Raw genomic sequence first — 144,179 nt, 5'->3', positions numbered from 1 at the left:
GATAGGGTTTCACACAGTCTCCCAGGCTGGAGGACAGTGGCACGATCATAGCTCTCACTATAGCCTTGAACTCCTGGGCTCAAGTGATCCTCCTACTTCAGCATCCCAAGTAGCTGTGATCACAGGCACATGCCAGCTAACTTTTCAGATTTTTGTGGAGACGTGGGGGTCTCACTATGTTGACAACTCCTCAAAAATGCTGAGACTGTAAACATGAGTCATTATGCCCAACCTGAAGGAGGTGCTTTTTTTTTTTTTTTTTTGAGACGGCGTCTTGCTCTGTCGCCCAGGCTGGAGTGCAGTGGCACGATCTCCACTCACTGCAAGCTCCACCTCCCGGGTTCACACCATTCTTGTGCCTCAGCCTCCCCAGCAGCTGGGACTGCAGGCGCCCGCCACCACACCGGGCTAATTTTTTGCATTTTTAGTAGAGACGGGGTTTCACAGTGTTAGCCAGGATGGTCTCAATCTCCTGACCTCGTGATCCACCCGTCTCGGCCTCCCAAAGTGCTGGAATTACAGGCGTGAGCCACCGCGCCTGGCCGAAGGAGGTGTTTTAATGGGAAATTGAAGAAGAGGCTTGGAAGAGAAAAATGAAGAATACCATATAGGGCATGTTAAATTTGCAGTACTTTATTATTCATTCAATTTGGTTGAACAAACAAATTATAAACAGGCAGAACAAAGTGAATATTATAAAAAGCATGATATCCACAGAGGCCTCAAATATATGTAAGGGTTTAAGAGTCCCTTAAACCCTTACAACAAAGGATCCTGCAGCTCAAAGCTCCAACTTCATCACTTATGTAGATGACTGCGGACATGATCTTAACTTCCTAAATCTTACATTCCTCACCTGTAAAATACAGATAAAAATAGTATTAACTTCATAAGCTTGTTGTGAAGGTTGAAAGAGATTCTGTACATAGAATACTTAGCACTGGCCCACAGTAATATATTAATATGCAATGAATATTAGCTGTTGGTATTCAATGAATGTGAACTATTGGTAGTTGTATTTATTTCCTAAGACTGCTGTAACAGAATACCATCAACTGGGTGGTTTAAAATAACACAGGTTTATTGTCTCACAGTTCTGGAGGCTGAAAGTCTGAAACTGGGGCATTGGCAGGGCCGTGTTCTCTCTGAAACCTGTAGGGGAGAATTCTCCCTTGCCTCTTCTAGTTCCTGCGGTTTGCTGGCAATCTTTGGCATTCCTTGATTTGTAGATTCATCACTGTAATCTCCACCTCTGTTGTCTTATGACTGTTTTCTCCTTGTGAGTGTGTGTGTGTGTGTGTGTTTTGTTTTGTTTTTTTTGAGACAGAGTTTCACTCTTGTTGCCCAGGCTGGAGTGCAATGGCACTATCTTGGCTCATCACAACCTCTACCTCTGGAGTTCAAGCTATTCTCCTGCCTCAGTCTCCCGAGCAGCTGGTATTACAGGCATGTGCCACCATGCCTGGCTAATTTTTTGTATTTTTAGCAGAAATGGGGTTTCTCCATGTTGGTCAGGTTGGTCTCAAACTCCCGACCTCAGGTGATCCTCCCGCCTCAGCCTCCCAAAGTGCTGGGATTACAGGCATGAGCCACTGCACCAGGCTGACTCTCTTTGTGTGTCTTTGTGTCTTCACATGGTATTCTCTGTATATCTCGCTCCTCTTCTTGTAAGGACACCAATTATTTTAGAGTAAAGTCCCACCCAACTTCAATATGACCTCACCATAACAGTTCCATCTGCAAGGACCCTATTTCCAAGTAAGATCACATTCTGTGGTATTAGAAAGGAGGAACACAATTTGACACATGATAGTAGTATTAGTATTAGCATGGATAATACTTATTTCCAATCTTGGTAGAGGGCCCTGCCAAACAGAACCATTTATAACCAGTTCTTTCATGTAACAGTGTTTGTCTCTAATAAAGAACTTGATTGTATGTGGTTGGCATTTTAGCAGAAAGAAGATTGAGATGATCTGTTTATATTTAGAATTATGGAATTTTTAATAGGTTCCAGTGACCAGGATTAATTTAGTCCAATTACCTCATTTTATGATTAAGAAAACTGAAGCCTAGAAATGTGATGTTGTTATGCCCAGACCGTTTATTCCCCGAAGAAGACCACCAGAGTCCAGAGTCAAAGCCAAGCAGCGAGGATCTTTACTGCAAGTTTGAACTTGGTCCCTCTGTTCCACAACATACAAGAGGGCCCCGAACAATGCGTGCGCTCGCTTTTTATAGCCCGATGTAAATAGGACTTGTAAGGTTACAGAGGAACAAGGGAATTCTTTAGGTTACAGCATTACAATTGGTTAACATATTAAGTTATACATTTAGCAGTGATCTATTGGTTCCCGTGCTTTCAGTAAAACTACAAACGGCTGTGTCGTTATCAGGGATTTTTCCAGGTGGTGTTTTTCTAAAGTTGAGATATATGGTGGGACATGTTTGTACTGGGCTCAGGAAGTTGAGAGATATGAGAGATACATGGTGTTTGTACTGGGCCCAGGACTGAGGAATGTGCCTGATTTCTTTCAATGTGATTTGGCAGAGGACACATATCTATAGAGCATCCAAGCCAGTATAGAAACCTTGTCTTCTAAGGTTATTTTTTGAAAGGTTATTTCTTCTAAGGTTATGGCTTGAAAAAGCAATTCTAGTGCAACAAAAACAAGTTGGAGTTAGGATTTTTACCTTTGGGGTAAACTGAAGGCTTGAAAATGTTTCCCCCATTTTGCTTATTTGGTTCTACAGTCTAATAACATCAAATTTCATTACCTTCTTCCCTTCCTAATCACAACTCCCTTTCCAACCATCTCGCCTGCCTAAAGTTCAAACATATTTTCAAGAGGAAATGTCAGACAAGAAGATTCAGGAATCAGGAGGGAAAAAAGATAAACACAAGAGACCTGTCTCCTTCAACTCGATTCAGAACACTTAGTATTCACTTCCTGTTTTAACTCTGGAGAGGTTATGCAGCAACTGAGAGAGGCTGAAAAATACGAAACTCTAGGCTGGGTGTGGTGGGTCCTGCCTGTAATTCCAGCACTTTGGGAGGCCAAAGTGGGCAGATCGCTTGAGCCCTGAAGTTTGAGACCAACCTGGACAACGTGGTGAAATCCAGTCTCTACAAAAAAATTAAAAATTAAAAAAAAAAAAAATCTCTAGGCAAATGTGACCAGTTGTTGTGACTTCATCTGTAGTTCCCGCAGTCTGGGAATGATATTATTTCAAGCAACTCATTTTTTATTTTTATTTTTTATTCTTCTCCTTATTTTTTGAGACAGAGTCTCACTCTCCTGTCCAGGCTGGAGTGTGGTGGTGTGATCTTGGCTCCCAGGTTCCAGTTGGAATAATAATAAAACCTACATTAAAAAACATTAATATCCCCACATGATGAGTCCAAAAAGAGGAATGGGCTGGGGAAGGAATGTGAGGCCTCTGAGTCCAAGCTAAGCTATTGTATCTCCTGTGACCTGCACATATACATCCAGATGGCCTGAAGCAAGTGAAGAATCACAAAAGAATCACAAAAGAAGTGAAAATGGCTGGTTCCTGCCTTAACTGATGACATTACCTTGTGAAATTTCTTCTCCTGGCTCATCCTGGCTCAAAAGCTCCCCAACTGAGCACCTTGTGACCCCCCACCCCTGCCCACCAGAGAACAACCCCCTTTGACTGTAATTTTCCACTACCCACCCTAATCCTATAAAATGGCCCCACCCCTATCTCCCTTCGCTGACTCTCTTTTCAGACTCAGCCCACCTGCACCCAGGTGAAATAAACAGCCTTGTTGCTCACACAAAGCCTGTTGGGTGGTCTCTTCACATGGACGTGTGTGACATTTGGTGCCGTGACTCGGATTGGGGGACCACCCTTGGGAGATCAATCCCCTGTCCTCCTGCTCTTTGCTCCGTGAGAAAGATCCATCTATGATCTCTGGTCCTCAGATCAACCAGCCCAAGGAACATCTTACCAATTTTAAATTGGGTAAGCGGCCTCTTTTTACTCTCTTCTCCAACCTCTCTCACTATCCCTCAACCTCTTTCTCCTTTCAATCTTGGCACCATCCTTCAATCTCTCCCATCTGTTCATTTCAGTTCCTTTCCTTTTCTGGTAGAGACAGAGGAGACACATTTTGTTTGTGAACCCAAAACTCTGGTGCGGGTCACGGACTCAGGAAGACAGTCTCCCCTTGGTGTTTAATCACTGCGGAGACACTTGCTTGATTATTCACCCACGTTTCAGAGATGTCTGATCACTGTGGGGATGCCTGCCTTGATCCTTCACCCTTAGTGACAAGCACCACTTTCCTGGCGGGGCAAGCACCTGCACCCCTTCTCTCCGTGTCTCTACCCTCTCTTTTCTCTGGGCTTGCCTCCTTCACTATAGGCAACTTTCCACCCTCCATTCCTCCTTCTTCTCCCTTAGCCTGTGTTCTCAGAACTTAAAACCTCTTCAACTCACACATGACCTAAAACCTAAATGCCTATTTTCTTCTGCAATGCTGCTTAACCCCAATACAAACTCAACAATGGTTCCAAATAGCCAGAAAATAGCACTTTTGATTTTTCCATCCCATAAGATCTAGATAAATCTTGTCATAAAATGGGCAAACGGTCTGAGGTGGCTGATGTCCAGGCATTCTTTCACACATCGGTCCCTCCCTAGTCTCTGTTCCCAATGCAACTCATCCCAAATCCTCCTTCTTCCTTCCCGCCTGTCCCCTCAGTCCCAACCTCAAGCATCGCTGAGTCTTTTCAGTCTTCCTTTTCTACCGACCTATCTGACCGCTCCCCTCCTCCCCAGACTGTTCCTCCTCAGGTTGCTACCTGCCAGGCTGAATCAGGCTCCAATTCTTCCTCAGCCTCTGCTCCCCAACCCTATAATCCTTCTATCACCTCCCCTCCTCACACCCGGTCCGGCTTACAGTTTCATTCTTTGACTAGCCCTCCCCCACCTGCCGAACAATTTCCTCTTAAAGAGATGGTTGGAGCTAAAGGCATAGTCAAGGTTAATGCTCCTTTTTTCTTTATCCAACCTTTCCCAAATCAGTTAGCATTTAGGCTTTTTATTTTTTTCAATCAAGTATAAAAATCCAGCCCAATCCATGACTCATTTGGCAGCAACCCTGAGACACTTTACTGCCCTAGACCCTGAAAGGTTAGAAGGCCGTCTTATTCTCAATATACATTTTATTACCCAATCTGCTCCTGACATTAAATAACGCTCCAAAAATTAAATTCCAGTCCTCAAACCCCACAACAGGACTTAATTAACCTTGCCTTCAAGGTGTATAATAATAGAGAAAAGTTACAAGTACTTGCCTCTGCTGTGAGACAAAACCCAGCCTCACCTCCAGCACACAAGAACTTCAAAATGCCTAAGCCGCACATGCCTAGGCCACAGAGGCCAGGCTTTCCTACAGGACATTCTCCATCAGGATCTTGCTTCAAGTGCCAGAAATCTGGCCACTGGGCCAAGGAATGCCCACAGCCCAGGATTCCTCCTAAGCCATGTCCCATCTGTGCAGGACCCCACTGGAAATCGGACTGTCCAACTCATCTGGCAGTCACTCCCAGAGCCCCTGGAACTCTGGCCCAAGACTTTCTGACTGACTCCTTCCCAGATCTTCTTGGCTTAGTCGCTGAAGACTGACGCTGCCCGATCACCTCAGAAGTCTCCTGGACCATCACAGATGCCTTGGGTAACTCTTACAGTAGAGGGTAAGTCTGTCCCCTTCTTAATCAATATGGAGGCTACCAACTCCACATTACCTTCTTTTCAAAGACCTATTTCCTTTGCCTCCAAAACTGTTGTGGGTATTGACGGCCAGACTTCTAAACCTCTTAAAACTCCCCAACTCTGGTGCCAACTTGGACAATATTCTTTTATGCACTCTTTTCTAGTTAAGCCCACTTGCCCAGTTCCCTTATTAGGTCGAGACATTTTAACTAAATTATCTGCTTCCCTGACTATTCCTAGGCTACAGCCATACCTCATTACCACCCTTTTCCCCAGTTCAAAGCCTCCTTTGCATCCTCCCCTTGTAGCTCTCCACCTTAATCCACAGGTATGGGACACCTCTACTCCCTCCCTGGCAACTGATCACATGCCCATTACTATCCCATTAAGACCTAATCACCCTTACCCCACTCAATGCCAATATCCCATCCCACAGCACACTTTAAAATGATTAAAGCCTGTTATCACTTGCTTATTACAGTATAGTCTTTTGAAGCCTATAAACTCTCCTTACAATTCCCCCATTTTACCTGTCCTAAAACCGGACAAGCCTTACAGCTTAGTTCAGAATCTGCGCCTTATCAACCAAATAGTCTGGCCTATCCACCCCGTGGCACCAAACCCATAGACTCTCCTATCCTCAATACCTCCCTCCACAATCCATTTTTCTGTTCTAGATAAACCTAGTTGACCCCATAGATCCTAAATCCTTTCCCCACTCCTTTTTCTGTTCCTTAAAAAACAGGTCCCACACTGGCTCTCCCTAACTCATCACTCCCTTTTCATTACACAGAGCCAAAGTGCAGGGCTGTGTGGTCGAAATCCTTACATAAGAGCTGGACTGCAGCCTTTTTGTCTAAACAACTTGACCTTACCATTTTAGGCTGGCCATCATGTCTCTGTGCAGCGACTGCCGCCACACTAATACTTTCAGAGGCCCTCAAAATCACAAACTATGCTCAACTCACTCTCTACAGTTCTCATGACTTCCAAAATCTATTTTCTTCCTCACCCCTAACAATATACTTTCTGTCCCCTTCCACTACCTCTCAGCAAGCCGAACTCATTGACTTAACTTGAGCCCTCACTCTTGCAAAGGGACTATGCATCAATATTTATACTGACTCTAAATATGCCTTCCATATCCTACACCACCATGCTGTTATATGGGCTGAAAGAGGTTTCCTCACTACCCAAGGGTCCTCCATCATTAATGCCTCTTTAATAAAAACTCTTCTCAAGGCTCTTTACTTCCAAAGAAAGCTGGAGTCATTCACTGCAAGGGCCATCAAAAGGTGTCAGATCCCATTTCTCAGGGCAGTGCTTATGCTGATAAGGTAGCTAAAGAAGCAGCTAGTGTTCCAACTTCTGTCCCTCACGGCCAGTTTTTCTCCTTCTCATCAGTCACTCCCACCTACTCCCCCACTGAAACTTCCACCTATCAATCTCTTGCCACACAAGGCAAATGGTTCTCAGACCAAAGAAAATATCTTATTCCAGACTCACAGGCCCATTCTATTCTGTCGTCATTTCATAACCTCTTCCATGTAGGTTATAAGCTGCTAGCCCATCTCTTAGAACCTCTCATTTCCTTTCCATCATGGAAATCTATCCTCAAGGAAATCATTTCTCAGTGTTCCATCTGCTATTCTACTGCTCCTCAGGGATTGTTCAGGCCCCCTCCCTTCCCTACACATCAAGCTCAGGGATTTGCCCCTGCCCAGGGCTGGTAAATTAATTTTACTTACATGCCCCAAGTTAGGAAACTAAAATACCTCTTGGTCTAGGTAGACACTTTCACTGGATAGGAAGAGGCCTTTCCCACAGGGTCTGAGAAGGCCACCGCAGTCATTTCTTCCCTTCTGTCAGACATAATTCCTCAGTTTGGCCTTCCCACCTCTATATAGTCCAATTACGGACTGGCTTTTATTAGTCAAATCACCCAAGCAGTTTCTCAGGCTCTTGGTATTCAGTGGAACCTTCATACCCCTTCCATCCTCAGTCATCAGGAAAGGTAGAACGGACTAATGGTCTTTTAAAAACACACATCACCAAGCTCAGCCTCCAACTTAAAAAGGACTGGACAGTACTTTTACTACTTGTCCTCAGAATTCGGACCTGTCCTTGGATTGCTACAGGGTACAGCCCATTTGAGCTCCTGTATGGATGCTCCTTTTTTATTAGGCCCCAGTCTCATTCCAGACACCAGCCCAACTTGAACTGCACCCCAAAAACTTGTCATCCCTGCTGTCTTCTGTCTAGTCATACTCCTTTTTACCATTCTCAACTACTAGTAAATACTCTGCCCTTGTTTACACTGCCAGTTTACACTTCTCCTTCAAACCATCATAACTGATATCTCTTGGTTTTACCTCAAACCGCCACCCTTAAGTCTCTCTTAAAGTGGATAGATAATCTTTGCTGACAGGGCACACTCCAATACTTTCACCCTGATGAAGTCCTATTCTTTACTTTTATACTCACTCTTATTCTCATTCCCATTCTTATGCCACCTTCTACCTCTCCCAGCTATCTCCACCACACTGTCAATCTCTCTCACTCTCTCCTAGCCATTTCTATTCCTTCTTTTACAAACAGTTGCTGGCTTTGCATTTCTCTTTCCTCCAAAATCGCCAAGGCCTCAACTTACTGCTTAAAAAAAAAAAAAAACAGGACACTGTATATTTTTAAATGAAAAGTGTTGTTTTTACCTAAATCAATCTGGCCTGGTATATGACAACATAAAAAAACCCAAGGATAGAGCCTAAACTTGCCAACCAAGCAAGTAATTACTCTGAACCCCCTTAGGCACTCTCTAATTGGATGTCCTGGGACCTCCCAATTCTTACTCCTTTAATATCTGTTTTTCTCCTTCTCTTATTTGGACCTTGTGTCTTCCGTTTAGTTTCTCAATTCATCCAAAACCGTATCCAGGTCATCACCAATCATTCTATATGACAAATGTTTCTTCTAACAACCTCGCAATATCACCCCTTACCACAAAATCTTCCTTCAACTTAATCTCTCCTATTCTAGGTTCCCATGCTACCCCTAATCCCGCTCAAAGCAGCCCTGAGAAACATCACCCATTATCTCTCCACACCACCCCCCAAAATTTTCACCGCCCTAACACTTTACCACTATTTCATTTTATTTTTCTTATTAATATAAGAAGACAGGAATGTCAGGCTCTGAGCCCAAGCTAAGCCATCGTATCCCCTGTGACCTGCACATATACATCCAGATGGCCTGACGCAAGTGAAGAATCACAAAAGAAGTGAAAATGGCTGGTTCCTGCCTTAACTGATGACATTACCTTGTGAAATTCCTTCTCCTGGCTCATCCTGGCTCAAAAGCTCCCCAACTGAGCACCTTGTGACCCCCACCCCTGCCCACCAGAGAATAACCCCCTTTGACTGTAATTTTCCACTACCCACCCAAATCCTATAAAATGGCCCCACCCCATCTCCCTTCGGTAACTCTCTTTTCAGACGCAGCCCGCCTGCACCCAGGTGAAATAAACAGCCTTGTTGCTCACACAAAACCTGTTTGGTGGTCTCTTCAAATGGACCCGTGTGACAAGGAACACTCTCCTCAAGCACAGGAGGAGGGTGAATATCAGAGCTGAATCTGAGTTCTGACAACATAAGAGCTGAAGGGACCTTGGATGTTGGGTAGGCAGTTCCCACTGTCTGTCACAAGCCCTAATAAAATATATGTAAGAGAAAAGAACAAAACTGGGGCATTCTAATCAAGAAAGGCTTTCTGGAATGCATGAGGCCCCAGAGAGATCTGAAAGTCCTAGATGGACTTCGTGTTGTGGAAGCAAGACGGCAGTCGAGCAAAGGAGAGACAGGAAGCGAATGAATTCTACCTTGCCAACAATGGGAAACAGACATACTTAATGTGAGTAGAGAGGCAGCCTTGGCCAGGAAAGTTTGTTTGAAGATTCTGGTCTGTCTTGACTTTAAACCACTTGCCTTTGGAATGGAATATAACAGACATCTTATCAGATGAACCAATCTGACTGCAAGGAGCACCCGAATCCATCCCCACTCAGGAATCCTGGTTACAGATGCTTCAAGATGTCTTTGACAGGTAACAGTGGGTCATAAGATCTATTTCTGCCTCCTGCCTGTGACTCACTGGATGACTCAAGGTGAATCTCTCCCCGTCTTTGAGTATCTGGCCCCCATCCATGAAGAACAGAAGATCACATCAATATTTCCTTTCGGCAAGATTGGCCCCCTGCTGCAGCAACTGTGCAAAGACCACCAGACTGCCCTCTCTGCCAGCTTACTCTTCAGCCTTTCTGGTTCTTTCTCCTGCTTCCACATCCCTGCTTTATTTTTCTTTTTCTCCTTTTGCAAATAGCATCGCTCCAAAGCAACCCAGGCACATGTCCTGGGGACCACGCTGTGAGCTACCCCTGAGCTGTGGGGAGCAGGCCGAAGGTTGTTTGCTATTAGCAACTCCTGTTTGCAGGATAAATAAAGCGAACCTGAGTGCAGGCTCCCGTGGGCTGGGGCATTTTCATTCTGCAGCAGGTCAGCTTCCATTCCACTAGGGGGCTTTGAATGTTAATAGGCATTTCTTTCCAGGTACCCTTCTCCTTTCTCTACAGTGCACCAGTCCCTGTGGGACCTTCCATTGGAATTCCAGGGAGAGATTATTACTCTTTTCATTGTTTTCCTTACAAATTAGTTCCTGGATTTAATGGCTTTGGTTGCTGAGCAGATTTTGGAAATTGGGGCAGAGGGTGGGGTGGAGTGATCTGCAGAGTCCATTATGGGCACTGGGTTATCGCCTGCTTGGGATTTAGGTGGAATTAATGCTCACCTGTTTCTTGGGGGATTTTGGGATGGGGGTGGACCTTCTTTTCCCTTAGAAGGAATTGTGTTTGTTGTTATTGCATGTTTAAGAAGCGTCTAGAAATTGTAGCTCTGGAATACAATAGGTAGAGAATGCAGGTTTTTAATGGGATGTAGGGGAGTGTTGCTCAGTTGTGGGAAGATTTGTAATAATGTTGGGGACTGGGGATTGAGCATTACCTGAGGACTGTTTTATTAATGCCACAAAGCATAAAGTTAAAAAAAAAAAAAAGAAAAAAGAAAATCCAGGGATGTCTTAGGGTTAGAAGCGTTGGAACCATGTTGAATAGGTGCTGGGTAAAATGAGGCTGAAACCTGCTGGGCTGCATTTGCAGGAAGTTAGGGATTCTCAGTCACAGCATGTTTATGGTTAAGGGAACAGGTTAATAATATTTACCAAACAGACCCAGGACTTAACAGACCCAAGAAATGTCTTGACGTCCTGCTGTCTTAAGCACAAAAGCATTCTTTGTTTAGTAATACATTTTGCTTTAAAGACAGTAATATAGATTCTTGCAAAAGTCGGTAGTTACACAAGGATTAACAATCCTTTGTCATGAGCCCTTGTAATAGACTACATCCTTCTCATGATTTTTTGCCTCGTTATCTCATGTATAAACATGCATTGCACCTAAGGTGGGTGCCTTCCTCCTCTTGCTTTCAGAAATGCCCTGCTCTGTCCATGGAGTAACCACTCTTTCATTCCTTTACTTTCTTAATAAACGTGCTTTCACTTTACTCTGTGGACTCACCTGGAATTCCTTCTTGTGCAAGATCTAAGAACCCTCTTTTGGGGTCTAGATTGGGACCCATAACTCTGGTGCTAGGAATGTGAGCACAAGTGTGTGCAGGATGAGTGGACAGAGGTGAGAACCACTGTTCCAAGAGGACAGGGTGGAATGGGATGGACACCCTAGGGGGTAACGGGGTCTGTGAAAAATTGGTGGGAGCTGGTAATCTGAGTGACTCATCTTTGAGTTTAGGATGGGTTAGTCATCTCTGCAGTGGGCTGGGTCCAAGAGGTGCCCATCCAGCTGGAAACTGCTGCTGAGTGGGAGTTCCCACAAGGGGTTGGAGCTTCAAAATAGGAAGATGGAAATGAACAGCAAAATGAGCAGCAAGAAAAACAGCTACAGTTAAAAGAGGAATTTGGGGATCAGAGAAACTATGCCAAGGAGATATCCCAATTCAGACTGAAGTCTTTGCAGTTAACAGGGAGATGCTTTGTAATAAAAACCAGGCCAGAACATAGGCAAATGGTTCTTTAGCATAATAAGGCCAGGATAATTACTTCCTTAAGAGTAGGGTCAAAGTTGTGTTAATGGATAGAATATGCATGCATTACATATCCTAGACTGCAGTCTTTGTAAGAAAATGAATTGCAAAGGGGTGTTTGCTTTTAGGTCATTCAGGGAAAGCAGACTGCAGCATTTGCTCATGGAGAGGAGCTGAAATGGAGCTGAAATATCCACCATTTCTGCTCATCATCCCTCCCCTAACATATGTTTCACATGCGTAGTTCTCAGCTGATTAGCAAAGACTTGGATGGAGGAAGACCATACTGACACCCGCCTGAGGAAATGGCAGGACCAAGAAGAGACTGGGCTGAGGTTTGCCTCATCCTATAGGAGAGGAAGAATATCCCAACTGAGGAAGGACTTAAAGTGGGGACTGTGAAGGGGACGGATGGGGATGAGGAAGGGAGTTAGAGAATGGGGAACATTCTGCCCGAAGCGTTGCTTTCCCTTAGCTATCCTTTATTTGAGGAACTACTCTATTCTAAGCTCTTTTACCTGGATGGTCTTGTTTAATCCTCACAGTAATACTAAGAGAAGACACTATTATTTTCTATTTCCGTTTCATAGATGAGGAACCAAAGGATTAAAACAGGGGTGTCCAATCATTTGGCTTCCCTAGGCCGCATTGGAGGAAGAATTGTCTTAGGCCACACATAAAATATGGCCACACTAACAATGGCTGATGAGCTAAAAAAAAAAAATTACAAAATAATCTCATAATGTTTTAAGAAACTTTGTGAATTTGTGTTGGGCCATATTTAAAGCCATCCTGGGACACATATGGCCCAGGGGCTGCAGGTTGGACAAACTTGAATTAAAAGGTCATGTGAATTGCCCAAGGTCATTCCCCTAGTGAGCGGTGGAACTAGGATCTGTCTGAGGCAGTGTGGCTCTAGGACTCAGTCTCTCAAACCACACACTACACTAGTTTGGAAATGGAGACTAAATGTTCACAACCTTCAGTGCTCCAGGTCTTTCTAGCTTTGGAGAACTTTGATGAAGAATTGCTTCAAATGCCATCAGAGATATTACTATAGAGTTTGTGTTTGCCCAGAACAGAGGTGTAAAAATGAAAAAATGAAAAAGGTAAAAATAAATAAAATGACTATACAGTCTGGTGAAGACTGGCCAAGCTGTGTTAGGAAAGGGGAGAGTCCATAATTGGGGTCACTTGACACACCCTAGGTGACAGCTTTGATTACCCAGGCAGAGAGGATGACCAAATGACAAGTAATTTCCCTGCTATTTGGAGATCTGGAGGAAGGAGAGATCTGTCACATGGATTACAAGGTTGGAACTTTGGTGAGGGTGGTGCCAGTCTGCTACATCACATGGCAGGGAATGAGGCTTAGCTCCAATAGAGGCTCAGGACAGAAAAAGTCACAGAAGAGCTAAACCCACCTTAACAGCCACCCACCTGTCTACTAAGTCAGGGCTCTTCAGGCAAGTGCATGTGACAAAAACAAGCCTGGGCCCAGGCAGGCCTTCCAGAGAACAGAGACGTGGACAATGAAGGGCCTCTGATCAATTGTTTAATATATTTATTACCGGTGGCAAATCCATATGGGTCTGCAGAAACCTCAATTCTTGCCTCCTCAGAAAAAAAAATTCAACTGAGGGGCATAAGGCAGAGTAAGAGACCAAAGCAAGTTTTAGAGAGGCAGTGAAAATTTATTAAAAAGTTTTAGAGCAGGAATGAAAGTAAAGTATGCTTGGAAGAAGGCCAAGCAGGCAACTTAAAAGATCCAGTGCACAGTTTGACCTTTGACTTAAGGTTTTATATGCTGGCATATTTTGGGGTCTTGCATCCCTTCTCCCCTGATTCTTCCCTTGGGGTCGGCTGTCTGCACGTGCAGTGGCCTGCCAGCACTTGGGAGGGGCCGCATACACAGTGTGTTTATGGCAGTTGTACACATGCTCACTTGAGGCATTCTTCTTTTGCCAGTCAAATGTTTCTAGAAGGTTATGTACCAGTTAAACTCTGCCATTTTGCCTCTTAGTGCTCATGCTTGAGTCCACTTGCCCAACTCCCGAGATCTTATTGGGAAGCTGCTGATCACCAGTTTCAGGGTTTTTTTTCTATCTATTGGGAGAATGCCTTTCCCTGGCACTGGCTGTGACCAATTATTATTTTAGAGAAACAGTGTTACAACCACCTGACCATCACCTGATGGTTGCCTGATGTTTCTGGTTGGGGGGCCTCTCTCCTGCCCTGCTCATGTCTGACTAGCTACCTACTGTAACATGTAGACCTAAAAGGAAGAAGCTGAGGCAAAATTAATACAAGTTGAGAGGTTATTTGGCCAGGCTTGAGGATTGCAACCTGGTATCAGACATTCAAGTTGCCATGAATATACACTCAAACTAGCGGTAGTTACAAGTAGGTTTCTAAAGGAAAAGAAGAGGCAGAATTTACATTTAAAAATTCTTGGTAAACAACTTAGCAACTGCCTCTTCTTTATTGATTGATTAATTGGTTATGTATCATTCTTTGTATCACAAATTCCATTCCTTTAAATGGAATGGAATGGAATGGAATTTAAATGAAATTCCTGCAAATGGAGTTTGTGATAGAAAGAACACAAAAACATGAAGATAATGGATGAGGCAGCTAGTCAGGAGCAAAATGCCTTTAAACAATTGCCCCCAGGCAGGTGTAGGTGTGTGGGTACCCTCCTCACCTAACCAAATTCCCATACTCAGGCCTCTCTAGACCTGATAAATTTTGTAGACCTTACATACCTCAGACTGCTCTGAGCTATTTTTCTTTCCTCAAGTCAATCGGTAAATGTCACTGAGCAAGTACTATGAGTCAGGCATGGTGTTAGGTGGTGAGGATAGAGCACCTGGTTTATGCCTTCAAGGTTTTAACAGTATTGTACACTGAAAATAAAACACTAAGCTCTCAACTGGCTGATGGACCCTCTCTTCGGCCAAGGGCATTCCAAAATTAACCTGAAAAACTATTCAGGCCATGATGGGAGGTGGGGGACATGCCTCACTGTACCTTCCTCCTCTTGGAATTCAGGCACAGCTGACAAGCATTAACATTAAAACAGAGACCTTAAGACTGAGAAAACAAGACTCTAAGTCTGATATGAAACATTTACAGTCTATTCTCTCTGAAGCCTGCCACCTGGAGGTTTCAACTGCATAAGAACTGTGGTCACCACAGCTCCTTATCTTAAGTCTGATATGAAACATTTACAGTCTATTCTGTTTGAAGCCTGCTACCTGGAGGCTTCATCTGTGTACGAACTGTGGTCTCCACAGCTCCTTATCTTAAGCCAGTTACTTCTTTTATTGATTCTAGGTCTTTATATAAACTCTTTCAACTAATTCCCAGAAAACCTTTGAATCTACTTGTGACCTGAAAGCAGGCCACTGCCCCATCTCACCTTCCTGAACTGAACCAGTGTACAGCTTACATGTATTGACTGATGTCTTATGTCCCCCTAAAATGTATAAAACCAAGCTGTAGCCCAACCACCTTGGGCACATGTTCTCAGGATCTCCTGGGGCTGTGTCATGGGCCATTATGGGTCACTTGTATTTGGCTCAGAATATATCTCTTCAAATAGTTTACAGAGTTTGGCCCTTTTTGTCAACAGCATAGATAGAAAGCAAAATATAGCAACATATAATTGCATGTGGAAAGTGGGAGCAAGCCCAGTATGCTAGCTTGGAGTGAGGTGAAGTCAGGCTTACACTCCTAGAAAAGAAGACATCCAAACTGACACCTGAAGGTGAGTAGGAGTGAGGCAGTCTCTGGGTGAGGGTTGGTGGCTGGGGAAGCAAACTTTCCAGGTGGAGGAAACAGCGTGTATAAAGGCCCACAGGTGAGACAGATCCTGGTGGTGAACCTAGTTACTTCTGGTCAAAAGTGGATGTCAGGAGAGGTGAGCAGCCAAAGCAACATCATGAATAGCCTTGTAGACTTTTTGAAGGAGTGTCAGGCTGGGAGCAGTGGCTCATGCCTGTGGTCCCACCACTTTGGGAGGCTGAGGCAGGAGAATCACTTGAGCCTAGTAGTTTGAGACCACCCAGGGCAACATAGAGCCTGTCTCTACAAAACTTTTGTAAAAATTTTTTTTGAGATGGAGTCTCACTGTCACCCTGGCTGGAGTACAGTGGTGCCATCTCAGCTCACTGTAAGCTCCACCTCCCGGGTTCACGCCATTCTCCTGCCTCAGCCTCCCGAGGAGCTAGGACTACAGGCACCCGCCACCACACCGGCTAATTTTTTTTTTTTTTTGTATTTTTAGTAGAGATGGGGTTTCACCATGTTAGCCAGGATGGTCTCGATCTCCTGACCTCGTGATCTGCCCGTCTCGGCCTCCCAAAGTGTTGGGATTATAGGTGTGAGCCATTGTTCCTGGCCAGTTTTCTTTTCTTTTCTGTAAGGATTAGTGGTAAAACTCTTAAGATGCAAAGGTTATTCTTGTTTAGAGAAGCCTGGTAGGAATTAAATTGGGACGACTGTGTTCCGTTGAGTGGGGATTTTGTGGAGGGAGGAGTCTGATAGGAGTTGACGATGGCTGGAAAAAAGAAAACAAATTAATTTGCAGGCCTGAGGAAGAGAGATTGTATTGTTTTAACACATGTCCACAACTTCTTAGGCACTATTCCCTTCAAAAGTGTAATCATAATCCTCATAGCTTCAATCGCCCAATGTGCAGCGAGTCAATATACTGAAATGCCAGGCACTGCAGCAGAGAGAGTTTAATCATCGCAGGGCAGCTGAATGAGGAGACAGGAGGAAATCTCAAATCCACCTCCCGGGAATTTGGAGCTGGGGATTTTGAGGGGTTTGGAGTCGGCCAAGGTGTGGGGATCATTGACTGGCTGAAAAGTGCAGGGAGAAGTCACGGGTCAGGGAGATGAAGAAACTGCATTCTCATTCTGGTTTGGTTCCTTCGTGGTGCGTTGTTGAACCGGTTGGTTTCAGTAGTTCCACTGGAATTCAGGATCTGAAGAACATCTTAAGCAAATCTTAACCAAAAGCCTTATGATTCTAAGGTAGAAATCCTGCCTGTGGGAACAAGGGGGATGTAAATGGTCAGTATCTTGTGTTACCTGGCTTTCAGTTACAAGGATGTGGCCAAAGTGCAGCCTGATTAGTACTTGATTATAACTATATTTTTACCCAGAACCCAGCATGTGATTCCTGTGAACCCTGTGAAGACAGTTTCAAAGGTGGAGTGTAATTCCCGTTGCCTTGAATGTGCACCAGTCTGAGTAATTTGCTTCTAATGACTAGAATGTGGTGAGAGTGATGGTCTGTGGCTTTTGAGGCTACGTCGTAGCAGGCATTCCTGCTTCTGCCCTGCTTCCTCCTGGACTGTTCACTCAGGGACAAGCCAACTGCCATGTCATGAGGACACTCAGGCAGCTCCATGGAGAGGTACACATCAACAGTAACCAACTTGACAAGACCATGTAAGTGAGCCACCTTGGAAGTAGGCACTGTACCCTCAGTCAAGCCTTTTGGTGATTTCAGGTCCCAGCTTTCAAGTCTTCCAGCTGAGACCCCAGGGGTTCCTGTTGTGCTTTGTCTAAATTCATGACACAACAACTGTGAAGTAATAATTATTTTAAGCCACTCAGTCATGGGGCAATTTGTTACATAGTGATAGATAATTAACACAGGAATACAGATAGGTCTGGACTAAGAGGTGACTGTAAATGTTTAACCAAAGAGAAAACCTTTTATTCCATTATAGTGGACTTTACATATCAAAGCTTCATCCATGTATTTACTCATACATGCATCTATCCATCCATCTTTCCATCCATCCATTTTCCACCCTCTCATCCTTCCATCCACACATCCAACTACCAAACCATCTATCCATCCATCCATCCATCCAACAAATGCTCCATGAGAGCAAGAACTCTGTCTTCCTGATTCATTTTTATGTCTCCAATGTCCAGAACAATGCATGGCACATAATACTCAACATATATCTGTTAAATGAATGGATAATTAATTTTTTCCCAATCTTCAGAGAGTTCTCAGTGTAATGGTAACAGATAAGAATATCAATATTAGGAACTCAAAGAATGCTATAGTAGAGATGGATATGGGTATCTGGAGGACAGAGGAAAGGCATGTGATTCAGGGTTATAGGGGTACAGTGGAGTCAAGAAAGGCTCTGATGTCCAAGCTGAGTTTTAAAGAATAAACAGAGTTGCCCAGGAATTTGAGGCGGGGCTGGTTTGAGAACATATGGAGTATATGGAGAGTGGCTGCATTGTGGGTGCCTGGAATCCATTATTCTCTTTATTTGAAGGCGTGTGGGGTGGTCAGAAGACACAGGTGTAAGGAAGCTGCATGACCAGGCCTCAGGAGCAGCAGGAACATCTTCAAGGTAGTTTTGTGCCTTTAAGGAAATCCAGTCCCCCTTTAGGTGTCTGCACCCGACTGGCTTATTCTCATCCTTGCTCGCCTTTTCTCTACCTTACCTTTTAATTTCTATAATCTTGGTCTGCTCATACTTTGGTTCATTTTATCTGCCTGTCTGGTTAACACATCATCACCTTATAAGACTCAGGTCAAGAATCATCTCTTCTATGACAAATTTTCTAGATCAGTCTGCCCCCTGGTAGACTTGACCTATTCTTACAGCGCCATCCTTGCCTTTCATCCTGCTGGTTTCAACACCTACTGCTGATGGACTCATGCTCTTGGATTTCCCAGTTTGAATTCCCCAGGGACAGAATCTGATTGATTGGTTTTATCTAAGTATGGGTTACTAGTGTGCCTAAAGTCTGGCTGCCTTCAGGACAGGTGCCTGTCCTTGATCCAATCAGCTGTGGCACAGGGAGGTATCAGGGATATGAGGTATAAAATAGTCTTCTAGGGCTGCCTATGCAGCAGTCTGAAAGCAGGAAAATCCCCTTAAGTGGGGCTATGAGCTATAGGAGGACAAATGACAGGCAGATTTTGGATCTTGTAGCAGACAGCTTTTGGTGCCCAACATCACATTCCCTCGGCCTACCTCTGACTTCAGTTGCTGCAGTGGTGGAGGGTTCTATGCAAGTCCAAGCCAACTGCTCAATGAGAGGTTTCACCACAAGCGTGCTCCATCTTCTGCCCCAGGAGTCTCTGAGGCCATAGGGCTTCACTTGAAGAGGGTTGATGGCTGGCATACTCCAGGACAACCTCATGCAGCGGAGGGGCTGGAGTGGTGGGTCACTGTTCCAGACTCCCGCCTTTCAGGTTAACAGTTCCGGAAGTGATTCATGAAGTATCTTGGGGTCTTTGCAGAACTGAGTCCCTGTTGCCTTCTGCAGTGGTGTCCCTGTTGTGCCACACACCGGTATGTTCTCTTGGTCTCTGTTCCTGCTCCCTCACTCTGGGGACAGCCCCATAAATGATCTGCATCCAGGACCTAATGTTAGACTCTGCGCTCAGGGAACCCAAAAGAGATTTTTTCTGAAGGCAAGAGGAAGCCTGGGAAGCATCTTTCCCCTTTCTGATAATAATCCTGTAATGAACTGTAGGCGCTCTGCTGGGTGGAGAGGATATAAGCACAATATGTCGCAGTCCCTGAACTCAAGGAGCTTATGACCTCCTACTCCTCCTCCTGTAAACTTTTCAAAGTGTTTTTATTTTCATTATCTCATTTGGCCTTCTCAGTGACCTTTCCAGGAAAGCAGTGCAAACATCATTATCCCCACCTTACAGAAAAAGCGAAGAGACATGGAAAGGTCAAAGCAGTTTCCAAGGTCACACAGCTGGTGAGTGGCCTTTTAGGCAATTAAAATCTTTGGCTGACTCTATAAATTATCTTGGTTACTCTGGGAAAGCAGTGCTAAAAGCAACACACTTGTTATAATTTAATTATTCACTTGTCTTCATTATATTTTCTTTGTGTTCTATGTTTCTCTTCCACTTTCCAAATATTGTACTGGCTTTTAATCAGTGCTATATAATTTCTTCTGTGAAACTAGGTCAATGTACAATATGTTAACATAGCTTTCCTTTCACAGTTTAAACAAAATTCCTGCAAAATTGAAAATTAAAAGAAGGGGGAAAAAATCCCTTTGACTGCAGTTACATAATTCTTAGCACTGACATGATGGGATTTGCATTTTAGAAAGACCAGTGAGTAGTGTGGAGGGTGGCGTGGAGGAGAACCTGCAAGGGCACGATTATATTCCCTCCCAAGGTGCTTCTACCCCTCTCCACAGCTTTAAATAACATCTTTATGCTGGTGACTCACACATTCATATCTCCAGCCCCAACTTCTCTTCTGCGCTCCAGATTGGCATATCCAGCCCCCTAACTGACATCTCTACTTGGATGTCTCACAGGCACTGAAACTTAACATGTCCAGAATGAACTCGATTTTTCACTCTTTCCCTAAACCATTTCTCTCCCAGTGTTTCCTTGCTTGGTAAGTGGCACCACTATACCCAGTTGTTCAAGCCAGAAACCTACAAGTTGTTCTTGATCTTTTCTCTCTCATCCTATGTATCCAATCAATTAGCAAGTCTGGCAACTTATACCTTCCAAATATGTCTCAGATCTGTTGACTTCTCCCCATCCTGGCCACTGTACCACTCAAGCCATTGTTATCTTTTGTCTGAACTATAGTTGTATCCTCCTAGCAGTTCTCTCTTTCTCCTTTCATTCTTGTTTCATATTGAGGCAGAGGTGTTGGTGAAGGGAGAGATTTTCCTTACATTGCCTTCATGTTTCCATGTGGAGGCACCACCCTCAATGAACAGTCCTGGCCGCCCTCAGTGATTTGAGGGTCTAGTTTAGGAGACGGAATGAGCATGAATGGCTCATCTACTTGCCTTCTTTCACTACAGAATCTACCTGCCTCAGAAAGGCTGATTAGTTTTCTAATGCTGTGTAATGAATGGCAAAAAATCAGCAGCTTAAAATAACATGCAAATATTATCACAAAGTTTCTGTGAATCAAGAGTCCGGGCATGGTCTTGCTGAACCCTCTGTGCAGGGTCTCCTAAAGCTATAATCATGTGTCAGCCAGGCTGCATTTTCATCTGGAAACTTGACAAGGGAAGAAGAATTAGCTTTTTTTTGTTGTTCATTCAGGTTGTTGGCAGAATTCATTTACTCGAGGTTGAATGACTGAGAGCCTGGCTTTGCTGGCTAGTGGCTGGAGGTCACCCTCAGGTCCCTTCTGCAGTTGCTTGAAATGTGGGCCTCCTCAACATGCCTGCTTACTTCATCAAGCCAGCGAGAGGAACCTCTTGATCCAGCCTGCCATGGCAGAGTCTTACATAAGGTAATGCACCCATGGGAATGACATACCCTCCCTTTGCCATATAATATAACTTAAGAGAGGGACAGCTCATCATTTTAGCCATATTCCATTGGTTAGAAGCAAATAACAGGTTCTACCTGCATTCATAGGGAAGGAATTACACAAAAGCATGGACACCAGGAGAGCATCAGGAGGGGACAAGAGCAACAGTCTCAAGTGCTGTAGAGATTTCAGGGGAGAATAGAGTCCACGTACTTGGCAACTAGGAGGTCAGAAGTGATTTTAATAAGGACAGTTTCAGTGGAATGTGGGACAGAGAGTGAAGGGGAAGGAAGGCAGTGGAGGTGATAATTGTAGACTTATTTTGCACAAAGTTTGGTTATGAAGTGAAGAAGAGGGGCTAGTAAGAAAGAGATGCAGGAGTTGTTTTCAGTCACATACCTTTGGAGTCCAAATTTCTAGTACTTCCAGGGATACTGTGAGTAACCTAATAATATCTGATAACAATTTTTTTTTCTAGTTAACTACCAGAATGGATTCTGTTGTATAAAATTTAGATTCTCTGATGAAATGGTGAGCTTGAGTAAAGTGATAAAGGTCTGAAATAGTAATTGTGGAGAAAAAGGGAGGGCTTTGGAAAAATGTTTTACAATAGAAGATCGTAGAGCATGGCTGAGGGAAACAACCAATAGAAAGAGTAGGGTGGAGACCACGCACTGAGCATGACTGATTGATGCAGCCATGTTCTTGAGGAGAAGGAGGTAGGAGATGTGGAATCTAGGGCAGAAGGGCTGGCCTTGGACAGGTGGAGGGACATTGCTTTCACTGAGGCCAGAGGGAAAGCGGTAAAGATGGAAATGAAGAAAGGTAAGTTGCATGAGGAGGTGGAGGTAGTCAATCCAATCTTGATGGCCTCTATATTCTCTGCTGAGGAGGAGGTAAGGTTGTTGGCTAAGTCTGAGAGCAAGGTGATGAAATAGGAAGTAGAGTGCACATCTGTCTGATTATGGTTTCCTGGCCTCTTTACATTGCTACCATCTATTCCCAGGCTCTATTCAAGTTTCACTGATTGTTCCAATAATGTTAATTATATAGCAAAAGGATTCAACTTACGATTCCACATTGCGTTATTTGTCATGTCTCTTTCAATCTTTCCCTTGAAGATGACAGGCCAATTATTTTGTAGAATCTTCTTCAACATGGGCTTGTCTGTTGTTTTTCATGATCATATGTAGGTTATACACCTTGGGTACAAATATCACAGGAGTGATGCTGTGTTCTCTCTGCATCCTATCAGGTGGTACATGATTTCTGTTTGTCCCATTATTGATAATGTTAACTTTGATGATTTAATTAATGTGATATCTACCTGACTTCTCTATAAGTTATTCTTTTTTCCCTTTGTAACTCTATAAGTTATTTTTTCCCTTATTCAAATACTTTTAATAAGTATTTTGTGAGGAGGTACTTAGTCATTATGTACATACCTCTTTTTTTAAATCAAACTTTCAATTTATTCCTTATTTATATCAGTAGTGACTCATGGTTTCTATTTTATTCACTGGGTTATAATGTTACTAATATCATTTATTTTCATGATTTCTCCACCAGATTTAACCATTGGAATCCCCTTTAAGCTGGCTTTTGGGTCTTTTTCGATACATCTTTATCATTCTTTGAACATTTTCTTACTTTCTGGCAAAACACGATGTCATAGGCTTATTCTGTACTTTCCCTGCTCCAGTCATGTGCTATGGACAGAATTGTGTCTCCTCAAAATTTATATGTTGAAACCCTAACCCCCAGTATAACTATATTTGGAGATAGGGCCTATAAGAAGGTAATTAAGTTTAGATGAGGTCATATAGGCAGGGCCTTGATTTAATAGGATTAGCATCTTCAGAAGAGACCAGAGAAAGTTTGTTTCCTTTCTCTCTCTCTCACTATACAAGGACACAATGAGAAGTCAGCAATCTGCAATCCAGGAAGACAGCACCCTCAAGAATGGAATCACCTGGCATCTTGATCCTGGATTTCCCAGCCTTCAGAGCTGTGAGAAATAAATGTCTGTTTCTTAGTACACCTAGTCTGTAGCATTTTTGTATGGCAGCCCTAGCACACTAAGGTGTTATGGAATTAGCCATTTTTCTTTTTCTTTTTTCTTTTCTTGTCTTTTTTTTTTTTTTTTTTTGAGACGGAGTCTTGCTCTGTCACCCAGGCTAGATTGCAGTGGCGCAATCTCGGCTCACTGAAAACTCTGCCTCCCAGGTTCATGCCATTCTCCTGCCTCAGCCTCCTGAGTAGCTGCAACCACAGGTGCCCGCCACCATGCCCGGCTAATTTTTTTGTAGTTTTAGTAAAGACGGGGTTTCACCGTGTTAGCCAGGATGATCTCGATCTCCTGACCTCATGATCCGCCCGTCTCAGCCCCCCAAAGTGCTGGGATTATAGGCTTGAGCCACCGCGCCTGGTCTTCTTTTTTCTTTTCTTTCTTTTTTCTCCCTTTCTTTCTTTCTTTCTTTCCTTCCTTCCTTCCTTCCTTCCTTCCTTCCTTCCTTCCTTCCTCCTTCCCTCCCTCCCTCCCTTCCTCTTTCTTTCTTTCTCTCTCTCTCTCTCTCTCTCTCCTCTCTCTCTCTCTCTCTCTCTCTTTCTTTTTTGGCAGTCTTGCTGTTTCGCCCAGGCTGGAGTGTACTGATGTGATCTCCACTCATTGCACCCTCAGCCTCCCAGGTTCAAGCAATTCTCATGCCTCAGATTCCTGAGTAGCTGGGACCACAGGTGTATGCCACCATGCCCAGCTAATCTTTTGTTTGTTTGTTTTTGTTTTTTTTTTTAGTAGAGACAGAGTTTTGCCATGTTGGCCAGGCTAGTCTCGAACTTCTGACCTCAGGTGATCCACCTGCCTCAGCCTTGCCCTGTGCTGGGATTACAGGTGTGAGCCATCATGCCCAGCTGGAATTAGCCATTTCTCTAAGATGCCCTTGTTCCTTTTACTTGAGAATGGTATTTAGAAGCCACAATCTGGGTCCTGCATGTGCTCATTACAATGGAGATGTTGCTGCTTTCTCGGGAGGCAGAGATAGAGAATATATGTACATGCAAGTGTGTGTATATCTGTGTATTTATTTTTATGTCTGTTTATCTATATTGAAAACCACAAATTCACTCCACTACCTCCAATTCCAGTCCCAAACCACAGTGTTCATTCTAGTTTTCTCCCTTTCCATATTTGTAACTTGCAAGTCTAACAGTAAGATACCTAGCTCTATTATTCTTAATGTATTATTTGTTCAAATTCTCTATATGTTGCCACCTCCCATTGCCATCCTTCTGCAGCAAGGATCCCCTTCTCACCCCTTTTGAGCTCTTCTACCTAAAGGAGCTACTGCAACTGCCCCCTGTGATGATGCTCTCTTCACTTTGCCTGGGTTCCAGAACTATGCATCAGGCTGCTCCCTCTGCCAAAATCCTCCTCTCCCTCTCAAGCTCCAATACTCATACAGCAATGTCCCACCCCCAAGTAAACATCCTTCTCATTACTCTCAGGCTCTGACACCCTGTCCCAGGTCACCTTCTTATGCAAATGCCCCCTTTATTCTGCTCAGGTTTTAATACCGTGCACTGGGCTGTACCCCCACATGCATGCTGTCTGTTTGGGGTGTATATTAGTCAGGCTTATCTAGAGAAACAGAGCCAATATGATGAGAATTGGCTCATGTGAAGCTCATGTGACTCAGAAGGCTGAGAAGTCCCACAGTAGGCCATCTGTAAGCTGGAGCCAGGAAAGCTGGTGGAGTGTTTCAGAGTCCAAGGCCTGAGAACCAGGGGAGCCAATGGTGTAACTCCTACTTTGAGGCCAAAGGCCTGGGATCTGGTGGGGAGAGGTGCTGGTGTCAGCTTCAGAGTCCATAGACCCAAGAGCCAAGAGCTCTGATGTTCAAGGGCAGAAGATAGATGTCCCAGCTCAAGGAGGGAGAGAGAATTTGCTCTTCCCCTACCACTTTGTTCTATCTGGGGCCTCAACAGATTAGACAATGCCTGCCCACACTGGGGAGGATGGATCTGCTTTACTCAGTCTACTGATTAACATGCTAATATCTTTCAGAAGCACCCTCACAGACACACCCAGAAATCATGTTTTACCAGCGATCTGCGCATCCCCTAGCCCAGTAATGTTAACACACAAAATTGACGATCACAGGCTGCTTCAACTGAATACTGCTGACTGGGTGGCTTGAACAACAGAAATTTATTGACCACAGTTCGGAAGGCTTGGAAGTCCAAGATCAAGGCCCCTGCAGATCTGGAGTATGGTGAGGATGCTCTTCTTGGTTTGCAGGTGGCTGTGTCTTACACGGATGGCTGTGTCTTACTTGGGTCCTTACATGGCAGAAAGCAGACAGAGCAATCCCATGTCTCTTCCTCTTTTCTTTTTTAAACTTTTGAACCAGACTTTTTTTTTTTTTTTTTTTTTTTTTTGAGACAGGCTCTTGCTCTGTCACCCAGGCTAGAGTGCAGTGGCCTGATCACGGCTCACTGCAGCCTCAACTTCCTGGGTACAAGCAATTCTCCCACCTCAGGCTTTTGAGTAGCTGGGACTACAGGTGTGAGCCACTATACCTGACTAATCTTTGTGTTGCTTGTAGAGACAGGGTTTCACCATGTTGCCTAGGCTGGTCTCGAACTTCTGAGCTCAAGCAATCTGCCAACTTCAGCCTCCCAAAGTGCTGGGATTACAGGCATGAACCACGGCACCTGGCTTCCTCCTATTTTCGTAAGGGCACTATCCCATTCATGAAGGATCCACTGTCATGACCTAATTATCTCCCAGAATCCCCACCTCCAATGCCATCATAATGGGGACTTAAGCTTTGGCACATAAATTTTGGTGGACACAAATATTTAGTCTCTATCTTCCTCACTCTTTTGGACTCTGACATTTCCTCCTGTGTGGACACCATCTCTCCTCACCCTGCTTAGGCTCCATTACCCTGAGCTCTCTCCACCCCACTCAGCCTCTGATGTTCTGTACTGGACCTGCCCTCTCTTTCCTTGTGAAGACAACTCACTTTAGTCCGGCTCTGACAACCTACTCTGGGACACAACAAGTACCTCTCTTTCCCCAGTGCAGAGGGCTAATTTGGCCCTATCTAATGGCTTTTGAATGGAATTGTTTAGGAAGGTAAGAGAAGAGGAAGAAGAGTAGGAAAAGGAAGAGTAAGCCCTTTATCAACTGACTCTTCAAGGCAGAAGCCAGAATCAATGTCCCCTTTCAGCAGCCCTTGGAACTTAGGTACAGACATATGAATCTGCCAACAGCTGGACTCACATGAGGTTTTAGTTTAGTTGTGAATGACAGACGAAAGCAACATCTACTTTGTGATGAGTGTGGTGGTGGAGGTTTCAGCTTTTCAGAGACAGTGGTGGTGGAGTTTTTGGCATCCAGTCCTCAGTGAGGGCTGCCGTGTGTGTGACGAGTGGCAGGGACAGTGATGTCCTTTGTCTTTTGTTTTGTTTTGCTTTAATTTGAGACAGGGTCTCACTCTGTTGCCCAAGCTGGAGTGCAGTGGTGCGATCTTGGCTCACTACAGCCTCAACCTACCAGGCTCAAGTGATCCTCTTGCCTCATCCTCCCAAGTAGCTGGGACTACAGGCATATGCCATCATGCCTGGCTAATTTTTGTATTTTTTTGTAGAGATGGGGTTTTGCCACATTGTCCAGGCTGGTCTCAAACTCCTGGGCTCAAGCAATTCACCTGCCTCAGCTTCCCAAAGTGCTGGGATTACAGGGGTGAGCCTCCGCACCTGGCCAGTGGTCTCTTTAGGAGACCCTGCAGAGTGTTTGGGAGCATTGTTCTTAATTGTGTAGCCTCTGAGCCCACTCTCTGGCTCTTCTAGAGATTCTTTGAATCATCTAATCTTTGTTAATAGCTTCCTTTTGTTTAAACTAGTTAGAGTGGATTCTGTTGTCTGCAACTAGCAACACCGATTTTTGTCTCTTTTGTGTCCCTTATGATGCCATTGTAAATCTTTGTTATTATGACAATCCTGCAAGGACTTCACTTTCACAGGGGCCTCTACTTCTCTAGGTAATATAGTAAACAAGTATTTCCTAAGTCAAATAAGTGTTTATTAACTTACAGGCTATGTAGTCAAACAAGCAGGAATTTATTTAACTGATCTTTAATCTTTGATGTGCCTAACACTCCAGGATTTATGGGTAGGATATATGGCATCATAGACATTGAACTATCCTTAAAAAATATACACACTTCAGCAGTGTTTTAAAATCAGAAGTACCTATCAGTATCACCAGGGAGTCTTTTTTTTTTTTTTTCCCCAAATGCCTGAGCTTCTCCCAGGGAAATTCATATTTGGTGGGTTTGAGTTGGAACCCCAGGAACACACACTTTATAAAAGCAGCCTGGTTGATTCTGATTCACCACCATGACAAGAGTATTTGAACTAATAGGTCTTCACCTCATGGTGCTGTCTATTTGAGTGGATGGATAACACAGACAATCAGGTAATTAGCAGAAATTTAGGGAGGTCCCATGGGTAGTGAAAAGAGCACCAGGCTCAGAGGCCATATAGTGAGGCCTAGAAGTCAGAAAAAAGGGGGCCAGCATCAGCTTAGCAAACCCTCTAAGAGTTTGGAACTAAGGCTGCCTTAGAGATAAACCAATAAAAACAACTTTTGGCAAGGCTCAGTGGCTCATGCCTGTAATCCCAGCACTTTGGGAGGCCAAGGTGGGTTGGTTGGCTAAGCTCAGGAGTTTGAGACCAGCCTGGGCAACATGGTGAAACCCCATCTGTACTAAAACCAAAAAAAATTAGCTGGGTGTGGTGGTTTGTGCCAGTAATCCCAGATACTCTGGAGGCTGAGGCAGGAGAATTGCTTGAACCCAGGAGGAAGAGGCTGCAGTGAGCTGCGACTGTGCCACTGTACTCCAGCCCGGGGAATAGAGTGAGACTCTGTCTCCCAAACAAACGAGCAAACAAACAAACAAAAGAAAACCTTTCAGCAGATGTAATCATATGTCCATGGGAATAAACCAAGAGATTATAATATGAGATTTAAGAATTTGGGAACACCCAAAACACCTTAAGTGGAATCTCAAGAAGGTAGGACTAAAATGTGACTGTAGTTTAGTGAGTAGTAACCTAGTGATTAGCTTCTAATCATTATACCTGTATAGGAAAAAATGTGTACACTGAAGAAGATGGGTCAGGTTCAAACCTGAGCAGCGCTGGCCACTTTGGGCTGGTCTCTGCACGTAGTAAAACATTCTCAAAGTCCTCTGTACCCATCTATCACCCCGCTCATTATGACAGCTGCTCCCCACTAAGCTCTCTTCACTCTCTTTCCAGAATACTCCCATCCACCTGGCTCCTTTGACACTCCTCTCTAGTTCAACTCCTCTTGCCTTCAGAGTCTCTTCTTCCCCCTGTTGCCATGTGTCTTGTAACGTTAACCTGATTAGCTTTTACCTTCTCCATTTCACCCAAGCCTAATCCCAAAAATAGAGAGTAGAGGAATTTTCTTTAGAACACAGAGGGGAGGGAAAAGACTAAAGACATTCATATTTTTGTCCTTACCTGAAATATAAGAACTTTATTTGTTAAGGTTCTTTTGATATGAGTATCCAAAATCAACTCAAGCTCCTTAAAGTCAAAAGAACAATTTATTGTATATATTCATGGAATCCAAAGGAGCTTGACTAAGCTGTCTGAAAGGGCAAGAATCAGGACATCTTTAGGGTCTTAACATTAGATATTTGTGGGTCCTTCTTCTAGGATAAAAGTCCCAAAGTTTTCACTTTGACTCACTGAAGAAGGGCAAAACTTTGAAACCTTTCAATTATTTCCGATTCCCAGAAGATAAAGTCCTATTACATGAATGATCACTGTACTAAGTTGCAAGGGGGAATATGCGTACATATGCATGTAAAGGGTGTAATGATTGTTATTTGAACTGTAATGGATAGTTTCAAAGTCTAATTATTGAAAAATTGTAAGCCCGAAAAATCACTATGCACAACAAACTGGTAATTCTAAAGCTGAATAAGCATGAAACCAAATTTATAGTAATTTATGATTAATGACCAATGTAACCAAGCTATCAAAACCCACAGTCAATTCAAAGCAACAATGGTGAAGCACTGACGATGAAGTCCCGTTTTTACCCCCAGTTGCAGGAATTCCAGCTCCTCGTGTGCCTGTGCACTGTGGGAGCATCCCGACGTTGAGGGCCTTGGCTTGGCAGGCAGCGTCCATAGCAGAATACAGAGTTAGAGTTCTCAGGATGCTCTTTTTTTTTTTTTTTCATTAAAAAAATTTCAATAGGTTTTTGGGGAACCAGTGGTGTTTGGTTACATGAATAAGTTCTTTAGTAGTGATTTCTGAGATTTCGGTGCACCCATCACTCGAGCAGTGTACACTGCACCCAATGTGTAGTCTTTTATCCCTTGCCCCTCTCCCACCCTTTCCCCCAAGTCCCCAAAGTCCATCGTATCATTCTTACTCCTTTGCATCAGGACACTCTTATAACAGTCATTTTAATTCATGATTTATAGATTTTTAGAAACCCCTAATGACCATTTAATATATTATTAGGAAATAGTCCCTCATGATATATAAAAATGTATCACTGTGTATAAAAATCTTTTGTACATGATCATTTTCATGTGAGGATTTGCATTTTGGATTAGTTTGAAGCTCACCAGGAAGATGCAGTAGTAATTTGGGAATGACTGCTCTGGAAATTTTCTATGAGCTTATCTGAGCAAACTAACAGCTCATCTTCCTCAGACCAAAATCTCCAATTCCCAAGGCTGAGATTCTTAGGGATCCAGCTTGAGCGAGGTGTCCACTCCGGACCAATCCTCTTTGGGGTTGGGAGAGTGGAGAAGAGAGGTGGCAGGATCTCTTAATAAAAAGATGTTTTGTTTGTTGGGACTGCCCTGTGGGTGGAGAGGGCAATTCCTAGAAGTGAGTGATAATATCCACGAGTAACAACAACAATAAATACAGTGTCAAGGTCATAAAACTTATACCATACCTTACCCTTCCAGAGGGAACTGTGATCTATTTATTTTTATTTTTTATTTTTGGAGATGCTGGCTCTTGAACTCCTAGCCTCAAGAGATTCTTAGGCCTCAGCCTTCCAAATGGCTGAGATTGGAATCTGAATCTTTATTTTTGTCTCCAGCCTTTGGATAGCTTGAAGAAAACTCTAGATTCAGTTCAATTCAAGACAACAATGTAAACAATACATCTAGGAAGTATTCAATCTCTCTGTAAAATTACGTGGTCTCCCAGCTTTTAAAGTCTTCTGCTCCCTCACCCCCCATTCCCTACTGCCCCCTTGGAAGCATGCGATGGTGCCACTGGTTCCTGGAGTCTCCAGGGCTCTCTTGTCCCTAGCCCGGTCACTGCTTGCACGGCTGAAGCTGGCAGCTAGAGGGATTTGTGATTTGGCCTCTCAGTCTGGCCAGGACCCCACATTCCTCCCTGGCAGACTCAGCTGTCCATTAGCGTTCTCGGTGGGGCAGAGCTCCCTCTGAGTTTCTGTCATGTCCCCCACCTGGCTCCCTAACCCTAGTGGTCTGCTCATGGTCTTCTCTGTGGTGGAACTCCAGGAAGGCAAAACCTCTGGAACTGAGAGAAGCAAATTACAGCCTGGTTCTGCCTAACAGGCTACTGGGCCCTCATATCTGTGCTCTGACACATGAGGTCTCTGTGTTCTTCGCGCTTTTCGTTTCCTGGATATTTCAGAAGCTCAGTTCCAGCTGTGGTGTGTGTGTGGTAGGTGACTTGAGAGGTGTGTGTGTGTGTATAATATATATGTGGTGTGTATGTACATGTATGTATGTGTATGATGTGTGTGTGGTGTGTGGTATAGATGTGGTCTATGGTGTGTGTGATATGTAGTAAGTGTGGTGCAGTATGTGTGGTGTGTGGTGTGTGTGTATGTGTGGTATATATTGTGTATGTGTGGTGTTTGGTGTGTACATGTGTGGTGTATATGGCATTTGTATATATGGTATATTGTGTGTATGTGCAGTGTGTGTATGTGTGATATACGGTGTGTGGCATGTGTATGTGCAGTGTGTGTGTGTGTGTGTGTGTGGTATATGGTGTGTATGTGTAGTATGTGATGTGTGATACATACATGGTGTGTGTGGTAGGTGGTAAGTATAGTATGGTGTGGTGTATGTGTGGCATATATTGTGCATGTGTGGTGTGTGTATGTGTGGTATTGTGTGATCATGTGTCATGGGGGGACTGTTCTCTTTTCCCTCTCTTTTTCTCATCTCCTTTCCCCATTATCCCTCTGGATTGAAAGAAGGCTTTTCTCACTGGGTTCTATCCTCCACCTACCATAGAGAGCTTCATGGCTGCATGGGCACTCTAAAAGCTGGTTCCTACAACACTAAAGGGGAAGAGAAAGGAGTTTTGAAGATGATAGACTGTGTTTATGGAATACTTGCTGTGTTCCAGATACTTCCTAACTGCTTCTAAGTGTTATAGTGCTTGACATCTAGAAAGAATTAAATAATATTATGTTTTGCATGTATTAGCTCATTAACTTCTCACAGCAATCCCCAGAGGTCAGTGCTATTATTACCCCATTTTACAGAGAAGCAGACTAATTCCTAGAGTAATTCAGTAACTTGTTCAAGGTCACACAACTGGTAAATGGCAGAACCTGGACTCAGCCCAGATATTTTGCCTCTAATTTTCTCATTTTAGTCAATTGGCAATTCCACCTCTCTCAAGACAATAGCCTGAATCTAAAAATTAGTGCCTTGTGGAGAAATCTCATTTTAAATGTCAATAGCAGAATATTAACTCTTTATTTATTTTTGCATTATTCTGTAACAATTTAATCTCTCTCAAGGCAGAAGAATGCTTGGGGCCAATTGGGGGAAAAAGTTATATTCTCTGAAAGGCAAAAGAGAAAAACACATTAATAATTTTTCCAAATAGCACCCTGTTTACAATAATAATAAAAACAATAGTAATGACATAGAAGCAGAAAAATAGGACTGTGACGGGGCAAACATGGAGAGCTCTTGGCCAAGCCAACTCACCGCTCTCTCCTCCACAAGGCTCTTCTGATGCACCAAGAGGGCCTCAGCCGAGAGGTGTCCCAGGATGATGAGAATCCTCTAGAACTCCTAGAGCTTCACTGCTCATCAAAGCACATTCTGCCCGTGTGGCCTGTTTAGTTTCTCAGCTGCAGGGAGAAGATGCCCCATTAGGTGCACTCAAGAAGACTCTGTCTTGTTTGACAATTGTTTTCTAGGGTAACTAAATAGACTGGCATCCTGTGGCTTGGGTAATGGGAGCTGCCCCTTTTGGCTCTGAAAAAGTTAAGTTTCTGAACCAACAAGACTGAAGACAAGACTTAGGGGATGGCAAATTAACCAAGACAAACACCCTCTCATGGGACCCAACTTGGCAACCAGGCATTCCTATGGCTCCCCGGCTCTGTCTCTGTGTGCAGCTGGGGTCCCTGGACAGAAAAGCCTAAGACAAAGGCTGAAATGTGAGGATTTCCTGGGAGAGTGGGAACTGGACCGCATGAGTGAGAGTCAGAGGGAGTGAAGCAGGATGGAGAGAGAGCTCATTCAAAGACACACTGGCGAGTGGGCTACTTGCTGATTGCCTGGTCGCAGAGGACTGCCTGATAAGCCATTTGACAAACTTTCAGAATTGTCTATCTGGAGGAAAGAAATAGAAGCATTCAGTTAGTTCCCATACCTATTTGGTTAGAGGTTTGTCCCTCCACAAACTGGCCAATGGTAGCTCCCGGGCATTTCCAGGTTCCCCTTGACACAGGTAGGAGCCCTAGATGGGAAGAGAGCAGGGCTGAGGCAATGGGGATCAGGTTTGAGCTGAAGATGGTCTCAACTCACTGAGGACTGATGGCTGCATGAAAAGGGGGAGGTAAGGCCAAGAGTGTCCGGGAGATGCAAAAGAGGTGTGTGTTGATGCACCTTCTTCAAACTGCACAACTGGCAGCATGAGCTCCACAGGTCACCTCAGCCTTCTGGGTGTTAACTTTCCTCACCCATAAAGGTGGGGATGCTCAGCATGGAACAAAACGTCCAGAGGAGACCCAAGGAGAAAGGGTGGATTGGGTACCATCCCCGCAGGTAGGAGAAGACTGCCAAGGAAGGCATGTCTTGGGGTTCAAGTAAAGGAGGTAAGGCTGAGTAGAAGGCCTGGGAAGGCTCTCAGGATATGGGGACAATGGAAGCTCAGTTTGAGTAAAACAGCGAGTGATTGAGGGATTGAGGAGGTGGCAGCCTTCGATGTGTAGTGTGATGTGAAGAGTGGCCAGTAGTGTGAGCTCTGATCCCAGCTCTGCCACAGACAGTGTGACCTTGGACGTCCACCATCCACCAGATCCAGGTGCCAGTTCTCCATCTGTAAAGAGAAGGAGGTATTTAGGGCTCTTAGAGTTTTGGGTGTTTCCTCACAGCAGCATGGGTAAGAGCAGAGGGGCTTCTCTGGATGGAATTGGTGCTTGGTAGCTGACCCAGCTGTGGGGGTGGATGTGGCCTTTTTATGCTCACAGAACTAGGTACGGATGTCTTTACTGATGTGGCAGGCAGCTATTCAGTTCTAAGATTCCTGATGAAATGGCAGGGTTTCAACAGATAGTAGAGCTGAGAGGAAGCTGGACTAAGTAACAGTTGGCACCAGGGAGGTGATTCTGGGGTTAGTCAAGCCCAGATATCTAGCAAGGGTTCATGGTCTGGGCTCCACTATGTGGGAGGAGGGCTCATTTATACATGTAAGGCAGGCCTTTAATCAGTCCTTCTAGGTGGCTACTGAGGCAGCAGTGGTAGCTGACCACCAGAGAGCAAGCTCTCTTTCCACAGTGTAGAGGTATTGTTAGGATGCAGTTGTCTAGTTAGATACCATGCTCCTTAATCCACTGTCTTCAGCTGCACCCATAGGACTAGCACCGGGCAAAAGAATATAAGCAGAAATAATGTGTGCCATTTTATAAGCTGAGGAGATGAATTATCAGCTGTGCCTTACTCCACTCTTTTCCCCTTCCAAAACTTACAGACTGCATGCTTAAAATGATAGCATTACAAGATGGAAGGAGCCTGGATCCCTGAGTCACTGGTTGGAGGAGAGTTGCCCAGAAATATTAGACTTTTCTTTAGACTTTTCATGAGCAAGAAATAAACTTGTTTTAGTTAACCCAATGATGTTTTGAGTGGTTGTCATGACAGTTAGCTTATCCTATCTAATACAGCTATCTTAGACACTTTAAATGAACCCCAGAGCAGAAGGTCAGTTATTTGGAGACATGAAACTTGGGGAACTTGAAGATGAGCTCATTGATCAATCTTAGATAATATTTATTACTAAGACATGCCAGACTTTCTTCTTGGTTCTAAGGATACAATGTTAGGATGACAAAGACCACACTCCTGTGAGGTTTGCCTGCCAGGGAAGGGAGCCAGATAACAAGCTGACACGCTAAATGCATGATTTTTAGGCTCAAAGTACAACTTATTTTGTCATCCACTGTCTATTTGAAGTATATTCAGTGGTCGTGATCTGTTCCTATAATGGAAATGTGGGTAGATTGCATGATTGTTCTGCCCATTCCTAGGTGATAGACAATCCCTTGGTCACTTTAAGTTGTAAAAACTGGAATGTCTGATAGAAAACAATGATTAAGTGCTTCTATTTCATCCAAAAGTTGCGTTAGCACCTTTGAATTATGGCCTATAGTTGATGGCATCCTGACTCTAGGAAGGGGACATAGTTTTTTTTTCTCTCTTATTTTACCTTCTCTTCTATCTTACTTATTCCTGCCTGATATATTCCTTCTTGCAAAGGGGATAGTGTGTGTGAGGGGGTGCTGGTGGTGGTAAGGGGATGGGGCAGTCCTTGCTAGACTGGTCTGGGAGATTTTGTGTTCTTTGGGCCTGGCAGATGGTTAAAGTCAGGTGGATGCATCTAATTGTGAGAGCTTTTTGCTATTCTTTGTTAGTCCCCAGGAAGAATAGGCCTCTACTTTTAGCTTCTTCTACTTTCTTCTTGCAGGAATTACTGCATCTTCTAGGTATCCACATTGAGCAGAACCCAAGACAATGGCCCTCTGATTTTTCTTGCATTGTCCTTGTTAGTCCATAGAATATATTCAAGCATCTCTCTTCATAACAGGCTCTGAAAATGCAGACTGGAACCAATATAACACCCTCTTTCCTGTTTTCCAAGACTAACCACTTAAGTTTTTTCAGTGAGTCAAGCACAAGTTCAATATCTAACACTCCTCCCATCTCACCAACTTGAGAGAACACACAGGGTGCTCTCTAAATGGTCCTCTAAAGCCCTCTCACTCTAGGACTGAAGGAGGTTACACTCCCCATTTTTAACCCTTCCCCTTGGGTAGAAGAAGTTAACTCTCATAAGATAGCAATAACTCCTTCCAAAGAAATCCTCCATTCTGAAGGCTCCCATGTATGCACATTGACATGATTTGGCTCTGTGTCCCCACCCAAATCTCACATTAAATTTTAATCCCCAGTGCTGGAGAAGGGGCCTGGTGAGAGCTGATTTGATCATGGGTACAGATTTCCTCCTTGCTCTTCTTTGATAGTGAGTAAGTTCTCATGAGATCTGGTTTCTTAAAAGTGTGTAGCACTTCTCTCTTTGCTCTCTCTTTCTCCTGGTGGCCATGTGAGATTTGCTTGCTTCCCCTTGGCCTTCTGCCATGATTGTAAGTTTCCTGAGGTCTCCCCAGCCATGCTACCTGTATAGCCTGTGAAACTGTTAGTCAATTAAACTTTTTTCTTCATAAATTTCTTCACGGTGGAAGGGACCTCTTCACAGGGCAGCAGGAGAGAGAAGAAGCAAGCAAGAGAGGAAGTACCAAACACTTATAAAACCATCAGATGGTGTAAGAACTCACTCACTATCACAAGAACAGCACGGGGGAACTGACCCCATGACCCAGCATCTCCCACCAGGTCTCCCCTCAACACCTAGGGATTACAATTCAAGACAAGATTTGGGTGGGACACAGAGCCAAATCATATCAGCATGGTAAGGGTTTTGGGTTTTATTCTAACTGCAAAGGCAAGCTGTTGGGGGGCAGGAGGGTTGAAGCAAGGAATGACCTGATCGATTTATATTTTAAAGTGGATAATCGACGACATGAAAAGAAAGAAAGGAGGACTACCGTGGAATGAAAGAGACTTAATGGACATAAGCAAACACTATGTTTAGATCTAGTTTGGATCCTTATTCAAACAAACAAATTGTAAAAAGAGATCTTTGAGACAACCTTGGAAATTTGAATATAGGCTTGGTATTAGATAGATTATATTATATAATTCTTATTTATTTTGTTAAGTGTGATAATAGCATGCTTTGGGGCTAAAAGAAAGTCTGCTAAGCATATCCTGAGAGTGACAAAAAGACAAATAAGAAATAAGAAAGCGTGTATTAGTTTGGGATGGATAATGTGGAAGTGGCAATGGGTAATATGTTATGATGCCTAGGATTTGCTTTATTTCAGAAAATAATTAAATAATTGGGGCTTTATTATACTATACTTTTATGTATATTTTTAAAATGCATATTAAAAATTACAAAGGAGAGGATCTGTCTGTTGTACAGAGAATGCACTGCAGGGGGAAAGAGTGGAAGCAGAGACCAGTTAGGAGCCCTTACAGTAAGCCAAAGAGAGGGAAGAGATGATGGTGACTTACAGTGGTAGTCATGGCAGTGGCAGCCTGTCTGGAGTTGCCACTGCCATCATGCCGGCTGCAGCAGGGAGGTATGGCTTGGGTTGCCCACTCCATGGAGCCAGCAGGAGCTGGGGACAAGTTGGAGCCCTGCCCTTTCAGGCCAGAGAGGGCCTGAAGGCTGGGGGACCAGGCTGCCAGTCCCACAGACCAGAGTGGGAGCTTGTGGTGCCTCTTCTGGGCCTGCCCATGGCTGCCCAGGAACCAGTCAGCATGTACTTCCTCCCCACTGAGGCCCATAAAAGCCCTGGGCTCAGCCAAAGCTGAGCAGATGTCAGGATGACCAGCTGCAGAGAGGAGCTACCAGTCCAGGGCCTCCTCTGAACTATTCTGTCACTCAACAAAGCTTCTCTTTGCCTTGCTCACCCTCCACTTGTCCATGTACCTTATTACCTTATTCTTCCTGGACTCAAGACAAGAACTCAGGACCTGCTGCATGGCAAGACTGAAAGGGCTGAAACATGCCCCTTGCTCACCACATTGCAGGTAAAGAGAAGGAGAGAAGAGCTGTAGCCCTTTGGGGAGCCCAGACATGGGAGCCTCCAAACCAGGGCTGTGACTCACTCTTTGGGGCCCTGTGGTTCCTGGAATCTCCAAGCTCCTGGGTGCCACTGTGGTCCCCGGTGGCAGTTGTGGAAGCTGCTTGCTGTGTACCTGATCCAGCTGCAGCCCTGCAGAGTCTGCACACATACTAGCACCTGGAGCTGCCTGTCCCCCTGTAGCAGTTGGCATGCCTGATTGTGTGCAGTGCCAGACCCCATGCTTGCTTGCTTACATACTCCTCCCCACTCCATGCCTGGTTCACCCTTGGCAGGTGTGGGATCCAGGCTGGTAGCATGAGCTGAGTACAGTGTGCCCTACTGAGTGGGTGGAATGAGTCCAGTGGGCCTGAGCAAAACCTGGGCAAAGGTAACACTGGCCACAGAGGTTTCCGGCCAGAAGAGTGACACCCCAAGTAACTGCAATGGTAGGAGTTGGGTTGGAGCTGGAAATGGAGAGAGTTTAGAGATAGAGCCAACAGAGCTTGTAGATTGGATGTGAGGGATGTAATAGTGGCCCAGGTAAGACTAAAATGAAAGTGACTTTGAGCACAATGTAAGGCCCATTTTTCCATACTAGGGCTTGCATTCTCAAATTAATCCCCACCAGATTAAAGGATGATGGGTTGCCTTGCTCTGTTGCCCAGGCTGCAGTGCAGTGGTGCGATCTCAGCTCACTGCAACCTCCACTTCCAGGGTTCAAGTTGATCCTCCCACCTTAGACTCCAGAGTAGCTGGGACTACAGGTGCATGCCACCATACCCACCTAATTAACTTTTTGTAGAGCCAGGGTTTCGCCATGTCGTCCAGGTTGGTCTCAAACTTCTGAGCTCAAGCGGTCTGTCTGCCTCCGCCTCTCAAAGTGCTGGTATTCCAGACATGCACCACTGCACCCAGCTGTCTTCAAATTATGTATGTCTTAAATTAAATTTACATTCTTGGAATTGGGGCTGGGCTGAGCTCAATTTAGCAGGGCAAGGGCTAAGACGTTGAAATAGCTGGAAATTCTGTAACTCTACAAGGCAGACAGCTGGAAGAAATTACTTCCTGTTAAAAATCGTAGTTCTCAGTCATCGGGTAAAACCCTTGCCTTATCAGTTCCTGGGATTAATGATTTTTTTTTTCACACTAGGCCACACCACAGTGCATTTCAACAGTGGATCCCAGAAACACAGATCCTTAATTTACTTTTGGTTAGATCAATTATGCAAACACGTGTTTAGCTACTAGAATGACTTTGTCAGCATTTAGGGAGCTTTAATTCAACTACAAGTACTGGATCCGGCAAAGGAACTCCTGACTGTCTGAGATCTGCCCAGAGGCAAAGCTGTTTGTTGTAGCTATTTGTTTTTGGTGTCACTTTTTTTTTTTCCTTTCTGTATGACTGGTAATACAAATGGAGATGTGCATCTGTCACTGTGGATCTGTCAATGGCTTAGGTTTTCTGGACATAATCTTATTTAATGGAGCCAGGTCTTTTTTTCCTAAGTTTTTTCCCTACAGGTGAAGCATTTTGTCGTTGTTGTTAAAGTGCTCTAATACCCTAGTACTAAAATAATAATAAAAATGACAACAATAACAAATAGTGCTCTTATCGATCGTCAAGAGAGTAGGCTCTGAATGGTAATTGGAATACCGCTGGAACAGCGCTGTATGGAGTGGCAGACCTCATCCCTCACAGGCAGCAGCAGCTAAGCCCATTCTGTATTCCACACCCTCCCTGACCCTTGATTTCTACTTGGCCTACCTCATGATGTTGTTCTATGGAAAATCAGGTCACCCTGAACCTAACTTTTCCCTGGCCAATATTTAGCAGCTTACTGAGCCTGTTGTGTTGTATCTAAATCCTTGCTTAGCCCAGCCATGTGCACTGCCATTAGGGAACATCATAAATCATCATTTAAGGACCATAATATCCACTCTACTTGCCAGAGCACCAAGTCACCCATTCCCTTGTGTCTAAGTGGCAGTTGCAAACTCCTGGAATAGATTTCTCATTGTCTTCCTATCAGTTTCAGCATCTCCTGCCTCAAATGTCACTACCCATAGCACCTTTTTCTTTAGAACATGCTCATTCTTGTGATTTCTCTTCTGACAGAGATAGATACCTGCTCCCCAGCTGTGTTGCTTATGGATTTCCCCAATAGGAGTCAGTACTAGACACTTGCCAACAGGCAAGTTACTTAATATATTTGAATTACGTTTCCTTCTTAGGTAAATAAGAGTGACATTCCTCCTTTCTTTCTTTCTTTCTTGGCATTGTGCCTGGGCTGGGAAGACTTTATGTCAGGTTTGCTGGGATGATCCAATGAGACACGACTTGTGAATATCCTTTACAAAATAGAAGACCCTGCACAAAAGCTAGCAATTATTGTAATAACAAAGAAGTGCCTACAGATAAATGTGTCTCTTTTATTCAACAAACCTGTATTGAATATGTGTCAAGTACAATGATCAAAAAGATTCAGTCCTTGCCTTTAATAAATTTAACGTCTTGGCCAGGCGCGGTGGCTCACGCCTGTAATCCCAGCACTTTGGGAGGCCGAGACGGGCGGATCACGAGGTCAGGAGATCGAGACCATCCTGGCGAACACGGTGAAACCCCGTCTCTACTAAAAAAAATACAAAAAAACTAGCCGGGCGAGGTGGCGGGCGCCTGTAGTCCCAGCTACTCGGGAGGCTGAGGCAGGAGAATGGCGGGAACCCGGGAGGTGGAGCTTGCTGTGAGCTGAGATCCGGCCACTGCACTCCAGCCTGGGCGGCAGAGCGAGACTCCGTCTCAAAAAAAAAATAAATAAATTTAACGTCTTGGGTTATATACAGATGAAGAAATAGGCACTTACAATACAGATGATAAGAATGATGATAATGCTAAATCCCTTATGAGAATGCACAGAAAACACATATAATGTAGACTAAGAGAGGTCAGGGAAGGCTTCCTGAGAGGTGCAGAGCATGAACAAAGTGAGCTGAAAGAAAAACTGGAAAATGTGGGTTCTGGGAACTGTAAATTACTCAGCCTAGCTCTATCTCAGAGTGAAGTCAAGTGGAAAGACTGGAGAGATAAGTGAAGGCTAAATTATGGAGGGTTTTGAACATTGGAACACTATTGAAAGGTTTTAAGCAGAGAGAGACATGATCAGATGTGTCTTAATATCATATGGGGAATGCTTTGGGAGGAGGAAAGACGGAATGAGGGAGATCAGTTAGAAGGCTACTGGGATTAACTAGCGATGAGATAATAATAGCATAATCTAAGATAACTCTGGTGGTTTCAAGAGAGGTGGATGAATTCAAGAGATATTTGGTGGTAAAATCAATAAACTTGGATGTTTATATGTGGAGAACTGAGTAGAAAAGATAGTGGGGGGTAGTACCCTCATTTCTAGTTTGGAGAACCATATGGATGGTGATGGCATTCACTGAGATTGGAATCATGGAAGGAGAAGAGTTGGGGTGTGGAAAGATTACAATCTCAGTTTGGGTTGTGACTCTTTTTCAGGGACTATGGATTCCAACTAGAGATATGTATAATATATGGATATTCTGCTATGTATGTTTCAGGATGCTTGGCTGCTCATAACTCTAGGAAGGGACTGAATTACAGACTGTATGGTTCTTACATGTCCGCGGATGCTGACTGGACATGGAATCAATGTCAGACACAATGGCAGTGAACACACTGGCTAGCCAGTAATTTTTCACATATGATATGGTGTATTAGTCAGGGTTCTCTAGAGAGACAGAATTAGTAGGATATATATAGGAGTTTATTAAGTATTAACTTACATGATCACAAGGTCCCACAATAGACTGTCTGTAAGCTGAGGAGCAAGGAGAGCCAGTCCAAGTCCCAAAACCGAAGAACTTGGAGTCCTATGTTTGAGGGCAGGAAACATCCAGCACGGGAGAAAGATGTAGGCTGGGAGGCTAGACCAGTCTCTCCTTTTCATGGTTTTCTGCCTGCTTTATATTTGCTGGCAGCTGATTAGATTGTGTCCACCAGATTGAGGGTGCATCTGCCTTCCCTAGCTGGGTGACTCAAATGTTAACCTCCTTTGGCAACACCCTCACTGATACACCCAGGACCAATACTTTGTATCCTTCAATTCAACCAAGTTGACACTCAGTATTAACCATCACAAGTTCACCTCTTGTCAACTTGAACCCATACACATCTCCTGAGATCATTCATAATCTGCAAATAAAGACAATCATGTAATAATTGCATCTAAGTTAATACAACTATCCTTTTTACAACCAGAAATGCACCAATCCCCAACCCAAATACTATTACATAAAGTTAACAATATTTAAATGCTGATATGAAGCCAATAAATCTTATGTCACATGAAAAAGGAAAAGGAAAAAAAATAAAGATATTTTCTCAGCACAAGTGTATACATGCACAAACATGTTTTTAGCAAAAGAAGGAGGAAATACTCATGACAATTACAGTCCCTAGTTCTGCAGCTGGTCACGTGGTCATAGCTGGTATTACTGACTACTTTCTTCTACTACCCTTTCTGTATTCCCTTTGCCTTCAGCAAGCACCTCGGCACGTCACGGATTTTTTCCTGGTGGAGTGACCCAAACCTTCATTACTGAGAAGTGTGGGCCATTTGTAGTCCTCCCTGGATTGGGCTGTTTAGTTTCCCACTGACCTTAATCACAGGGCATGGTAATACTAAGAGATGCCCTAATGGATCTGCTATATTCCATTCATACTCTTCCTTACCTCCATTGTGGAGTAGTAGACTGATTTCATCTTGATTGTCTGGGTCAATTACCCCAGCCAACACTGTAACTCCCTTCTCAGCCTGTTGACTTAAAGGTAGGAGGAGCCCAAAGTGTTCAGGTGGCAATCGGTAGCTGGCTGATCACCCCAAGAAATGGTGCCATATTGAGGGCTCAGTGTTGGTCTCTGCTGCTGGCAAATTGGGCACTCAGCAGTGGCTGTAGCCAGGTCAGACTTGGTGAGTGGAAGTCCATGCTACTGAGCCCATGCATAACCTTCATCCCTGCCACCATGGCCACTTTGTTCACGGGCCCATTGGGCAACAACAGGTGTGGCTGGAGAAAGAGGCTGAGTGGTGTCCACAGAATGGGTCATCCTATCTACTTGATTCTTAAAATCTTCCTCTGCTAAGGTCACTCGTTGGTGAGCACTCACATGGGATACAAATATCTTCATGGTTTTTGACCACTCAGAGAGGTCCATCCACATATCTCTCCCCCAAATTTCTTTGTCACCAATTTTCCAATTATGCTTCTTCCAAGTCCCTGACCATCCAGCGAAGCCGTTGGCTACAACCTGTGAATCTGTATATAATCGCACATCTGGCCATTTCGCCTTCCTTGCAATGTGCACAACCAGGTGCACTGATTGAAGTTCTGCCCACTGGGAAGATTTCCCTTCACTGCTGTGCTTCAGGGATGTCCTAGAAAGGGGCCGTAGTGCTGCAGCTGTCCACTTTCAGGTGGTGCCTGCATATCGTGAAGAACCATCTGTGAACCAGGCCCTAATGTTCTCTTCCTCTGTCCACGGATCATAGGGAACTCCCCATGAGGCCATTGGTGCAGGCTGAGGGAGAGAAGGTAGGGTGGCAGGAGTGGAGACCATGGGCATTTGAGCCGCTTCCTCATGTAACCTACTTGTGCCTTCAGGACCTGCTTAAACCTGATCATGTACAAACCACTTCCATTTGATGATGGAATGCTGCTGTGCATGACCCACTTTACGGTTAGATGGGTCAGAAAGCACCCAGTTAATGATAGGAAGTTGAAGTCGCATGGTGACTTGACCCATAGTCAAATGTTCAGTTTCCACCAAAGCCCAGTAACAGGCTAAGAGCTGTCTCTCAAAAGGAGAGTAGTTATCTGCAGAAGATGGTCGGGCCTTGCTCCAAAATCCTAGAGGCCTCTGCTGTGATTCACCTATGGGGGTCTGTCAAAGGCTCCAAACAGCATCCCTATCTGCCACTGACACCTCAAGCACCATTGGATCTGCTGGGTCATATGGCCCAAGTGGCAGAGAAGCTTGGACAGCAGCCTGGACTTATTGCAGAGCCTTCTCCTGTTCTGGACCCCACTCAAAACAGGCAGCCTTTTGGGTCACTTGATAAATGGGTCAGAGTAACACACCCCAATGAGGAATGTGTTGCCTCCAAAATCTAAATAGGCCCACGAGGCGTTATGCCTCTTTCTTGGTTGTAGGAGGGGCCGAATGCGGCAACTTATCTTTCACCTTAGAAGGAATATCTCTACAGGCCCCACCCCACTGGACCCCTAGAAATTTTACTGAGGTAGAAAGTCCCTGAATTTTAGGACTTTCTACCTCATATTTATCCCATCCTCTGGCATCCAAATGTCTCACAAATAAGTCCAGTGTGTTTGCTACTTCTTGCTCACTGGATCCAATCAGCATAATGTCATCAATGTAATGGACCAGTGTGATATCTTGTGGAAGTAAAAAGCAATCAAGGTCTCTCTGAATAAGATTATGACACAAAGCTGGAGAGTTGACATATTCCTGAGGTAGGTCGGCGAAGGTTTATTGCTGACCTTGCCAGTTGAAGGCAAATTGCTTCTGGTGGGCCTTATGGGCAGGAATGGAGAAAAAGGCATTTGCCTAGTCAATGGCTGTATACCAGGTACCAAGAGATGTGTACATCTGGTACAGCAGCTGCAGTTGGAGTCACCACTTGGCTAAGCTTATAATAATCTACTGTCATTCTCTAAGATGCATCTTTCTTCTGCACAGGCCAAATGGGAGAGATGCACAGGCATGTAATGGGAATCACTACCTGTGTGTCTTTCAAGTCCTTGATGGTGGCACTGATCTCTGCAATCCCTCCAGGGATGTGATATTGTTTTTGATTTACTATTTTTCTAGATAGAGGCAGTTTTAATGGCTTCCATTTGATCTTTCTCACCATAATAGCCCTTACCATACCAGTCAGGGAGCCAATGTGGGGATTCTGCCGGCTGCTAAGTATGTCTATGCCAATTATGCATTCTGGCACTGGGGAAATGACCACAGGATGAATCCGGGGACCCACTGGACCCACTGTAAGTTGGACATGAGCTAAAACTTCATTAATTACCTCACCCTCATAAGCCCCTACTTTAACGGGAGGACCACAATGACATTTTTGGTCCCCTGGAATCAACACCAACTCAGAGCCAGTGTCCAGTAGTCCCCAAAATGTCTAATAATTTCTCTTTCCCCATTGCACAGTTATCCTGGTAAAAGGCTGGAGGTCTCCCTGGGGAAGGATGGGAGAGAGATTCATTGTATAAATTGTTGGTCGTGGGGCCTTTCCTCAAGGGGACCTGGCCTCCCTTTCATTCAAGGGGTTCTGGGTCTATAAACTGGCTGGGAAGTCTGGAAATTGATTGAGGGACTGTGATTCTGTTTTTATAATTCATGTTAGGCTTTTATCTATTTGACCTAGAAGTTTCCTGCTTGTATAAATTAAGTAGGAATGCAATAGGCTTCCTATCAATTTCAGATCTAGGAACACAGTTGTTAATTAGCCAATGCCAGAGCTCTACATGAGTCAGACTATTCTGTCTGTCACTTTGCCTCTGCTGTCCATTACGGTAGCTATGCCCACCTTGCCTTTTATGATTGAGTGCTGCCACTTGGCCCCTGCCACCTCAGGATCCAATTATTCCCACTGTATTTACATTTTGTAGTTGGGTAACTGCAGTTCCCACCATTCAATCTGAATACAGAGAACAGCAATTACAGGGCTCTTCAAAGATCCAGGTGCTGCCCTCACAAATCTATTTCACAAGGCATTGGCCAAGGATATATCTTGTGGACCCTCCCAGCTGGGATGAGTAGGTCTAAAGTGCCTAATCCACTCCACCATCCCAATGTCACTAAGCCTTGGGATCCCTCCCTGTACATTAAACCAAGAAAGATCAGGCATTTCCAGCTCACACACAGTGGGCCATCATTTAATCCTTATTTCAGCTAACCAAGCAAATAAACTATTAGAACCTTTTTTAACTCCCCAAGCTGCAACATTAAAAGCTGAGTCCCTACTTAGTGGGCCCAAATCAATAAATGCAGCCTGATCCAACTCTATGTTCCTTCCACCATTGTCCCACACCTTTAATATCCATTCTCATGCCTGTTCTCCAGATTTCTGTTTATAGAGATTAGAGAACTTAAGTGCACTACACCTCCTCATGGGTCACACTATCATCTTCACCTCTAGCAGCCCACTGAGACTTTAGTTATAGGTCTAGAAGGAAACAGGGGTGTTGGGGGTGGCTCCTGAGGAGGATCAACATTATCTTGCCTGGCAACTGCCTCAGGGGAGGCCATCACTGTTGCCTCAGGCAGCACAGGGTTTATCTCCTCAGACAGAGGTGGAAAGGCTGATGGTAGCATGGGTCGGGGAGGGTATGTTGCCACTACTGGGGATGGGGAAGCTGTTCCTTCTGGCAAAAAAGTTTCATCAGAGTTTACAAACTCAATGTCCCCAGTTTCATCAGGGTCCTCCCGCACGTCCCCATTCCAAGTTGCAGGGTCCCATTCTTTTCCAATCAACACCCTCACTTTAACAGTAGACACCTGGTGAGGCTGTGCAAGCACCTTTCATTGCAGATCAGCCACTCGCATGATAAGAATTTGTGTCTGTTTTTCCACAATTTCAGCTCTTTCTCTATAGGATATAAGACTCTCACTAAGGGCAATCTTAGCAGATTTGAGGCTCAGTATCTGCTTCTGAATCCAGGAGACAGAATCCCTGAGTTCATCATTTTCTTTCATCACTGTGCCCGCTGAACTTAGAAGCAACCAACCAGCTTCATTGTGTCCCTTGGTTCTCCACATATGGTCAAAGGGATTATGTATAGAGTTACTAAACTTGCCTCTCATGAGCAGTGAATCAGGAGTGTCAAATGCATTTATTTTGCATAACTCTCTAAATAGCTCACACCAAGGACTATCAGTGTTTTCCATACTATTAGAAGTAGAGTCCTTAGCATTTTTGGGTCTAATCATATTAAGCAGCTCACTCCAGAAACCCCAAAATCAATGAAAGAACACCATCCTTAATATTCTTTTCCTCTAGAACCATTCCCAGTACCAAAATCTGTATTAGTCACGGTTCTCTTAGAGGAACAGAACTAATAGGATATATATAAAATCAGTTTATATATATAAATATAAACTAATAGGATAGATATGATACATATGACATATATATGTGGGAGTTTATTAAGTATTAACTTACATGATCACAAGGTCCCACAATAGGCTGTCTGTAAGCTGAGGAGCAAGGAAAGCAAGTCTGAGTCCCAAAACCAAAGAACTTGGAGTCTGATGTTTGAGGGCAGGAGGCATCCAGCATGGGAGAAAGATGTAGGCTGGGAGGCTAGGCCAGTCTCTCCTTTTCGTGGTTTTCTGCCTGCTTTATATTCGCTGGCAGCTGATTAGATTGTGCTCACCAGATCAAAGGTGGATCTGCCTTCCCTAGCCCAGTGACTCAAATGTTAATCTCTTCTGGCAACACCCTCACAGATACATCCAAGACCAATACTTTGTATTCTTCAATCCAATCAAGTTGACACTCATTATTAACCATCACATGTGGCTCAAACAAATGAGTTATGTCAATCAGATTTTGTCTTTGGAGAGTTTCAACCAACCAAGCCACTGACTACTGCCAGTAACTGATGGACATTGGTATTGGAAAGTCTTACAAACTCAGGGGCTGTGATAGCCATTGGGCCCATATGTAAGTTGCTGAAAGGGCCGTTGTCTTCCTGAAAGACCTGAAAAGAGAAAATAATGGAACAGACACAAATTGATGAAGAACTGAGAGAATATGCCACTGCCCCTGAGAGAGAAAGAGACAGAGAAAGAGAATATGTCTGGTATATATTCTAACTTTCAGTTCTAATTTTCTTGAGCCTGGCTGTTCTTGTTTCTTGTGCATTCTCTCTCTTTTGTGTGTGTGTTTAAATATTAAATATTTACATTTTAAACTTTAATCTTCTTTAGTATATGACCAGAAAGCCTGTAATAGAATAGAAATTGGTACCAGGAGTGGGGTTTCAAGTGACAGAGCCTTAACATGTGGGACAGTTATGGTATCATTGGGAGGAGATATAATCTAAAAATAAATTACAAGATGAGAATTTTGCAGCCTGTGATTTTTGGTGAAAAACTAGTTAAGTGTCACCTGCAATCCCTTGAGACCCAGGACATAACCATACAAAAGGTGGAGCTCTGGGAGGCTTGATGACTGATTGTAAGAATAATGAAGCAGATTATTTATTGCTTAGAATCTTAGATTAAAGCCATCAGCAAAGAGATGTTTCTATCCAAAATGCCCATCTATCAGCAAATAAGAAAAGCAAGGTGATTATGTAATCCTGGGGCAGGAAGCCCATTTTGTCTGTAGCTGGAGCTCTCTGATTACTTAGATTCAAATACAGAAACTAATGAGCCTTGCCAAACTGTGGTCTAGTCCTAATTTTTTGTCTCATTGAGTTTCTAGTGCCAAAGCTAAAGGTGTGATTGACAAAGATGGATATTTAGGCCATTGGAAAAAGATTATCTAGAAGGAGTTGCTGGGGAACATGACACTCCCACAAGCTCCTCCAAGGCATTTTTTACTCTGCCTTCCCTACAAAACAAGAAGATCTCTTCCCACTGGGAGGCAAGTCTAACAGCTAGGATTGAAGTATGGATAAGGAAAGACAAATTAGGAGAGAAATAGCTAGCACTTTTTGCCTACATCCCTTTTGTACTAAGTGGCATCAGCCATTAAGAGAAGGACAGTCAGATTGAAGAACCTAATCCTGGGTTCTGAGCAACAGAAAATTGATGGGCCTGGTCCTCAGGACTTATTTCAACAATTAAGAATATGCAGGCTTCCAAGGACATTGGCCTTACAGTGTCAGTCAGGGTTCCCTGTAGCTTCAGGATTAAATATTTGCTTAGACAAGTAGCCACTGTATGGTTCTTGCCTAGAGATCTCTTTCTTTCCTCTATTTTTCTAAGTAAATGATTGTTTTCTGCTATCTTCCCATTTTTGTTCCATTGCTAAATATTGGGGTATGGCAGAGGTTAAGTTTACCATTTAGTTCATAGATTGTAGGAAGATGAGACGTCACCTTTGGACAGGGTCTCACAGAACTAGAAGAGGAATGGATATAAACTGAATATTGTAGATTCTGAGGCAGGCAGGCAACCTTTGAGATGGCCTTGAGACACTCACTGCCTCTGAATGAGGAGCAGAATATGACTTCAAGTTATTTCCTATGGGGAGAGGATGTATGATTTATAGTTGTAAATGTGATCAATTAGACGAAAGCACCTTTGAAAATGTCCGAATAAGTACAAGCAATAGAATGAAACTGACAGACTTTCATTATTTGTCTTGTTCAGTGATGCTGGAAGGGACAGCATTATACGGGATGGACACCTTACCCAGGGCAGCAAATCCTATGACTTACATTGTCAGGGTTGAATGGATAGGCTCATCAAAGCAGACTCTTTCTCCTGAATTTTGAACAAGGAGACATTGTGTCTATTGTCACTTGGAGTGAGCTCTTCAGTTGGGTCCTATACAGTAGGGGCATGATGAGTAGACAAGAATGAGGTGGGGTGCCAGGGGACAATGGAGCAGACACCTGGAGACTGGTGACTCCTGAGAGGGAGAGAGAGAGTTGCTGCTTCTGTTCTTAATGGGTTTCTCCTAATTTTAGAACGTCTCATATCTGGCAACATTTTACTTTTCTGTTCTTGGATTTCATTGGATTTCTGCCTTCTTACAATAAATCCCAATCTGTGGCAGAAATCTAGCATTCAGGGGACAGATCTAGACAGAAATATGTTTTTCAGATCCGTCTGCATTTCCGTGGAATCATGACCTGGGCGTGGAGGAAATCACCCAAGGAGGGTGTAGAGGGAAAGAGAAAATAATGTATTCTGATCATAACAGTGTACCACAAGATATTAAATGTTTGTATATATTATTTACCCTTCTAAACAACTTTGTAAAGTAGCTGTAATTATTGTCCTAATTTTACAAATGAACAAAGATGATAAAAATGGGTTCAGTTATTAATACTTTGCCTAGGTTGCACAGGTCTTCTGACTGAGTTCACTTTTCAGCTCCCATTAGGAGCAGAAAGGACTCAGAATTCGCAGGGCAGAGCTATATGCACTGGACCAGAATCTGGACCGGAATTCTCTCCAGGGGTGGGCACCACTTTGTAATCATAAAGACCAGTATTACCTGATATTTGCAGAGAAGTTGGCAGGAGAGTAAATGAATTAAAGGAAGGATGCTTATCCCAGAGCTCCTTGTTTCTCTTTGTGTGTCTCCTCTTCCCCCACCCCATGACTAGCCCTGCTGCTGTCTAGCCCCTTTGAGGGAGAACACTGACCTGCCCCATCCATGGAGAAGCAAGAGGCCTGTGCTGCAGTTATCCCTCCCTATAGCCAATTCCTAGTCCTTTGGGGGAGTGTTTAATGCCCCCGAATTTTGCCACTTGGGGGTAGGTAGTGGGGAGGGATGGTAATGGTTCCCTGTATCTTCAGGATTAAATATTTGCTTAGACAAGTAGCCACTGTATGGTTCTTGCCTAGAGATCTCTTTCTTTCCTCTATTTTTCTAAGTGAATGATTGTTTTCTGCTATCTTCCCATTTTTGTTCCATTGTTGAATATTGGGGTGTGGCAGAGGTTAAATTTACCATTTAGTTCATAGATTGTAGGAAGATGAGATGTCACCTTTGGACAGGGTCTCACAGAACTAGAAGAGGAATGGATATAACCTGAATATATCCAGAACCCTTTTGTGGGAAAAGGGTTACGTGGGCAAAGGATTTGGGAAACGCTGAGTTAAACAAACAAAAAGAGATTTCCTGATCACAGTTCTTAGAGCGTTAAATGTGTGAACATGCATCTCCTAGAAGGGAGAACTTCTAGGAGAACTTCTATGGGAAGAACTTCCCCAACTTACCCGACCACAGAACAGCTTCCTAATGTGCTAGCATTTTAAGCAGTAATGGGGAAGGGGAAAAAGATTGTGGAGGTGGGAGGCAGGAGGTGGGAGGCATACAAGAACTTCACCTCAAGGGTTAGCAAACACCTATTCCCTATTCATGAGCAACGGCCTTGAGTGGAGCTCTCAATTGATAAGTGGGGGGTTTATTTGTGTGTGCAGGTGTGTGGTTTGTGTGTCCATGCACCCACACACGTAGACACAAATCTTGGCTATCAACTCAAATGCAGGAACTGGATTGATTTTTATAACTTTGCTCTTAAGGTTTCTCATCCCCTAATATTTGCTCAGGCCTCTTTGGGGACTAAGTGTTAAATAAGGCATAGCCTGCCTCACAGTGGCTTTATTTGCTTGTTGTGGGTGGTGGTGGGGCCGGGGAGCTCATTAGGATTCTTAAAAGTTTAGGAAGGAGCAAAGGCCAAGTTAGAAGAGGATACCTGCCTCCTGACTCCTTGGGGGGCTCTCTTTTTGGCCTGCCCTACCTACTGAGGACTGGTTGGAGGAGCCCTCGCAGGGAACTTCTTTTAAATTGACACCCTCTGTTTATTTTTGATCCCCTAATTACCCTTTAAACTTGCTGTGGTTTATTTTTAGAGGTTTCCCATCCACCTCATTAACAGCTTGTAAAAGCTCCTGTCTCATATTTCTACCATTTATGCCCTTAATTAAACACAGTGGCTTTTGTTATCTCAGAATACTGGTCTTGTTTAGAATTTAAATAAGATGACTCCAAGCTACTGCCTAACTGCTTTTTAAGCATTCCTTCCCTTTCCTCCAACCCTTTTGTCTGCCATGGGTCTGTCTAGAGCCTTGTCCCCAGGGTTCTCTCTGTTCTTTTTTGGTTATGTTTTTCATAATCAAGGGCTGAGAATGCAGAAGAAGGAGGCGTGGGATGCTGACGGCTCTGTTTTGTGTTTCAGTTTTGTTTTGTTTTGCTGATTTTGGGGGGAGGGCATCGTTGGGATCCTTCCTCCACCTCTACCGGGAGTTAGGAAGAAAGAGGTGGGTTAGGACTTTTTCAAGCTTTGCCATCCAACGTGTGAACAGAACAGCGATACTTGATTAAATGCACACCAGGACTCTGATCTATTATCTGACACCTGCTGATCCTCTTCCCTCATTAGGAAAGCGCTGCCTAATTACCTTTTCCTGCTGGCCCAGTTTATATTCAAACCTTCTTAGTAGGACTGATCAAAATATTGAAAGCATCCATCATCAGAGGTGCTCAACACCAGGCACTGCCTCGCAGAGGGAGGAAGGCTGGTGTAGGGCAGAGGAAGCACTTGTGGTCTGGGGACAGTCAGTGGCATAGGCCCGGGTAGCACCTGCACTTTGGCCAGGGCAGGGCAAGCCCAATCAGTGGTCTGTCCTTTGTGACCTGGGCCCAATCTGCCCTGTGGAACACACAGTCTCCCTGGCAAGAGAGAAACCCGTCATCTGTGCTGTTGGCTTAGTCAGTGGGCACAGGCTGAGCTGGCACCCATGCCCTTCACAGGCAAAATAAAGCAAGTATCACCAGGTTCATCTAGGCTTGACTCTCAGTTCCTCCCCTTGGCCTTGGGCAAGTTACTTTACTTCTCTTCCTTGTGTCCTATTCCATATAATGAGATCATACCAATATTACCTACCTCAAAAGGTTGATGACAGAATTAAATCAGATAATGTATGTAAAGAACTTAGCATGGTGACTGGCACATCATAATCATGTAACAGATGACAGCTGCTGTGATTAGTATTAGTATTATTGGAAGATAGTGACCATTCTGGTCCTACGTGGCCACTTGAGACCATAGGGGCAGTGGGAGCATTGTGGGTCATTGTGATGATATGGATTTTATCCTGTAAAAGAACTTGTCTACTCATTCACTCACATGTCTGTTTATCCAACAAACACTTATCAAGCACTTACTATGTGTCAGGGACTATGCAAAGTGTGGACTAAGTGAGGCCGCCCATGGGGCGTCAGCTCTCAGGCAGCCTCTACTCTGATGAGGGAGATCCTACTATAACATACATCAGAATAAAATATATACTAGAAAGAAGATACAAACACTGGACTTACAAGGACAAACAAGAGCTCATAGTTATGACCTGAGAGATGCAGAACTCAGGAAAGATAGAGGAGGGATGTTTGAGCAAGAACGTGAAGGATAAGAAGCAAGGAGCAAAGCAGGGAAGGAAGAACATTCTAGGATGAAGGAGAGGCATTAGCAAAGTCATGGAGAAGTGAAAGTGCATGGGTATTTGGAAAATGTAGCCTGGGTAGAGACAGAAAGTGACCATGTAGGACCCAGTGATGTCTGGACTCAAATGCCACAGTAGGGAATTTGAAGGAACTGAGGTCTTAAGAGAAGTGACATTAGACCTTTGTTTCAGAGAGACAGCTAACTGGGGCTGTGTGAAGTAGATTGGCAGTGGGTCCCAACCTTTCATTACCAGGAAACCCCTTTTGTTAATTTACCCCCAAAGATCTGGCAGTTTGATTTTAGACATTTAACACATTACATGTATCAATAGTCTGTGATGCTTTATTGGGGTAAATGTATAGTTTCCAGTAGTTCTTTTAAATACTGAAGACCCCTAGATATTTAAGAGTGCCAGGCTGGGAACCAAAGGGCTCGGGAGGTAGAAGAGCAGATGTCTGAAGACCCCTTAGTAAACTCCTGGATGCGCGGGACAGAAGTTAAGAAGGCCTGAACTAAGGCAGGTGTGGTTTCTGAAAGGTGGGGACAGGTATGAGATGCTCTGTGGGAGAAATGGACAGAATTCAGAGAGTGATTGGGGCTGAAGTGAGGGAGGAACAGAAAAATGAGTCAAGGTTGGACATGGTGGCTCATGCCTGTAATCCCAGCACTTTGGGAGGCCAAGGTGGGAGGATCGCTTGAGCAGGGGAGTTCAAGACCAGCTTGGGTAACAAAGTGAGACCCCCATCTCAACAAAATTGTTTTAAAAAATTAACTGGGCACAGTGGTGTGCATCTGTGATCCCAGCTACTCAGGAGGCTGAGGTGGCAGGATAACTTGAGCCCAGGAGGTAGAGGCAGCAGTGGGCCATGTCCTTGCCACTGCACTCCAGACTGGGCAACAGAGCCAGATCCTGTCTCAAAAAAATAAAAAAAGAAAAGAAAAGAAAAGAAAAGAGAAGGGAAGGGAAGGGAAGGAAAGGAAAGGAAGAAGGACGGAAGGAAGGAAGAAAAGATGAGTCAGAGCCTCTGGGCCTGGGGATAAGAATATTAACGAGAGGGGACCCGGAGGGGACTGGTGGCTGGGAAGAAGGAGTGTCAGTTGATAGCAGATGCACTGAGTGTGAGCTCGCTGCAGTCTTCTGCATGGAGTTCTTCAGCAGGAAGTTGGGAGCTTGGGAGAAAGGTCACTGCTTTGGGGCAACTCAAGACATTTTCTCGTGGGCAGAGAAACTAAGGCTCCCTTAATCTTCCATCCTCAGACCCAATGGCTAGGACTAGTGCCCCCTGAGACACCCACCTTTTACTCTTACCTTGATCAGACCCCGATAATCTAGAGTCTACTTCCTTACATTCTTCTGTATCTGTCCTTCAGTGCTCTGGAAAGCATTGCTGACTATAGGAAAGAAAAGATTGGGTTAGGGAGAGGGGTGTGAAGAGGTGCCCAGGCTAGGGCAGTGCTCCACCACTGTCTCCTGCCCTGCTTGTGCTCAACCTGCAGTTAGCCTGATTTAAAACAAATGCTCTCAGTCATGATCAACCTGTCTGCTTCTGCTTTTGCTCTGTGGTCATGGGAAGCAGATGGTTCACCCTGCTGTAGTGGGGACTGAATTGCAGTAGCATTGTGTGGGGTGACCTTCAGGGCACTGGGCAAGGCTTGCAGAGTGGGTGCCTTTGCTAACACCCCCTCCTGTGCAAGTCGGGCAGTGTGTTGTCCACGGGGCTGCCAACCAAATGCCTGAGGGGGAACCAGTCACGCCCCCAAACTGTTAATGAACACACCTAAGTAAACACACAAGTCCCATCAGGTGGAATTTAGAACACAATCCCCTGTGAGCTGTGTCTGGGTCAGGGTCTTCTTGACTTAGGAACAACCATCCCATGCCAGGTAAAGCTAAATCTCTAATTCTGGGCTTAATGTTCCTTGACGCACGTGCCTGGACTTTGTTATGCATCAGAATCACCAGCCAGCTTGTCGAAGTGCAGATTCCTAGGCTCCAATCTAGCGCATCAGAACGTCTGTGGGTAGCAATTTACATTTTTAACAAGCTTTCCAGGTGGCTCAAATGCACAGTAAAGTTTGAGTCGCTGATGGAGAGCATCCTCTGTTAAATCACACCAAGACTTCTTCCGTGCATCGTCCATCATAGACCACGTTTGTGGGGTTACTGTGTTAACTGTTTCCTGAATCCCATGCTGGGTATTTTGAATCTGGGTACTTGACTCTGGTTTTGGCTCATGTGTCCTCCCCTCTTGGCTGTAGGTGCCTCCTCTCTGACAGGCTCCCCATGATGGGGCACCTGGATGTGCAGGGCAGCGGGAGGGAGCAGGCGAGAAAGGGCATGAAAGAAATAGGACACCAGCTTCTAATAAGGGAGTGTGCCCAGCACTGGCTCAAGGTATGGGAGGGAAAAGCACAATCCCCAGCGGGAGTCTAGGAAGGCTTTTCTGGAGAGGCTGGAGTTAGGCCCCAAGAATAAGTGGGATTAGGTTTCCTGGGGCTAGGGAGGGCATCCTGAGGATAGAGTATAAACAAAGCATGGTGAGAGGAGGGCGTTGCATTTGGCCATAGAAACAGGTGCTGAAGACCTATGAAGTATTTTGAACGCCAGATGAATGCATTGTCAGTTTCATGGAAAGCAAAGTGCTTGGTAATTTTAAAAGCTCTATGCAAACATTAATCATTTGTTTCTCCTTCTGTGGGCAAAAAGGGAGTCAGTAAAAAATTATGAATAATGGTGGGATGCCTGGCAAAGGTTTTAGGATGAAAAAACTACTAGGGAAATGGAGAACAACTTTTTAGGGGTTCAGAAGTAGTTGTCCAGGGGCTGAATCTGATTAGTTTGCCCAACAGTGTTAGCTTTTTAAAAAAATTTTTTTTCAGATGGAGTTTTGCTCTTGTTGCCCAGGCTAGAGTGCAATGGCGTGATCTCGGCTCATTGTAACCCCTGCCTCCCAGGTTCAAGCGATTCTCCTGCCTCAGCCTCCCAAGTAGCTGGGATTACAGACGCCCACCACCACACCCTGCTTTTTTTTTTTTTTGTATTTTTAGCAGAGACGTGGTTTCACCATGTTGGTCAGGCTGATCTCGAACTCCTGACCTCAAGTGATCCACCAGCCTTGGCCTCCCAAAGTACTGGGATTATAGGCATGAGCCACCGTGCCCGGCCTTTTTTTTTTTTTTTTTTTAAATTTGAATTTGAATGTCTTTAGATAGAGCTTTCACCTTCTAGTTCCCACAACCTACAACTCTACATTTGTTTTACAGCCTCATACATTTACACCTGCTTAGCCCCAGAAGGTATTAGAGTTTTTAATCTCTCAATTGGCACTGAGGAGGGTGAAAAGTTGAAATTCCAGTAGGAGAGATGACAGTAGTAGGAAGTAGTCAGGGCCCAGAGAGAGTGGGGCAGTGAGATAAGAAAGAAGGAAACAACATAAAAGAAGTAAATAGGACATGCTGACGAATTGAGGGAGTGAGGGGAGTCAAGGGTTAAACTGATGGGACAATGTTGCTGAAGTCTGCAGAGGCTGAGGAGCGACTCTGAAGGATATGTTGGGTTTAGGTTGTGGCAGGATATCTCAGGGCCTTGTCTAACGGCAGGTGACAATTTGGGCCTGGTGCTCAGAAGAATAATGGTAGCTGGGGACGCAGATCAGCCTGGCATGGAGACGGTAGGTGAAGTGGAGGTGGAGGTGAGGTGGGTAAGAGTGTGCAGGGAGAGGGTGGAGGGCTGGGGGAGCCTTCTCACTGCGAGGAGGTGTGCAGAAGAGTTGGGATGGCAGCAAAGCTGGATCTCATGCAGGAGCCCAGAGTCAGATAAGGAGAGAACCTCCAGGAGGGAGCGGCTGATTGGTTGCAGGAGGCACTTCGGCAGCCAAGGAGAACATGGGTTGGAAACACGTCCTTTAATAAGCCATTGGCTTTGAGCATTGGTGAGCAGGTCAGCAGGGGTGAGCGTCCCTGTGGTTGGGCTCTGCTCCTTCAGTAAGGGAGCACTGAGGCAGTGGAGGCCCGGCTTCACCTGAGGGGCTGGCATGGACTCCCTGCACAACCTGGCTCTAAACTGGACAGTGGAAGGGTAGCCTCTGCTCTGACCTTTCACTGTGTCTTCCCTGAACGTCTGTGCTTGGCCAAAGCCGAGCTGTTCATAGTTGTCCCACACTGGCTCACTCTGCACTTCTCCCCAGATGGCCTAGAAGACCATGGCCCTCTCTGCTCCTCAAGTCAGAAGCTGCACTCTGGTCAATAAGCTGAGGTTGCTGGAACTTTTCGGACTGCCGAGGCCACTTCCGCTTCCGGGTTGTCTGACCACTCGCCAGTTTTCTGCTTGCTCTTTAGCGGCTCCTCCTCCTTGTAGCTCAGCACCCTGTGAGGTTGAAGAGGCGGCTGCTCAGCTGTGGCTGAAAGTGAAGAAGCTCTCTTTAGGGGGTAAGGGTTGGAGTTTGAGAGGAAAACTGTTTGATACCGCTTGGCTTCACATTTTCCCCCAAAGTGAAAATCCAGCTGGTTTGTTCCCCTGGTTTGTCTCTGAAGCAGTATCTGGTATTTATAGAAGACTGAGCCAAGGGCCAATCAGCTCAGAATGGAAATGCCTGAGCCTGGAGTTCTCTGGAGCAACCGTCTCCTGGCTTTCTCTCTTCCTGGAGTTCAGCTAAGGTTTTCTCTCGAAAACTTTCAAGCCCTGAGAATCAGTTTGAAGAACCACAAACCGGGGAAAGGACCGTAAAGCACACTGACTATCTTTCTCTTGGCATCGATGTCTTGTGTGTTTTTTTTATGGTTGATAGCAAGAAGGTAGTTGAAGAGCTAGGAGAATGGCCCGGTGCGGGGCACGAGGAGCAGCTGCAGCGTCCAGCTCTCTAGGGTGATGGGCATTGTCTCCTGTTCCTGCAGCCTCTAGGACTTCCTGCTTCTGAATTATGTGCCTGTGCTAACCTACTGGGACAGAATTGTTGTTTTTAGCATGTACCTTCCAGCTGCAAGGAAAAGGAATGGGATATTTGACATTTTAAAAGACAGCTAGAGTGAGTGAGATATCAACTGACACATTCATTAAATGTCATCACTTTTGTTTCTCTTCCACGTTCAGTGCTTAAGTTATTCTAAATTAATTACCCAACCACTTGATTTATTCCTTGCACCCCCCTCTCTGCTCCCTGCCACCCTCTCCAGGCTTAAGAGCAGTACAAGTTACCCGGTTGTAAAGGCTGAGCAGGGGCTTTCAGAGAAAAGGGAGACTGTCCAGGCAGCTAGGCTGCAGGATGTTCTTACAATGGAGTCAGAAGCCGAGCCTGACCACTGCCATGAAAGTTGTCATCCCCCTGTTTTACAGGGAAGTGAGACTCAGAGAGGGTGAGTGATCCATCCGGGGCAGACTGGGGAGGCTCAAGGAGCCAGAATTTATCCCAGGTCTTCTGGCTCTAGGCTCTTGAGCTTACCACATGTATTGGTGTCAAAGAGACAAATCTATCTTCACATGCTAGGTAGCCATGGGGATTAAATAAACTGGAGAATACAATTTCACACCCCTGTCTCGCCCCTACTTCCTTGTCAGGGAGAGGGAGAGCCAGGAGCGGGAGGGCAGCTACAGGTTAACATCCAGGAGGCACATGAGGAATCTCTCAGCACAGTAAGTTAGGTATATTTGGATCATTCAGCAATGAAAGTTCTTAGTAATTTAAGGAAGACAACATGTGAAGTTTGTCTGGCTCTTTATTTCACAATCCAGTTTTACTGCTATGTGTCATTGTTGGTAATTTTTCCAGAGAGATGAAAGACCATGATACAAAGGGCCATAGCCCTTTCAACTGTGATTAGCAAGTCCTCTGTCATCTCAGGGACTAACATTTCCACAAACAGAATTTCTAGCCGCAGGTTTTCATTCCTTATTGCTCCAGCCTGAAATGTTCCCACAGACCTAGCCTAGGTACAGACTGCAAGCTGAAGCCACAGAGAAAAGCAGAAATGCTACATGGCTCAGGAAAGCCTGGGGCATCTGCCCACAATGGTGCTCTGTGTCTCTCTGGATAATCTCTGATGTGTCACCAAACTTCCCCAAACTGTGTGGAAAAAAGAGCCACCTCAGGGAAAAGAGTCACATCTCCTCCATTCCTTCCCCCAGTACTGATTCACTGTGAGTTGGTCGTCCTCAGCTGAGATTGCTGCAGGAGGTGATTCACAACTCTGGTACTGAAAGGAAAGAGATGCAAGGAGGCAGGAGAGCTGAGCTAGCCTGTGGGAGTGCCTGAGTTTGCAGGGTTCCTCTGAACCCTCTGTGTTCTGTCTGCCCTCTTCTGTGGCAGCTCATCAGCTCATCACCAAATTTCCCTTTTTGTCAAGTCTCATGGCTCATGTTTTGTCTGGAGCTGCATATTGCAACAGTGTGATGAGTTCTCCTGCCTTTTTGAAGCTCAACACTGCTTTTCAGTAGAGCTGTGGAGTTATACCGACTAAATTCTTTCTTGCATTGTCCGTCATTTGCATCATTGTCGTTGTGGGGTTATTGGCTGGGGTTGGGTTTGATACACAGATCCCACAACTCTTTAGCTGCTCCTGGAGGAGTAACTGATGTGGGGGATCAAATTAGTATGCATGACTGATGGTTCTCAAAGAGTCCATCACAGGGCCCTCTCCTGGAAGGGATGAGGCTGGAGTTTCAGAAGGTACGTTTAGGGGTACACCATGAAGGGATATGCATAGTTGTCTGGGTTAGGTAATCTTTCTCTAGGGTGTCTTAAATCTCTGGCATTTCTCAAGCTTTGCTCTTACCGTATTACAGAGTAATTTTCTATTTCTTTGTTTGTCTCCTCCTCTGAATTGTGAGCTCCTTAAAGAGCTATGTTTTATTAGAAGGCAGCTTAGCATCATGCTTAAGCATATGAACTCTGGGATTTAATTACCTGGGTTCAGTTTCATGATCTTGGGCAAGCTCTTTACCCTCTTAGGGCTGGAGGGAGAATTAGATGAGATTTTGCATGTAAAGCACTTAGAACAATGCCTGGCATATAGTCACTGCTTAGTGTATGTTAGTTATTATTATTATTAAATTTGCATGTCCTCATCTCTAACATGATACCTGATATACATTAGATGCTCAACACATGTGTTCTGAGTGAATAGATGAGTAAATACCCATGTGTATGTAGAAAAAGAGGTGAGCCTGCCATAATGTGAGTAAGCCCAGTTGATGTTCTTGAGCATTCTGGGGCTGAGGTAGGGCAGGAGAGAGAAGCTGGGCTTCAGGATTGAGTTCTGTTGTTTGGTTGGGAATTGGGCCAGGACATTTGCAGTTGTGGGAGATGACTTTCACAGGGAATTGGTAAGAGTTGAGTTTGGTGTAAAAGGTCTGGTTAGCTAGTTTTAACCTCCATATGTACTTGGTTTTTTTACTAGGGATTACAACATGTGTATATCAGTAGGGTTCTCAGAGCAGAGGTGGATTTATGGACAGAATGTCAGCAAATGGCACCTTGTGGAGTGATTATGGTGTCTTCAAGAGTTGGGTTCCTGCCAATATTACCCAAAGTAACCCACATATTCAAGGCAATTTCTATTAAAATCCCAATGATGTTTTTTAAAGAAATTGAAAAATTCATCCTAAAATTCATATGGAATCTCAGGGAACTCTACATAGCCAAAACAATTTTGAAAAAGAACAAAGTTGAAGGACTCACTCATCCTGTTTTCAAAGCTTTCTTCAAAGCTACAGTAATCCAAACAGTATGGAACTGGCATAAAGACAAACATATAGACCAAATAATTAGAACAGAGATCTTAGTAATAAACCCTTGCATATATGGTCAAATGATTTTTGACAAGAGTATCAGGACCATTCAGTGGGGGAAAGGACAGTCTTTTCAACAAATGATGATGGGAAAACTGTATATCCACAAGCAAAAGAATAAAGTTGGACCCTTACCTTACAGTATATGGAAAAATTAAATCAAAATGGATCAAAGTCCTAAATGTAAAGAGCTAAACCTATAAAACTCTTAGAAGAAAACAGAGGAAATCTTCATGACATGGAATTTGGTGATTATTTACTGGATACAAAGGCAAAAGTTAACAGAAGAAAAAAGACGAATTGGACTTCATCAGAATTAAAAACTTCTGTGCATCAAAGGACATGGTCAACAGTATTAAAATGCAGCCCATGGAATAGGAGATAATTTTTTCAAATCACATATCTGATAAAAGATTAATGTCCAGAGTGTATAGAGAACTCCTACAAGTCATCAATAACAAGAAAAACAACCCAGATCAAAATGGGCAAAGGACTTAAGTAGACATTTTTCCAAAGAAAACACACAAATGGCCACTAAGCACATGAAAAGATGGCCGACATCACTAATCATTAGGAAAATGCAAATCAAAACCACAATGAGATACTACTTCACACCCATTAGGATGGCTACTATCATAAAAGTAAGGGTTGGTGAAGATGTGGAGAACTGGAATTCTTGTGCAGTGCTGATGGGAATGTAATAAAATAGTGCAGCTGCTATGGAAAACAGTATGGTGGTTCCTCAAAAAAATTACAAACAGAATTACTGTATAGACCAGCAATTGTTTCTGGGTATACATGTAAAAGAATTGAAAGCAGTGTCTCAAAGAGATGTTTGTACACCTATAGCATACAATAGTAGCATCATTCATAATAGCTAAAACACAGAACCCACCCAAGTAGCCATTGGTGAGTGAATGGATAAACAACATGTGGCATATCCATACAATGGAATATTATTCCGCCTTAGAACAGAAGGAAATTCTGACATATACTACAACGTCTGTTGAGGACATGATGCTAAGTGAAATAAGCCAGCCACAAAAGAAAAAGCCTGTGTATTCTGCTCATATGAAGTACTTAGAGTAGTCAAATTCATAAAGACAGAAAGTAGGATGGTGGTGGCCAGGGGCTGGGAGAAGGAAGGAATGGGGTGTTAGTATTTAATTGGTAGAGTTTTAGTTTTTCAAGATGAAAAGAATTTTATGGATGGATGGTGTTGATGTTAGCACAACAATGTGAATGTACTTAATGCCTCTGAACCATACAATTAAAAATGGTAAATTTTATGTTATGTGTATTTTACACAGTTCTTTTTGAAACATCAAGGGCCAAGGTGATGGGAGACGAAAAAAGAGTTGGAGCCCTGCAAGCATAGGTGAAAATGGACTTTCGTGAATTGAGTTATATTGAAGCAACTTGGATTCGCTTGTTATGAGGAATCATTTTAGGAAGCCCTTGATTGATCTGTTTTTGTTCATCAACATTTGCATCAATCAGCCTTGCTTGGGCACCTCCCATGATGATTCACATCACTTTCTTTTCCCTTGATGTCTAAATGCTGATGGTTCCCGAAGAACCTCTTTTCAGGCTCCCTCGTCTACTTGTACTTAGCAGCGTCAGCCTCCTGTCTTCACATCGCTTTGAGGTGTAAGGTTTCCAGAAACTAACATCTCACACCTGACCTCGCTGCCAGGATGCGTCTTGAACTGCAGCTGTCTGCTAGACATCCCTCCAGCATCTCAAACTCAGTTTGGCCCAAACTGGACTCATCACTTTTTCTTGCTCTGCTGAATTTCTGGTTTCTGTGGAAGGCATAGACCACTTAGCTTCCAAGGTATAAAAACATACAACACTTGGGAAACCCCCTTTCCTCTCTCTGTCTTCCAGATGAGCTCAGCTGTCACCGGTGTTGCATTTTCCCTCTGTGACTATCAAATTTTTTAAAAATAGAGATGGAGTCTCGCTCTGTTGCCCAGGCTGGTCTCAAACTCCTGGGCTCAAGCAATCCTCCCACCTCAGCCTCCCAAAGTGCTGGGATTACAGGTGTGAGCCACCACGTCTGTCTGTGACCACCACATGTTGTACAGGTGCCCTGCCTATGTCTGGGTCAGCCCTACACTCCCTCTTGAGTGGACGGCCACAATTGCCTGCCCATCTCTTCACCTCCAGTCTCTCCACATGGGCTTGCTGCTATGAACAGCCGAGGGAAAGCTGGGGAGAGGCTGGTCCTGTTTCCTCTACTAAGGAATCAGACCTCTGGATAGGGCTCACCCTGAAGGAGAGCAGGACATGACACAGATCATGAAGTCCCAAGTGGCTTCTGGCTGAGAAATAATAGCTCAGGGAGGAAAGGCTGGTTAAGTGGATGGGATGAGACTGCTAGACTGAGTCTTAAAGTCAGAGGAGCAGTTGCCAAGCCACCAATGGAGGGTGGGGCAGCAGGTCCAGTTCCTAGTGGAGGCAGTTGGCAAGAGCTACACAGGGGCCAGGTCTAGAGTCTGGTGGGGTGGGGCTCAGGGCCAGGGACAGCAGGGCTCCATGGGCAGAAGTCCTGCACTCTACCTGGGCTGACCAGTGCAAGCAGAGTACCACTTGAACTCAGGGGGTTCACTGTCTCCCCTAGATTCAGGGTAGTGGCAGCCTAGGAATTCCAGCTCTGGACCTACACTTGTGTGGGCCCTCAGTTTGCAATATGCCTCCTCCCCACAACTTCCACACTTCCAAATCCCACTCAGCCTCAACGCCTAGATCAGAGCCACTTTGCACCTGAAGCTGCCACTCATTCTGCTGAGCTGGGATGTTCTTTCTTGGACCTCTATAGCCTTTTACTTCACCTCCGTAACTGCACTTCCGTTTTCTACCTTGAACTATCATTACTTAGTGCCATTGTACTAGACTAAAAGCTTTCTGTGGGCAAGTCGTTTGACAATGAATAGAACACATGGATGCCTGTGTTAGTGTTTCCGAATCCATCGTTCAGTAGCTGTCAGCCTCCACAGGCCTGTTTACATTCTCTGTGGTCTTCCCAGGTGCTGCTAACTCAGTATTTCCAGTTCTTCTTTCTCTGGGGAACTCGAGCCTCTTATGTTTTGTGAGACTCTATCAGCAGTTCTGGCAATGGACTGTGAAGAAAAGTGATGTGTTACTAGAGCATTTAGGCCAGTAGGAGACCTTTCCAAGTGCTTTTTTCCCTCATGGGTGGCAACTAGCAGTGTTTGAGATTTCAGTTGCTCTGTCCTCCTGAGTCCCCCTGAATAAATACGATGAGAAAACCTCCTAGCTGACCTGTGATAGATGAGCAAAGCTCCTAACTGACCTGTGATGGGCACCTATCATGGATGGGAAATAGGCCTTTGCTGTTTTCAGCTACTGCAATCTGCAGGTTGTAATTGCAGCATAGCCTGGCCCATACTAACAGACACAATGACCCCTTTGGATTTTCAGCTCTAGATGTGACCAGCACATTGCCTCATCCTTCTGGCTGCTGGGTGACCTGATGGGAAGCCACTGGCAAGGGGAGGCTGCGTCTTCAGGCAGGGGAGTGCTGCTCTCAGCAGTTCAGCTCACTGGGCCTCTCATGGTGGAGCACCCCTCATTTAGATGCAGACGTGCAGGAATGGATGGTCCCTTCCACTCCCCAATCTACGGACTGCTCTCTAAATGAATTAAAAGCTGCAGGCGAGCAGAGAGATACTCTATTACATTAGAATGTTCTTTTTTTTTTTTTTTTTTTTTTTTTTTGAGGTTGCAATAGTATTTTCCATGGCTTTGCCAAATTGTGTTTTACAATAGTTAGCAGAATTCCTCTGCTGGTGGGTGACAGCATCGTACTTCCCAGATGTGAGTGTGTGGCCCACTTCCCTAGGGGAGCTTCAGCATCTGCAGGGGCTGCTTGTTGAGCTGAACAGCTGAGGGAACAGCGGAGCCCTGTGTGCCAAATGATCTCCGAGCCACAAGCCTGACAAAACACAGGTGGATTCCAGCCTGATGGAGTACACAGGTATTCCTCGGGCAGAACAAAGAACAAACAAGCCCTTCTGCTCTACCTCTGTTAGAAGGGAAGTGGTTATCTATGTGAAGCAAAGATGGAAAAGAAAAGCTTTGCGATGTGCTGTGCATGTGCTGACTGCTAAACCCCAGGAACACAAAATGACAAGAGAAATGGGCAAGAGACAGAGATTTAATTGAATAAAAACTCCAGGCTGTGACAGGGGTGGGAAGACACGAAGCAGTAATTAACAACATAATATTTTAAATGACGATGCAATTAATTAACGTCCTGGGTAAGTGCAGAGGGGGAGGAGGGCATCTTTCAGCCCAGAAACACTGCTAAATAAAGGAAAGGGAAAAGGGAACTTTCCATGTTTTTTTTAAAAAGGCTATGTGCAAATGGCCCTTGTTATCGCAACTTTTTCAAAGCTCACAGCAACAACCCGAGAGGTTTCTCTGGCCAGAGAAAGCCAACAAATGGACCAACTTTGTATTTCATTTTTTTCTCCTCAGTGAGGGAAGAGATACTGGGCTAGATAATGAAGTTGGCAGATGTTCAGGTCTCATTCATGATTCAGGTTGAAGACTAGTCTACCTTGAGGGTGCTGGGGGTGAGGCTGCAGAAGCTAAAAGCCTCCCGGGGGTGGGCTCCCAGGCCTGTAGGAATTGGCCCAGACTGCCAGAGCAGCAGCGGTTGCAGTTGGCCAGGGTGGTGTGGGGTCTGGCTAGAATCTATTCAGAAGATGATTTTCTGAAACCACTGGGATGTTCACTTATGGGAGATAGCTGCTTGGATATAAGAGAAATGTCTCAGATGAGCAATACTATTGCAATTCACATTGATCACACTCCCTTCTCCGAGAGGTTAGAATGGGTTATCCTCACCTGCCTAAGGGTTTAATGATGACAGCTGGACATGCATTTTGAGTTCACTTCCAGAAGGGCCTTCTCACACTAATTTCTGGACTCCTTATGACCCAGGAAACTCAGTTATCCCTTTGTAATTGCAAGGTCTACAGCATCTGTTCACTGATAGAAACGACTATCTTGATGGGGTCAGTCTAGAGTCAGAATCACAATGAAGTTTGTCGCCTGCTAGGAATCTTGTCATGACCTTGGGTTTTTTTCTCACTCTCAAGAGAACACCCAAATGCAGGACTGCCGGACCAGGAAGGCCTGTCAATCACAAGATATCTGGGGAGAAAAGTCATCTTTACACATGAGTCCCTAGCCTAAGGCTCAGTACAGGGTGGAGTTTAGGTTTATCTACATTTACTTTTCTAAGCAGAAAACTCCTTTTGCCACAATATCCTGTTAACTCATGCCCAACCTGGTCATTTTTAGGGCTAGAAGACACTATGCAGAGTTCTATCAGCAGAGAAATCTGACAACTTGGTTTAAAATGAGGGATACTTTATTGGTCGCTGCTCCTCTACCATAGAACGAATATAAAGAATAAGACACGGATGTGTAAACAGATTTTCTATTCTTGATTTTCCACTGTTAAAAGAAGGGGTTCTTCAGCAGACTTGCCTCTTGCAAGTAGTACACACAGCTCTGGAAACTGGCATTGTGCTGCCACAAGTCAAAGTAGAAACTCACCTCCACGCGCTTACTGGGGTTGTACAAACTGAGATTGAGCAAATCAACCTGGTTTTAGGGGTTGGTGTGAAGAACACTATTAACAGAAATGTGCTATTACAACACAGAATAGTTCAAACCATTTTTTTTTCCTAAATTGAGTTTGGCCTAAGGTAGAGATCTAAAGGAAACAAGAAACCCTCACAACCACTGAAACAAACAACACTGAAGTACTTAGTAATTTATAGAACTAAAGTTTAAGATGAATATTGTCCCAGAGCCAAAGGGGCTGAAATAGGCTTACGCTGACTCAGTTTCAATCAAAAAGGTACTCTTCATGGAAAGATGGACTCAAACTGCTACATGGATTTCAAAAGTCCCCATCTGGAAAAGAACATTTAATCTAGGTTTTTCTTTAATCTGTTTAGGCATTTTAAACAGCGACTTGATACTTCATGGAATTATAAAGCTATATATAATGCAGAAATCATTCCAGAACATATGTGTCTCTCTTACTTCACAATGAAGGTTATTTCTGAGAACAAAGATCCTGTTTTCAAACAAATATGATCATTTACTGTGGCGCATCAGAAAACATATGGCGTCTTTAGTTTCGGCGGAATCATTCCTAAAGAAAGTGACTAAGTTCCCATGAAGAATCAAGATGTTTTCAATTCATGGGGAAAACCAGTGAGGAAGGGGAGCGAGGAATCCTGCACTTCAGCTGAAGGCTCACAAGCACCTCAGAGGTCTTGTGATTTCAACATGGGACTGATGGTCCCAACGTGGTTTCTGTCCCGCCAGCAAAGAGCTTCAAAGACTAGTAATTCGCCTCACATAGGCTCTTCCATGGATTCACCTCATTCCTGCAGGGCACTGAAAATGCAACTGCAGTCCCACTGAGCTTCCTCTTTTTCCAGGGTTGTGGAGCTTGCTGGAGACACAGCATTTCAGAAACTCAATCCACCTCTTTCCAAAAAACTGTACATTGTATTTTCTAGAACCAACTTCTGGGCTTTCCACCCTTTGTCTTTTCCTACTCTCTTTTTTTTTTCTTTTCTTAACAGTAGACCCATAAAAAGTGAAAAACCACAAAAACATCACCTTGGGAGACAGAAAAGACTAAGACAGATCTGACCACATGACAAGTGTCTCAGCCTTGACCTACACAGGAGCAGGTAAGACTCTGCAGTGACGGACGGCTGCCACTGCTGCCGCCACTGGGACTGCACAACACTGTTTAGACGGTTGAACAAGTGCAAAGAGAACATTGCTGAGTCCCATTTGTGTTATTTGGCCGCACAACTCATGGTGTCGGAGGTGGCTTCGGAGATGGGCACGAGCTCTCACTGTCAAAGCTAGCAGCTCGGCCCTGCCACTGTAAAGAGGAGAAAAGTCTGGTTATTAATTGCTAAAGAAATTTACATTTCAACTTGCAAAACTGAACTGGCCCAATGCACTGAATTCACCTTTCCCAGCTTCTCATAAGCTTTCTTGAATTTTGCTGTCAGCCATGCAAAAACATAAGGGAAACAGCTTAGAGCTTCTGGTTTGGAAAACCTGATTTTCAAAAAGACCTACTGCAGAGATAATTAAAGCTTTCTTAACCATGTGTGTGTGTGTGTGTTTGTGAATGAGGTGCTCTGACTGGACCATTTCTGTGCGCTTCAGCCATTTTTCACACTGAAAATCATATTATGTTAGCAGCGAAAGAGGCAGTGTGCAGAATATGTCCTTACTGCCAAGAACCCATGGTCATGCATTATTAGCAATTTGTCTGGGAACTGATAGTACAGCTAAAAATCTGATACTGCTTTAGCTTTGAGCTGTCTCCTTTGGTCTTTATTCTTCCTATGGGCATTTGCGCCTGACTTGTGGAGAGGTAGAGGCATGAGCAGACCCTTCTGGGCTTCTGTAACCCCTTTCTCCTCCCCAGCTCTCCTAGCTCAAAGACTGCCTTCTATCAGCCAGACTGTAACCCTTCTGTGAAAGGGGTGATGTAATGAGGCGTAATGGAGTGAAGGAGAGGGCTGAGGCTGGCTGGACTTGAGCCATTCGATCCTTCTTTAACCAGTCATTGTTGCAGCAGTCATAACCGCAGCAATGTTTACTGAGCAAGGATCTGACCCATGAATATTCTGGACCTGCCTGAGGGCTGTATATTAATAACTTCAAAGTGAGTCGGTGTCCACTGCTCACCCATCCTTGGAGTGGGTTGCAGAGACCCAGTACTCTCCTGGGTGTCTGCAGGGACAGAGCTCCAGAGATAAGAGGTTGGTAGGTGGTCAAGATGGCCTTCTTGACCTGGAAGTACAGCCCCCCTTCTGCTTCTCATGAGTGTTGAGGGTCTCCACTCTGGAGTAACGGGGCTGAGCAGAAGCTGCAACTATGCATCTGTGCACACATGGAGGTTTGGGGTCAGGGGAGGATGTGATTCTCCCTCAATACAGTCTTTTCTAGAAGGGCTGAGCCACCTGAGGAATAGATCACTTTCTATCCAGCATCACCTATGGAGTAGATGGGAAACCCACGAAGTTGAGGAAGGACCCAGACCTACTAAACTACTTAAATGCTTTCAGTTCTAAGGAAAGCTTCTGTTACCATTCTCTGGGCTCGGTTCTTCATGGGCTTCTTAGGACTCCCTGTGCAGGCCAACTGAAGATCTTTGTGACTAACCAAGGGCCAGACAATCAGGTACCGATGACCACCATTATGTGACCTAGACCTAAGCAATCTTAGCATGTCAGCGCTGGAGGCAGCCTTGGAAGCTGATCCAGTCTAACCTTGTTCTTGCAAATAAGAAAACGAAGTCAGAGAAGTCAAGACACAGCTGGCTAGGGGCAAAGCCAGGACCCGAAACCAGGTCTCCTAACACCCAACTAAGTGTTGTTTCCACTCCATCCTGCTGCTATCTCAGCATTTGGCCGCACTAGGGGAGGAAGGAGACAAAAGATAATAAGCAACCTAACGTCTTTGGGTCCACACCAGGTACTTACTCCTAACTCCAGGTGGCAGTCTCTCTGCTTGCAGCATCCACTTGAATGAAATCACAACCGAGGGTTTCCCTGGTGAAATATTTTAGATAAATAAATGCCTGGTTGTTGAGCCCACTGTGGCTTCTGACTCAAGTGTTTCTTAACCAGAAGGTGACAACAGATGATTACTAATGCTCTCATTTCACAGACCTTCATTTTAGGAGTTCTACTTTTCTGTGACAACCTTTACTGTTGGTGAAAGGTACATGATAATCACTGGCTTCTTCCCTGGGTAAGCATGCCACTTACACAACCTGACTGATAGGCCAGGTCAGAGGAGAAAACATAAAAGGGCTTCATAGAGTGTCTTTCTTCCTTTATGTAGCAGCCCAAAGAGTGGTCGCAGGGAGCATAACTGTTTATCCAGAACAAATGAAGAAGGAACACTGGCTCCCCTGCTAGTCTGAGTTTTCCTACGAAGATAAACAAAGGAAGGAGATGGGGTTCGTGGACAACGGGAAGGCAAATGATTCCAGGAGGCTTACAGTGGCTCTGAAATAGCAGCGTACCTGTCCCCAGCACACAGGGAGATTATTGTTTCAGAATGCCTGTGTTCTAGTAAGGTCTTTTTTTGCTCTGAAATGGGTCACGTTCCAATGGAGATTTAACATCTCTGGCAGATGATCTGAACCTGGCCCTCCATAATAAAATGCCTTGGTGAAGAGTGCTGGTCAGCCCTGTGTGTGGTAACAATGATGACACGTGGCTCTGGGCTGAAAGGGAAGGGGGCAGGTGCCGCAGCTGGGAAAGGCCACTTGTGATGGCTCAATGAATTTTTATTCATGAAAGAATCCCAGCAGGGAAAGACACCTTTTCAGTTAATTTGTTCCCCTCAGCCTTATTTTGAGCCCCAAACAAGTGAGCAAGTGTGATGCCCTCTGTTCTCATTAATAAAAAAGAAATGATCACAGCACTTGAAAATCCCTTAAGAAAGGTGCAAGATAAACACAGAGCGCTTTGCAGATATGATGCCATTTATCTTCCCGGGAGCTGGAGGAGATTTCTTTGTGATTATACAAATGGGAGATACAAGTTTCAGGAGCAAAGCTCTTGCTCAACATCCAGAACAGGAATGAAAAGAAGGCACGATGTGAGCTCTGAGGATGAGCGGGAGGATTGCCTCCAAGCACAATGCATCGCACCAGCGGACACAAGGTGCTTACTTAATGTCAGCCCTGTGGGGGTTTGCATGCATTTTAATAAAGATGTTTAAAATGTGGGCGCTAAATGTGTCGGCAACAATTTTAAATAAATGTGAACTATTGAAATTTCAGGTTGCCGAGACGAGTGTCATTTTCAGCTTCTTGATACAGAGAATGATCAGCTGAGCAGAAAATGGTGGGATCATGCATGGGGGAGGGGGCATTCCTGGGAGCTTGGCCTGCGAGGTCAAGCAAAAAGTAAACCCAAAGCATATCAATTTATTCTCGTTTTGTTTTCCATATACTGTTACTTTCCCTTTACTGTCTCATCAAATATTCATTTTCAAGGGCTTGATTCTACTTTATCTTTCTTTTGTAGTCTGAACCAGTGAGTCGGAGTTCTCAAAGAAATAGGGACTTGGAATCAATTATTTGGCTTAATTAGGTTGTATTCATCATGAAGGGGAGTGATTCTGGAGGCAAGTCCTAGCTCCTCCGTGGTACTCAACACCCCACCCCCAGCTGTAGCCGCTGCTCTGTCATTTTCCATTTTCCACAGGCAGGCTCAGCCTGGTAACAGGGATGGGTTATTGCAGACTCAAGATTAGAAAGGCAGTCACAGTACAACATGGCGGCTTATGGGCCCAGCCATAGTTTAGGGTCAGAGTTTCCTAGAAAAACAAAGATGGGAAGGGCTTATCCCCTCATTTTACCCAGGAACCCCAAGACCGGAGTGGGGCAGTGAGTTTTCTAAGGCCCTACAGCCGAGCAGAGACCTCTTAGCTCTCATTCCATGCCCTCCCGCTAAGCCACCCTAAACAGTTTAGTATACTTGTTCTATTCTTAAATATCTCCAAAGGATGATAAGCGGGGGAGGAGGAGTGGTGTGGTGGATGGGGCTGTCATGACCTCTGCCTGGGTTGAACCAGCACAGCCTTCAGTGAGGTGCTGGATGCTGTCTGCAGGTTGTCTAGCATTCTGCCCAGCAACGCCTCCTATATTGTGGGTTCCTCACCCACACTCTGCAGAAAGGGCTTTCTGGAAAAGAGGGACAGGGGCTCCCCTGGGGGAGCTGAGAGCCGAGGGACTGGCCTCACTCATTAAAGGTCCACAGCTATGGAAAAATCAAGTCGCCTACAAGATAGAAATATGAGGTCTCAACTGCCAGACACTGCTTCTTAATACCCCTTGATGCCACCTCAAAGGTCACAGGGCAGGAGCTGCACAGAGCACACACCACCTGTCTGGGGAGGTGAATCAATTAGCCTGCCCCCTCAACAACCGAGGTCCCTATCACCCGTGTTTCCACAGGTCCAATCCCCTTGGCTCTCAGGCTCTCCTGAGACATCTCACCCTGCCAGAAACAGCTAGAAATGGGCTTGTCCTCCATGAGAGGGCAGAGAGCCGGTGGGTTCTCTGGGTTTGCCGACCTGACTTCTCTGCATCATAGAGTGTGGGGAGGGGATGACTCTGTTTTGAAGGTGACTCCGATTTTAAGCTGAGGGGCCATGCAGTGAAAAGGATAAAGCTTTATTTTGTATTAGTAGAATTTCCAATTTATACAGCTCTCTAGTCTTGTTAGGTTTGAAGCCTGTTAAGATGACAGAATATTCACCCAGCTGTCTAGGATACAGACCAAGGCACGACATATTGTGAATGAGGTTTAAGCCTTGTTTGGTCACCCACACTTCCAGTCTACTTGAGAAAAAGCAGGCCTGGGGACCACCAGGGTGATAGAATACAGGATCCTAAGTCAGTGGGATTCAGTGGAGGGTGGAGAAGTTTGCAGATATCACTCAAAGGGATATTTTCTTTGCAATTGAGGGAGAAGTGACAGAGTCAAGATTATACAGTAAGTCAGGAGGGACCAAGATTAGAGCCCAAGTCTCGGGACTCCCAGCCCAGTGCTCTCTCCATTACGTCTCCGTTAGAACCCAACGCAACCCAGGTCCACAGCTTTAGCCAGAAAGCCTGACACCTTGAGGTCATGCTCCCTTCCCCAACAAGGGCGAGAACCAACTTTCGTAAGAGGAGGAATCTGCTCTTTGGCATCTCCATCCAAGCAGTGAAAACTGCCAAGTGACTGTCTCGCTTGAGCCTCAGGGAACTTACTGTTCTGACAGGGGTAGAATGTCTTGCCAAGCTGTGATCTCACCCGCTTGGGGCTTTCTCCTAAAGGACCAACTTGGCCAAGGACTTTGTGAAAGCATTTCAGGCCTGGCACAGTGGTCTGCTGGGACGTCTTCTTCAAAGTTCTTGCTTTCCATTAAGAACTCAGTGTTGCTTTCAAAATGCCCCACACCAGAGGCTTTGTGTCAGTGGCCTCCACCTTTTTCCTCTGTTTCCTTTCAGCCTATGACACACCCTGTAAGAAGCATGTGGCCCCCATGCCCACCTTTCCACAAAAGGCTGAAGGTGTCACTGCAGCCGACTGCCATTCTCCAGCCCACACTGCCATGCAGCAAACATGCCAAGGGCCAGGCGACCTCACCCACCTCTTTGAAGGATTTCTTTACCTCCACCAAGGAGTGCCAGTGTGCGATGGGCTTCCGGGGGTATGCCAGCATCTCGTTCCAGTGGTCCCTACCCAGGCCTTCGGCATTGATCCCTACACGACAGACTCCTATGATCTCATTGTGGCCCACTCTGAGGGAGAAACAAAAGTCCCAGCATTGGCTACCAGACATGCCCTCAGAAAAGGAGGTCCTGTGCGGGTGGGCGGGGGGGCAGGCATGGTAGGACTCTGCCCGATGGGTCTAACTTAGAACTCTGAGCTCTGGAAACAGATGCTTGGCAGGGCTTCTGGGTGTCAGTGGCAGTGAAGCCTTTGCCTAGTCCCCTTCAGTGGACACTGGACACAGGCAGATAAGCAAAGGTTATAAACTTGTTTGGAATCTCAAGAAATGGTGGGCAGATAGCCTGAGTTTGGGAGGTGAGAGAGTCTAAGTCTCTTCACTTATTTGACCCCGCCAACACATTACAATCTCACTGAGACATCAGTATTTGCAAATCATTCGACAGTCTCTGAGCACCATTTCTCTAAAACCCCCGTGGCTGGAATGTGATTTATTCACTCGGTAAGAACATCAATTATCCCTTAAGTATGTTCGTCAATACTATGCCTGAGAACTTGGGCTAAAAGTCCTGTATTGAGGCTTTATTGCATGGTTTCTTTCTCCTTTAGCTAAAGTGACAACTGGAGAGAAGGAGTGATAGGGGCTGGGGTAGTTGAGAAATGTTTTTGAGCCAGCCTAGATGGAAAAGCAGGGGGTGTGGAAGGGAAGAAAAATATCTGAGAGAGGGGAGATCCGACTGGATGGATATGCTGGTTCCAGATTAGGGAAGGCCATGAGAGTCCAAGGGAAAAGCCTGGATCACAGGAGCCACTGATGGTTCTTGAGAAGGGTGGGTCCAGCCATCCCAGGGTGACAGTAGTAGCAACAGCAGAAATAGAGAGGATAGAGGGGCATTTCAAAGGCCAGATAACAGGACTTGGTGCCAGATGGAAGAATGGGAATAGCAAGGGGTGAATTCAGGGAAACTGATGGATAGAGCTGCCCTTGATGGAAATAGGCCAGTTGGGAAAAGAACTTTGAACCTTTGCTAAGGGAGAATCCATGCTCTTCCTCAAACTCCTGTACCCTTCTTGGGTACAGATAGAGTTGAGGCCTGAACCCCGAAGCTTGAGCCCTGAATCACAAGGTCTCTAAGGTCAAGGAGCCCTGTGCTGGTGCTGGAGTGGGAGTGAGGGGTGCAATCACATCCTTCTGGGACGCCCACCTACCGATCATAGTCCATGACTGAGATGAGCAGGCTGACTTGATCCATGTTTTCCGGGGGAATGTCAAAGATGATGGCCTCATTGTAGACAGGATTGAGAGTGTTTTTCTTTATGGTTGTTTTCTTCTTCTTCAGCCTCCGCCCATCACAAAGCAGGGACACTTTGACATAGGGATCTGTGCCAATGGGGACAGAGGAAAGGGAATGGAGTGTGTTAACAGATGTCTGTAAACATCATTTGCAGCAAAGGGACTGAAGCCCTAGACCTACTGCTGCTCATCAGATGGTATCAGTGGGTTGTTAAAATAATTAAACCACCTTGTATTTATGTAGCACACCTGTCTCTGAGGACGCTCTGTGCTAAATAAATGCAGAGCCTTTAGCTACCTCAGTATTCTTGGGAGAGCACCTAAAGGACTTTTACTAATGGGGAAGCTGGCCCCAAATCAGACATGGCACCTGCCGACGGGTATGCAGTTCACAGCCCTAAATCTCAGCTCATCAATCACTGGCTGACTCAAAAGGGTGATGAGGCTGAACAATGACACTATTTCTTTCACCTATGAGGAGTGCTTTTCCTTGAGTGGCTTTTTTGTTTTTTCAGAATTATAAACCAAAGGATAAAGGTTTTGGGGTGGGGTAAAAATAGGACTCAACAATGGCCAAGGAGACACAATGTGTCAGAGTGAAATGAACAGCAACAATCACGATGCTGTTCATGTCCTCCCCACCTGAGAACATAATTTTGGGTCCCATTGTCTCAATAATCTCATTTCCATTTGGCATCTAGAAGGCGGGAAGTGGCCCTGCTCTCTGCTTCCCTGGAAGCCGTTTCCTGCCCACTTCTGGGCAGTGGAGGAGGAGGGAGCTGTGGCCCGGGGAGACTCAGGGCAGCTGGTTGACATTTCCTTTCTCAGTGGGATCTTGGATTCTCTCCATCCTGCAAAGAGATGCTTTTATTGAACTTCCATGTGCCTCCCCATCTTTTTGTTTTCTTTAGTTTTCTGAATGGGTGTTTCATGGCCATCTTTCTACCCTGAAATTTTCTACTCACCCAAGTGAAGTGATACCTATTGTATCTCATAGCGCAGGTGTCTCGGTCACCATCATAATTGTTATTTATGCTGCACAGCTCAAGAAATGGGAGGGCGGCTCACAGGTAATAATAGCTTTTGAGACACTGATGTGCTGAGACACCTTGTTGCCCAGAAGCCAGGGCTCCTGTGAATCTGTCAGGAGGTGCCAGCCAAGCAGATGCTTCCCAGCTCTGTGATTTATAGGCATGTGGTTCTATCTCCTGGACACTGAGCACCCACTAGGGCCCTGTACTCCCTGGCATCATTCAGATGGCAGATGAGGCACACATCCATGGTGGAAACGAGGAAGAACTGTGACACCTGATCAGAAACCCCAAGCCTGAAAGGCATTTCTGTAGACACCTAAATGAGCTGCCAACTAATCCATGTGGCAGCAGTAGCTATGCCTTAACTGTGGGGACATGAGGTTGGGTTGATGGGGAGACCATGAGGTGTTTAATCAACCTGCTTCTTTAACTATACATTTGAAAGGATCCTCTCTCGGGGATTTTCAGTATAAAGGAAGTGAGAGTTTTGAGAACTGGCATGAGGCTCTGCTTTCCACAGATTCCATTCTCTGTGGATATGCCCCAGGACATTATTCAGGTTCAGGTAGACACATGGGCAGAGCTAGCCCCAAGACCTGTCTTTAACACAGCAGCTTACAAGACCCATAAGGATGTATCTTGCCTTGCAAAGTGGCTCCAGACTTGAGGTTGCTCAGGTGCTGCCTCATTCCATACATTCCATACATATGCCTATTTCCATACATTCCCACATCAGAGCAGATTTCCATATCTTGGAATGGCTTGGAAAAATAGAGGCAGAGCCACTTGTCCCATGGGCCACTGAGCAAATGCCTTAGCAAACTTCCCCAACCCTGTTCACCCCTACAAGGCATATCCATTTTTTTTAAGAGACAGGGTCTTGCTGTTTTGCCCAGACTGGTCTTGAACTCCTGGGCTCAAGTGATTCTTCCACCTAAGCCTCCGGAGTAGCTGGGATTACAAGCATGAGCCACTGTGCCTGGCTGAGAGGAAATTTGTAAAATTCAGCGTACATATTTCCCTTGCAGGAACCCACCCTTTCACCAGCATCCATGAAGCCAAGCAGACAGATGACCATTCCTTAGGCTTTTCTGGGGCAAAAATCCATGGTTTCTAGTGAAATGGTGGCCCCAGATGATCTTGGAGGTCCTTTCCTCTCTAACAGCCTATGATGCTCTATGCAGCTGAGGGAGGGGACACAAAGACCAGCAATGTATTTCAGCCTCATTGTCATGGGAGCCATCAAAATTCAGCATTTAGAATGCACTCACCACCCCTTTGTAGCATACTGGTCCTTATTATTATTTTGTGCTATTTTTAGTGTCATAGTTCTAGCAGATAGGCTTTGAGAATTGATTCAGGGCTAGTTTAGATCATGGAGAATAGGAAGATCCTGGGTTTTAGACGTCAATGCCACACAATTCAAGAATAGGCAATTAATAAGCTCCATTCACTCCCCAGCTTAGTTCAACATCAAATAAGTCTGGGCTGAGGGCAACCTCAGACTCATCCTCAAGAACAGGAGATCTAGTTCGAGAGGCTCCTAGCCAGTACACCCCCACTACTTCACCCTTGGACCAGGTTCCTAATGCTGTAAATTCAACCATCCATTCTTTTAATATCTATTTATTGAATGCTTACTGTGTTTTATCCACTGTTCCAGATACTTGCTTACATCAATGAACAAAATAGACAGAAACCTGTAACGAAAAGAGGACCCCTGGATCTTCAGAATCAAGCCAAGGTTTAATAACAGGCTCCAAACCCAGGTCGAAAAGAGGGGCAATTGTGAAAGGGAGGTTAGAAATTAGCATGAAAAAAAACCTCACACCCCAAACTCTCTGATTCAGAGCAGCTTTTGTGATGACCTCAGCAGCTTCACCATAGGCTTTCTCTCCAGCACATCAATTCAATTACGCCAGAGAAAAGAGAGTGTGGGGACTTAGGCAGCAAAATCCTATTTCCCTCAGCAGCCTTGAGAGTCTTCAGTGAATTTTCTTCCCTGTTATGCACTTATTTTGGTATTAAAATGAAATCTACATTGGCTGTACTTTAGGGGAAGCTGACTTGCTGCTGCCTAAGCTTTTCCCAGGCCAGAAGAGGTCCGTTAATCTCTTCCCCACGTCCTGATGTGTGTGGGAAGCTCTGAGGGACTCAGAGCTGCAGCAAACACATGTTACTCTAGGGTTTCCTGACCACCTTGTCCTGAAACTTCAGTTTTCAAGGCCTGATACCTCCTCTTCTTCCAGCTGCACCAGGTTATATCTGAGCCCAGGTGTTTTTGGCTCAGCCATCACCTCTTTCCAGCAACTGATTATACCCAAGACTCAAGCTACTCCTCTGTTATTTCCAAACTCAAATACCTTCTTCCACAACTTAGGGGTTTTTCAGCAAATAAATAAAGAATACAAAGCAAATATGAGGAAAACTCTTTAATATATTCCCAGCTAAGTTCAGAAGCACCTCCTGAGTGGTTTTACGTTGGTAATCTGAATCATCGAGAGTCTCTTGAGCAGGAGGGCAGGGGATCTAGGGAAACAAACTGAGCTTTTTTCCACATTTGCAATTCTGAGTGCAGCCCAGACTGAGAGGCTTCACCCCATTTCACTCCTCAGAGCAGTCTGAGCTGATGAGGGAAGGAGGCTCCCAAGACTCAAGTTACTCCTCTGTTGTTTCCAAACTCAAATACCTCCTTCCACAACTTGTAGAATTGTAGGGGAAGACTCAAACCTCTGACATTACGTCCATCCTGCAGGTTGCTGTGCAGCCGCCCCCAAACAAGCATTTCCTCTGTCACTAGAATAGGACTATATTTCTATGTTCCTGCTGTACCTAGCAGCTTTCTTGGTGCTGAGGCTGAGGCCAGGAGGCCTGCAGCAAAGCCTCAAATACAAATGCATTTTGCTTTTCAGTGGATTTGTTTCCTTGGCTCAGTGCACAGAATTGCTGCCATAAGCCTGCACAGACCGGCAAACATTTACACACTCAAACTTGACATAACCTTTCCGGAAGTCCTGGGGCCTCATATAAATAAGAAAACTTATCCTTAATTTTTTAATCCTGTATATTTACTTCTTATTATCTCCCTCTTCTAAGAGAAAGAATGACAGCAATAGATGATATCTACTGAGTGCTTATATGTGCAAGGCACCATTCTGAACATTTACATGAATTAACTCATTTCTCCTGAAAGCAGCCCATAGAAGATATTATTATTCCCACTTTTCAGACTAGAAAACCAAAGCATTTACACAGCAAAGAAGTGGCAGAACTGGAGTTCAAATCCAAGCAGTTTGCGTCCAGAGCTGGTGCTTCTATTCTAAGAATGCTGACAATTCTTTCCCCTTCTCCCTGAACACCCTTCCAAATCCTAATGTCTGGGCTGTTGGCAGGCCACTCAGGTTAAGAGAAGTACCTGAATAGCCTGTGATGTCCATCGCCTTGAGGTTCCGACACTTAATCACCGTGAGGGTGAGCCTGCCTGCTGTGGGCAGGTAGCAAAGGGAGAACATGATCTCTCCCAAGTCCACGCTTTCCTGCAAAGAAGCAGACAAGAGGGCAAATGAGGGGCTTGCAGACCACCGGCCTCATGTCCTGTGCAGCATCTGTTGGGGCTCTCTGGGGTCAGGAGGAGGCTCTTGGAGACACAGTGCTCTGTTTTTAAGACTAAGGGACTGGCCTCCTTGCTGCGAGTAACTGGGTATAAAAGGCAATGGAAACAATATTGCCTCTTCAGTACAATTTGCCCCTTCCAACATTCCCTCTCAATATCAACCACATTCTGACCCTGGTCCTTGCAATTCTGCCTTTGGCCTGACTTGCTCTCCATGTGCCCCTTGGCTTCAGCCTCCAACCACCAGCCCCTTTATGGCCTCTTCCTGTTCTCCTCCAGCTCACCCTTCTCAGTCACTGACCCCCTCGACTTCCTGCCCATCCAGGCATGTGGTCATGACAGTGTCCTGGACAAGACACATGCTCTAGCCTTCAGGTGTCCCGTCTCCCAGCAGGTCCATGATTCTTTTCTGCTTCTGCCCCTCAGTGTAGTAATTCTTTGTCAATCACAGCCAACCAAGGAGACAAACACCTGGCACCCCATCTGATGGCAAGTGTTTGATGCTAGGCCTCAGGTCCACTTTCTGTTTTCTCCTTAAATGTGGTCATCCTTTAAAAATAAACCCAGCACAGAGCACACGCCCTGCTGCCTCTCCTGCCCCCAGAATCATCATGGCCAGGGATTCCTGGGAGTTTCTGAGAGAATAGGAAAACCTCAAAGACAGTAAGCACACCCATGTGTGGCATTAAACAGTGCCTTGCCAGGTTGCTTCCTCCATTTGATGAAGGAGGGCGCTGTCATGGTGAAGCCTCCTCCTGCAGGTTTGAAGAGGAGCTCCAAGATATGGAGATGTTTTCTCTCATAGGGCTCCCAGAGTCAGGTTTGAGGAGGAAGAGGTCAGGGTTTGGGGTGATTTCAGATGAGGCCATCCATCCACCCATCCATCCATCCACCCATCCATCCATCCATCCACCCATCCATCCATCTATCCATCCATCCATCCATCCACCCATCCATCCACCCATCCATCCATCTATCCATCCATCCATCCATTCAGTAATTCAGTCAGTCAACAAATACTTATTGATCACCTACTATGTGCTAAGTGTTGATCTGAGTGCTAAGGATAGAGGAGAGAACAAAATAGACAAAAATCCCTGCCTTCATGGAACTTAAAAAATACATTTCAACTTAAAAAAATAATTTCAACTTTTATTTTAGATTCAGATTCAGAGGGTACATGTACAGGTTTGTAACATGGGTATACTGCGTGATGCTGAGGTTTGGGGTACAGATGATCCTGCCACCCAGGTAGTGAGCATAGCACTCCCGACTCTAGTAGTCCCCAGTGTTTATTGTTGTCATCTTTACAAGTGGAGCTTACATTTTATTAGGGCAAAGGACAATAAAAGAGGTAACTACATAAGTTAGTCAAAAGTATCAAGGAGAACAAAAGGCAGAGAAGGGGAATATAAAATGACCAGCAGGAGGCTATAGTTGTTGAATTTTTAGCCAGAGAAGGCCTCTCTAAGGAGGTAATGACTTCTGGGAAAGAGAAGAGTTGAGGGTGACACCAGGGTTTTTGTCCATTCTCCTTGCAAAGAGCCACCCTCTCCTGGAGACTCCGACAGCCCTGGTCCCCCCTGGAGAATAAGCCAAGGCTCTCTCTCCCCCTATCTCCAGAGCCTGCACTCACCACACTCTCCTCTAGGCAGCCCTGACACCCCCCCGCTTTCCTAGCCCTAGATTTGTCTTTTTGTCCACATCCCCGAAATAAAGTCACCCCCCAAACCAAATTCTAGGAACAGCAGAAGGTGAATACCCCCAGCTTCCCAGGAAGGGCCTGGCTGGGGCCAGGGCTGGGCACACTGTGGAGACAGCCACCCCTCCTGCACACAGAACCCCGTGGCCTCCACAGAGCCAGCCATCCCACACCAGCCCCTGTGGAGCGCCTCCATGAAGATCACTTCCATCTGTGAGGCTCTCAGCAACTCTGTGAGGCAGGCTTGTTGGCATTTTCCCCTCCATTTCACAGACGAAGAACTTGCTCAGGTTGATAAGCCTTGCCAGCTGCCTGGACTCGTGACTCTTGGGAGAGTGGTCCTTGCACTCCACTTTTGAGCAATGCCCTTCCAGCTCACCTAGGAAGCTGCTCAAGGGAACCCTCACACTTCTGCACCTTGGCGTACACTCCATCCACTTGTTCATTTGTGTTTCCATTCATATTTACAGAGTGCCTGCCAGAGGCACCATGCTTTGTGGAGAGTATGCAGTCCCCACTCTCGAAATGTAGATGGTCTAGTGGGGCTTAACCAGTTAAAAGAAGGTGCTGGAGTTCCCATCTCGCTCAGGTGCATCTCCTGGCTCCCTAGACCCATAGTCAAAAGAGACACACACAGCAAGTGCCCTGTGCCCTGGCATGGGTCCTACAGCAGCGGGCAGATCAGCATCACATCTGGCTAAATATTCCATGTCTCACAGAGGCACCGAGGTATAAAGAGAAACCCCTTTATTTCCCTTAATAACCTCTCAAGCCCCAAGTTACTGAAACCCTTTAGATTCAGTGAGCACAGTACTAGGAACCAACCCATTGCACATGGACTGTGTGTCAGGCCTCTGCTAAGTACTTGGCTAGACTATCTTGGTGAGTCTTACCTCAGCCCTATGAAGTAGGTGCTCTCTCTCTCTCATCATCCCTATTGCACACAGGAGAAAATTCATGTTTGGTGAAGTTAAATAACTGGCCCAAGGCTGAGTGACTAATGAGCGCTTTGGTGCGAGAGTTTCATATATCATTGCCACTGCTCAAACACCTTCAGTGGCTCCCCTTGTTTGGCTTCTGGGATCAAGGCTCATCTTAGCTTGCACTTGGGCTTTCAGCAACTGGGCCCTGTCTTACCTCCTCACCTGCTGCTCTCTCCCTTCTCTATGCCAACCCTCCGCTCCACATGGCTGGTATATCTTTGGTCCTTTTTGCTAAAATGACTCCCCTTCTCCTCTTTGCTTGGATACTCCTACACCTACATCACGCCCCCACACCACACCCCCATGGACCCTCGCCCAGGGTCCAGGCCACAGTGAGCATCTCTCCTCAACACCCCTACAGGGCTTCCTGTCCTCGAACAGCTCACAGGAGTCACCAAGTCCTCTTTTCCCTGTAGCTGTGTCCCCCAGCATCTAGTGACAAGAGCCCCTTTTGTGACAGTGTCCGTGCCTTGCACCTGCTTGTGCTTCAGCGTGCCCAGAAGGACACAAAAGCAGCTACAGAAATGCTCGCAGAAAGGGGCGCTTACATGTTAGTAAAAGAACTCTGGAAGGAGTGGTTCTTCGTGCAGTGTTATGATCGAGTCAGGGCCCTGGGAAGAACTCTGGAAGCTCCTGTGGCCCCTCTGAGAGGGAGCGAACAAAAGGCTGCTATCCCCATTTCCCCACCACCATGTCCTACAGATGCGGAGTTGCCTGCGCTTTCACAGGCTGTCTCTTTTGGGGGAGGCTGAGTTTATTCGTTACGGACTTGGGAGGCTTGCCTGGGGGTATGAGAGGTCCCTCAGGGTAAACAGCATCGCCCCAGGCTCTGTGAAGTGCTGTCAAGGATGGCTCCCTCCAGGGGAGCAGTGAACCGCAGACCTCCTGGTTTTTGCAGGACCCCTGCTCTTTCTCACAGGACTGTGGCAGCTGGCGACATGCAGGTGCTGAGTCTGCAGTGTGGTGTGGCCCCTGCACCCAAAAGTGAACTGCACCCTCCGTCCATGGGTACAGCCAGGTAAAAGGACTGGCCCAAGATCCCACTATGACCTGGAGGCAGGGAGGAAACCAGGGCCAGAAGACAAAAGCCTGGCTCTGGAGGCTTCCTCGGGGAGTGGCTGGCCCTCACTGTGCCTGGTGGCATGTTAGCAGCTCTTGGTTCACTGTTCTCCTGCACACACAAGCAGCAGAGGACTGGATTATTTAATAAGGGAAAATAAACAGGTTAATTTTGAGTAAATAAGAGATGAGAGCTAAACAAACAGAGAGGGTCAGCAACTCCTGGTAGTCACTCTCTCTCTGGAAAGCCAGGCCCCAGCTCAGCCCTCACCAGGTCCTCTCTCTGAACTACCCTCTCTCAGGAGGTTTCAGTCAGATCCCACATGGCTTACCAGCCTTTTATCCTCATTAGAGGTGTTTGAGACTTTGGACTTCAGTAAAACCATGGGTGACCAGGGGCTTCAGAATAGCTAGCACATTATTGCTTTCATCTTCACCTGCTGTCAGGAGAGGCTGCCTTAGGGCCCCTGACTGGTAATGAGCTCTCTGGTGCAGGAGAGGTCACTGCTATCCAGAAAGCAGTAGAAACCAGCATAGCCCTCTAGACTGCTAACCTAGAAGCTGATAGGGTAGATCAGAGCTCAGCAGCAGCTGGCTGAAAGTCTTGGCTAGTGCTTGCAGGAGGTGGACCTGCTGAAGGGAGGGAGCCAGGATGTTGGCTTCTGGAGAAATCTGTCCTTCAGTGCAATCTGTACACCTGATGTCGCTGCCCATAACAGTAGCATTCTCCTTGGCTGCAGTGCCCAGAGTGTCTGGACAGTAAGATTCTTAAAGGCTCACCTATCTATAGCCCAACACTGCACTCCCTGTTTTCCCAGAGGCCCCTCTGCAACAACTGATTAAAGCACTTCTCTCTCTTTGATGCAATCACATAGTCCTGGGCATAGAAAAAGATATCCTATTTGTGGGCTGCCCATGAAAGGGCAGTGAACCATGAATCAGGAGACCTGGACTTTAGACCCTCTGCCCCCAGTTAACTGTGAGACCTTGAGCAAATCATTTCCCATCTCTGGTCCTCGGGCTATAAAATGTAGGGGTTGTTCTAGATGAGATGCTCTATCCTCAAGGTCCCTGCCAGCCATGAGAACCCAAGATTCCAACTGGAAAATCTATCAGCCATCACCAACTGAGATGACCCAAGGATGCTTAAGTGGTGTCTATTGCCTGCCTCAAGGAATCTAGCAATTTCACTTTGAAATCCAAATGCTCCCATTTTTTTAGTCCCCATTGTCCCTCAAATGTTTTGTTCTTCTCCAAGGCCAGCCATGTTTCCTCCTGAATAAGCAGCCAGTGGCGTCAGTGCCTCTGAGTCCATCTTGGGAATGCAGGCTAAGCAAAGCAAGAACAATTCTTCCCCATTTCTTACGGAACACTTCTAGTCTCTTAGTCATTAAGTGGCTTGTCTGAATCTCTCATCATCAGCAGAGAAGCATCCGCTACACTTTCAGGAAAGCCATAGGAGACCTGAAAAGATCTCAGAAGCACAGGGCAGGAAGTGCTGTTAAGTTCCCCAGGAGTTGTGGGAGGGTAGGGGGGCTGCAAGAGAGATGGGGTGGAAGCCGACTGGACCCCAATGGCTAAAGAAACATTCACTGAGCAACCCCACTTTATGGGCCTGGGGCTCTGTACTGGTGGTACAGAGATGAGTCAGATGTGGAAGCCAGATACGTGGAGCTGAGCCAGCCCCCATGATATCTCTTCCCATAGCAACACAGGCCTCCTCTTTGAAGCACACACTACAACTATAACTTTTATGTTGATCTGGGGATTACATGATGAATGCCTGTGTTTCTCACCAGATTGTATGCTCTTTGAAGGCACGGATGGGGTCTGGTTTTATTCATCCTTATACCTCTCATGTGTAGCCCAGTGCCTGATGTGTAGTAAGGGCTCAGCAAATACTGGTTAATGAACAAATGGCTAAGAATGTGGATTTGGGGTCGGTCAGATCCAGCTTCCAGCTCCAAGACTATGAGAGGTTACGTACTCCTAAGAGAGTAGCATGGCTTACCTAACCTTTCATAATCTTGGCTTCCTCACCTGTACAGTGGGATGAATATAGGACCCACCTCTTAGGGTTGCCACAGAGATTAAATGAGGTAATTTGTGCAAAGTGCTTACTTAGCACAGTGGCTGGCACAGAGTAGGTGCTTAGTAAGTATTGGCTACTATTATAATTATTACTATTATTATAAAGAGCTCACGGTCTTGGAACAGGGGCAGGGGAGAGAAAGGCATATCAGTAGGTAGTACTGTTTGGTTTGATCAGTGCAGTAATAGAGATGTGGACAAGACGGGGGCATGCAGAGCAAGGAACCAGGAACTCAGTCCCAGATTTCAAGCTAGGCTTCCCAAAGAGGGTGATATTTGGTAGGATCTAGAAAGGTGAGTAAAAGTAGATTTCTGTCAGAAAAAAGCAAGCAAGAGCTTTTGCTTTTTTTCTCTGGAGAGGGATCAACAGTGCCTAAAGACATGGAAAGGGCAGGGAGTGTTCGGGGCGCATGAGGCGTTCCCTGTGGTTGAGAGCATGGTGATGACAGGGGCGGAGAGCTCCCAGATGAGGCTAGAAACAGGGCCCCAGGCAAGGGCCAGCCTTGCTTGCCTAGCAGCCCATACTTGGGAGTTTGTCCATGATTCTGCAGACGACGGGAGACTGGGTCTACCCCTGCCCTTCCTTCTCTACTTCCTACTCAGTCCACTGTGTCACCTTCAACCCAGACACCCACACCAGAGACCATTTTCATGTGTGTCCTTCATTTGTCACACAACCACTAAATGTTGGAGGATCTCGAGAGACAGTAATGATAAGACAGACAAAGTCCCGGCCCTCCAGGAACTCATATTCTTAGGGAGGGAGACAAAAGTACCCTAAGCAAGATGGTACCCAAGGGCAGTGAGGGAGCCAGGGACCTGACCAAGGGTAGTGAGTGGGTGTGGGGCCACTTTACTCAGAGTGGTCCTGAAAGATGGGGAGGAGCAGCCAAGAGTGGAAGGAGAGCTCTCAGCAGAGGGGCTAGCAAAGAGTGCTGTGGGTCTGGCTGGGGGAAGCGGATGGTGGCTGTGGTACCAGAGTAAGTAAAGGGTAAGAGGGAGGTCAAGGGACGACTTGGAAGTGATTGGATTTTGCTTCCTGTGAAAAGCAGAGCCCTTGGAGGACTTGCAGTAGTTTGGGACTTCAGCAGCTTGTAAAGAATGGGTGGCAGGGGCAGGATGAAAGTGAGCGTGAGCTCAGATGCTCTACGCCCTCCACGGCTACTCAGTTCCCGAGCTGCACAGCTTCTCCCTTCTGAGTGTCCCCAAACTCTGAGGCCCTCTCCTCCCATCCCCCCTGCACTACCTCAGCTCTGGCCTGCACCATCTCTGCCAGATCCCTGCAGTTTTCTAACTCCCCCTGCCCACCCCCTCCAATCCATCCTCCTTGCTGTAACCAGGAGGTTGCTCTCCTGCTCAGAATTCTGCAGTGGCTTCTCATTTCATACTTGTTTTGTAGTTGGAAAGCCTCTTCTTCAGACGAAGTACCATCCAAAAGCCCAATCACATGCAGCAGCTGAAGAGTGGCTCAGAGACAGGGCACCCAGAGTACCTTCCACCCCTCAGGCTACCTCCTTGGAACGTTCGGGAGTCGGCATGAAAAACCACTAATTCACAGAATCACATGGCATTCAAGCTTCTTCACGGGGTGGCCCTTGCCTTTCTAGCCAGCCTCACCTTCCACTGTTCTGCCCCAGGTGCCCTACACTCCAGCCACAATAACCATAACATTGAGTGTTTACTATGTGCCGTCCTGCCCTAAGTGCTCCTATGTATGATGTCACATAATCTTCACAAAAGCCTTACAAGATGGCTATTATTGTTATCCCCACTTTTTACCTGGGGACACTGAAGGACGGAGAGGTTATGCAACTGGCCCAAGGGCATACAGCTACTAAATGGCACAGCCAAGATGTGGACAGAAGCTTGAGAGTCCCCACTTTCAGCCACTACACCATCCTGCCTCTTGATGACACCTCCCCACTAAACGCTCCAAGATCTTTCCCACCTTTATGCCTTCGTCTTGTTCTTTCTGCCACCTGAAATAACTTCTCCATTCCCCTGATCATCCTGGACAACTCTTATCTTTCCAGGCCAGCTGTCCTGTCACCCCCTCTTGGGTCACCTCCTCTGACTCCCTTGGTCTGGCCTGGGGTTGTGCTCCCATTGCTCTTGGGTGGTAAAGGCCAAGGGAGAAATCTCACAACTGCCCCAAGGCAAAGTCAGGACTTCCGAGAGGAACCCGGCAGGATGTGCTGAACTGCCGGGTGAGGGGCTGCAGGAGGAGAGTGGAGACTGACACTCTGCCCGCCCCATGTCCCCATGGCTGGCTCAGCTCTCGCCTGGGAGAGAGGAGCTGTGGGAGTGGGCACTCCTTCCCAGGGTGCCGAGAGGGGGCCCCTGCTGTGAACACCAGCCTGGGTGACGTGAGTTGATTCCCTGCTCCTCCTCAGGCCTGGGCTCCTAGGGCTTCAGCAAGAATGCTGGGGGTGGCTGGGGTAGAAGGGCGGGATATGTCTGTTGTGACGCTCAGGGCTTCCTGCTGGGTGCTGGGGCAGGTTCTGTTTGTTCTGAGTTCCATGACTGCTTTTACTCTCAAGTGCTTCTCTGCCCCAAGGGCCTTGCAGCATTATGAATAAATGATCAACCAGAATTGAGGCTCCTTAAACGAACTCAGTATACTCCAACTTCACCCTGCAGTGTGGACACAGGGCTAAAGACTGCCCCGTGGAGGAGAAAGCACCCCCAAGCCGGTGTGGAGCAGTGGTGCACGGAGGATGTGGGTGAGATTCTTGAGTCTGGGTTTGTCCTAGGGACCCATTGAGACTAAAGCATATCAGCGGGAAGCAAATGTTTCTGCATCTGAGCATCTTCAGAGAAACAGATGGTCTTATTTAGGAAACTTTTTCTCAGCCTCTCCTTCGTGAACCTGCCCTTGAAAAGAGGCTTAGTATTTCACATGCACCATTACTTTTGGGCAAATATCCGTGAGTCAGAATCACACTGGGAGGTGCAGATCTCTTTCTAATGACTTTTAAAAAGGTGGGTGGAGAAGAAGAGGGGCTATGAGAGGTTGGAAAGGAGCTTGAGAGGAGTGGAGTTTGGAGAAGTTTTAGAAGAGGTGGCGGCAATGCCTGGTCAAGCCAGGAAGTCTGTGCCATAGGGTGCTTGTGTATGAGAGCGCAGAGCCGAGGACCTCACTTCAGATCTGGTCGTTCCACTGTCATCTTCATTAACCTCAGGGGCGGTGGGGGTAGTAAATGGTACATTAATGAAGTTAATGATGAGAATCCATCTTAATTTCTTGCCACAAGTTGTCCTGCCACGTGGCTGTCAAACAGCTGCCAGTTTCTCCTGGGGAGAGGGCAGGCATCTCAGTGGTGAGAGATCTGCTCTCTGCCCCTTGCAGGGCTGTGGGGGCTGGGGCTCTCGGCAGGAGGGGAGATGCCTTGGTCCTGGTTTCCGGAGGAGTCTCCTGGGGCAGCTGAGGAATGTTTCTTGCAAACAAGTGCCCTGAGGCGGGTGCCAAATAGGCAGGGCTTTGGTCTCAGCCAAAGGCACATGCCTGCACTGCCTGACAGTGGCTTTAGCTTCACCATCTCTTTGGGGACAGTCACCCTGAAGATTAAGGTCTTTCCCCACCTCCTGCTCCCCACACTTCAGAATCTCTGGGTCTTGCCATGGCAAGGTGTTCCGTAGAGAAGCTCTTTCCAGCCTTTCACAGAGTTGACTGCCCTGCTCTTAAAAACTACACTTCCTTCGGGTTCTTCTCCCACCTCTCTGGCTGCCTCTTTCAGGTCTCCTGTGCCAGCCTCTTCTCCCATCCCTGCCTCTAAACAGTGGGGTTTGTCAAGCCTCTCCTCTCCTCACTCAGCCATAATGTCAATATCCGTCTCCACACTAATGGTTCCTGAGTTTATGGCCCCTCTGCAGACATCTCTTCTAGACTCCAGACTCATATATCCAAAATGACATGGCCATGTGGCTGGAAATCTAGAACTTCTCAGAGGCTCAAAGTTGCCCTTTTCATCTTCTGTTTACATAATTTTCCCCAACCTATAAGTGGCCCTTCCATCCACCCAGTTGCTCAAGCCAGAAATGAGACATCTTTGTGGACATCTGCCTTCCTCTTTTGGATTTAGATCATCATCAAGCCCTGATCATTCTAACTCCAAATTCCATCTCAAGTCCACCCACCTCTCTCCATCTCCAGTGCCACACGGAGGCCAAAGCCTACCCCCTGCCCGCATATAGCTGCCTCCTATCTGCCCTCCCTGCTTCCCTTGCTCTCCCGCCCCATTCTCCACGCCGCAGCTAGAGTGCTCTTCCCCAGATGGAAAATGGAGTGTACCACTCCTTGTTTAAAACCTCCAATGGCATCCCCTTGCAAGAGGAATAAAATCAAAAGCACTTACCAAGATCTACAGGGCGCTCCACAACAGGGCTGACTCTTCAGCCTCCCCTGTGCCAGGGCTCTCCTCACAGGCTTCCTTAAATGCCCCAGGTTATTCCTGCCCTGTGACTTTGTACTTTCTCTTCCTCTGATTGACCGTTCTTTCCCCAGCTCTTCACATGGCAGAGACCCACTCATGTCAGGCCACTTCCTCCAGCTCCTCCCTCTGCTGCCAACTGTGTTCCCGAAGGACAGGTCTGGGTCTGTTTTGCCAGGGCCAGGACGAGGGTGAGGCAAAGCAGGTGCCCAGGTACAAAAGTGAAAGAGGTGCTCACTGTCAAGTTCATGCATGTATCCAAGAGTGAGTGCCCCCTTCCATTCTGCCTCCTGGGTACTTCACTTGCCTCACCCTAATCTCAACCCCATATTTTACTCATTTCACTGTATTCTCAGTACTGAGCACAGTGCCTGGTGTATAACAGATGCCGACAAGTATTTGTTGAATTAATGAGCAACTCAGCTTTGTGGGGTTCACCTGGTTAAAGTGGCAAAATGAATGGCTGACAAGAGTAGGCCTTTGCTTAACCTCAGCCTCTGGTCTCCCCAGGAGGGTTGCTGTGGTTATTGAGATGGTTTCAGGGTGGAGACTCATAAGTGTTTCTCAGGGGGTGGGCTGAATATTCCCTGCATTAGAAGCTTGGGAGGTGGGGACTTGATTCCTGAGCTGCACCCAAGATCTACTGAATCATCATCTCTGGAGGGGGTGCCTGGATGTTTGCATTATTGACAGGCTTCCCAGGTGAATGTTACATAGCCTCAGTTCGTGACATAAGGTGAGAGATTCTGAGGTTGCCCCAGGTCAGACCCTACTAGAATCTCTGTGACATGGAACACGTCCTAATGCAACCGAAGTCATTAAATATCAGGGCTACCAAGCAAAAGTTAAGGCATAAAAGAGCCTCTTCTCTTTTATTAGGCACAAGCAAGGGTTCCAAAGGATTGAAGCTATGTGGGCTGCTGGACTGGTCCTGGCCCTCACTACTTCCCTTTGCCTTTTTCCTGTGCACCACAAGGCACACTGGGTAGCTATATTTTAGTAAGAAGCTGCCTCATCCAAATTTACAGGGTTTAAGAAAATTAGGTATTAAGCAAAGATAGTGTTTCAAAGATATCTGACACCATTCTGTAAATATTTCTTATTGCAATAGATCTCCAAGGATGTGTTCCTGACCAATAAGATCAGCATCACCTGGAAATAATCAGAAACACAAATTCTTGGATCCTACCCTCACCAGAAGGCAGGGCCCAATAATCTGCGTTTAACAAGCCCCAGGGAAGTCTCAGGAACTGACAACCATTGCTTTTATCTAGTTGGAAGAACCAATTGAACACACATACTCTGGCCAGGATTTTGAAGTGTCTTCCATTTCTTTGAATCTATTTATTTTGGTCATTAAAGCCAAAGTCAAGAGAGGAGGAGACTAACAGTCATGGAGCATCTACTAGTTTGTAGGGACTATGTTGGGTACTTAACACTTGTTTTTTTTTTTTTTTTTTTTTTTTTTTGAGTTTTGCTGTGTTGTCCAGGCTGGAGTGCAGTGGCACGCAATCTTGGCTCACTGCAACCTCGGCCTCCTGGGTTCAAGCAATTCTCCTGCCTCAGCTTCCTGAGTAGCTGGGATTAGAGGTGCATGTCACCATGCCTGGCTAATTTTTGTATTTTTAGCAGAGATGGGGTTTCACCATGTTGTCCGGGCTGGTCTCAAACTTCTGACCTTGTGATCTTCCCCCCTCGGCCTCCCAAAGTGCTGGGATTACAGGCATGAGCCACCGCGCCCAGCCCTTAACACATATTAAATTCATTTTACTCATACTCTATGCCTGGGAGGAACACATAATTATCTCTACGTTGTACTGAAAATCATAGAGGTTAAGTAACTTGCCTAGGGTCTCGTGTGCTAAGCTTGGCTTTGGCTCAGGTGTGTTGACTCTGATGGCGTTGCTCTTCTCCTCCATCCCACCCAGCCTCCTCTGGGACTGTCCATGCTCCACCCCACTCCACCCCACCTTCTGTCCCTGGTTATGGAGGGTTAGGGCTGCCGAGGACCATGTAGGTTTTGAAGGTGAAATTTCTTGGTGTTCTTGAAGCAAGAAGCACAAGAGAGGAAGCTCGGAGACTTAGAATATTTACCTCCCTTCTGCCTGCCCCCACCTGCCCCTCTTGAAAGAAGACAAATGGATGGTGTCACCCTGCATTACAGACTATGATAGGATCCATCCCGCTCACTTAAACCTGCTAGTGCAGCACCCTGGCCTCAGCCCATCATTTCTGACGAAAGTCACCTGCTATGTCATTGTCTCACCAAGTGCCAAAATGCTGCAGCAGACACTGCCTCAGGGGAAGGAGGGCGGGGGAGAAGCTAGGCCAGCAGGGGCAGGACACCTGGGCCAAAGCCCTTGTCCCCAACATGGCAGCTCAGTGGAAGAACCCTGGGCCCTCTCTGCACAGACCTTTGTACCTGAGTTCTCTGGGGAGCAGCCACCAGGACTAGGAGGAGGAAACCCATATATGAAAAAGTTTTGAGCTGGTGAAGGGTTTCCCCTGTCTCCTGTAAAGTTGTAGTTATATTCCTCACTGTTATTTCCTTGCTTCCTTAGGTCTTGAGGAGGGATGAGGAGATAGTCTGTAGTCCCTACAGGCTTCTTGGGAGAGTTGAAGGTGTCAGATCTCAAAATTCATTCCCTTGGTGTGGGATATTTAAGGATCAGAGCAAAGCAACTCCAATCACATGTCACTAGGAAGCAAGAGACCCCAAGAGATCAGCCAGCTTATCCAGTCGCAGCTCCCCAGCAAGACCACATTCAGCTTAACAATCAATGCCTCTTTTCCAGTGTTCCACCCCCTCCCGGAACTCAGGAAGTCCTCCCAGATGGCTGACCCAGTGCCTGGGGCATCTGTGTCTTCCCTCCTAGTTCCTACCTACTATTACATCATAATTTAGAGGTTATGCCTTCTAAGACTGTGTGAGTTTTGACTCTACCTTCTCTTCACCAAAACCAAGAACCTTCCCTTGGCCTCATAATGTTTTAGGCATTTTGGTGGCCTTTCATCTAGACCCACAACTAACCATCGATGAAGAACTCCTGACTCATGATCCAGAAGGGAAGAACCATGAGTCAGCTACAGGAGTTTTAATATAAACAGATCCAAGGAGCAATGCACGGAGTTGGGCGCAGAACCTGGGGTTCAAATCCCTGCCCTGCTGCTTTCCAGCTGTGTGACTGTAAAACTCACTGAACATCTCTGACTCTTTCTGACGATGGGCAGTATTGTCATGCTTGAGGTGGCTCCTGTGAGGCAGGTGCCTTTTGCCCTGATTTAGAGGCATAAGAGGAAACCATGGGGAGGGTGTGGCCAGCTACTAGTAGGAAAACCAAGATGAGCATGTAGCAAGAATGCAATCTGTTTGTAAGCCTCTCATTCTCCCGCCACATGGAGGCAGGTGGTGCCACTGAGCCCACTGGGTGTGCTGTCCCCCCTGCCTGCCTGGTGGGCTGAGGGGCCAGGTATGCCCCATGGATGTCTAAGTCGGCAAGAGTTGGAGGAAGAGGCAGCTGCTTTGGAGTTGTTCCTGGGTAGAGGGTGGGAATGAGACATCTTCTAGCCTGGATTTCAGAGGTCCCAGCTCCTGCCTGTAGGACCCCATGGAAGCTGAGTTGATTTGCTGGCTCTTTCTTCCCTCTCAGCCCTGGGCTTCCCTACCCAGCAGCGCCTTCAATCAGTAGGATTGGGGAGGGTATCCTGTGTCTTCTCAGGCTCCAGTTCAGATGTTCCCAGTAAGGGAACTTAAGGGAAAAATTAGCCTGGGTTCAAATCCTGGTTCTGCTGCGAATCGGTAGAATGATATGGGGCAAGTCACTGTGCCTCCCTGAGCTGTGCATCCTCAGCTGTAAAATGAGAGCATTGTACCAGATGACCTTGCCTCCTCATTAGAGAAATAGGGTGAACCGTGAAGCCCAATGAGTGTATGCACTGAAGACACCTCGCAGGGATCTAGTGCAGAGCAAACTCTTTAGACACTTTCAGGCCCCTTCCTGCTCCATCCCACTGCGGAGCTGCCTCTGGCCGCTGGTGGGTTGGCTTCAGCCATCTCCAAACTGCATCCTGACAATGCCTCACTGGAAGGAGAAGCAAGCAGTGTGGGAGAGGGGGACAGGAGGGAGGGAACATGGGGCCAGGATCCCAGAGATTCCCCAGGAAGTAGTGTTCTTTCCTGGGAGGTTGCTCTAAATCAGGCCCCAGGCCTCCTTCCCCCTGCTCACCCAGGAGCACGACGATGAAGCACCAAATTAGCTCCATTATTGTAACTCCTCCAAAAATTATAGGCCGCGTGTTCTGCCAGAGCCAGCTAATGTCTCTCATTGGTAAGCAGGTGACACTAATAGTTATTTCCTCCCTTCCAGGCACCAAGTGCAGAGTGGCAGAAACACAGTGAGGCTCAGGCTGGGAGGAGAAAGGCCCAGGGAGAAGCCGAGGCACTGGATGGTCCTGATGCCAGGGGTCGCCTGAGTGCCACAGCAGAAGTTTGCAGATCCTCCGTTTTGCTTAGAGAAACTCTTTGCACTGTGTGAACCTGGAGACCTCCCTGCTCAGGAATGGCGCTGCCTGGCCTCCAGGGGAGGCCACAGCCCACAGGCCATGCCGGGCCCTCAGGTGGGGTGTCCCTGGGGCTCCTGCTGCTGCTGCTGCAGAGGGGCCTGCTGCTCCCCAGCTGTCCCCACAGCTCGGGTTCCTTCTCCCAGGCGATGCCCAGCTTTCTTTGGCTTCCCACACAGCAGTCAGCATTTCCTCTCTCACCTCTTCCATCCTCCCCCACCCCCATCTGCCTCTCCTCTCACACCAGACAGAGCCATCTCCTGTCGGTGTCAGCTGAGGCAATGCTTCCTCAAGGGGGCAGGGTCCCAAACGGGAGTGGAAATAGCCCATTCCCAGGCATATACCCAAGCCCCTTTCTGCCAGGCCCAACAGCGGGAAATCACAGATTCCTGGACCTGGGGTGGCTCCTATGTCTCTGTGATCACTGCCCTCCGCGCACACCACGGTTCTGCAGAGCATCCAGCAACTCAGTCCCAGCCCAGTCCTTCCTAGAGACAAAGGTGGGAATCAAGTCGGCCTGATGGAATTCTCTTTAAAGAATTCCCAACCAAGCCCCGTCTGCAGTTAGTAGTTGAAGTGTAAGGACCTTTCTGGGGATCAGTGTGAGAGCTCAGGGGTCCCCAGAGAATACAAAGGCTCCTTCTCGTTTCACATATCAGAAAACAGAGGCTTGGAAGGGCTGTGTATCCCTGGTGAATCTACTTGGAGTTTTCCAGCTCCTAGACCAAGCTGGAATCCCTTTCTCTTACTTTCCAATTCCATCCCACAAGTATAAATTGAGTACTTACTGGATGCAAGGCCAGGGTTCAGGGCTCCAGTAATTTGGAAAGTCCCAAATTCCAGGGACTGCCTACCTCTAACACTGGATGATGATAAGGAAGTACTTTAAAGGTACTACACACAGCTGGCATTCACTGAGCTCCTGCTGTGTGCCGATGGGCACTTGGATGAGATTTGTGTGAATTCTCTTCTTTAATCCTCACAACAACCTTATGGAAAAGGGTAAGTTTTACCCACATTTTACAGATGAGAGAACAAGCATGGAGATGTTATGTTAAAGAGTGTGGAGATACGGCTTGAACAAAGGCAGCCAGACCCCAGGGTCTACCTCAGCCACCATGCCAAGCCAGTTTGGTTTTCTGAAAGGTTGTCCCTGAGAATGATTCACCCAATGCTTCTGGAGCTCTGACTGAGTAGGGTTTGACAGAGCTTTACACATTCTCTCAGTAACTTGTTTTTAAAAATCTCTTTTAGGCCGGGCTTACGCCTGTAATCCCAGCACTTTGGGAGGCCAAGGCGGGCGGATCACCAGGTCAGGAGATCGAGACCATCCTGGCTAACATGGTGAAACCCCCTCTCTACTAACAATATAAACAATTAGCCGGGCATGGTGGCGGGCACCTGTAGTCCCAGCTACTCGGGAGGCTGAGGCAGGAGAATGGCGTGAACCTGGGAGGCGGAGCTTGTAGTGAGCCGAGATCGCACTACTGCACTCCAGCCTGGGCGACAGAGCCAGACTCCGTTTAAAAAACAAAACAAAACAAAACAACAAAAAAGCAAAACTCTTTTAAAGATTCTCATGTATTTGTTACAACAGATTTGTGAGCTAGGTTTTATAATTACCCCCACTTTGCAGTTGAAGAACCGAAAGCATAGAGGTGTTCATGAGGTCTCAGAATTCAAAGACCATGCTATGATCCGCCCCGTGATGCTGTTCGCCATGGGATGCCCTCGGTAGAAAATTTCCTCCTGTCCTAGAACCAGGAATAGCTTTGTGTTTCCTAGGCCTCTGGTTTTTCTCTACTTAATGGACACTGAATTCTGTGACTGTCTTTCCCTTTTTGTATTATCTGCCAGAATGCTTCAAGTCACTCGTGCGGCCTGCCTCTGGGCGGGTTTGGATGGCAGGGCGTGCACATTGTGTAGGGCGCTCTCGTTTTAAACTTACTTTTAATCTTGTCGTATGTCCTATGAGCTAGCTAAATCTTTTCTGGAGCAACACAAAGTGACAAGCAAAATAAATAAATGTTTTTCCTATATGCTGTGCAACCTCAGATAATTCACTTAGCCTCTCTTAGCTTAATTTTCTCTATCTACAGAATTAGGATAATTCCTCCTACCTGCTGAGGATTGAATGAGACAATGTGTGCAAAAAGGTTCTGTAAATTCAATAGTGCTATATAAAGGCAAGGTGACTTGTTACTAATATTGTTATTAGTTATGAGACAGGGTCCCTGCACCTGGGGCACCTTCTACTCAGGGACTGGTAAAGAGAGCATGGCTGTCTGGGACCTACTCCTACGTCACTGGGAAGACACCCAGGGTTGTGTGGCTTGAAGGAGCTACTGATGCTGCCCTGGCTGGAGAACAGAGCTGCATCAAACCTCACGCTGTCCGTGTCTAGAGTCAGGGCCTTAGTTGAAGCTGTCCCTACTGCCCTGCCCACTGGGCAGCTAACTGGCCAGAGAGGGACAGGCTATGTCTGCATAACCCCCAAGCCCCCCAGGGGGAGGTTGGCAGTCCCTGTGAGGTTGAAGGACTCTCCAGGGAGTCTTCTAGGATCTCAACATCATCTGAGAAGACCATGGCCTCTCCTACTCCTAATATCTCAGAATGCTCAAGGACTTGCTGATATGAGATGGGCAGTGGCCTTGGTCTTCAGTGAGAAGGCTGGCTTGGGGCCTGCCAGATCTTCAGGCCTGTCCTCACTATCCCTCCTCGGAGCCTTGGCCCTGCACACCTCGCACTTTCCTCCCTCTTGTTCTCCACCCCACATCTTCCCCTCTTTCCAGCATTTCCCCAAAATTCCTTAATCCTGGACATTTGCAGGCCCAGCCCAGCCAGTGCATCAACCCCTCACAGTCTGCAGGGTAGTCCCCACCCTTCACTGCATTCACATCGTTTTCTAAGCAACATGGGGACTCTGGGGCTCATCAAAATGTGAGTTGCAGTATTCTTGGGAGAATGGGCTGCTAGTGAAATGTATTTTTGGTGGTTTTCTGTATTTTCTAAAATATCTAAAATAAGAATGTAATACTTTACCTTGAGGCAAAGAATGGTAAAATACATGAGTTATAGAGCATTTAAAGAAAATGATCTCAGTTTTGGTTCTCTGCTCTATCATTTTAAAACTGTGTGACTTCAGGGAATTTCCTTAGTTTTCCCCATCTGTAAAATGGAAATACTGATACCTTCCTGTATTGAGGTTAAATAAGAATATATCCTTGGAAATTTATTTATAAACACATTAGTTATTGTTGTTGTTAGATTCAAGAGCCATAAACCATGGCAAGAACCCAGGAAAGCCCTTTTCTCATGGAAATTGTATTGCACCCTACTCATAGCCCTGTGGTAGAGATTCTTGTCCACATTTGGCTAAGGAGGAAAGAGAGAGGTGAAGTGGTTTGACAGGCCACACAGCAGAGGCCAGCTTCAAGCCCCAGCCACCTGACTCCAACTGTTGCTTACCTGCAGGCTCTTGGGGCCTGGCACCGAGTCTGCCCTTGGATCCATGCCCCTTGCAGGGTCTCATGGATCCTGACTGAGAGCCCAGAGCTGACTGCATGGCCTTGAAGCCTCTACACCATTATCAGGGCCTCAGTTTCCCTGTGAGTGAAATGAAGAGAGAAACTTTGTTCTCCTCTCTCAACACGTGAGAGACGCAAACTGACATGGAAGTGGTTTGGGTTTTATTATAATCACCCTCAAGGGTATTCATAAGCCACATCATCTCAGGCTGCGAGGTCTCCTCGAAATTCTTTTCCAAACAGAATTTCTTAGGGGAACTAAAAAATGTCCCTGGGACTGGAGTCCTCTGCGGGGAGGAGGAGTGACAGAAAGCCAATCAAACAAGATGGAACAGGAACAAGCCCCTTGCCGCTTCCTTGGCGTGTGGTGGACACAGCGTGTGCATTTGTGTGTGTGTGTGTGTGTGTGTGTGTGTACATGAGCATATGTACACACATGCATGGGGCTGCCTGGGGTCTGGCCAGACTCAGGGTGGGTGGCAGAGGGCTCTGCTGAGATTCTGCTTCCCTGTCTCTTGCAGGACGCAGACAGGAGCGCAGCCAGAGTTTCTCTGGTAAAAATTCTCCAAATAGGGTCGGGGGAATACTTTCCTAGGGAACACCCACTCCCTAAAAAGAGCTGGGTGGCTGCCTGCACTTGGATAGGATTCACTAAAAACACCCTGCCAGCAGGAGTTGGAGTTACAAAGGGCTTCACTGCCAGCCTTTCCCCCGGCCTCTTTTTCTCCACAAACCTACCAAAAAGGCCCAGCAGCACAAAGAAATATTGGTTCTCATAATTTCCCCCATAAAAGTCACCTTGAGCCCTAATCCCCCACTTTCAAAATGCCTGTCCAGGGCCTGCCCGCCCAGCACAGCTTGTCAGCGTTGGAATCCTGACTCACACCTTCTTTTCTCCAGGGCCTGCGAGGCACTCTGAGCTTGGCTGTTCTGTATGCCCTCCTTCCTGCCTTTTTGCTTCCAGCTGACTTTCAGCTAGTTCCTCTGATGTATCGATCCTGGGAGGGGCTGGGCAGGGCTCCCAGCAGTGTCGCTCTCACAGGGCCCTGCAGGAGTGACTCAGCTGGAGATGACTCTGACAATGTGGAGGAGGCATTTTCAAGCAGGTGCCTCAAGTCACAAAGCTAGCCCTGTCCCCAACTTCTCAAGAAGAGAAGTGCTTATCATGTTGTCATGACACACCACCAGAGCTGTTTTTTTCTCTCTGGAAGTTGGACTATTCCTAGTACATGGTCCAATGTGTCACTACAGAGATGTGAGTCAACCAAAGGCTCGAGGAGGGACCGACTCACCCTGGGAAAGAGCCCCACGCCAGTGCTGTTCCCGTGGGTGCAGGGGTGGCGTGAGAGGCTGTCCTCTCCCCTCTCCTTCTACAAAGCGGTGACCTCTTTTATTCAAATAAGGTGCAAAGCCTTTCGGGGGCAGCAGAGAGGAGCTCTGGAGAAGGCTGGCAGGTGGCCAGGGTGGCTGAAAAAAGACCCTCTGTCTCTCCCCCTGGACATTCCCTTCTTTCCTTTTGGGTTTTCTTTCTGGTTCTAGGTGATCCTTCATGTTCTGTCCCTGAATTCTCTTTAAAGCTCCAACCCAAGTGTAGACCCAAACCTTGCTCCTGATTCCTGGTTCCCATCACATCCCTGAAAGAGCCTGGTAGCATAAAAAGGAACTTCAAATACTAGGGGTGAACCAAAGGAAATAGCCACAGACAAAGCAAATGACACTGCCTCAGGGTCTCCAGCCCCAGGTGGCCAGGACACTTGCACAGGCCCCTCCCCACGTCTTTCCCTGGCAGCTCTCTGCCTGTCCCCATGGAGTGGCACCCTCTCTTTTATGGACATTTATCTCTAACACTCTGTCTCTTTTCTGGCTGAGACCCCATCCAATTCTTCCACCTGGCTGGGGCCTTCTTCTCAGGCTTCATTTTGGACGGAAGGACTGGTTCATTCTCAGGAGACTTGCAGAACTCAGAGGGTTGAGATGGAAGTGGCTTCCGCCTTCCTATCTCAGGTGGCAACTCCAGCCAAGCCCTAAGGAGGGGCCTCTCTCGGAATATATAGGAAAATGGCTTTATAAGCCCCACAGAAATGCCAATGGCCATAGAAATTCTTAGGAAACAGAAAGCAAATGCCATTTGAAACCATAAAAGCCTTCTATGGAGGGTGGAGCCTGGTAAAGGCAATATAACAATCTTAGGGTCCCCACTGCTCCTGGAAATAATGGCCAGTTATTCAATTAGCAACCTTGTTGGGTTTTAAATGTGAGAAGATGGGGCTGCAACTGAGCCGCATCTGGGGCTGGGGCTGGAGAGAAGACAGGCAATTGAAAGAGGGATGTGTGGTTGTTTGGATGTGAGGCCTGGAACTTTCAGGGAATGGAGAGGGAAGACGATAGAATGATGGGAGCGGTGGGGAGCTGGGGGCAGGTGCCCACCAGCAGTCTGCTGTGCCACTGGGAAGTGGTACTCTCCATCACAACAGAGCTGCAGTTAAGTGCTGCCCCTCACTTTGTGTTGCTTGGGGTGTGGTGGCGCTAGGCCGGTGTTCCGTGACTGGGTCAATGAAGGAAGAGCCATCAGAGACCAAGAGGAGGATGACATTTAGGAAGAGGTGGAATGTTGGTGCCAGAAGAGACTATGCTCATATATGCTTTCCCCACCCCAGGAAGAGGCAGGACGCATGGAGGGAGCCCCTGTTAGCCAGTTCCTGAGAAGGCAAGATGGGGGAGGGCTTGGAGCACATGCAGCCGGCTGGCCAGGTGGACCCCTGCCGCTCACCGGCCTGGTGACCTTGAGCAGATTGCCTGAGTTGCTTCATCTGGAGACTGGGGATAACACCAGTACTGACCCTGCAAGGCAGGGGTGAGGAATGAATAAACCATGGCACTTAGAGCCTGGCACACAGGAGGCCAAGAAGCTCTGGCGGACACCCTGCTTAACCTGCAGTTGGAATTCTGCACATAAATTGTCATCTGAGGCTTGTTTTCACACCCATTCCTGATCTCACCTCCATTCCCTCCCACTTCAAGTATATCAGACACAGGTTTTGTGAAGAAAACATAAAATAGCTCCTAGGGAAACCTGACCCATGGTCAAGGATATTGGTGAACTCCACATTGTGTCACATCCAGACAATCAGCCGGGTAGGGCTCTAAAATGACAGTCTTTTGAGGCAATCATTGGTGCTTTTCAGGCCATCAAGATGGAGGGCAGTGCCAGCCTGTGCTGGCCAGACATGGGTGAACATCGTGCTGTGGCTCATCCGGTCTGGGGGCTGTCTCTCTACCCTAATTCCCTCATCCCAAGGCCAAGTGGACTCCATGGAAAGCTTTCTACCCAGATTTCAGTGCAGCCCTAGAGAGGCCGTCAAGGTCTCACAGACTTTGTCCAGAAAGGAAGATATTAAATATTCATGGAGAATGAGTAGGTGTCAATTCAGACATGAGAGGAAAATGTGGCTACAGTGGATGGCTGATGAGGATGAATGAGGGCCAGATGGGCTCAGGGTTGGCAGGGGCGTGGGGGCTGGAGGGAGGGGGAGGATGGCTGCTGTAGAGACCACATTTTTCTGTATTGCTGCTGACACTAAAACACTATAAAATATGCTAGCAACTGGACAAGGCTGACCTATACTCTATGGCTCACCTTGTCTCCTTCCTCCTCTAAGATAGAAATATTTATGTACCATGGGGAGATTTTGGGTGGGAGTGAATTGGCTCAGGGCCAAAACACTTTGATAAATGGCCTCTTTTTTCCTTGGTTTTCCTGCTGATGTTCCTCGTTGGTTTGCCTATTTCTGGTCTTAGATCTTCCTTGCATGGAAAAGACTAACTTTTGGTATAGGGGAGGGGGTTTTTGCTCTGTGCCCTTTGACATTTCATGCCTTTAACTCCAAATTCTCTCTTTCACCTCTTCCCTACAGGAGAGAGAGGCTCATGGGCACAGGATGAAGGCAGAGAGTGGGCAGGGGCCTGGGAAGGAAAGAGTAAAAACAAGGCAAGAGAATTTCCTATAAAAATCCAGAGACTAGGAAGGCAGTAGGAAGGGCATGGGCTGGGTCTCATGAGACCTGCTTTGGAGCCCAGATTTGCATTGACTCCTAACCACCCCAAGCAAGGTGTGAGACTTCTCTGGTCTGAGATTACTCATGTATGGCAGGAGGAGCTTGAGCCAGGTCATCTCTGAGGCTCTTTCTAGCTCTGATCACCCCCAAGTCCATGAAAATATGGAGTCATAACACCGTGGTCCACAGGAAAATGTGAAGCCCCTCAGGGACTGCTCCAATTCTCCCAAGTTGGTTGCTATTCTGGTCATAGTTACACCCCATGACCCTAGTCTCTCTGAATTGCTGCTGATCTAGAAAACTGCATTCCCTTCCTCCTGGATGAATCCTGGAGTTCGAAAGTCTGTGACAGTGCCCAGAGGGGATGTTTGGCTGCTGCTTTCCTTGAGACCAAATAGTCTCTCTCCAGGAGAAAATGTCATTGTGTGTTATTAGGCAGTGGAAGCACTAAGCAAGTGCATATGTTCTGGGAGCAAGGTCGGGGGAAGCATGGGAAGTACATCTGTGTTGGAGAAATCACTTTTTGTTGATGCATGAGCTCGTTGCCTAATGATTTCCCATTCATCCTCTTGTAAAGGAAAGATTAGATATTTATTCTATCCAGAGGCACAGCATACTAATGAGGGGCACACTGGGCCGGGGGCAGGGTCGGCTTGCCCACCAGCTCTGTGCTGAAGCAGGCTGTGAGCAGAGGGAGGGAGGGAAGACAGGGTTGTGGTCTGGTTGCCAGTGGGAGCCGTGCCCTACAGGAAGCTGGCCTGAGTGGGCAATGGGGCTGTCTGGAGGCTAGGGAACTCATCAAGAGTGAACGTGGAACTGTCTCCACTATCTGGGCCTCTGGCAGCTTTGTAAGGCCATTTCTTCTGAAGCAGCGGAGAAGGACCTATTGTGAAAGGCCAAGTTTAGAAACAACTTAAATAAGAACACCCAAGGCCAGCAGAGCTGAGCAGCTCTGCTTACTGCAGGTCAGAGCCCTGTCTGGACCATTGGCTTTGTTTTCCAGCATCACATGGGAAACCTTTAGCCCCCTGGAACCAAGAACAGCTACAGGTCCTAATTTTGGCTCAAGTGAGAGTGTGTGGAAGGGTAGGGGCACATCCGTCACCTCTGCAGCAGGAACAGTTTGCGGACTTGGAGTCCTCACCTGTGGTGGAAGGGACCTGCTGCTGCTCAGCTGTGGGAGTGTGTCACCCGACTCCCGGATTGACCATGGAGGCCCTAGTGAAGGCTGCCCGTGGGATGGAGTGTGGAACCCATACCTCTCCTCTTTCCTTTCTGGGCTCTTGGTGGATTTTCAGCAATCCTTCTCTAGAGGAGCCTTGGCCCCTTGGGCAGTCCCAGAAAAGTCAAAGTCCTGTTGGCTTTGGAACCTGAGACTGGACACAGTGAGGCACATTCTCAGGATCTGAGCTTTGAGCATGGAGGGACACTTCCCTGCACCCTCCAACCTCCAATTTCCTCCTAGTCACTACAGGACATGAGGTCTGAGGTTAGGGCTGCTGTTACTATTCTGGAGCAGGAAAAGCTGCTCCTTGCTTGATGTTCCCATCTGACCAAGAAATCCTTCCAGGGAGGCAGCCAGGCTCTTCACCGCCTCCCCTCTTTGGTGAGAGGTACAAAGGAGAGGTCCCACCCACCTCTGCATTGGCAGGGGTGAAAGGAATAAACTGTGAGTAGGATGCACTGGTCATTTCCAGCCATTGGTCTAAGGAGGGGGTGTCAGAGAATAACAAGGATGATGACACCAGGCCCAGGGGAGCGTGGGGGCAAATGAACATCCAGCAAAGACAACTGGGGAGCTGCATAGCAGCTGAGCAGCGAACACACAAGGGAGCCCTGCAGCCCTACCAAGGACCTAGTGGCTTCTGATCCAGGTGGGTGGGGGTCAGGCAGCTGGGAGGGCCACTGCTGGGCTCACTTGGACTGCTCAAAGAGGGGCGCAAGACTGGCCATCTTCATGCATTATTTAGAGTGCTCCGGCTGCAGGGTTCGGCCCGGGGAGCAGTCTTCACGGGTTTGGGCAGGCCACCCAGGCCCCCAGGCTCAGGCATACCTTTACACCTACTGGGGCTTCCATGTAACCCTGATTGGCCCTGCTGGCCTCTTTCAGAAAACTCTCCCTCTCTGCTTCCATCCTGGCTTGGACCTGTATGCAGCAGTCCAGACACAGGAATTTAAGGCAGAATTCTAGGGATACTGAGCCTTTCTGCAAATTTCTGATGGAAAAGGTGGTCTTGGCCTGAATTGTTCTGTGTTGCTCTCAGCCAGGGCTGCTCACTCTACCTCCCTGTCCCAGCCCCAGCTTTTCCCTAAGCTATGGCCCATATATGGAACCAGCCTCTTGGCACACTGCCAAACCAACCCTCCTAGACCTTTAAAAACCCATTTCAAGAGCTGCACCCTCCAGAAAATTTCCCCAGAATAACATGACCCAAGTCCCCGTTCCACAGTTGATCTTCCCCACTCAGGTGCCACCAAAGCGGCCCTTGTCAAGGCCGATGATAAGCTCCTTGATGCTGAACAAAACGGCCAGGTCTCAGTCCACATCTTACTTGATTGGTCACAGCATCTAATACAACTGAGCCTTACCCCTGTCCTTCTGGAAACACTTCCTTTGTTTCCTGAGACACTGTACCCTCCTGGCTTTCCTTCTTTTCCCCTGCTGCTAGTCTCCTTTGCTGGGTTTTCTTCATAGCCCCACATCAATTGTTAGAGTACCTCATGGTTAAATCCTGTTTATTTCCTCTTTTCTAGCTAAACTTATTCCACTGGGATTTCAATCAGTCTCATGGCTCTTGACACCATTTATATGCTAACATCTCCTAGATCTGTTTCTTTAACCAAGGCCTCACTCCTGGACTCCAGACTTTATATCCAGCTTCCTACGTAGCATCACCACTTGGATGTCCAAAAGGTATCTCAAATATGACATGTCCAAATCTGAGCTCCTAATCTTCCTCCCCAAATGCGTTCTTCCTCCAAGATTTCCCAGCTCAGCATCCCGAGTTGTTTGGACTGAAAATCTTGATTCTTCTCTTTCTCTACACGTTAGACCCTCCACCCAATCTGTCATCAAATACTGCTGGCTGTACTTTCAAAATATATTCAGAGACTAGCCACATCTTACATATCTACCACCATCCTTGTTCAAGCTACTGTCATCTCTTTTTCAGGACAATCACATCCCCACTGACTTTCCTGCCTTTGCTCTGACTGTGTACAGTAGTCTAGTCCCAGCCCATCAGCTGCAGTGATCTTTTTGAACTTTTGGTTGTGGAACCATATTAACCTCTCGGGCCTCTTACCTCTCCCACTTTATCTTTCATTCTTTCCCCTCCCCAGCCCTGTTTCTGCTTCTGCCACATTGGTCCTCTTGTTGTTCTTTGTTTTTCTCTTTTTTTCCCTTCCTTCCTTCCTTCCTTCCTTCCTTCCTTCCTTCCTTCCTTCCTTCTTCCTCTCCTTCTCTTTTTTATAGACAGAGTCTTGCTCTGTTGCCCAGTCTGATGGATCACAGCACAGTGCTGTGATCATGGCTCACTGCAGCCTCGATCTCCCAGGCTCAAGCGATTGTCCCACCTCAGCCTCCGAGTTGCTGGGATTATAGGCACGCACCACCACACCTGGCTTTTTTTTTTTTTTTTTTTTTTTTTAAGTTTTGTAGAGACGAGGTCTCCTTGTTTTGCCAGGGGCTGGTCTCAAAATCCTAGCCTCACACGATCCTCCTGCCTCAGCCTCCCAAAGTGCTAGGAATATAGTTGTGAGCCAATGTGCCTGGCCTCTTTCTTGTTCTTTGATCATGCCAGATGCCATCCCACTGCAGGGTCTTTTCTCTCTGCCTGGACCTCTTTTCCTGCAAGTATCTGCAGGGTTCTCTCCCATATTTCAGGTCTACGCAAAGGGCACCCTCTCAGGGAGGTCTCCCCTGCCCACCCTCCCCAACCCAACTCTCCTATCACACTTCCTGCTTCATTTTCTCCATGTCATTTATGACTCTCAGACATACTATTTATCTTAGTCACTTGCCTTCCTCCACTAGAGCATAAGCTCCACGAGAGCAGGGACTTTGTTGACTGCTGCATCCTCAACATCTAGGACCATGCTTGGCACTTAGCAGATGCTTAAACAGGTCATTGCTGAATGAATAATTCCCAAGTGATTCCTCCTTTGACTTCCTCTGTTCCCTTTCTCTTGATCTCCTCCTGCTCGGTGCTCTTTGCTGCCTGCCGCTCTTTCTCCTTCATCCTGGCTGTGGGCGTTCCCCAAAGCTCAGTTCTTGTTCCTGAATTCTCCTTCAGCCATCTGTATCCCTCATCCCACTCACTCACTCTTCTCGCTTCAGTACTCACCTCAATCTCCCCCTTTTTCCTTTTAATGTAATGTAAATAATTGTGTTCCTTTCATTAGATTTTTACTTGCTCTGAAACCTCTGTTGAACTGTGAGTTCCTTAAAAGCAAGGACTATGTTCGTCCCTTCAATACCCAGTTAGTTGTTCTAAGACCCAACATGTTCTTTGAGGGCTCTTTGAAGACTTGTTTAGTGGATTAAGATTCAATACGCTTACCTCTTACTCCTGCCCGTCTCCTGCCCAGGACAGACCTAGAAACTTGAGATCCAAGGTGGACACTTTGAAGGCGTTGTATCGAACTGCCGGTCAATGAAGCTTTGGGAGGCTTCATCCCCCGGTGATTCAATGAGTCACAGTGGATCAATTAGCTGATTCTTTGGCTCTACTTGAAAAAGCCTTTTGTGGCCACTCTGGGATCTCAATTGACTTGAGTGTGTGGGCGTGAGAAGAGGATGCAACAGAAAATTTTTTCAGGCAAGCAAGGCAATTTCATTTCAGGAGGCCTGTCTTCCCCCAACATGCTGGGCCAGTGAGGGACCTGCATGTCCCCAAGACGACAGAACTGGTTTCCTGCCTCCCCCATCAGACTGTGAGGTCTTGAGGGCAGGACTGGAGTTGAAGTCATACTCCCAGCCTGGTGCCTGCTACATAGTAATTACTCTGCAAGTAGTTATTATACAAAGAAAAGAAACCCAATCTTATGAGAGAGAAGTTCTCTCTAGATCCTTCCCTAAGTCCAAAGAGAACAAAGAAACATAGTCGTCTTCCTCTGACTTCCTCTTTTATCATGCTCTGTCCTTCACTGTCATCAACATAACCTGGCCTAAAACTTTTCTTTTCTAGAAGCACCTTTTCTCGAGCAATCTCATCTGACTCCAATTCTTTTCTTCACGTCTCCTAACACCTCTGCACATGGCTTGCAGTGCAGCAGCTTACATAATTGTGTTGTAAGCATCCTGAACTGGTCTGTCCCCAGGTGTGTGCCTTGTGTATGAGGGGCTTGGGGACTGGGGAGCACAGGCATCTCCTACAGTTCCCATCAGCCTGGGCACCCTGATGTGGAGGGCTCTTGCTCTGCCTTCCTTTCCATAGCCCAGTCCCTGGCTCTGCATTCAACAAGTGACCAATGATGCACTGACCAGCACATAGTCGGCATTCAATGAATAGCTATTAAACTAAAGAGAAAGGATGTCGAACCTAGTGCTCACAGAAAGGAAATGAGGGAAAAGGTAAAGGAATCCAATGTCAGCACCAAACCCACTCTCCAAAATGACTAGATTTTGAGATGAGTGAGAGAACGTAAGCAGCCCACAAAGAAAAAACAGAACAAAACACTCTTCTGGATCCCCTGATGAGCTGCACAATTTCAGTGTTTAGTTTCTGTCCCAAGAAACAATGTAACCATGCTTCCCTCTGGTGGTGTAAGGATCATGAGTTCAAATCTTGGCTTTATTATTTCTGTTTGGGTGACAATGGGTAAGTCACTTAAACAAACTTCATTTGTTTATTTACATATAGGGGACCACCATAAGCATTGTGGTGAGGATGAAACATGGCAAAGCAGATTGTGCCCTTGGTAGCTAGCAGGAGCTCAATAAGTAATGACAGGCACATTCCAGCAAATGGGGATTGGGAAGGAGACAGGAGGGAGGGAGCTGAGTGCCGGCACAGGAATGTGGCTCATGGGAAAAGGAGGAGGAAGGGTTGCTGATGGGGCCTCCCCTGTGGCAGAAACCTCCTAGAGGACATTCCCCAAGGGCTTGAAGAGAGGCCTGACTCTTACTGACATTTAAGGGAAGAGTGAGGATGTCTGGAAATTCTGCCCAGTGGCTTATCACTGTGCGGTTTAGGCCTCTGCTATGGAGACCACACTCCGGAGAATAGGTAGCTCTGTTCTGTGAAAGCATGAGAGCCAAGAACTTCCTAGGGGGGAGGAGCTGAGAATCACAGGCCTCTAGAGATGGTTTAATACTGAGGAAAATCAGCCCAGAGATGGAAAGTCACTTTTTCAAGGTCACACAGAAAACACATGGCATAGCCAAGACAAGAAATAAAAAAGGAATCATAATATCCAACAACCAGTCAGAACAGGTGACCTGGACTGAAGGGGAAGGTCAGGCCTGGGAGTGTTATAGCAGGAAGGCACCAGAGGAATAGGGCTCAGCAACTGCTTTGTGACAGTGCTGTCCTGGGTGGCTGTGTACACTGTTTCATTTACTACATATAATACCAATAGGACTAGAAGCCATTATTATCCCCATCTTGCTGATGTCAAACCTGAGGCACAGTTTAGATAATGTCCCAAGGTTTTAAAGCTAGCAAGTGAGGAAGTTAGAATGCAACTCAGGTTGGGTTGACAATAAAGCCTGCACTCCTTCTGCACAGCTCTGCTTATTTCCAGGCCAGAGGCTATTCTACCATTTAACGCCTCCCTCCCTCCCTTCATACCCTCAGTCCAGGTTCTCTGGAAGTATATGGAACACTTCATCACCCCTAAAACACACACACACACAAATGCACACTCACACACATACACATGCATGCACACACACACTCTAGCCTAGTCCAAAAACAACACACGTGCACACACACACACATGCACGCTCTAAACTAGTAGGGACCTGGTAAGGCAGGAAGATGGCTGAATCCATCAGCACCACCAAGCACAGCACATATTTATGGCCCCAATTACAGCCTTCGTCTCCCACTACAGTGAAGGAGAAGGAATAGCCACAGGAATAGTTTTGTGCGGTGGGGTCTGAGTCCTCTGTAGCAATAACTACAAGATTAGAGATGTTAGCAAACCCGGGTGACGGCAGCTCTATTATAATGATAAATCTACAGCTTTATTTAGAAATAATGAGACTGGGGGCAGAATACGCTAGGAGAGAAGAGCATGGTGATTTTAGCCAATTGAAGCTCTGGTTGGAGAGACAGTGGCAAAGCTCTGGGAATGCCCAAGAGAGCATCAGGGGCCCTTGGGCAAGCCAGGCAGGAGGAGAGATGGGGGAAGCAGGAGGGCAGAGCTTCCCAGGGCTGGAATGGGTGTGGTGAACTCCCAAAATTTCCATCCCAGGCCTGAGTTTCTTAATCCCACGCAATGCAAGAGGCCTCTGACTGTCTTGCAGACCTGGTTTGCTCTGGCTCTCCAGCCAGTGGGGCATATGTGCTGCCCAGACTTCCCTCTGGAACAATCTGGGGTAGGGAGGTGAGTGTCCCTTGAGGCTTAAGATTTGCAATTAACAAAGGGCTAGACTCCCCGGATGTGTTCCTCCCCTTCACTAGCCTTGAGCTCAGGGTTCTGTGTTTGTGAGAAAACAATGCAAATGTTTCAGGCTTTGGTACTTCAAGTCAAGCACAAGGGCGGGGGCGGGAACAAGGGATCTGCCTGGTGCCACCAGCCAGGGCTGAATCTGACTCTTCTGCACAAACTCAAGGAGCAACACAGGCAGCATTCACATCACTTTGGTGAGCACAGAGCAGCCTCCAAGTTCCCTTTCTCATAGGACCTTTCCTTCTGCTCAGCATGTGGGTCACGGACCCTCTGCTTTGGTCCAGACTACCTGATCTGACTGGTTACCCCAGACACAAACCATCCCATTCACCTCTGAACAAGTGCACAGGCTGGGTCTCTCCCAACCAAGCCTGGCTCTAAGCCATTTTCTAAATACTACTTGAGCTGCTTCTCCTCCAAGAAGCCTTCCCAGGTTAACTCCATTCAATTCCAACTACTTCTTTAATAGTCTTTTCCTTGGGCACCCATATATAGTTTTAATTGAATTAAGTAAGCCACTGGTCATTTAACAAGAAAGTACTGGTTTCTTACACTCAGCCCTGAGGGAAAATACAAGAGAAAGTCAAATGTGGGTCACAAGCCATTCCTGAGCCATTGGGAGGACTTTCCAAGGTAGAATATGACTCAGGATATAACTTGGGGATACAGAGAACACACTGGAGAGGCAGCTGCTGTGAGACCGGGAGGCCACATGGAGGATGATGGCAGTTAGGCTCTGAAAGGTGGATTGGTTTGCACCAGGCAGAGAGGTGGGAACAGGCCTGCCTGACATGGAGAACTTGTTGGCAAAGGCAAGAGGCAGAAATGTCAGGTGTTTTTCTGAAGCTGCTGGATTCCTGAGCTCAGGTCCAAAGGGCAGCTCTGGGAATGGAATCAGACACACGGGAGAGATGGGAGCTGGCTGTTGGCTGTGCTCAGCTCGTCAGCATTGCTCCCCATTGTGCTGGCTGTGGAAATTCATATACACCCAGGGCTCTGTCATTCCTGGTGACTGTGATGACTTGGACCTCCCTGGCCCCCAAATGATTAAAATTTGACAGCACCACAAATAGGTACAAGCACCAGCCTTCTTGCACCTCTTCCCCCTCTTTTTGCCTGAGTCCTTGCCTGGCAGGGTGATGAACTTGCTCCTGAGAATTCTATCTCCTGGTGGGGCTGTGGGTTGGAGGGTGGCAGGGGACTCACTTGAGAAGAAACATCCAGCTCAGACAGATAGTAAGACAGACTGGCTGAGCATGGGTGCGGCTCTGCAGCTTGGGAAACTCCTGCAGCTGGACTCCCTCTGTGCCTGGACTCCCTCTGCGCCTGGACTCCCTCTGCGCCTAGACTCCCTCTGCACCTGGACTCCCTCTGCACCTGGCTAGAATGCTACCCCTTCCTCTTGGGCTGTCGATTTATTTATGACTGTCCTTCCCCACCTGATTTAGTTCTCCTTATCCAGGAGACCTTTGCCAGCTGTCCTAACTCTAAGGCTCCTATAACCGTACACAGCGGATCGTATTTGCTGCTTTGCACTGCCAGCCACTGCAGGGACTTTTCCTGTCTCTGTAATTAGATGACAAGTTTCTGTGGGTCAAAGAGGCTGTTTTCTACCCCAGCCCCACCCTCACCCCCATGCCTGGCACAGTGTTCTTAGGAGGAGGAGAGGGAGGGGGGCTATAATGATAATAGATGAGGATGATGAGGATGGTGGTGATTTGTTCCATGCTCTTTGGTTGATCTGCCCTTTTCAGAAGCCAGGCTGGGGAAGTGGTGATGGGACAAGGGCAGGACAGCCACGGGGTTCTCAGATATGGAAAGGTGCATCCAGGTGAGGAGTGTGCTTGGGCACAGATTGCTTACCCCAGGCATGAGGCTTCCAGTCATGCCTAGAGCCAAAGACACCAGATGGTGGACTCTGGCAAGGAGCAAAGGAGGCTCCTAGAAGGGCTGAGCTGAGCTCTGCTTCCTGCAGCCCCTGGCCCTCACGCCCTTCCCTGGGTGGCAGCCTCACTCTGAGGAGGGCTGAGCTGCTTTTCTCTAACTGTCCAGTTACCATAATGAAACCACAGCCTAAGGAGACCACAGGGAAGAGCTCCACCAGATGTAAACTTCAGAGTGATTTATGGTGTGGAGCGCTCGGGCCTGGGGCTGCCGCACAGCTGCTGTTCTGATCCGCCCCGTCTGCCCGCCCCGTCTGCCTGATAGCCAGCCAGCTACTTATGTTCTTCTTAGGGATGACATTTCAGGAAAGCAAAGGTGGGGGAGGCACTGGGCCATTGGGCTGGACTGGTCAAAGTCAGCACAAGCTATGAGAATGGGGTGTCCCCCAGACCCTTCCTGGGGTGTAAGCAGAGCCCATCAAGCTTTCTCACTTCGAACAAATCAAGATTTATACCCTTTGCACACCAGAGCAGGGCTGATTTTCCCAGCCCCTCTCTTCACAGGCTCAACAGAGATATTGAGTATTGACTATCTGAGCGGGAGTCTGCAGGCAGAGTGGGGTCGCCCCTCCTCAGAGATACAGCGCAGGAAATATCCAGATTGCCGCTCAACCTGTTAGCACTCAAGACAGCAGATGCAAGGCCACTGGAGCTTGGAGGGATCGCCCCCACTGAGCTCTCAGCTGCCTGGGGATGGGGGGGGTGGCTTAGAGAGAGGACATTAGCTATACCTGCAGGACATAGCTATACAGTTTCCTCAACTTGGGACTGGAGCGAAGGGCTATGCCAGACCGAAGGGCTCCAGATGTGCCCTCTCCAGTTCTCTGTGCCAAACCTGTGCTCCCTTCTCTTAAAAGCCAACTTGAGCCCCAGCTCCTTGAAGCCTTCCCTGGTTAATTCCAGCTGATTGCAAACAGCCCAGCACCCACCTCCTGTGTAGGGGTTAGTCAGGTCTCCTTTTGGGCTGGACTCCCCCATCTCCCATACATGACTGGGAAAACAATGCCCAAGCAAAGGGACTCTGCTGTGTGTCATCATTCGTGCTGTTCATTAGGTATGTCCAGCTCTCCTTCTGGGCACTCGGTAGGATTAATTTGCCCCTTCTCCCTTGATATTAGGAGTTACCGTGTGTCTTGTTCTAATGGGAGTGGAAGTGACATGTGTCACTTCTGTGTGGAAGCTTTAATAAACAGTGCATGGTTTGCCACTTCCTCTCCCTCCTGATGTTTAACTGTGGGGGCCCGTGTCTAAATGCAGCGTCTGTTGGCTTGGGTCCCCAGGTAACAAGGTGGAGTAGAGTCCCCAGCCCAGATGCAAAGCACATGAAACATGAACAAGGCATAAACTTTGGTTGTTTAAAGCCACAAAATCCTCGGACCGTTTGCTGCTGCAGCATAGCCTGGTTCAGCCTAATTGATATGGCCTGTTTTGATTGCCTATGCCAGGTTTCTATATCTATATCAGTACTCTCTATATCAGTACTCTCAGTAGAAAGAACTATCCCAGAACATGCAACCAGAAGCCACAGATAAAAAATCCCTCCCCTTCCTAGCTACATGGGGACTCTGCTGTCTGCCATTTCAACCTGGGGCAGAGTGCAAGGGTAGGCTGGGCCACTGGGCAGTTTCCAGAGTCCCTCGTCATATCCCAACGGGAAAAGGCCCATTTGTCTCTAGGAAGTGAGGGGCTGGGGACATGTCCAACCCAACCCAGAATCACAAATCCTCAAGAAGCCAAGGAACAGGGCTGTACTCACACTTGTGGCATATTGGATGTCCTTCCAGATGGAGGTTTCCCGAGACAGATCAGAGGCCTCAAAGAGGTTGTCCATGATGACCTCACCAATCATGTCATGGCGGGAGAAGCGGTCGAAGTCGAAGACACTGAGATGCAGCTTGCGGTCAGCCAGCTCCTCATAGGGCACAGGGAAGTGGAAGTTCTCATCAAAGGTGGGGTTCAGGGTCTTGCGGTGCACCCGGGTCTGCAGCTTGCATTTGCGGTCAGGCAGGAGGTAGATCTTGACATAAGGGTCAGAGCTTCCGCAAAAGTCCTTGGCAGGGAGGTCAAAAGCCTTCAGGATACGCACAATCAGGGTCTCGGTCTCGTAATCATAACGTAGGCTGAAGTTGATCTTCCCGCAGCTTTTGGTGGCCTCAGACTTGGCATCGTCCCCATCCACCGACTTCTGCTTGTAGAGCTCAGGCTTGATGCGGCCAATGCTGGTGGGCTGCTCTGCTGCTGGTGGAAGATCATTGCCATAGTCTACACTGGAGACGTGCATCTGCCTTGGCAGGTGGCGCTTGAAGGACGTGTGCCTGGTAGAGGGCAGGAGGGGGCAGAGAGAGTGTGGTCAAGGCTCAGGGGAAGGGGGATGAAGGCAGACACGAGCCTGGAAGCCCTGACTCATTGTATCCCTTGTTGAGCCCCCTTTTCCTTCCTCTTCCTGACCCCACTTTTCCTCTGCACACACTTGGTGTACAAGGTTGTGGTGAGCATTACATGTCTTAATATATGTAAAGTAGTTGGAATGGCACCTGATATATAGTAAACTCAATAAATGTTAGCCATTGCTATCATAATCACTTTTTCCTGCTTTTCTGTTACCTGCATTTTAGGTTTACTTCCTAGTAGACAAGACTCTGGTTTCCTTATTAAATCATGAGATCCCTTAAGAGAAGGACCATCCCTTCTTATCCTCAATGTGGCACCCCCTTCATCACCTTCATCAGCACCTCCATTTGTTGAGCATTTGCTATACAGCAGGCAGCGGAGTGGTAAAAGCATGGACTTTGGAGTTAGACTGCATAGGTCAATCTTGGCTCTGTCACTTTCCAGCTGAGATCTTGGGAAAGTTATTTAACCTCTCTGTGCCATAAAAACGAGGATAATAAAAGTAACAACCACATAGGATTGCTATGAGAGTAAAATGAATTGATTACATATGAAGTGCTTAGAACAGAGCCAAGCATAATCATAAGCAATATATGTGTTAGCTCTCCTTATCGATTACATTGATTCTTCCATTGGCTCCTCACAACTACCATATAAAAGTCATCAGCCTTATTTTACAGTTGGAAAAAGCGAGGCTAAGGGAAGGTGAGGAACTTGCCCAAGGCCATATGACAAACTGTCAATGTGACCCCCAGCATGTTCATTCCTGGCCTCCAGTCTGAAGATCAGGCCTCATTCTCTTTGGTTGGTCCCCTGAGGGCCTGGAGAGCCATTGCAGGGACCTAGGAATCCATCAGAGCCCTAAGTTTTGAGTAAATACAAGGCCTTATGCATGCTTGCACCACATCTTTTAAAAGTGTTTCTGAATTTGGGGTAGGTTTTTGTCGTTATGTTTTTCTTGTTGCTATTTTCGGTTAAAGGATGCTGTATGTATTTACAATTGTTGTCATACAGGGAACTCTGAAAGGCTTTAAAGGAATCCTCATTCTCAAACTATTAAGACTCTCTTCCCTTATCTGCCATGCACTGCAGACTGTAGCTATCAGGCTTTACTGACATATCCCTAAACACACCGTGAACTCTTACGTCTCTAGGCCTTTGCTGTTCTCTTCCTTCTGCCTGAAGCCTTTCCTTCCAAACATCCAACACTCTCCTATTCCACTATTCCATTCCCCTCACATCCACACATACCCCAAGTGCACACCACATGTACAGCAACCAGCCTCAAAGGTTTCCCTTTCGTGAAGTCTTTCCTGGTACCCACCTCCTCCTCGTTGATCACCCATCATGGATCACATCTTCTGACATATTTCTCCATCAAAGGATATGTGTTATTATTTCCGATCGCTGATCCTCACAGGCTGGAATCCCATAGATGTATTAAGGGAGTGTGGAGGTGTGGGATCAGGGAAGGGAGCGGTCCACTCCTCACCTGGTGGATGAGGCTGGCTCTGTAATTTGCCGCTGCAGCCGCGTGTGACGCATGATGTGGTCCTTGACCGACATCTGCACCTCAGCTGGGATATCTGGGGATGTGTGGCTGATCTTCACGGCCGCCTCCAGGAAGCCCAGGGTGCTGGGGTCCTTCAGCTTGTCCGCCATGTTGCCTCTGAAGCTGGGGCTCTGGAGGGCTTCCAAGGGGGGATTAGCAGAAGAGGGACTGGAGGCCTCCTTGTTCCTCCAGGGCATCCAGCACAGCTTCCAAAAGAGAAAGAGAAAAACTGCCACCAGGGCCACGCCACACACAATAACTACAACTGCGAGGAGGCTGACAGAGGTGCCTGCCCTCGGCATGAGCCAGACAGACAGAGGCGGGGAGAAACGGGTGAGGGTGTTGGAAGAGGGGGCACACAGAAGGGACAAAGACGGAAGAAGAGAGAAGAATGGTCATGAGAAAGCTGCCAGGTCAGATGGAGAGGTGGTTTCAGGGTTGACTCTTGATTGTCCACTTCGTGGAATATCTGCAGGCTTGTGTTCACCTCAATCTGATTCTTCCAGCATCATCCTCTTTCCCGCCCCCACCCTCTCCTCCCAGCCAGCTTGGGGAGCACCTGGGCTGTGGTCTCTACTGCCTATTGGCATGTGCACAGGGAAAGGGAAGTAATTTAAATAGTAGCCTAAGCAAATGTGCAAATTCGTGAAGCGTTCATGTTCAGATGCTGTTTGAATTTCTATGAAAGCTGCTACTATGGCCAGACTTAGAGTCATTTTTGTCTACAGCCTACTTCCTTAACAGGCTGTGATACCTTGGGGGGGCAGACGCTGGCTAACTCATCCTCTTTTCTTCTTTATCCCATCCCCACTGAGCCCAAGACAGGAACTCAATAAATATTGAGTTGACTTCAAGTGAATGAGAGTCAGCATAGTCTCTTTAAGAGCAAGGATTATGTTCTTCTGTACTCCCAGAAGTCTGTGCATAGTAGGCTCAATAAATACTTCTATTAAGTTGGAATCTGATCTACACAGAGCATGTCAAAGCTAAATACAGGCACAGTTCATTTTACTATGCTTCACTTTATTGTGCTTCACAGATACTGTGTTTTTTACGAACTGAAGCTTTGTGGCAACCCTGCCTTGAACAAGTCTTTTGGTGCCAGTTTTCCAACAGCATGTGCACATTTTGTGTCTGTGTGTCACGTTTTGGTAATTCTCACATTATTTCAAACTTTTAAATTACTATTAGAGTTGTTATGGTGATCTATGATCTGTGATCAGTGATCTTGGATATTCCTATCGTCATTGTTTTGAGGCATCCTGAGCTGCACCCATGTAAGATGGCCAACCTAACTGATAAATATTGTGTGTGTTCTGACCACTCCCCTGGCTGGCCATTCCTCTCCTTGGGCCTTTCTATTTGCTGAGACACAACAATATTGAAATTAGGCCAATTAATAACCTTACTTTGACTTGTAAGTGTTCAGGTCAAAGAAAGTGTCACTTGACTCTCATTTTAAATCAAAAGCTAGAAATAATTAAACTTAGTAAGGATGGCATATCAAAAGCCAAGACAGGCCAAAAGTGAGGCATTTTGTGCCCCACAGCCAAGTTGTGAATGTAAAGAAAAAGTTCTTAAAGGAATCAGAAGTGCTACTCCAGCAAACACACAAATGATAAGAAAGCAAAACAGTCTTATTGCTGATGTGAAGAAAGCTTTAGTGGTCTGGACAGAAGATCAAACCAGTCCCAACATTCCCTTAAGCCAAAGCCTAATCCAGAGCAAGACAGTACCTTTCTTTCATTCTATGAAGACTGAAAGAGGAGAGGAAGCTGCAGAAGAAAAGTTTGATTCTAGCAGAGGTTAGTTCTTGAGGTTTAAGGAAAGAAGTAGTCTCCATAACGTAAAAGTTCAAAGAAGCAGCAGCAAATGCTGATGTAAAAACTGCAGTAAGTGATTCAGAAGATCTAGCTAAGATAATTGATGAAAGTGATTACACTGAAAAACAGATTTTCAGTGTATAAGAAATAGCCTTATATTGGAAGAAGATGCCATCTAGGACTTTCATAGCTAGAAGGGGGAAGTCAATGCCTGACTTCAAAGTTTCAAAGGGCAGACTGACTCTCTTTTTAGGGGCTAACACAGCCGATGACTTTAAGATGAAAATAATGCTTATTTACCATTCCAAAAATCCTACGGTCCTTAAGAATTATGCTCAGTCTACTCTGCCTATGCTCTAAAAATGGAACAACAAAACCTGGATAATAGCACATCTGTTTAAGAATGGTTTACTGAATATTTTAAGCCCACTGTTGAGACTTACTGCTCAGAAGAAATGATTCCTTTCAAAATATTACTGCTCATTGACTATGCACCTAGTCACCCAAGGGCTCTGATGGAGGTGTGCAAGGAGATTAATGTTGTTTTCATGCCGGCTAACACAACATCCATTCTGCAGCCCATGGATCAAGGAGTAACTTCAACTTTCGGATCTTAGGCTTTAGCTGTCATAGATAGTGATTCTTCTGATGGATCTGGGCAAAGTAAGTTGAAAACCATCTGAATAGGATTCACCATTCTTGATGCCATTAAGAACATTCATAATTCAGGGGAAAAGGTAAAAATATCAACATTAACAGAAATTTAAAAGAAGTTGATTCCAAACATCGTCAATGGCTTTGAGGGGTTCAAGACCTCAGTGAAGGAAGTAACTGCAGATGTGGTGGAAATAGCAAGAGAACCAGAATTAGAAGTGGAGCCTGAAGAATGGATGAGGAGTTGCTTCTTGTGGATGAGTAAATAAAGTAGTTTCTTGAGATAAAATCTACTCCTGGTAAAGATGCTGTGAACATTGTTGAAATGACCACAAAGGACTTAGAATATTATATAACCCGAGTTGATAAAGCAGTGGCAGGGGTTGAGAGGATTGACTCCCATTTTGAAAGAAGTTCTACTGTGGATAAAATGCTATCAGACAGCGGTGCATGCTACAGAGAAATCTTTAGTGAAAGGAAAAGTCCATTGATGCAGCAAACTCACTGTTTTTTTATTTTAGGAAATTACCACAGCCACTCCAGCCACCAGCAACCACCAAACTGATCAGTCAGTAGTCATCAACATCGAAGCAAGACCCTCCACCATGAAGAAGAGATTAAGACTCACTGAAGGCCCAGATTGTTAGCATTTTTTAGTAATCAAGTTTTTAAAATTAAGATATATATTGTTTTTGGGTGTAATTCTATTGCACACTTAAGGGGCTACAGTATATTTTACACTGTATATGTATATATATGTATAGGTATATATATTACATTGTATACGTTTTGTAAGGCTTTTAGCTGCCACAAAGAATGATTCCTCTGATGGATCTGGGCAAAGTAAATTGAAAACCATCTGAATAGGATTCACCATTCTTGATGCCATTATATTTACAGTATATTACAGTATATTTTATACTGTATATATATGCATATTCACATATATGTATATATGATATATGCATATATTCACATGTATGTATATACTGTATACACTTAATAGACTACAATATATTTTATACTGTATATATGCATATTTTATACTGTATATATATTTTGTTTAATCCTATTATGCTATTCTAATAATCCTATTTATTTTTAGAAAATATTTTTATAAAATATACTGTAGTCTATTAAGTGCACAATAGAATTACACAAAGTTATATATATGTTTACATATGCATATATATAAATTACATATACTTATATGTATAAAAGTTCTATATACATATGTATATATAGTATAAAAGTAGTATAGTATAAAAGTTATATGTGTGTATATATATAGTATAAAAGTTTTATATATCTATATATACATACGTATGTATATATGTATAAGTTATATATACTTATATGTGCATATCTACATATAAGTATATATAACTTACGTGTGTGTGTATGTGTGTGTGTGTGTGTATATATATAACTTTTATATGCACTGGGAAACTGAAAAATTTGTGTGACTTGCTTTATTTTGATATATGCTTTATTGCAGCGGTCTGTAACTGAACCTACAATATATCCAAGGTACTCAGGTACAAATGATTCCTAGAGCTGTCCTCTTCCATTCCTGTGGCCATTCAAGAGCTTTGCTATAAAAATGGTGTTTTAAATGCTGTGATTGGTTTGGAAGTGGGCATTCACTGCCCCACCCCCAGCCCACCCCTAACCCCAGGGATGCCCATTATCCCAAGAAAGGGGTATGCCCCTATGAGGGATGCCCATCTTTGTGAGAAATTATTAAGCAAACCTCCCATCCCACTTCCCTCTCCAAATTTGGGAATGAACCTTTGAGTCCAAGGCCTCTTCTTGCTCAGAGTAGAGAAGTCAGAAGGCTCCGAACCAAGGGCATACCTTGCAGGGTTTGCAAAAATGTTACTGTGGACAAGCTAGCAGAGGAGTTTTGTTTGGCTTGCTTAATGATTGAAATGTTAAGAAATTCCACCATCATCATCACCCCAGACTTCTGACTTCACTGGAAAAGACGAATGACTTGGTAATTGACATGGGCTCCCACATAGTGGGAACTGGTGACTCTCTTTGTAAGGATATGTCCTCACCAGTTCAACCCTCCACTCCCTGTTCCCTGCCTGGCCCCTGAAAGCCTGTAAGTTTGCATCCTCTGTCTTAGTCTGTCCAAATGCCTTAAAAATATTACCATTTAAGGTGAGAAATGACCCCACAAGTACTGAGTCCAGGCTGTGCCTTTAAAGATGGGAGCAGTGGTCCACAGAAGGGACTTGCTTGGAGTCACAGGTTGGTCAGACACAGAACCTGGACTAGGGTCCAGATGTCCACCACTCAGCCTGGCACTCTTTCCTCTGCCCTGGCCTGTCTGTCTCTGGTTAAACTGTAGGCTACTTTGACACATGTTTTTCCTCTTTGTCTGACTCAGGGCCTCGCATAGAAATTGGCACATGGAATGAATGAGTGAATGAAAGAATGATATATGAGAAGGCTGTAATTAGCTCTCATTTCAATTAAGTTCAAGCAACATTTACTGAGTACTTGCAATGTGCCAAGTTCTGGGCTAGCTTGGGAAACAAAGATGCCCAGGCCCCTCCTAAGGGGATCCAGGTACTCCCACAGCACATAGGCTCCAGGGAAAGAGATCCCACATCAGAGGGGCCAAGAAGGAGGTGAGGATATCAGTCACTCTCTCTGGGAAGCCAGCACTGCCTTTTGACTCCTTTGCTGCAAGTTACTTGCCTAGATCAGCTGTCACCTCTGAGAATAGAGAATAATAGCAGAGAATCCTCAAGTCCTGAGCCACCTACCACCACCTCCTTCACCAAGCTTTCCCAATGCCTGGCTCCCTGCACAGAGACATTAGAGCCTTTTCCTGGCCAAAGGAGCTGGAGCTAATCCTTCACCTGAGACTGCCAGACACCAGGAAAGCTCATTCTAAGTCAACTTCTATACTAAAGGTCTCCAATGTGGTAGTGTCTCCAATGGGGTGAACCTCGGGACAGGGGGACACAAGAGAAAAAAAAACAAGCCATTTCAATATTTATAATCTTTAAAAGAAATCAAAATTTTAATATACAGGTTGATAGAAATAATAGCATGTTATTATTAGATTTAGGCAATTTATTCAACATTACTATGTCTAAGGTTCAACGAGCTTTATATCTATTCACTTATTTAATCCTCTCCAATGAAAAAGATATGATTATTATCCTCATTTTACAGATGTGGAAACTGAGGCACAGAAGGTTAAATAGATTACCCAGGTCACACAACTAGTGAGTGGTGAAACAGGGCTACAACCCAGCCAGTCTACTTCTGAAGTATCACCTCTGTGAAACAGGTATGTAACTTGGGAACAAAAAAACATATATTGGAGGTACTAAGTTGTTTTTTTTAACCTGTTACGAGTTCATGATCTAAATAAGTTGGAGACTGTTTCTTCAGGCCTTTATCCTAGTGGGCTCACCGGGAAAGTCACCACAGCTATATGTGTCCTTATTCTACATATCTGGCCATCTCTAGCCCTTCACATCTGTTCTTTGTTACAGCTGTTCTGGATGCATTCTCTGCAATATGACTCACCTCAAAACAAAAGGTGTTTCTAGGGCTTTGCTTTCCTTTGATCATACATCTTACTTGTTCTGGTAATAATTAGAATTTTAATGAGAAGGGGGTAGGGAGAATCTAGAGAGCATAGAGTGCATTTAAATGTTCAGCCTGACAAAAAATTAAATTCGTAAATGAAAAGAGAGATAGGAGAAGGGGGTGGGGCAGGAGAATGAGGTTTTCCTCCGTGTGGTTGCTATTTAGATTGCTTCTCCACATGACCCCCAGCTGCTCTTCCCTCAGAGCTGTGATTAGGGAAGGCAGAGAGCATGGGTTATTGGAATCAGCACCCAGTGCCCAATAGTGGTTATATGAGACCTATGCTGGAAGAATCTTCTTCCAGGACTAGAGGAGCCTGGGCTTTTGACATCTCACTGGCAGGCAGTGCAAGGAGAATTAGGTCTCAAACACTGAGTGGGTTCATCTTCACAGGAGATGCAAGATTGGTGAGCAAGGCTGGTAAGACCAGAAGCAAGCAGCGGGGAGGAGGTGATTGCAGAGGATTTACCCCCTTTAAAATCCCTATATGTGTCCCGGAACTCAGACAGCCCTCATCTCCTAGTTTAAGGTACATTGAGATTAGAAAGGGCTGTAGGTTTCTGTACAGCCTAACGGCTGCCCAGATAACCTAAGCTGTGTGCCTTCCCACTCTGGGTTTGCTGGGGCCAACCCACTGGGACATGTCCCCTAGGAAATCACAGGTACACAAAGAGACTTCAAAATCCTTTCCCCATTCACATCTTGTTTGAACTTTGACCCCTTGAGGCAGCTAGAACTTTGATGGGCAACTCCACCAGTTTCTGAGTCCTGATCCAGTGCTCTTCCAATTTACACCACGCATTCACTTCAGGAAAAGTAAGAAGTAAGCCTCCAGTAAGGGAGAGAGGGCTCAGCCCAGCCCTGAAAAAGAGAAAGTACTCTTCCTAGGTATTTGGATGCTTTTTCCCTGTCTTCTTCTTTACTTCCTCTTCAGCTTAGAGAGAAGGAAGCGTTGCCCTGAAGTCAGACTGGGGTCACTCACAGTCTACCTCCACTAGTTTTAAACTGTGTGCCTTTGGCAAACTAGGTAACATTTCTCAGCCTCATTTCCTCATCTATAAATTGGGGGTAATAATAGTATCTACCTTATAGGGTCATTGTGAGGTTTAAATGAGACCAAAAGTGTTGAGGATAGTGCCTAAGATGTAATAAGCAATAAAATAAATATTACCTATTTTTATTAGAATGAGTTATGCCCAGCCCAATTTGAAACAGTCCTTAGTTTTGAAATTTGTTTAGTGGGCAGAACACCTGCAAACCATGAACATTAATCAATAGAGATAGTTTTAACCTTGTCTTCACAAACCAAGAACAATCTTACTAGCAGAAATAATGTAATGGTTTCGGACATAGCCAGGTCTGTCTGTTTCTTGAGACATAACAAAACCATGGTTCAGATCACACATCTCCAGGCTTTCCTGCGAATACTCATTTGCTTGCTGCCTCCTCAGTTGTTTTGTTGTTACCGTCACCAGCCAGCTGGTGAACAGGAATGAATTCCAAAGGAGTAAGAAGATCAGGGAAGAAAAACCTGTAATTGAGAACATCCTATGTTCTTGAAAATTTTCTTGAAATTTGGGGAAAAGAAGCCTATTGCTCAATATTCATTGTGAAACGTTTTCATTCAGGCATCAGAAGAGCCCTAGTATTTCATGGGCAACTGATTTGGTAAACCATAGCAGCCAGCTATCCAGCAACCCTATGGAAGAGAAAACAGCTATGGAACTAGGCTTTGGGATCACACCCCAGTGACATAGCCTTGTACAGGGGCACGTGGCTTCTAGCCCTGGCTGTGAAACTGGACTCACAGGTGCTCAGACACAGGATGGACATCTCAGGTGGGTGGCAGTGCCAGAATGAATGACAGCACAGCATGTACCATCCTCATTGCTTTCTAATTGCGTGAACTTGAGCAAGTTATTTAACCTGTCCAAATCTTAGTTTTCTCTTTTATTTAGTCAGGATTCGAATTATTCCTACCTTTCAGAATCATTGTGAATATTACATAAGCTAAGACTTTGAGCACAGGCCCTGGTACATGGTGAATGTCCTCAGAATGGAAGCTGCTGTTATTCTTCATGTTTTGTTTTTTGGTGGAGGATAATAATTGACTGTATACAGAACAGACACAAAGCTAAGTCTTTGAGGCAGGGAAGGTAGACACCAGATCAGAGGACAAAGCATCGAGGGACGTCAGGCCCCTCTTCTCTCCTGGGAAGTTGAGATCCCCTTCAAGGCCATCAGGGTAGAATCTGCTTGTCACCTTAAATGAGACTGTCTTGTTGGGGTGATGGCCCATGGTCTCCCTCCTCTTCCAGAAAACACTGGGTTATTAATTAGCAGCTCAGGGCTTTCTTATCTTCCCCCACTGACACTTCTTTCTCCAAAGACAGCCCTAGTGCCCCCTCTCCTCTTCTCCACCCATAGTGTTAGAATTCATCAGCAATTCTTATCGCTTGCTATTGTTCCCATTTTTCTAATGGGCTTTCATGTCAGAAAAATCCATTTTGTAACAGTAACAGGCATTCTTCCTAACCGATTGTAATTGAAGAGATAAACTGGGAAGAGGAAGCAAAAAGAAAGAACCATTTTCCCTGCTCATCCCAAAGCCAGAGAAGGCTGGCTTCAGGGCCTGGAATTGGTGGTGGACCCTCAGAAATGGTCAGCGCTCAGGCTGGGGAGAGCAGGAGCTGCCTCTGCCAAGGAGCTCTCGTGCAGACACAGATAGAGACATGGACAAAGCATAGCCCAGAGGCCAGGGAGCAAGTGACGCAGAGGCCCAGGAGCTTGGAAGAATAGTGTTTAGCCTGGGAAGAGAAGAGATTCTGGCAGAACCACTCATAAAATACTAATAATATTATTTATTTATTTCTACATAGTAAGCATTATGCCCTTTACATTATCTGATTTAACATTTTTACCCTCCCTAAGAAATTGGTATTCATGCTTAAAGATAAATAAACTAAGTGTAGAGATGTTAACCAGGTAACTTGTTCAAGGGGACAGTGCATTAAGGAGAAGAGCTAGGATTTGAACCTAGGACTTTCTGATGCCCAAATCTGGGCTCTTGAACCAGATTTCTGGGAGGACTACAGATTGAGCTGTAGAGTCCCAGGTTGGACAGAGAAGTTGGCGGGGGGTGGAGGGGGCAGGCATTTCTTAGTTGTACTCAGGAGAGGATGGCAGGGACACTCCCACTTTTTGGCCTGACCCTATGAACCTGGACAGAGCCCCAGAGACTCAGATTATGACCAGCCTGGTCACCACCTGCCCCATCTTACTTCTTCCCTGGAAAGCTGACACTTCAGGTTGCCCACCAGCCACTAGGCAAGTAACCAGTGGCCTCTGGAAAAGGTGTACCTGAGGAATATCTGAGAGAGAGAGAGAGAGAAAGAGAGAGAGGGAGAGTGTGTGTGTGTGTGTGTGTGTGTGTGTGTGTGTGTGTGTTAGGAGAACAGAGCTATTCTGTACTGAGGCTCATATGTGGCCCATTAATAATAAGCTCTGCCAGGGCTTGTAAGTTTATTAGGAGAACCCGGTGTAATTAAAATTCAGGGTTGGGGGGAGGGGAGCAGAGGGCTTTTGCTTCCTTTCCTTCTTTCAGAGATCCAGCCTGAGCTACCAATGGGAATAATTAGCAGAGTCCAAACAGAGAAGGAATTAATGCTCCTGAAAAAGCTGTGATGAGGAGAGACAATGCTAAGCTAATTACGGCCGCACCAAGCTTTATGACTGGGCGCTCGCTTCCACCATCATTAGGGGATTCAGAGCTAAATTGGAGACGAATGTGGAGTGTTATAGCTAACAGAGCATTGGCACTAATTTAGCAATTATTAATATTATTATTTTGGTGGATGGTAACTGTACCTTTCTGCCTGAGGGGTCAGGGCATGTGGGCCTTCTGAATGTGGGATCAAGGCTGGAGTGATGGAGGTTGGGGGCAGACTGTCAGAAATTCTTTTCCCTCTATGCTCCTCTCCCTGTTTGTACCTGCAACTAGTGAGAGGAGGGGTCTGCCTGGGTCCTCGGGGAGCAAGAAAGAGTTCAGTGCTCCTAGAAGAAAGAAGGGAGGGATGAGGTTGTGTCATTATACTTGGAGTGCCCAGATCCGGATGCCCCTATTTATTTCTACTTTCAGAGACTCCTCTGATTTCAGTTCCTAAGTGTGACTCTGTCCTTACAGGCTTCCTTTCCTAAGCAAGACTAGAAAGGGTGCCACCTAGTTTAGTCAGGACTTAGTCTTAGCATGCTTTCCCTACTCCAGACAACCCTATACAGACCATAAAGAAACCTGGCTTGATCCAGATGCCTCAATGCCACTCCTCGCTATTTGCAGCCACATGTTATACCCCCAACTCTGTGGACAGGGAAGATAAGCTCCAGACAGTTGGAAGAGAACATGTCTTTTGTACAGAGCTTAGAGGGATGACACATACTGAAACCACCATCCCTACTTGACGTTCTCATCAAAGTCAGAGAGAGAAGAGAACTTCTAGAACTGTAAATCTAAGGGCTCTACAACTCCTAGATACTGGACCCTGCTTCCAGAACTCTAAAGCTCAAAACACACTAATAAGAATATCATCTCCTTGGGTTCTGAAGGATTGTGCATTGTACCTTTCCTCAAAAACGGCAAAATCTGCAGAATTCCATCCTTCCAGTGAGAAGGACAGACATCACATAAATCTCATGGCCACAAGTAAACTGGAGTTAACCACTCCCAGCTGCCAGCCTAAGAAAAGCAGGGAAGCTTGAGGTCTCCTGTTAGGTTTCTACATTTTCTGAAGCACTTCTGGACCTCTGCTTGCTACCTTAAGTACAGAACCCATGCTGACCATACCTAAACCTCTGCAACTTGGCTTATGGAAAAAGTTCATTCATTTCCACAAGGCAGATGACACAATGAAAGGTGGAGAACTGCTTGTTAGTTCACTTGGGATGTATTAAGGAGAATAGCAGGGCTGTGGCTCCAGAGTTTTTAAAGAAAAAGGGGAAAATTTCTTTTAGTTGGAACAGTTTGCGTACAGGTGTTTCCATGTCAGGGTCTGATTAACTGAGACTTCCTGTGCAATTCCTAGCACAGACTCTGGCCTATAGAGGAGTCTCAGCAAATGACAGTGGAGTCTGAATCTCAGTTGTCAAATCCCAGGGTGTTACTAGAAATCTGTAAGCTAGAGACTTATAACAGGAGAAAGTCAAGGGAAAACATAAAATGGTAAAGAGAACTGGGCATGCTCTAGCCACTTGCATTTTTCATAAAACTGCAACAAATGAAAAACTCTAGCATTCTGCTGGCTGGAGAATCTGGACCCAGGTAGTGGCTCTGGGATGCAGGGAGCAGGCTGGGAGGTGGAACAGTTGGGGCCTGGTCCTGAAGTCCATGGCGTCTCCTCAGACCCTCTGGTCACCTAAATTCTCAAGATCCCATGGCCACTCTCAACCACTGTCTTTCTCTTGCTATGATCAAAGGGTCTGCTTCTGCCTCCCCACATCCCTTTCAGCCTCCCAACTTGGACCCTGGGCTTCCCGGGACTTGTGACTCAGCAGCCAAAGTTAAAGTTTTCCTGAGCTAACTCTAACTCATCTTCTGATACAGCCTGCAGGGAAGGCATAGTAATTCATCTGGGCCTGCTGACTCTCACCCCTCAGGCTTTTCTCACCCTCAGCCTGGCCATCCAGGCACCTGTCATTCCAGATTATGGGTATCCCTCTGGTGTCAGAACACCAGTGCCTCCCCCTACCAAGATGTGCTGCGTACCTGCAGCCCTGCCCCACTCCCAGCAACTTCCACCCTCACCCCTGGCATTTCTGCCCTGAACAGACAGGAGAGGCAGCTTCCATCCCAGGTGGAACTCCACAGGTATGTTCTCGCCCTGTAGGCTCTGAGGGTCAGGACCAGCATTAAGGCCCCACTGGAGATGGATCCTTGATGGAAAAGATGGAAGGGAGCTGAGGAGTAGGGAGAGGCAGGAAGAGACTCCCTGACAGGGAAAATTCTGTGTCTGGTGGGTATGGGGAAATGGGTGGTGTGGGAGGGAATGGCACTAGAGAACCGGAGTCTTATAATAATAACTTGTTAGGCCTAATGTGTTCTGCGAATCTCCAAGGCAGGGAATCAACTTCCCCAATCTCCATCTCCGTACTACCCTCTAAAAGTTCTTCTTTATGTCTAACCTCAGTCCCTTCTGCTGCAGTGATCAAGCCATTGACTAAACATTGCCACAACTAGGGAGAGCAGCGCCTCCTACGACCCTCACGGGGCTCAGGTGGGCTCCACTTACCCCAAGGCTGGATATAGCCCCCTCACACACCCAAGGTTCTCCTTGGCCTACTGCCCCCTCCCCTGAACTGTTCCTCAGGGATATCTACCTCTATATACGACCTTTAACCTCAAGTGAAAGGACCCTGGGACCTGCGGCCGCTGGGGAGTTTACCCCACCTGTACCTGCTCCGGGAACCGCCGGTCCCTGGCATCTCGTCCCTGGAGCAGCGCGTGAGGACCAAATTCCCGCCTCTGGCAGCCCCTTTCTCCCCTTCCCGCGCCAGCGATGCGGAGCCACTGGGCAACTCCCGAGTACTCCTAGGCCCAGCCCTACTGGAGTCGGGGTCGGGGGACAAGGAGGAATGGAACCCGCAGAGCCTCCTGGAACCCCGGCGCCCTGGTCCCTGCAGGATCTCCCCACCCCCACTCCGCATTCTTTCCAGGCCTCTCACTCCCCCAGCCCCTCCCCCACGGAGGGGACGCGACCCCGTACTCCCTCCCGCCCGGGACCCTCCAGACGTCGGGACAAAGAAGCCCCGCGGCAGCCGGCGAGCGTGACTGCAGGGCACTGGTGCAGCAGGTAAATACCCGGGGCCGGCCGCCACGTCGCCGACCCTCCGGCAGCTCCCGCCGCCAGGGCGCGACACGACATTCCCGCTGTCGCGACTCCCCGGAGACGCCGCAGCTGCGCGCCGGGGTCCAGCCCGGCGGGGATCGGGCTCGGGACTCACCCGCTCCGGCAAGCTCGACTCGGCTCGGGCTCCCGCCTCGGCTAGGCGGCCGCCTGGGGCTGCGTCCGGCGCAGGGTCCGCGCGGCTTGGGCAGGAGGCGCCCTCTTGGCAAAGTCGGCTAGAGGCGCCCGCTCAGTCGCGTACCCGCCCCGAGTCCGAGTCCGAGAGGGACCGAGGGAGCGAGTTATAGGGGCGAGGGGGGTGGAGGAAGGACGCCGCAACACCCTCATACCCTCCCCCACCCCGCCCCCCGTCCCCCGCCCCCCAGCGGAGACGCGGAAAACCACTAGCAGCCGGAGAGACACCCGGACACAAAGACCTCGTGCCAGCCGCAGACCCAAGTTTCTCCCGGAGAGACCGGGGGTCCGCCCGCGTTCACCACGAGAACACGCACACGGACGGACAGACCGACGCACGGACCCCGGGACCTTGACACTTGCTAGGAGGCGAGCTCTCTTCCTTAGCCGCGCGCCCCTGGTCTCCCGCTCTCTCCATGGACCCCTCTCCTGGCAGATTGCCCGCAGAGCGAGCTTGGAGATGCGAGGGAAACTGAAGCCCCGAGGGTGCCCGGTCCTGGGAGCCTGGCTGTCTGCGGGGTCCCCCGCAGTCCGCAGTAGTAATACGGGAGGGCCAGAGGGGTTCTACCCCCACCCCCGGTCCCCTTCGGGTCTCTCCTGGCTGTGCAAGCGATGGGTCAGGGGGCTGGACGAGGCTGGCTCCCAATCCAGAATCCCTAGCTGGAGAGTTCTTTCTAGGTTCTGGGGCTCCTGGGACCGGGGCTTTGGGGAAGGGAGACCTCAGGACGGATATCCAGGAAGGGAAGGGGCCCTGGGTCTCCTGTTACCTGCGCCTGCCGCGCTGGGACTCCGTTCTGGGGGCTGCAGCTCGAAGCTCCGACAAGTCTCCACGTCCAGCCCGAGAGGGGGCGGCCGGGCCCGGCACAGCGAGGCGAGGACCGCGAGCGCCTCCTGGCACTGAGGCCCGCCGGCCCCCCACACTCCGCTCATGCCCCAGACACCCAGGCCTGCCGAGCAGCAGCTCGAACCCGCGCCGCGGCCGGACTGGGGCGGGGCACGACGGCCCCAAGAAGACCCTTCCTGCAGCGGCCCCCTGCGGCTCCGCTCTGCTTTTAATCACTTCCCCGCAGGGTCCCCGCCCCTCACGTGGCATCCCTCGGCAGCTGGCAAGTCTGGCGCCTCGCGGCCGCCCCCTCTACACTCAGGGACTGGTCTGAGTCCGGGGAGTAGGGGGTTCGAGGCGGGGAGCCGGGCTGTCCCGAATCTCGGAGGGTGCAAGGCCAGGAAGGAGTCCGGGTTCCCGCTCCGCATTCACTGCCTGATGTGACCTTGGGCGTCTCGGAGCCTCAATTTTCCTCTCCGTAAAGGTGTTGTAATGATTTTAAGTACTTCACGGGCTCCCTGGGGACAGAAAGATCGTGTTTGTGAAAACACTGGGGAAACTGCCACATGTCGCACAAATGACAGGGAAATAGATAACCCCGTAACAGAAAGAGCGATGGTCAGGCTGGGTCTGGGAGGACCTTGGCAGAGGTTCCTGACGGGAGAAGTTAGACTGGCCCCCGAGTCCCAGCTTCGGAGGTAGAAGACCCCAAGACACGCCGGCGATGCGAACTGCAAGACTTTCCGAGCTCCGCAATCCTGCGGTCCGCGGTACCCGCATGTTGCTATGGCGACGGGAGGCAGCGGCGGTCTCTCTCCATGGCAACGGGAGGGGAAGTTTCTGGCGAACAGGAATGGGGGGTCATTTCGAGAGGGCGTAGGGCGCTCAGTTCCGCCGGCCCACTTCCCTGCTTCGGTGAAACAGCACCAGAGATCATGTATCTTTCTGCCAAGCGTAACAAGAAAGACAGAAAGCTAAACGGGAGGATTGAGGCTAGACTTAAAGCAGAGATCCCCTCAGAAACTGTGGAGTGAGGCCCAGAAACAGATTGGCTGAGGGGCTTCGAGGCTCCTCACTCAGCGCTGGAAGTCTATGAGCCATGGTCAGGGAGGCCGGAGGACCAGCGCCCTGCAGGGGGGCCTATCACGGGAGTCTCTTGATCTCCACCTGTCGGCGGTGGGGCCCCTTCTGTGAGGGGCTCACCTGAAGCCCCAGACTCCGGTCCATTTGCTCTCCCGGAGCTGGGAAGGAAACTTTAGCTGAAGCCCCTGGAAACCGCTGGGTTGGTGTATGCCCGAGTGGCTGGCGAGGGAAGAGGGTCTTGCCTCTTAATTAACACGCTTGTTGGAAGTGACTTGAGCAGTGACTCATGTTCCGGAGGGAGGAGATTCGGAGCCCTAGCTACTGGCGGTCTCCACTGCGCGCCATCTGTGCCAGCCGGCCCTTAGACTTGCGATCGCCTAGCAGCTAGTGCCTTGGGCACCAAGGGCTAAGGCGAGGCCTGTGAGGACCCTGGCCCAGCCAGGCGGCTTTTCCACCTTGAGGCGCTCCCTGGCTCTGTCCACGGTGCTGAAGAACCAGTTGGTGCTACCATAGCGTGGGCCTAAGTTTAGGGGACGAGGGAGAGGCAATTGTGGAAGGTTCGCAGCTTCCACCTTGACCCCTGTGCCTGTGATAGGAGAAGGTTAGGAACTCAGGCAGGGACCAGGCAGACACGACGCAGGCGATACTGTGCAATCCGGGCTGCCTTCCTGCCTGAGGTGTTTGGTTGCTGTTCCAAGAACAAGTGGGACTCTAGCATCCCCATTCGCCTTCCTGGTGCTTCTGAAAACCCACCTGAGGAGCCCAGAGGCCCCATTAACTTATTTGCCATCACCCGATGCAGATCTCAGAACCCAGGAGAGCCTCTGGCTACACGCTTATTAGTAGTTTCCCAAGTGACAGGTTTGTGTTTATGTAAAATACAAATGGAGAACTGCTCTTTGCCCGTGTTTATGGCAACTCTGTCACTCCGCTGCTATTTCTCCCTCCCCCTCGCGAGTTCCTGGGGAAATTCACAGAACAAAGCGCCTTGTTTTGCCTTTGCAGGGAATGAAAAAAACACAGGACCATTCCAAGGGCCCAGACCTGTGATGCAGGGAAATCAATATTTTGCTTATATCGAGTGGGGGAATTTGCATCTAATCGGAAGGTAAAGGAGCTTGTTTGGAGCAGAGCAGGTGGCAGGAGCCGAGAATTAACAGATAATTTCTCATTGTTCCCGGATTCAGCCTTCACACTCGGCAGGCGGTTCTGCAGCGTCTCTGGCGCCCCGGCAGCAGCTCTGGACCTGGCATTTCTCAGTCTAACACTGTGAAGGAGCTGCTGCCCTGACAGGGCTGCAGAAACAGGTTAGGGCCCCTGGGTCAGTCAATAGCTACTGAAGTTGGAGTGTAGGAGTTAGGGTGTGTGAGAGAGACAAAGAGAAAGAAACAGAGACAGAGATAGAGGCAAGAGACAGATAAAAATGAGAGAGACAGAGGATGAGATAGAGATACAGAGAGACAGTTATAACAGATAGAGAACAGAGAAACAGACAGAGAGGCAGCTGTACAGATTAAGAAACACACATTCAGAAGGAGACATTTAAAAAGTATTTTTAACATTAAGATAAAGCCTCACCCTAGTTGTCCTCTTTAGCCCGCCACCTCCCCCTGCCCCCAGGTCAATTGCTGATACCATTGTGGTCACATAATCAGCCACAAAGAAGAAAAAATTCTTCATGTAATGATGGAAACTTTTTTGTCTCTCAAACCCCTTTGCCCTGCAAACCCAACCCCAAAACACACTTTTGCTTCTTCCCATATGAAGAGATCAAATTCAGGGTCCCAGGGTCCCACCAAGACCTGGGAGGGAGGATCCGGGGTCCCACTCAAACCCAGAGAGGGAAAGAGGTGGAAAGAAGTGGAATTGTTTTCCTTCAATTCTGTCTCACAGAGAAATCCCATTCATTCTGAGTTTGGGTGTAGGGGTGGGGAGGGGAGAAGCAGGAACAGAGATAGTAAGCATGGAGTGGTGGCAAATAAGTACATTGGACAGGGCCTGGGATGGCTGGGATTCAGGGCTGGTGCACCAAAGCAGCCATGAGGCTGTCATATCCCCTATCTGGGGCTTAGTGTGCCTATCTGAAGTTGGATTAGGAGCTCTTTGAGGCTCCTTCCGGCAACAGCACTCTAGGATTTTACATGAGGGAGAAAGGAGGAGGCTGGGACGAGGGGAGGAGGGAGGCAGCCTTTCCTGGCTCTGAAGCTGAGGGTGGTTTTACAGAGGCCAACTCACTTTCAGCTCCCCCTCCCCCATTGTTCTCATTGCATCTACAGCCATGGATGGAGCAGCCCGAGTTTGGGTACCCCCCAGGCCAGACTGCTCAGATGCAGGAAGAGGAGCTGGGGTGGATGGGAGGCAGAATAAGAGGAGGTTTGAGACAGAAACCAGAGGGCTCCCACTCCTATGCCCTCCTCTCTTCGGAAATAGCCAATGTGCCCATCCCCCCCAACTTAAGTCTCTGCCCTTGGGCAGGCTCCCACTCTGCTCTGAGCAGGAATGTCTTGTTGAGTTATGTTGCAAATAAAATAAATTAAAACCAAATAATAATTTCTTTCAAAAAATTGAACCTTGGTAGGAAATTGCTAATGCTGTAGGCGGGAAGAATGAGCTCCTTTGACATGAGCCCATGTGTCATATTGTCTTTTCATCTCAATGCAATTTCTAAATAGGGAGCCCTTTCCCCATTCCCTCCTCCCTCCAAGTCCCCAGCAGAAATGTAAAGGGAGCAGTCTGACGATTGAAGCTGGATTGTCTGACGTGCAGGGAGAGACACGGAGGAATAGACACACAAGCACACCTACAGCTTTGCCATGTGGATAGAAGCCAAGGAGGCTCTGACCCAACCCTGAGGGCCCCTGGTCTCTTCTCCCCTACCTCCCCCATCCTCTGCTTACTGAGGCTTGTAGCTGCCTTCTGCAGAAGTGTTAATTTACTCAAGAAAACAGACATCAATTGAACCTAGTCTACTGCCAGTGGAGAATCAAGTTGAGGTCCTGTATTTGAGGGTGTAACTTTATATCATTATTTGGAATAAACTGTACTATGGATTCCCTATGGGGTTTCAGCCAGAACAGCTTTATCAGTATTTCCTACAGATTCCACTCTCTCCCCAAGACCCCATACCAAGACAGCAAATCTAGCCAAAGCTGGGTGACTTCTGCAAATCATGACTTTCCAAGCCATCATCAGAGTTTTCAGGGATTCCTCCTTACCTGAAAAGATGCAGAAGACATCACAGAGCTCAAGGTCAATGCCTAGGTGCTTTTTGAAAGAGTCCATTCTTGCTTTTATTCCAAGAAATCTGCTTGGCAGTTCAAACATCCTGAACCAGGGTATATTTTCCTCTCTCCCATTCCTCCCCCATTTCAGTGGTCTCATCTCTGTCCTGTGCTCTCTGTTCAAGCACACAATGTTCCACATCAGGCTTGGGAAGACTGGACAATGTTTTCTGCATCCAGCCTGGCTTTGTGGACAAAAGCAGGCTGGAGTTTGGGGAAACAGAGACAGGTTGAAGGTCAGAAGGCAGTAATCATCCTTCCAACAACTTTAGAGCTAGGCCTAACCACGGTGGGTTGAGGTCTGTCTTCATTATTGTGAAGTGAAGATGAAGTCAGAGGGGAAGGGCTAGGAAGGGAGCCAAATAGTCCTCTTCTCACTGACCTTGTACAGAAGAAACAGCACGGGCTTTGGAGTTGGACAGATCTGCGTTCAAATCCTGGGTCTGTTATTTACCAACTGGCTTGCTTTAGGTCCTGTACTTTAGGTCTCTGAACTTCAGCTTCCTCATTTGTAAAATGAGACATATAGGGCCTGCTTCACAGTGTACAAGGAAAGGATTACATGAGTTGGGTTAAATGGTGAAGGTACCGTGACTGATCCGTGGCAAGTGTTAAACAAAAGACGGTTCCTGTCCCCTTCCTTCCTTTTTTCAGAATGTAGAGGAAAATTTAGCAGGTGTACTATTCAGAGGTTAACCTGTATTCTTCCATGGGGCAAGTCTCTGCAAATTTTCCAGAAGGAATTTATCTCATTTAATTCTTACAAAAACACTGAAAGGCAGAATGGGTGGATCCTAATGGTCCATCTAGTAGAGGAGATTAAGTGCCTAGTTCCTAGTCCACAAGCAAGGAGATGGCAGAGAACTGTAATTCAGGCCTTCAGACAGCAGATCAGCCCTCCTTCCTTCTTTACCATGCTGCAGAAAGATAGTGGGGATGTGAATACTTTTTCTTATTTTCTTACAAAAGGTTACAATATTTTAAAATTGCCTTTACAGTAAATAAAAAATTTAGAAATAAATTACAATGCAGTGGAAGATTTTTTTCTGTGCCTCTTTGCAATGCTCTTGGCTCTTTGACCCTAGCCATTTCAGTTGCCTCTTGGACCCAGTTACTGGTCTAGAGGAAAGATGGTGTCATTGATAAAATACGGGGCTGGGGCCAGCCAGCTTCATGGCTCCAGACGTGCTTGGTTGCTTCATTCTTGACAGAGGTAGGACTCTTCAGAGAGCAGCTGGAGGTGTCTCTGTGCCTGGACTGTGTCCTGTGGTCAGAGCCCTGCTTCCAGGAAAGGGCCAAGTCAAGATTCTTGTAAGACCGGGACCCCAAAGACTGGAGCTCTCCCCAAGGAGCCTGGAGAGAGTTTGCAATCTTAGGTCTCTGGCTGTTCCACTAATGAAAGGAAACCAGATAAAATGCCAAAACTAATTAAAATGACAAACCCGAAAAGGCCCTGTCAAAACTAGGAAGTCTTAATTCTTGATTTCAACAGAATTCAGGTAGGAAGAATCAACTAGAGCATGCTTTGGGTCAGTGGACTGAAGCTCCCTGTGGAACTGAGATGCTAGAGTCCCTGGAGAGAACAAATTTGTTTACCAAATTCCAGCTTCCATCCAATTGGTAGAATAAAAACTCTTTCTATCCCAGCCCCCAACCCTTATATATAGTTCTGCTGTTTGCTAGAGCCACAGTAAATGGTTTTAATGAGTCAGCCCCCAACCTTTATTAATACTTCTGTACCTTTGTAAAGCGTGGCACAGTTTACACAACCGTCTTACATATGTTATCTCCTTTCATACAACCCCGAGAGTGGACATTATTATTCTCATTTCACTGGTGAGGTCTCAGAGAGGCTAGAAATAACTGGCTCAGGATTCACAGCTAGCAACTGGCAGAGCCAGAGCTCGAGTTTGTCTTTTCATGTCACTCGTTCACTCATTCGACATTTACTGAGGTCCTACTAAGACCCAGTCTGTGCCAGACACATGGGATGCAGTCCGGTGCTGTTTCCTGTATACACTGGCCTTCAGCCACACCTCATACAGAGCCCTGAGCATATGGGTTCTGTCCTGAGGGAGTGCACATCATCAGTTGTGTAAAGAGGCTGTGTGTGAAATTGATTGAAAATGAGTTCTTCTACCTCCTTGATACACAGTTGCACAACCCACATGAACTGTGAAATTCTCTTCTGACATGATTCTCTCTTTTACTCTCTCCTTTGCCTCCTGTCAACCCTCTGCTTTCTCCAGGGTTCAGCTTTCAGCGTTTCTTTCTTCTATCTCAGCACCTTCTCTCTGAATGGTCTTATCCACTTATAGGGCTTCAAATACTAAACAATGCCAACATTAATAGTAATGGTAAACATTTACTGAGCACTTACTGTTTTCTAGGCTCCATGCTGCTTGCTTAATATGGATTGCATAATTTAATCCTCACAACAATCTTATTATTGCCTGCAATTTGCAGGTACCAAGTGATAGAGCCAGAATTTCAACCCATGCAGTCTCACTCCAGCACCCACCCTAAGGATTTCCAATTCTGTATCTCTGACTCATTTATCTCTCCTTGCTTCTCCATGTGCATTTATAAATTCATGTTCTGAACAACTTGACCCTAGACCGTCTGAATCCAGTACATAAAAGACAGAAATTATATTTTCCTTAGCAAACCTGCTCTACCTTCTTAAAGAAGGCTATAACCAAACCAAATTAGTGGCTCAAACTAAAAATCTCAGAGCCTTCTTTGATGCTTCCCTCTCTCTTATTCACCTGCATTTGTCCATGACTGAATTCTGTTGTTTCTATTCCTCAAGTGTTTTCAACCCTTGCCCCCTCATCCTTGGATTCACTGTCCTCGCCCTACCTCCAGGACCCAACATCCTTCTTCCAGATCATGGCTGTTATGTTATGGGATAATATGACTACATCACCCTCTCCATTAAAATCTTTCATAGCATTCTTGGGGCCTTTGAGATGAAGTTGAAACCCTCCAGTACAGCAAACAAAGCCCTTCCAGATCTGGCCTTTGTCCACCTAGGTAGCCTTCTCTCTAGATACTCCTGGGTATCCCCTGTGGGCCACCTATGCTGTGGTCACAGAGTGGTAATTCCTGTCCCTTGTCCTCACTCTCCACCCCACCTTCTGCACTTTTGCTCACTTTGTTCCTGCAGTTCCTCTTATCTTCCATTCTAGAGTCTAGAACTTTGTGACTGCTTGTCCTTCTGCCCCAAACACGTTCCCTCTTTTCCTCATCACCCAGCTTGTTCCTACTGGATGCAGTGGCACATGCAGGATAAGACTGTAGGCTTTGAACATTATACTGAATGGGCAAAAGATGGAAGCATTCCTGTTGAGAACCAGAACAAGACAAGGATGCCCATACACATCATTCTTATTCAACATAGTACTGGGAGTCCTAGCCAGAACAATCAGGCAAGAGAGTGAAATAAAAGGCATCAAAATAAAAAGATGGGAAGTCAAACTATCTCTCTTCACAGACAATATGATACGATACCTAGAAAACCTCATAGTGTCTGCCCAAAGGCGCCTAGATCTGATAAACAATTTTAGCAAAGTTTCAAGATACGAAATCAATGTACAAAAATTAGTAGCATTTCTATACAACAATAACATTTAACCAGAGAGTCAAATCAGGAATACAATCACATTTACAACAGCCAGAAAAATAGTAAAATACCTAGGAATACACCTAACCAGGGAGGTGAAAGATCTTTACAAGGAGAATTACAAAATACTGCACAAAGAAATCAGAGTTGACACAAACAAAAGGAAAAACATTTCATTTTCCTGGATAGGAAGAATTAATATTGTTAAAATGGTCACACTGCCTAAAACCATTTGCTATGCCTATCAAACTACTAATGACATTTCTCACAGAATAAAAAAATATATAATTCTTTTGGAACCAAAAAAAGAGCCTGAATAGCCAGAGCAATCATAAGCAAAAAGTACAAAGCTGGAGGCATCACACTGCCCAACTTGAAAGTATACTACAAGGCCACAGTAACTAAAACAGCATGGTACTGGTATGAAAACAGACACAAAGACCAATGGATCAGGTTAGAGAACCCAGAAATAAAGCTGTACACCTACAACCATCTGATCTTTGGCAAAGCCAAGATAAACAAGCAATGGGGAAAGGACTCCCTATTCAATAAATGGTACTGGGATAATTGGCTAGCTGTATGCAGAAGACTGAAACTGGACCCTTCTCTTTCACCATATACAAAAATCAACTCAAGGTAGATTAAAGCCTTAAATGTAAAACCTAAAACTGTAAAGACCCAAAAGAAAGTCTAGGCAATACCCATTCTAGACATTGGCCCTGGCAAACATTTCATGACAAATACTCCAAAAGCAATCGCAACAAAAACAAAACTTGGCAACTGGGACACTAATTAAACTAAAGAGCTTCTGCACAGTAAAAGAAACTATCAATAGAATAAACAGACAACCTACAGAATAGGAGAAAATATTTGCAAATTATGCATCTGACAAAGGTCTAGTATCCAGAATTTATAAGGAACTCAAACGAATCAACAAGCAAAAAACAACCTCATTAAAAAATGGGCAAAGATTATGAATAGACACTTCTCAAAAGACATACAGATGGCCAACAAGCATATGAAAAAAAAGTACGCAGTATTACTAATCATTAGGGAAATGCAAATAAAAACCACAATGAGATACCATCTCACGCGAGTCAGAATGGCTAGCTATCATTAAAAAGTCAAAAAATAACAGGTTCTGGTGAGGTTGCGGAAAAAAGGGAACATTTATACACTGCTGGTTGGAATATAAATTACTTTAGCCACTGTAGAAAGCAGTTGGGAGATTTCTCAAAGAACTTAAAATAGAACTGCCATTTGACCCAGCAATTCCATTACTGAGTATATACCCAAAGAAATATAAATTGTTCTACCATAAAGACACATGCATGTGTATGCACTATTCACAATAGCAAAGACATGGAATCAACCTAGATACCCATCAACAGTGGACTGGATAAAGAAAATATGGAACATACATACCATGGAATACTACACAGCTGTACAAAATGAGATCATGGCCTTTGTAGCAACTTGGATGGAACTGGAGGCCATAATCCTAAGGGAATTAACACAGGAACAGAAAACCAAATACCACGTGTTCTCACTTATAAGTGGAAGCTGAACATTGAGTACACATGGACACAAAGAAGGGAACAATAGACACTGGGGTCTATTTGAGGGTAAAGAGTGGGAGGAGGGTGACAATTGAAAAACAGCCCATCGGGTATTATGCTGATTAACTGGGTGATAAAATCATCTGTACACCAAACCCTTGAGACACTCAATTTACCCATGCAACAAACATGCACATGTACACCTTGAACCTAAAACAAAAGTTGGAGGGAAAAAATGTATAGGTTTGCAGGTAGATTACTTGGTACAAATTTTGGATCTGCCATCCAATTGAATGAATAACAGTAGCTGTGTGACCTTGGGCAAGTTACTAAACCTCTCTGTGCCTCTGTTTTCTTGTCCATAAAATGGAGATGATAATAGTAGTACCTCTCTCATTAGTTTACTGGGAGGTTTAAATGAGTTGATATGAACGAAGCACTCAGAATATTCCATTCTCTGACTTCCAGAGCTGACTCAGATATTCCCTTTCTTGACAGCCCATGGCACCCAATGCTTTTCTTTGTCACAGAGTTTAACAAACCATACTGTTGACTATTACTAGGCCATGAGCTGCTGAGCTGCGTATGTCTCTCATTGATCTTTATACCCGCAGGGCCTCACACCTGATCCACACACAGCAAATGTCTGTCACTTTGAAGAAGGCTGAATGTGTGAGTGTAATGCAACGCAAAGTGAGTGTGTGAGTGCAGGAGGAATCCCAGAGGACAGTTCCACAGGCCAAGTCAGGGAAGGCTTCTCGGAAGAGTAGAGTTGTGATTAGAGTAGTTTGTCTGGAACTGGAAGGAATGGGGGAGCACATTCATTCCAGGCTGCAGAACACCTGTGACACAGGGAGCTCAGGCAAAAATAAGCATTTCACAGGAAGGAGTGAGTCAAGGACAAGGGGCGAGAGAGGACCCTAGACCCTCAGGAATCCCAGTTCACTGCTCTGATGCTCATCTTACTCAGCTAGGTTGTTATCAAGAGCTGGGCTTGTTCCAGCGTCAGAGGCCAAGGCAGAGGGAGGCCCAACCCCAGCCTTCAAGGAGATTCCAGCGAAGCCACAGGAAGCTGGGAGGCACCCAGTCAATACTCCTCTGCAAACACTCCAGAGTTAGGGTCATGAAAAGTTTCTTTTTTCGAAGAAATGGCTTACCAAAAGTGTGGATTGAGGAGAAAAATAAATTCATAAATACTTTTTTAAAAGAAATTGCTCATTTTTCTCATGCCAAGCCTTCGCTGTGAAGCACGTGTGTGTCTGCTAGGGCAGCTGACTGTTTTCCAGGATAAATTTCTGATGATAACACCAAGTCATTACTGCACAATTAGTGCTGCTAATGAGGAATGCAGAGTTTGCTTCCCACTCCTTCCCCCGCCCTTTCTACCTCTCTCTGCTCTCTTCTCCCCGATTCGCACACATTCTTCTCACACCCCTCCCTCCCAACAACAGAGCTGCTAGTGGGAGACGGGAGGGCCCCAGCTGAGGCTGTCAGACATTGGATTTTGACTCTCAAGCCTCCCAAATTAGCAAAGTGCCCAGGTAGCTGGGAGAGGGCAGAGAACCAAGGGGTGCCCATGAAGAGGACGGAGAGGCTGGCCTTGACCTGGGCACCAGAAAGTTAACAAGGGACTGGGAGCAGTGGCTCCTGCCTGTAATCCCAGTGCTTTCAGAGGCTAAGGCAGGAGGATCACCCGAGGTCAGGAGTTCAAGGTTGCAATCAGCTATGATCGCACCGCTGTACTCTAGCCTGAGTGACAGAGCAAGACCTGTCTCTAAAAAAATAAGAAGAAAGAAAGTTAAATAAGGGTGGCAGCCGTAGCCTGGGGAGGTGGGGGACGGCAACTTACACTTCAGGGTATGCGGCAGTGATCTGTCACCCTACAGACTTTGTCTAATGCCCTGGTAATAGTGGAATTTTCTCCAGCAGTGAGGAGACAGCACAGTGCCAGGGCTAGGTAACAGAGCTGTGGGTGGGTGATACTGTGTTTGTTTAGGTTGCTGGTGGGAACAGCAGCTAAGCTTGATGGGAACATATTTTGTTTCATTCTGAGTAATTATTTTCCCTACACACACACTCTTAGACACACATACATAGACCACATTCAGACACACACGCCCAGGGGGATTTTTCAGCCTTGCTCCCGGAAGCACCTGACAGGTTCTCTGACAGGCTCTCCTCCCAGGTGGCTGTTGAGCTTTTAGGAAACCTCAGCAGCCTTTGTAAGATGGAGAGTTTAAAAACTGCCAAGAAGATTTTGTAGGGGAGGCCGGGAACTCACTGAGGCCTTTGTTCCTGAGTAGGTATTTCCATGGTAGGCTGTAGAGTCGCCCACGGACCTGGTGAGCAGAAGTCACCTGTGGCTGATGGAGCCCAGCCTTCCCGGCCTGGGGAAGAGGGTGGGCAGAAGAGGCCCATGAGGGAAGCGGGAAAAGGAAGGAGGGGCAATAGGGAAGTCTGTGGCTTCAGGAGGAGGGTTCAGGGGTAGGAAGTTGCTGAGGCCAGGCTTGGATGCAGAGGATGCTTGCAAGGAGAACAGGCGTGGGGATGACCACAGGGTCCCAGCTCCATGGCTCAGGGAAGCTGTGGACAGCACAGAGCACGAATGCCTCGGCCCCAGTAGGGAGTGGATTGGATGGCCTGGCTTGCCTGTCATCCAGTTCTTTATGATTCTTGCACATGAAAATTGACAAAAGCCAATCACTTTCCTCACAGCTGTGCTAACCTAGGGTGGGGGCGTTAGGGAGGATGGCAAAGGCTTTTCACTATTCATTGGATTAAACTGTTAGAGCCAAACAGCACAACAAATGGAAGTCCACTGTTGTCTCTGAAAGCCATTCTAATTGTTAACTGAGCTGGTGAGTGAGATGCCCTGGGAGGCTCACGGTGGCTTCACTCTGACTTCGGGTTTGTGAGCAGAACTTTGGTAATGCTTTCCTCTGTCACCCTCAGGCAGACAAGAAAGTACCTCGGTGAGCCTCCCTCAATTCTGAAGAGCCTCTCATTCCCCCACAGGCTAGGCCCAGAGACACCAACACTGAGCCTTGCCTTGTTTGGAGCATTTCCTTTGGGAGGAGGGTCCCACCTTCCTAATCTGGGTTAGATGCTCCCTGAGCCCTCCATTTCTGCTGTTGTCACTGCCCTCAGACTTTATGGTAATTGCTAATTTACTTATCCATCCCCTAGACAGATATGTCAGGGACTAGGCCACAAGTTCTGCCTCTGTTTTGCTCACTTTGGTATTCCCAGCCCTTGCCATGTTGTCTGTTACCTAGTAGGTGCCCAAGAACGTTTCACTGGGTGAATTAGCTGAGATAGGAGTTTCAAAGTTTAGGAGTCGGGGAGTCATTTTTAGGTAGATCAATTCCTGCTTGCCAGGGAGAGGAGGGAAAACCACAAAGTGTCTAAAAGCAAAGAGAAGATTTGCTGACCACAGAGGAGGAGAGGGGCATGTCTCCCTTCTCACCTGGAATTCCTAAAACCTGAACCGCAGGGTTAGAACAACTGCTGAAAAGATCTACCAGGTAAAGCTTCAAGATCTTCCCATAGAGCTCAATCTCCTGGACCAGGGGCCACCCTCCTGGGAGGCCTTGCTTTCCTTTCTCTGACTTCTTGCTCTCCTTTCTCTGACCTCTTGCTCTCCTTTCTCTGACCTCTGCGGTGCTGGTACTTGGCGCCTCCAGAGAACCTCCCGGCAGGTGCTGCCTCATTGACTCCATGCTCTGGAAACCCTTTTCCTTGAACCCGTGGCCTCACTCCCTCCCCTTCACCAGGGAGCAGCTGACGACTCCTGCTGCCTCCTTCATGTTCTTCCAGGGCATTGCTCCCTCTCTTGCTGCTCCCACCCAAGTGAAGACAAAGTCCCCTTCCTCGTTTCTCCTCAGCATGCCATGGCAGGTTGGCAATTGAAAAAGAACCTTAAGAATGACTGAGGAAGGAATTACCATTCATATAAATAGTTTTTGGATATCCAAGAGTCGTCACACTCTAGACAGAAAGAGCAGGTGCTGCATCGCAGGCATCTTGCCTGGGTGCTGGCCCGGTCGGGCGGGGGCTGGAGCTGGTTCTCAGAGGTCCCCAACTGAGCAGCAGGAACGAGGCATCCTGACATTTACCACAAGCTCTGCAGCAGCAGCCAAGAGGTCACTTGTGCAATACCAGAGAAACAAAAGCTAAAGGCCACCGGCACCAGAGACAGGAGCTGAGGTTCCACCTGCTGACCCAGAATGTCAGGGACAGCTAGGGGTGGGGTCAACACAAAGCTGGTCAGGTCCCAGGACAACCACCACAGACACTTGTGGATATTCAGAGCTTACCTTTAGGGGGATGTTTCTGGTGTGCTCTGTGGCTGAGTGGCTTGAGCAAGAGTAAAGGATTTGGGGGCAAGGCAGAGAGAGCTTCCCTTCTTTCTAGCCACAGCTAGTCTTTAAACTTAAGAGAAGACCACAGTCAACTGTCACTCAGAAAGTTGGATGACCCTCATTTTTAGCCCAACACAATTCCAATTGGCGAGACACAGAGGAGGTTAAAAGCATGGGTCTTGGAGTTAAAAAAAGGTGGACGTAAATCGTGGCTGTGTGATTTATTCTCTCTCTGTATACAATATTTCCAAACCTCCATTTCGTCAACAGTAAAATGGGTATAATACAAGCACCTATTAGAATTGCCAGGAGAATTGAATGTGATAGTACTTGTAAAGGGCCTAACATACAGTAAGTGCTCAATAACTGATAACTCTGTGATTATTATTTGAACTTGATAAGTCCTTACTGAGTGGCCTCTAATCTAAAAGTATGACCTTGATAAAATCCCCTATTACGGGTCTCCAATTGAATGCCTTAACCACAAGAGAACAGAAATTGCCCTCAGCTCCAGAGAGCAGTCTGCCTCCAGGTAAGGTAAACAGGTGTTCTTGTGACCTAGAAAGCTTCAGATGGTCCCCTTCTCTTTGAAGATGAGGTGGGCTCTACTGGGCGAGGAGGGGCTGATGGTTAAACTAAGCCCTTGGGACATAAATTATGAATCAGTGACCTTTCCTTAGTTTAATTACTCCCATTGCTGGGTGGTCTGTGCTCTGGCACTAGCACCGGTGGGGGGCAAATTCTGCTCACAGCCAGCAAAGCCCAGGGCCTGGTGCTTTTGCTTTCATCGCCCCTGGTTCATGTGGCTATTTCTGTGGCAGGAAAATTTTCTCACTGTGATGAAGGTCATGCTCTAGTCTAGGGGCAGGCCTACTTTGGGCTCCCCTAATCCCTTTGACCTTTGTAGAACCACCTTATTATTCTTCTAAGCTTGTTGACATCATCCAGCTTTTTTTCTGTTTTTTGTTTTTAAAGCTGAAGCTGCCTGTATTAATAAAGCTGTCACACTAGTAGATCTGTGGGTTCTAATTGAACTGATACATAGAAACAATCACATTCAGACAAAAAGAACACAAGGCGCTCCATGAGGGAGTGAGCCTCTGAGGCCTGAGAGACTGCTGTTTGCTTACAGCCTCAAGATGGGAGAGACCAAGAAGTTGACTTTTTTTTAAAGAAAATATTTTCAAATATGCACAGAGAGAATAATAAAATGAAATCCCACATACCTGTCACTTAGATTCAAAAACTGTCAACACTATCCCAATCTTGTTTCATGTCTTTCTCACCTCTTTATTTTCCTAAAGTATTTTAAAACAAATTTCAGACATTATATCATTTCACTTGTCTATTCTGCTGCACACACTTCTGATAAAAACTGTAAATGTGTATGACTCTAAATATACATGGCCTTACCTATATACAAGTACTCATCACCCCTGACAAAACCAACAAAACAATAATTCTCTAATATTACCCTGTCCACACTGAAATTGTGCAGTTATTTGAGAATGTCTTTTTATAGTTGGCGCATTTTTTATTAGGATCCAAAGTGGTTAGTTTTTAATAGCAGTTTCTGACTTCCACTCTCCAAAGTTGATAACTGAATGGGAT

The 144,179-nt window shown here is 46.5% G+C and overlaps 1 protein-coding gene across 5 annotated transcripts; it reads right to left on the bottom strand.

The window, feature by feature from the left end:
* Positions 1-67,109: 67,109 nt before the first annotated feature.
* SYT6 (synaptotagmin 6) lies at positions 67,110-128,863 on the bottom strand. Of its 5 annotated transcripts, none has more exons than XM_033195815.1 (7): positions 128,604-128,863; positions 114,612-114,877; positions 112,485-113,043; positions 78,561-78,681; positions 74,027-74,198; positions 72,738-72,888; positions 67,110-67,443 (listed from the first exon to the last, which is right to left on the bottom strand). In XM_033195815.1, exons 2-7 carry the CDS (start codon positions 114,866-114,868, stop codon positions 67,372-67,374), a joined length of 1,332 nt encoding a protein of 443 aa, XP_033051706.1. In that variant the 5' UTR covers positions 114,869-114,877; positions 128,604-128,863; the 3' UTR covers positions 67,110-67,371. The 5 variants fall into 5 exon arrangements, with proteins under 5 accessions (XP_033051706.1, XP_033051703.1, XP_033051707.1 ...); XM_033195812.1 differs by having other exon boundaries at positions 114,612-114,960; positions 128,604-128,857; XM_033195813.1 differs by lacking the exon at positions 67,110-67,443 and adding an exon at positions 69,113-69,130 and having other exon boundaries at positions 114,612-114,960; positions 128,604-128,842.
* Between the last annotated feature and the right edge of the window lie 15,316 nt (positions 128,864-144,179).

Source organism: Trachypithecus francoisi, unplaced genomic scaffold (genome assembly GCF_009764315.1).
Source record: "Trachypithecus francoisi isolate TF-2019V2 unplaced genomic scaffold, Tfra_2.0 Lachesis_group5, whole genome shotgun sequence".
Classification (NCBI taxonomy): Eukaryota; Metazoa; Chordata; class Mammalia; order Primates; family Cercopithecidae; genus Trachypithecus; species Trachypithecus francoisi.
Note: the sequence above shows the minus strand (reverse complement) of the source record. Positions and strands in the feature narration are given on the sequence as shown.

Bases quoted from the DNA above. Each gene is read 5' to 3' on its own strand.
- SYT6 (XM_033195812.1), bottom strand. From the start codon at position 128,766: ATGAGCGGAGTGTGGGGGGCCGGCGGGCCTCAGTGCCAGGAGGCGCTC. The intron at 113,044-114,611 runs GTGAGGAGTGGA...GCCCTCTACCAG, and splicing joins GAGCCAGCCTCATCCACCAG to GCACACGTCCTTCAAGCGCC. The intron at 67,444-72,737 runs GTGGGTGAGGTC...TCCTCTTTACAG, and splicing joins TAAAGAAATCCTTCAAAGAG to TGGCAGGGCCGAGCTGCTAG.